The sequence below is a fragment of the Sturnira hondurensis genome, unplaced genomic scaffold, assembly GCF_014824575.4.
Source record: "Sturnira hondurensis isolate 20B ecotype Veracruz unplaced genomic scaffold, ASM1482457v3 Scaffold0008480, whole genome shotgun sequence".
NCBI classification, from domain to species: domain Eukaryota; kingdom Metazoa; phylum Chordata; class Mammalia; order Chiroptera; family Phyllostomidae; genus Sturnira; species Sturnira hondurensis.
The window spans coordinates 1,534,099-1,678,277 of record NW_028081111.1 but is presented as its reverse complement, the minus strand read 5'-3'; the positions used below and the strand labels follow the sequence as shown (position 1 = coordinate 1,678,277).

Sequence of the window (144,179 nt, the reverse complement as noted above, 5' to 3'; positions counted from 1 at the left end):
GAGACTTCGGTGTGATACCTTCACACAAAGCCAAGAACCACATTTTTTTGTCTCTCTGTCAAGTCCTCATTTGTCTTTGGCAGATATCCGGGGTGTGGCCAGCCCTCACTTGATTCTGGGTGTCTACAGGGAAGATCAGGATACCAGGCACCAAACATGCAAGCCAAAGGGACCAGTCTCATGAGGCCCCCGACATGATTCTGTGGACTGTTCCATGTGATTCAAAACCCATTTTTTTATTAGACTTCCATGCCTCTGACCTTTCTCTTTCCCCTACTATTCTGACACTGTTGTATAAATTCCCCTGGTTGTGTTTTTTTCTTTTTAAGAAAAAATAAAAAAGCAAAGACAAAACAAATGAACAGAAACCACAAATAAGAATATAAATGCAATGACTCCCTGTCATTTTTGCGTGACGGTTTCCCTGAGTTGGTTTGTTCCCTTCCTCTTAGAGAAGCAGGAGAAACTCATGAAGTGTGTAACTAGAAAAGTCAGAGGGAGTGCAGGTTCCTGCGCCGTGGAAGGCACTGCCACCCAGATGTGCCTCTAAGCTGACACCACGCACAGCGAGGCCCCCGTGAGGAGCCCAGGTGGCTGCAGACCCTCCTGTCGGAGTCCCTGGTGACCCGCAGAAGAGAACTCTTGTTTTGTGTGGAGAGAAATAGACCCCGAGCTAGGGCTTGCCAAAGAAACTGTACTTTTAAAATCATAGGTAGTGGTTACATCCCAGTAGGGACCGGGAGAGGCAGGTGAGTGGCAGTGATCCGGGATGTAACTTGTAGGAGAGCCTTCCCTGTCAGTGCCTTGCATAGCTACCCACGTTTCATTCATTCGTTCATCCATTTCTACGTTCCGCAGACATGCCGGGCCCCAAAATGTGCAACACAGTGAAAGATCTTAAGACACCCTTTGCGGAACAGCCTAGGGGTTTTTTTTCCCTTTTCTTTTAAATTCCTGGAACAGTACATGTCTTGGGAGCTAGGAATGTGTTTTCTCTCTCTTTATATTGATAGGCTTAATTCACTTATTTTCCTTTTATAAAGTTATGTAGTGGTCACATCTGGAGCCTGGGTCCTTGGCACAGACACTCTGCGGTGGGTCTTTACAAGATGGTCAGGAACTCCTGATAGGGATGCTTGGTGAACGGTCTTTTTTCTGAGGTTGGGGGTGAGCTAGCTGAGGGTCTTAGAGATGGCATCAAAGGTGGCCTTGGCCAAGTTGTCCAGGGTGGCAGTGCAGGCCCAGGCTGGGGTGTAGCAGGTCAATACCAGCCATCAGCAGCAGCTTGGGCACAGGGATTGAGACGGTACCAGTGCCTCTGGGTGCAGGGATGAGGTGCACCAGCATGGAGCCACAGCACCCAGTCACCTTACAAGGGACAGTGTGGGGCTTGCTGACTGTGTTCCTCCAGGAGCCTCACTGCCCAGGGATAATAGCTTGGCCAGGATGATGGCCTCACGGATGGCAGTGGCTACTTCCTTTGAGCGCTTAACACCCAGACCAGTGTGTCCTTTGTAAGTCCCCAATAGCGACAAATGCCTTGAACCAGGTCCATTGTCTGGCATGTGTCTGCTTTTGCATGGGTAAAATCTTCAGAACCTCATCCTTGAGGGATGCTCCCAAGAAACAGTCAATGATCTCAGATTCCTTGATGAACACAGGAGATGAATCTCCAGGGAGTTGATTTTCATGTCCTTGATCAGGTGGACCAATTTGGTGGCAGGGATCCACGCCTTGTCCTCAGCCTTGCCTCCAGGAGCTCCATGAGCTCCATGGCCCTGACCCTGATACTGGCCACAATGGTCACCCCCGGATGCCGCTGCCAAGTCCTCTGTAGAAGCCGCAGCAGCCTCCCATCCCAGGGCCCCCGGGGCCTCTGGGCCCTCCCGCAGCACTGGCATCGTCCGCCATTTGGTGTTCCCTGGGAAAACGAATTTCTTTCCAGATGTTTATAAAAGGTGCCTTGTGTTTTGTACAAAGCCTGTGAGGCACTGTGAGGGAAACGCCAACACTGAGGGTCCCGTTTCCGAGGGCTGCCTATTCTCACTTCTGGAGATGGACTTGCCCACAGACAGGCAGGATGAAGGGAGTGGTCTAGTGGTCCGCTGGAAAGGGACTCTGCCCTGAGCAAGTACCAAAGGTTTCCTGGTGGCAGCTGGAGCCAGGCTCAAAGTGAGAGTTTGGAGGCGGGTGGGGGTAATTCTTGCCAAAGGGTTAGTAGGATCAAAGCACAACTGGTGGCCAGGATGTGGCCAGAGGTCAGCAAGGGGTGGGGCCTCTTGAAGGGGAGCCTTAGAAGTTTTCTGAGAAGGAAAAGGAAGGACTAAGTTTTTCTAATGACTGGTGAAGTGTGAGGAGGGTCAGCCTGGTGTTGGTGAAAGAGTCTGAGGGCCTGGGGAGTGGGAATGGGTGGGAGAGGGTGTGGAGTCCTGGAACCCGGTACAAGGGGAAGAAGAGAGCAGTCACAGTTGGCCCCACAGCCTGGTGTTTCCGCAGGTGTTGCAGGGAGGAACCCAGCAGCCTCAGTCCCTGCTGACCTGTCAGGAGATGGAAAGTGGAGCCAGTGCCTCAGCCTGAGAAGGGTGTGGCATGAGAAGTGGCAGGATGCGAAGGGCAGTAGGAGGCACAGAGGCCCCCAAGTCCAACCATGTTCTCAAGAGTTTGCTAATGCTAATGAAAGAACTTTCAAAGAGATATGTGGTTCCACCTTGTTCAAGCCTGTAGGGCTCTATGAGAATGCGGCCCAAAGGGGCAGGGCGGCAGGCAGGCAACCCCCTTTGGAAGCTTTCTCCCTTTTTGTCTCTGTAGCAAAGTCGCAGCTAGCTCTGTGAAGGACCGCTTTATGGCAGTGTCTGGCTACACCCTGTGACCCAGTTCCCCCCTTGGTTTGACCTTACTCTTGGAGTTCTCTCACTTAGCTTTCTGGTGCAACTGCTGTTGGTGGAGAATTTCCTTCTGGAATAAACTTGGGGTGGAGGGTGGATTTTGTTTTGACAAGGCATAGGATGTTCTATATTTATCTTTCCCCTGTTTGCCTCTCTGTGCTTTAATGAGAGTGGTGAGGGAAATTTGCATGTATGTGTCTTTGCACTCACACACAATTTTTAGTCTGTCGACAGGCTTTATATCTTTCTTATTTTTTACTTTATAAGTTCATTACGGCCAGGGGATCATGCTTTCTTATGCAACGTTTGTTCATCAAACATACTGAACATGTGATTTGTAGAGGAGGTGGACATTAAGGTACATAGTTCTTGCCCCCCAAGGCCTTCCAATCCCACTGTCAGGAGAAGGGAAACCTGACACACGGCACTTGATGCCCCTTGAAACTAATGGTCCGGGAAAGCTTCCTGGAGGAAGAGAGACATAGTTTTGGCATTGAGGAATGGGTAGGCTTTCATGAGAGAATAATCAGTGGTGTGAAAGCAGAAAAGAAAGGGACAGTCTTTGGGGAACACTGAGTTGGTGTTTTGAGCAGAGGTGATGTGCCCTGGAGGGGATTGGATGGATCCTGCCTGGAAGGGCCTGGAATCCCACAGTACTTTCAGAGTGCTCACAGCTGCAAGGTACAGAACTCTTAATGGAAATATCTTAATTCAGCAGCATGTGTTGGTTCCCAGAGCTGACAAGGTATCTTGGCCAGATCCAGGGACTCAAACAATGATGCGAAGCCGTGATTTCTCTCTATGTCACCAGCAGCTCCAGGCTCACACTAAGCTCTTGTTTACAGACTGGATGAGTCTCTTTTGCCCAACTTAGATCAGGCTCTTCTCCCTGCACTGTGGCCAAGGACTTGGAGCTTCACCCTATGGCCCAGGATGAGGAAGGTTACGTGTGCCATCTTGGATTCAGAGATGGAGCCACTAATGGCAGCTGGCATATGTGAGCCCAAGGGGGAAAACTACACCAATAACAGATCCTTGCTGGCACGAAACTATGAAGCAGAAATGAGCAGCCCATAGTCTCTCCCTCAGCCTGCCTTACTGGGATACCAAGGCTTGTGGGCACAGGACAGCTCTGCCTTCCTGAGAAGTTCTGTCTTATCTTTGACCAGGGCTGGGCCCTGGATTCGGGCCCACTGTTAAGCAGGCAACCTGCCTGATTATACCTGCCCTGGCCTCCAGAATTGTCTTTTCTTTCTTTCCTTTGCTTGCTCCATTCTTCCTGCCCCATTCCAGTCAGAGAGAAAGGAGAATTTATTTCTCATGCCGTAGAATGGAGTGTCACCATTTTGGTGCCAGTTCTCTGAGCCCCGATTCTCACAGGGTGATGTGAAGAAGGCCAGATGCCATCTGCATACATGCCGGGTGGCATCACAGCAAAGGAGCAGGCAGCTTAGGAAACTCACCTCTTTAGTAACGCGCAGTAAGAATGTCTGCTCTTTGCTGAAATGGAGAAACCATCCCTATCTTTTGAGGCCACAAGCCAGCCTGCCCTTTGCTGCAGAGGCAGACACTGTCGTTCAAGGATGCTGCCTACGCACAAAGGAACAGGGGCAGGCAGTGCCCCACTTTAAGGCAGCAGAACCGTGAGGGGCCCCTGGAGAACCGTCTCCCATCATGGAAATGCATACCCTTTCATTTTCAGATAATTGTATTACAATCGAGCATTCCTCTCCGATACTAAGTTTCCTCTGTAAAAGTCAACTAAAGACTCAGAAGCTGGTTTCATGAAGGATGTGTGTTGGTCGTTTCTCACTGTGGAGCACTACTATCACTAACCTGGTGACCATACACATTCGTGACTATTGGACAGCATCTACAGGCCAGGACAAGCCGTGGCATAAGCAGTTCCTCTGAGTCAGGTCTCACAAGGGTTTGGCTGAGGTTGTGGCCTCTGAGGGTCTGTGAGGGAAGGAGATATGACCCTCTGGTTATGGGCAGAATTCAGTTCCCTGCAGCTGTAGGACTGACCAGCTGGATATCTTGCTGGCTGTGGGCTGCAGGCCACCCTCAGCTCCAAAAGGCCACAGGTATCTCCTTGCCCTGTGGGCTCCCCAGCATCACCACTTACTTGCTACTGTACAGCCCACAAAAGAGAGGGCCAGCGACTCCAGCCAAGTGGGCACTGCAGTCTGTGTGAGGAATCCCGTCATCACATCTGTCCCATCACAGTAGACACGTGCTGTCCTGCTGTCTTCAGATGTGTTCATGGTGCTAGGTTATCTTAGAAGCAGCCACCATCTGGGGTTCAGTGACAGTGTGTGTGAGGGGTGTGTGGGCCCAAGGTGCCTGTGTGCTTTGAAGCTTGGGAGGAGGGGCCACCTGATAAGCATTGGGATGTTCTGACCAGGTTTGTCTCTGTTCTGCAGCCTAAGTGTCCTCTGATCCACTGCCCTGAAAGTTAGCAAGTGGGGCAGGATCCCAGAAGAGGTGAGTCACTTACTGGGCTTTTTTCCCCAAAGACCTCAGCGTGGATCCCTCAGCTGGGTCACACTCCATCAGACCACCAAGAAAAGGTGCACTCTCCTGAGATCTGGGGCTGCATCTTTGATTCTTGGGGGCAGAGGTCCTATAGCTGGTTGATGCCAGGTCTGGGCTTTCTCCAGATCACACTTCTAACACGGAAAATAACCGTGCCTACCAGGGCCGTCATGGACTTCCACCCTTTCCCCTGTCCTCAGGTGCAGACCCAGCCACAGCGTAGTCCACCCCAGGCTCCTGGAGCAGATAGGCAAGTTCCCGTGGCCTGGAGGGCAACAGGTGAGATCTGGCTGCCTGAGTTCCAGCCCCCAAGGTATGTCCAGGACATGTCCTTCCAGATGGGTGTCAGGGTGACTACAACATTTGGGCAGCTCCAGGAAATTGGTTGTAATTAAAAATCTGTGGGAAGCAGAAATACATCATCCATAACATGGTTCCTGGCAGGGTCGAGATATAGACTCTTCGCATATTTGTTGGAATAGAAGAGAAAAACCTTTACGTTCCTTTGCATTTTGCTAGTTTAGACTGTTTAACATGCCCCAGGTGTGCTGTGGACCCGCCAGATCCACGTCCTTGCAGACTTTCTCCAAGGCTTACGCATCTTCATACTTGATAGGGTGGTTTGTACAAAAAAAGGGGTGGGATTAAGTTGTTGGATATATTTCTCTGCAACTTGCCATCTAACAGAGCACAGCAAACCGTTGTAGGCCGGCCAGGCAAGGAGCGGTGGCCTTACTCATCTCCATAATATCCCATGAAGGAGCTCATTTTCCTCAGTGATTCAGCCTTTCACTGAATCGGACCTCGACAGGATTCAGTTCGGCTGCCATTTTGGCGGTGCTGCAGGGGATGCCCTGCCTTGTTCTCGACGGACTGTGCACTAGTTTGTTTGGTCTGCCGTAACAAGGGGCCACAGACTGTGTGGAAGGTCCCCAGTGCCTCCTGGACCAGTGTTGGACTCTGCCTTTTAGAGCTCCCCCAGGACGTCACCCAGGAGCTGGTCCTCAGGTTCAACTGCCCCACCTCCCTGGGCAAGGGGAAGGTGCTCCAGGCCACCAGCATCATCTGGTGCTGCACTGAGGTGAGAGCTGGCCCAAAGGGTCCTCCACACCCATGACCTTGAAATGACTGGGGTGGCCGAAAGCCCAGACTCAAATCTGGGAACCCCCCTGTGGCCCTGCAGAGCTTCCCCACTGGACTGTCCCATGGTCCCATGCACATGCAACCTGGACCTCCACTGCTCCCACCAGCTCCACGGGTGGCAGAGACACTCTTCACGTATGCGTAGGAATATTAGAGAAAAAAGTGTGTTGTTTCACTTCACAGCAGTGCACAAGTGCATCTGCATTTTGCTGGGGGGTTTTTCTTACCTGCCCGGCCCAGGGATCCAGGGGAGCAGTCAGCTCCACGGTCCTTGCAGACTGTCTCCGAGTCTACACACCCTCACACGTATCATCACGGTTTGTTCACGCACAAGGGGAGGGTGGCATGAAGCTCTTCTGTATGTTTCTCTGCTACTCGTCATCCACACAACATACCACAAGGCCTTACCAGGCCTGGAGCTGTGGCCTCACCTGTGTTCATAATATTTCCATGAAGGAGGACATTATATTCTGTGAGATTGGCCACAGCGATGCAGCCTTTCAGTGCTGTGGGACCTCAATGTAATTCAACTTGGGTGCCATTTCAGTGTGCTGCAGGAAACACTGAAGTGTGTCCCAGGGGACTGTCTGTTTGTTCAGGCTGCCGTGACACAGGGCCACGTCAGGTGGCACCTTCCCCTTGCCCGGGGAGGTGGGGCAGTTGAACCCGATGACGGCTCCCGGATGATGTCCTGGGGGAGCTCTGATGGCGGAGCTGGCTGGCCGCTCCCCAGGATCGCCGGGCCGGGTAGCTAATGCAACAGAACAGCAAAACGCAGATGTGCTTGTGCTCTGCCGTGAAGCACACACTCATCTTCACACAGTTCTGGAAGCTAAACATTGGAGATGAGTGGGTCGGCTGTGCTGCTTTCTCCAGAGGGGTCTCTACTTGGTTGTAGGTGGCTGTTTTTCATCTCTGTGCCACACATGTCTCCCCTCCTCTTCAAAGGACACCAGTCATATTGGATTAGGACCCACCCCAGTGAACTTAACTGTATTACTTCCTTAAAGACTGTAAGTCCAAAACAGTAATGGTCTGAAGTTCTAGGGGTTACAAAGTCATCAAATTTGAGTGACACAATTCAGGCCATAGTATACACTGTCCCCAGGTGGAGATATGTGGTCAGGGATGATGGGACTGCTGGTGGAAGGACCTGCACATGTAAAATTTAACAGTCACAGACAGATTCCAAATGAAAGAGGCTGTAGCAGGGACATTGCCAACAGCAGTTTCTGACGATAGCTGCTTGCTTGCGCCCCGCCTGGTCCAGGGATTTCTCACTCATTTTGATTTTTATTAATCTGATGTCAGGGTGTTTAAGGCAATCCCAGCATTCCTTGATTTGCAGTTGCCTCCCAGGCACTTTGATTCATCTCTCAGCTTTTCACCTGCCACGTGGATTTGTTCCTTCCTAAGTTATCTGCTCAGATGCCTGCCTGTGATGGGCTTTCTCCAGTCTGGAGTCCCCAGGCATTTGCCCCTTTGTGGAATTTGGGATCTTCAGAGTGAGGGTCTCAAACACCCTTTCAAGTCAATGGAGGAGAAATAAGGGTCTGTTTTGAAGTCCTTCCATCTTATGGACCGTGTCCATCCTGTGCTCTATGTCTAAACTGGGGAGGGAAGGTTCCCCAGACACTCTCCTTCCACATCAGAAGGGAAGGATGGTCCCTCTCCATCCACATCAGAAGTCTGAGGGAGCTGGAGGGATTGTGACCCAGGACCATTTTCAGTTCTGACCTGTATGACACTGAGAAGCCATTTGACATCCCAAAGCCTCTGTTCTTGTCCCTATAATGGAGATGTCTGTCAAGGACTTGCAGGGACATTGTTTTTGACACAGAGTATTAATACAGGGAGGTCTGACGCTCCTCAGCTAAAAACATGCCTAGAAGGTAACAATTGTATAAATATGTACACCCCATGAAACATAAATGTTACTTTTAAAATCTAGAACCTGTACCCTTGCTAGTGAGGCTGAGTGGGCTGAGTGTGGGCCTGAGAACCAAAGGCCCTGGTTTGACCCCCAGGGCATGTGCCTGGTTGCAAGTCAGGCCCCAAGCTGGGGGTGTGAAAGAGGTAGCTGACGGACGGACATGTCTCTCATACACTGGTGTTTCTCTCCCTTTCTTTCTCCTTCCCTTCCCCCATCTCTCTCAAAGCTAAAAAAAATTAAAAAGTAAATAAATTAAAACCTCGAACTGTTTGGTGAGGGCACTCCTGTCCCTCCTCTTTTCACATCCCTGAGGGCCTGGGAGTTCCTGGGTGAGCTTGAGACAGACTTCAATCCTCCTGGTGATTCACAGTGAGGCTGCTGACTGCCTGTCCCTCCTTTGTCCCCTTCAACATTCACCAGAGTTAACACCTAACCTGCAGGCAGCCTGCAGGATGCGGGCCCTCCGGGGACGCACACTGGAGAAGGTGACGGCGTCCCTGGTACCAGCTTTCCTGGGTGGATACACCCACCACATCTCCACCTTCGTGTCCATCCACCCGGCCTTCTCCAGAGCCCACCGCTTCCTGGACCAGCTGCTTACTGGGTGAACCCACGCCCCCTCTTTGGCACAGTGCTGACTCTGCCCACCACCAGCTGTGTGTCTGGAAGAGGTTACCGCATCTGTCTGAGCCTCAGTGTGCTCCTCTGACAGTTGACATGGTAGAGAATAAACCTTACAGGTGTTTGTAGTGACTACTTTGGACACCAGCCTTGGCAGATCCCAGCAGCTGACATGCTGTGGTTGTTCACGGCACTTATTTCTCTCACCTCCATCAAGAGTCAACAGCCTCACCCATCAGTGGCCTGTGGCATTTCTGAGCTTGGGAAGGCACATGGAAAACAACCTGTCAAGGAGTTTCGAATCCACTCAGCTGATCTTTGTCCTTGTCCTTGGTGTAGCCACATTAGGGTTCTCTGGGGGGCAGGGGGCCCCAGGCCCACTCAGATCTCTGGGATGGTTCTGCCCCAAGTTCATTTGCTTGGCCATGTGTATTAAGTGCTTACACCCAACAAGCGCATTTGAAGACACTTAGCATAACTGAATGAATGGAGCAGACACAATCCCTAGGCCTCAGTTCTAGGGAGGGAATGAGAGAGTCACACTAGACATCGTTTACAGGTCCTTTCCAACCTCCAGACCTGGGTGCATACGTGTCTTCTAGACATCTAGAGGCCAACCTCCCCATAATGACCGGGGAGACACACCACCCGAGCAGATGAAACAGTGAGTGGCTTTGGGGTTCAGAGGGTGGGCCTTCTGGTTCTGCAAAGTGGGGATTGTAGTTGGACAGGGACTGGCAGAACTGTGATCTTACACGTCTGCTGATTCCCAAGGGTGGGCTGAGTTCTGGTGGCTTCCACTCCCAGAGGTCAGGGGTCAAGGAGAATTGTGGATGGGGTCCCAGTCCTCTTAGAACCAAAGGGGAGGCTGGGATGAGTTGTGCCCTAGAGCCCCATCCGCATTACAGACCCATCCCACTCTGCCTGCTTTATTCCACATCCATCTCACCTGACCCCATCGCCAGTGGCAGTGGGCACTCGCAGGACCCGCTGCACAGAGTGTAGCATCACACAGAAAGCCGGGTGGATCCTGGCCCATNAGTGTGCACCTCTGACAGCTGGCGTGGTAGAGAATAAACCTTACAGGTGTTTGTAGTGACTACTTTGGACACCAGCCTTGGCAGATCCCAGCAGCTGACACGCTGTGGTTGTTCACGGCACTTATTTCTCTCACCTCCATCAAGAGTCAACAGCCTCACCCATCAGTGGCCTGTGGCATTTCTGAGTTTGGGAAGGCACATGGAAAACAACCTGTCAAGGAGTTTGGAATCCACTCAGCTGATCTTTGTCCTTGTCCCTGGTGTAGCCACATTAGGGTTCTCTGGGGGGCAGGGGGCCTCAGGCCCACTCAGATCTCTGGGATGGTTCTGGTCCAAGTCATTTGCTTGGTCTTGTGTATTAAGTGCTTACACCCAACAAGCGTATTTGAAGACACTTAGCATAACTGAATGAATGGAGCAGATACGATCCCTAGGCCTCAGTTCTAGGGAGGGAATGAGAGAGTCACACTAGACATCGTTCACAGGTCCTTTGCACCCTCCAGACCTGGGTGCATACGGGTCTTCTCGACATCTGGAGGCCAACCTTTTCATAATGACCAGGGAGACACACCACCCGACCAGATGAAACAGTGAGTGGCCTTGGGGTCCAGAAGGAGGGCCTCCTGGCCTTGCAAAGTGGGGATTGTAGTTGGACAGGGACTGGCAGAACTGTGATCTTACACGTCTGCTGATTCCCAAGGGTGGGCTGAGTTCTGGTGGCTTCTACTCCCAGAGGTCAGGGGTCAAGGAGAATTGTGGATGGGGTCCCAGTCCTCTTAGAACCAAAGGGGAGGCTGGGATGAGTTGTGCCCTAGAGCCCCATCCGCATTACAGACCCATCCCACTCTGCCTGCTTTATTCCACATCCATCTCACCTGACCCCATCGCCAGTGGCAGTGGGCACTCGCAGGACCCGCTGCACAGAGTGTAGCATCACACAGAAAGCCGGGTGGATCCTGGCCCATTAGGTGCAGAGGGGAGCTCCCTGTGGGTAGCCAGGTATGTGGGTCGCCCCTCCATCAGCACTTACTAGGCACCTGATGTGTGCTTAATTACAAGGAAGACAAACAAACCAAGCCTGTGGTTGTAGGTGGTACAGGGGAATGTGCACTGAGTGGGGATTCAGAAGAGACAGATGATCAGGATCCTGGAAGATGCCCCCTTGGGATGAGCAGACTTGAGCTGTATCCTGGAGCTTAGGTTACTGAGGACGGGCTGGGAAAGATGCTCCTGTCCCTTTCCCACCAGCCTTTGGTCCTGGGTCATCAACCGATGGGTGCCCTCGATGGACAGAGAATAAATTGCAAAGGCTCCTACAAGGCTCAGGCCGCACCCTCAGCTTCCATAGCTCTAGGTCTGACCAGTGATACCTGCCTGGTACTGCAGGGGATTGGGGACACTGAGTGAGCATGGGGCAGGGCTGGATGACACTCCCGTTTCTCCCCAGGAGCTGTTCAAGCGGGTTCTGCCCCACCAGTGCCTGGGCTCTGTCTGGCCCCTGAAGGACAAGCCTGAAAGACAGCACTGGGCACGCACTCTCAGTGCCACCATCACCCAGTACAGCTCTCTGGTGACCTGTGTGATCACCACCTGCCTTGGGGACCCAAGCATGAAGGCCAGAGACAGGGCCAAAGTGGTGGAGCACTGGATTAAGGTGGCCCAGGTATGTGATGGGAAGCCCAGGAGAGTGCCTGTCCTCCTTAATCAGCTCTCAGGATTGAGGGCTGAGGTTGAGGCCCAGCACAGTTACTGGGCCCTTTGTGCCAGGGGCACGCTGACCTTGAGTCTCAGGTCCCAGTGCTGGGAGGCTCACCTCCTAGCTGGCTCCTTCCTTGGGCTGAGCTAAGACCCTCCTCTCAGTGAGTGTTGGCCTTTGGGTCCTAAATGTGCCCCCCTGAGCACCTGGCCCACCCAGCAGGGCTGTCCCTGGAGGGCATTGAAGGGAGAAATCCAGCTCTCCACCTCACAGCTCATCTCCTTCCTTCCCAGGAGTGCAAGACCCTGAAAAATATGGCTTCCTTGCATGGAATAATATCGGCCTTCAGGAGCGTGCCACTCCATAGGTTAAAAAACACCTGGGAGAAAGTTTCCCAGTAAGTAGGCCTCTCCCCATTAGAGGGTGGACCCTGAGGTGTCTCCCAGGTGTCTCCCAGTGTCCCCTCAGCAGCTGGCACCTCTTGGGAGGCAGTCCAGCCTGCTGACATGGACTGTGTGAGTGGGTGAGGTCTCTAAGCTGCTCTGGCACCTCAGGCCAGCACTCTGTTTCAGGAATGTGTTTCCTTAAATGCCAGAAACAGCATGAACCAACTGGAGATTTTCAAGGGCTTCTAGCAACATGATCCTGTGCCCAGTTGAACCCAAACCTTGTCAAAGCTGAGCTGCTCAATAGAAATGGGAAGGGAGGCCCAGATGGCCAATGTGAGGCCCGCCCCAGTCCCACAAAGACCTCCCTGCTCACAGGACCCTCACCAGAGCAGTTCGAAACCTCCATTGTCCAAAGGAGTTTGCCTGTAACTCCCCTCCTCAGTCTTCCTAATCGTGCCTTTCCCTCTCCCACACCCTCAGGAGGAGCTCAGTTGTGTTGAGAAATCGTTTTCAAGACGTGGATGGAATGACCACCAAGCAGCTCAGGGACATAGAGCCCAGGCTGGAGGTGTGGGAAGAGAGCAGGGTGTGAGGGGGGTGGGCTGTGTGGGGTGAGGCTTTGCTACTTTCTCACTTCAAGATTCTCTGAAAATGGTCACCCTATGTGTCTGATTAGCAAGAAGAGGGAGCTGTTTGGTCCGTGGGCAGGTGGGGGCAGTTCAGAGACAGGAGACCCTGTCACAGCATAAATGAGTCGTCGCTGGGCAGCTCCAGCACAGGGGGGTGACTCGGCAGATTGAGCAGGTCTCTGGCTTCCATGCTGGCCCATCTGCTGCCACTTAGGTTTTTCCAGGCTGTTGGGTGAATGGGTGGATGGGGTAGCTGCTTCCCTAAAGCAGCCCAGCACGTCCTCAGGAAGCCAAACCCCTGGTGCTCCTCCAGTCCTCACAACATCTCCAAGAGGAGGGCTCCTGCCTGCCCCTGGGGACGGGTACTGTGGGGGATTCCAACCCGCCAAGTGAACCAAAGGGCTGCTCAGCCTTGGTCCCGTCTGCAGGACCAGAGATGGAGAGGAGTGTCCTCGGTGACTCCCTGTTCTGCCCCTAGAGCTCTCACTGCTAGTCAGTCAGTCAGGGTTCGGCGGCAACATGGGCCAGATGGTGTCTGACTGGTGTCTGGGGCACTGATGGCTTCTCAGTGGCTCCTTCCTCAACAGACCTCAGAAGCTTCCTGTCAAGGACTAGTCAAGGTGTCCCATAACCCCCTACCCTGCCAAACACGTGGGAAACCTTCAGGGTGCCATTCCTGAGTGGATGCAGAAAGACATCTGTGCAGGGGAAAGTCCTGGGCTCTCTGGGGAGGTGGAGGCCAGTGTGACCTTGGTTGCAGCCTGGTGGGCATAGAACCCATGGCTCGGGGCAGGCAGGATGTGCTCACCCAGGCTCCTGAGAGCCCTGTGCATCCCAGGGTTGGTCCAGATGAGGTGGGCACAACCTGAGAGCCCTGAGGACAGGGCTGTGGTTGGTGGGGAGGCTGGGGGTGAGGTGGGGCAGGTGGGACAGGAGGCCGCTCCTCTGTGGACTTCTGAGGCAGTCAACGCCCCCTGTTGGTCCCTGTGTCCTAGGCAGTGAAATGGGGGTGACCGTCCTGTGCTGCAGGCCCCACAGGACGGTCATTAGGGTCAGGGCAGAAAAGGACTGTGCAGAGCTCTCTGCCCCATTCCGCCCAGAGGGCAGAGGGCAAGAATAACACCGACAGGAGCATGACCCTGAGTCCTCAAGAGAGCCCCTGAGCTAGGTGGAGCTTCCACACTTTGCAGAGGTTGGAATGGGCTCAGGGAGGCCAGGCCCCAGGTTCCACAAGGAGTGAGTGTTGTGGCTGGGATTGTTCTGGAATCAGAGCGTGCTGGAGTAAGAGTAGCATCAGTACCAGTCAACTCGAGTCAGTTGTTCAGGGTCTGAGGTCAAGAGTTTTGAGGTGCCATCGGGTGGGGGCAATATGGCCCCAGTGATGCTGTCCTGAACCTTGGCAGAAGCGGCCCTCCAGGTTTGCCACTCTGCTGATGAACCTCCGGGGAGCTCTGAAGAGGCCGCAGAAGAAAGTGAGTGAGCCCATCTGGGGGACACCAAGGGGTCAGAGGAGAGGGGCTCTGCCTTCCCAGCTGGAGACCCCCAGGTCAAAGAAGGAGGCCTTCCTCCTGCAGCCCCGCCTCCTGCTCCCACAGACGCTGAAACCTTCCATTGGCAGTGACCAGAAGGAGGGTCTGGAAGAGATGGGTGCAGGGTGGCCCTGGGGGTGGGCCTGGGCCCTCAGACCCTGTGATTTGCCCAAAGTGGGTCCTGAGATTGGATTAAGAGCAGTCTGCTGTTTTTGGAGAGTGAGGGAAGGGGGATTGAGGGGAGGCTGGAAGGGTCCTGGGCTGTTGCCTGTGGGAACCTGGGGGTGGGCCAGGAGGCTAATGTGGGGAACCTGTCAGGGAAGGTCTGTGGGGGCACCTGACAGCAGGAGCTCATGCCCCCTCACCCCCATTGCCCAGTGTGTTCCCTTCCTCGGAATATATGTCAGTGACCTTGGGATGCTGCACTCTGCCATACAAGACTACCCTGAGGTTTGTGCCCCGGGGCCCGGTCTGGGGTGACCAGGAGAGATATTTGGGGAGGAGAGTGCCCTGCCTCAGTCCTGAGCCCTGAGTGCACAGCACAGCCACCCCTGGGTGTGGGTTGGAAAGCCCATCATAGGGATCCATGTCCCCCCTCTGGAGTCCAGAGCCTGTCCTGAGTCTTAGTCCTGTGTTTGTGTGTATCCCTGGCCCTCCTGGAACCTGACCTGAGGTCTCAGTTTCACCTGGGAAAGTGTGGGCATGGGGGCGGTCATGGCTTGGGGACTCTTTCTGATGGACTTTGGCTGTCTGCCTTCCCGGGACATGTGAAAAACCTAGCAAAGAAGAGGAAGGTGAGTAGCTATGACACTCCCTGGGGGGCAGGGGAGGGAAGAGGCAGTCAGAGCCACTCTGGTCGGCACACTGCTAAGCTCCATCCCCCACATCTGACATTTCCTGGGAGAATTGAATAATGGAAGTGGGAGACCCCTCCAGTTGGTGGCTGTGGGTAGGAGGAGGGCATGAAGGATAACTTCCAGCAGGAGGGACTGGCAATGCCCATCTGTGAGCACAGGTGGGGCCTGGGTGCAATTAGGGGGAGAATTGCGCTGTGTGTGCAAAGGCCCAGGACCAGTCCCCTGCCCCACCCTCACCCCCTGCTCTGACGGTGTCTGCATCCTCCCCTCCCCTGGGCCCCAGGAACTCAGAGTATTGGAGGAGATAGTGCTCCTGCAGCAGGCTGCTCAACTGTACAGCATAGAGCCCGAAGAGCAATTCCGGACCTGGTTCTGGGCCCTGGAGCAGCTCAGCAAAACTAAACTGAAGAAAGTTTTCTGACTTCCGCCAAGATGGAGGCATAGGTGGAAACACTGTGCCTTCTCCCACAACCAGGTTTGAATACAACAAAGGTTTGGAGAACAAGGACACACCCAAAGACCAGAAAACGGAATTATACGGAAGTCCGACAACTACGAACCGTTCAACTGGGACGGTAAGAGAGGTGGAGCCAGCAGCGGAGCTGGGTCAGGCAGGACAGATCCTCTGACCTAGGCGCGCAGGCAGCCCGGAACCAGTCAGGGTGCGGGGCAGACTGACTGCGGTCGCACATTCGCGCACAGTGAGACGACCACGCAGGCCCCAGGGGGCGAACCCAGTGGTGGAGGGCTGATGGCGGTGGCACACTCGCGTGCAGTGGAACGAAACGCGTGGACCTGGTGACGGTGGTGGCTGCAGTGCCAGTGGGGGCCACGGCGGCAGGCAGCAGAGGGAAGCCATTGTCCCTCTTTGACCCCACCCCCACATACAACGTCACAACCCAGCGACTTAGTTGCCCTGATCTGGTGAACACTTCAGGGCTCCGATTCTGCTACGGAACAGGCACGAACAGCCCAAAAGATGGCGCAAGAAGAACTCAAAGTCCCAGAGCCAATAACTCTAAGTGACCAAGAGATTGCCAGTCTCTCAGATGCACAGTTCAAAACACTGGTGATCAGGATGCTCACAGAACTGGTAGATTATAGTCATAAATTAGAGGAACATATGAAGGCTAAACTAATTGAAATGAAGGGAGATGTCCAGGAAACCAATAGTGATGGAAAGGAAACTGGGACTCAAATCAATGGAATGGACCAGAAGGAAGAACAAAACATCTGACCAGAAAGGAATGAAGAAATGAGAATTCAAAAAAATGAGGAGAGGCTTAGGAACCTCCAGGACATCTTTAAACGTTCCAACATCCGGATTATAGGGGTACCAGAAGGGGGAAAGAAACAGCCACGAGTGGAACACTTATTTGAACAAATAATAAAGGAGAACTTCCCCAGTCTGGCAAAGGAAATAGACTTCCAGGAAATCCAGGAAGCTCAGAGAGTGCCAAAGAAGTTGGACCCAAGAAGGAACACACCAAGGCACATCATAATTACATTAGCCAAGACTAAAATGAAGGAGAGAATCCTAGAAGCAGCAAGGGATAAGGGGACAGTCACCTACAAAGGAGTACCCATCAGACTGTCAGCGGATTTCTCAAAAGAGACCTTACAGGCAAGAAGGGGCTGGAAAGAAGTATTCCAAGTCATGAAATCCAAAGACCTACAGCCAAGATTGCTTTATCCAGCAAAACTTTCATTTAGAATGGAAGGACAGATAAAGTGCTTCTCAGATAAGGTCAAGTTCAAGGAGTTCATCATCACCAAGCCCTTATTATATGAAATGCTAAAGGGACTTATATAAGAAAAAGAAGATGAAAAATATGAACAGTGAAAGGACAGCAAACACACAGTTATTAACAACCACACCTAAAACAAAAGCAAACCAAGAGGACAGCTAGATCAGGAGTGGAACCATAGAAATGAAGAACACATGGAGGGTTAGCAACAGGGGAGTGGGAGGAGGAGAAGGGGGGAGAAGGCACAGAAAATAGCATAGATGGTAGGCAGAAAATAGGTAGGGGGGAGGGCGAGAATAGTGGGGGAAATATAGAATCTAAAGAAGTTGAGACATATGGTTATAAACTAAGGGGGGGGGAATGGTGGGGGAGGGAGTGTGCAGGTGGAGGGGAATGAAGGCGGGGAATAGAACAACTGTAATGGTATAATCAATAAAATATATTAAAAATAAAAAACAAGAAAAAAAGAAAAGAAAGTTTTCTTCACTGCACCCAACTGGGCATTCCTGTCAGTGTTGAGTTGGTGCCAGTGAACATCAGCTGACAGTCCAGGACACCCAGAGTGGGGCTCTCAAGTGATCACTCGATTTCCTGCCACTGTCCTAAAACCAACGTACCTGGCACTTGCACACGTCCCTTGTGCTCCGGTTGTCTTCCCAGCTGTACCTGAGTGTCTTGGGTAAGTCCCTGGGATCTATGGCTTCTCTTACTTGTGGTTGAGGTCCAAGACTTTATTCAGTTAAGGTAAGGGACCCTCATTTGGTGAGCTTGGTTCATGAGTTTAAACTGAGAGGGCCCCTCCATATGATTTGGCTTTGGTGCTGAGGAGAGGTATCCCTCAGTCGTGCTTGGCACTGAGAGAGCATCCCCCAGGGAAGGCTTTTCTCAGTAGCACTTGGTACCTAGGAAGGTTATTGCCTGGTTGCTTTTGGTACCAGCAAAGCTATCCTCCAGGTCTAGGCCGGGGACTACGCCTCGCCCATAAGATTTGTGAGGACAAACCATGCTAACAGGCACTCAAAAGGATGCTTTCATAAAGAGGAGTACAAAATGGGTAAGCCATGCTCTAAATTTTCACGTGCTAATCAGCGAGTGTCTGGGACTTTGGTTGATTATATGAACCATAATTGTGGTCCAGAGAATTTAATTAACTAGGCCTGTGGACAATAATCACACAAGATGATCTCAAGGGTGTTTTTTCTTTTCGGCCCCGAATAGGGTTTCTTTGAAACTCCAAAGCTTGTTCACTTGCATGCTCAATTAAAACAAAGGAAACACCATACCTCCTAGAAACAGTGGGAGCTTTTCATTTTAAACTAGTGATTTGAGCGCTATAAATAAAATCAAGAGACTACTATTGCCTCCCCTAGAAAAAAATAATTCTAAAATTGGGTAAATGCCTTGATAAATTAAAAACAACCCTGGTGCCAAGGAAACTGGAACAAAAGGGGGTCACAGGAAAACTTGCTCTCTGACTGGTGGATTTGCAACTCTGAAGCCGGGTTTGCTAATGAAGACCTCAGAAGGTCCCTTACCAGGGCCCCCTGGCTCACCACAACTGCCTGTCCTCTGCACACTTCCTTTCCCGCCCCATTTTTGTCTCTAGGCGGGCAGTCACCATCTGAGTCTCAGGTTTCACTTTGGGAGCCATCTTTCAATCTTCCTCTCCAGGAAAATCTCCTTTCAAAACTCAGGCCTTTACTTTTTGATCTTTCCAACTTTATAGAACATGCTTGCCTTCTATTTCATGTTTGTGTTTGTTGGTAAGTCCCCCTTGGGGAGCAACTTTTAAAAAAAGATACTGAAACCTCTCAGAGACAACAGAATGCGTTCTTTGATTTTAAAAACATCTGTAAAGGGGACTTCCAGCCAAGATGGAGGCGTCGGTAGACACACTGTGCCTCCTCCCACAACCAAAATAAGGACAACAAAAATTTAAAACAAAATACCAACCAGTACTGACAGAAAATTGAACTGTATGAATGTCCCACAACCAAGGAGTGAAAGTAGGCACATTCATCCAGACTGGTAAGAGGGGCGGAGTTGGGTGGAGAAGGGTTGGGGGGAAAAATAGCTGGAAGACCACAGCATGCAAGAGGTGGCAGGTGGACCCAGGAGGTGGCAGATTGAGGAGGGGCTTGGCTTGAAAGACCACTGGCAAACCCGGTGGTCCCACATTAGCGCGCAGATAAACCAGGCAAAACTGGGGAGCAAGACAGACGGAGCAACCCAGGGCTTCAGTGTGGGAAAATAAAGCCTCAAAACACTAATTGAAAACACCTGTGTGGGTTGAGGTGCCAGGAGAGACTCCCAGCCTCACAGGAGAGTTTTCTGGAGAGACCCACAAGGTCCTAAAATGTGCACAAACCCATCCACACAGGAATCATCACCAGAAGGGCCCAGTTTGCTTGGGGGAAGTGGGGGAAGTGACTGAAATCTGGCAGAGATGGAGCAAACGCCATTGTTCCCTTTCAGACCCCTGCCCTACTCACAGCGTCACAACACAGCAATGTGGGTTACCCTATCCTGGTGAACACCTAAGACTCCACCCATCACTATGTAACTTGTGCATCAAGATTAAAAATAAATGGCCCAAATGGAAGAGCAGATCAAAGCTCCAGAAAAAATATAACTAAGTGAAGAAGAAATAGATGACCTATCAGATGGACAGATCAAAGCACTGGTGATCAGGATGCTCACAGAATTGGTTAAATTTGATCGCAAATTAGATGAAAAAATGAAGGTTACTCTAAGTGAAATAAAGGAGAATGTACAGAAAACCTATAGTGATGGGAAGGAAGCTGGAATTCAGATCAATGGTGTGAACAAGAAGGAAGAAAGAAACAACCAAACAGAAAAGAATGAAGAAATAAGAATTCAAAAAAATGAGGAGAGGCTTAGGACATCTTTATAAATCAGATGTTTCCAACATCTGAATTATAGGGGTACCAGAAGGAGAAGAGGAAGAGCAACAAGTAGAAAAGGTATTTGATCAAATAATGAAGGAGAACTTCCCCAGTCTGGCAAAGAAATGGACTTCCAGGAAATCCAGGAAGCTCAGAGAGTCCCGAAGAAGTTGGACCCAAGAAGGAACACACCAAGGCACATCATAATTACATTAGCCAAGACCAAAATGAAGGAGAGAATTCTAGAAGCAACAAGAGATAAAGGGACGGTCACCTACAAAGGAGTTCCCATCAGACTGTCAGCTGATTTCTCAAAGGAGACCTCACAGGCAAGAAGGGGCTGGAAAGAAGTATTCCAAGTCATGAAAAGACTGGATTCATAGAGAAATCCAAGATCACTCTAACCAGCAAAGCCATCATTTAGAATGGAAGGGCAGAGAAAGTGCTTCCCAGATAAGGTCAAGTTAAAGGAGTTCATCATCACCAAGCCCTTATTATAGGAAATGTTAAAGGGACTTATCTACAAAAAAGAAGATTATCAAAAATATGAACAGTAAAATGACAACAAACTCAAAACTATCAATAACTGAACCTAAAAAAAAACAGAAACAAAAACAAAACAAACTAAGCAAACAACCAGAACAGAAACAGAATCACAGAAATGGAGATCACATGGTGGGGGGGGGGGGTTATCAGAAGGGAGGGGGAGAGGGGAGAATGGGGAAAAAGATTCAGGGAATAAGAAGCATAAATGCTAAGTATAAAATAGACAGGGGGAGATTAAGAATACTATAGGAAATGGAGAAGCCCAAGAACTTGTATGTATGACCCATGGACATGAACTCAGTGGGGTGGGAAGGGGGGATGGGGGGAATGAGGGTGGTAGCAGGTTGCAGGGCAGAGGGGAATAAAGGAGGGGGGAATGGGACAACTGTAACAGCATAATTAATAAAATATATTTAAAAACAAAATATATTCAAAAATGTATTTCCATGTCTCATATATTTTACCAAACACACATCTTATTCTCTATATGCAATCATTTTCACACTTTATCACAAGTGTTTGGACCTTAAACTGAGGCATCTTGCACCCTTCTAGTCTTGTGAAATGATATGTTAAGTCTCCAAACTTATTAGCTGGTTTCCCATCTGGTCTGCAAGCTCCAAAGCTAGAGAGCAGTGGACAACTCCATGTCTTTATTAAACCAACAGCCTTTAGCTAATTTTTATTTACTAAAGATTAATCCCAAATCACACGCACTTGAAATACATTTGTATTAGTTTCTGCTTTTTCTCCAATTTGTATGAGCATTGATTTATTTTAAGCCAGTTGAATAGGGCCACTTTACAACCTAAATTTGAATTTACAAATCAATTTTGGCAATACTATCTAGCAGTAGAAATAAAACATATGTATAACAGACATACATTGCCACATATAAACACACAGACAGGATGATTATATGAAACTCAAAAAAATTATGAATCCAAATATTTTCTGGCAGATGGACCAGGTTAAGGTTTCACTCAGATAGCCCAAGTTCTGCATGTTGTCCAAATTCCTTTACCAATATTTTTATCTTTTAAAAATTATTTTATTGATTATGCTATTACACTTGTCCCATTTTCCCCCTTCACTCTCGTCTACCCCACACATCCTCTCCCAACAACATTCCCCCCCTTTAGTTCATGTCCATGTGTCATACTTATAAGTTCTTTAGCTTCTACATTTCCCTATTCTTACCCTCCCCCCATCTATTTTCTACTTACCATCTATGCTATTTATTCTCTGTACCTTTCCCCCCTTCTCCTCCTCCCACTCCCCTGTTGCTAACCCACCATGTGATCTCCATTTCTGTTGTTTTGTTCCTGATCTAGTTGTCCACTTAATTTGCTTTTGTTTTAGGTGTGGTTGTTAATAACCGTGAGTTTGCTGTCCTTTCACTGTTCATATTTTTAACTTCTTTTTCTTAGGTAAGTCCCTTTAACATTTCATATAATAAGGGCTTGGTGATGATGAACTCCTTGAACTTGACCTTATCTGAGAAGCACTTTATCTGCCCTTCCATTCTTAATGAAAGCTTTGCTGAATAGAGCAATCTTGGATGTAGGTCCTTGCCTTTCATGACTTGGAATACTTCTTTCCAGCCCCTTCTTGTTGGAAGGTCTCTTTTGAGAAATCAGCTGACAGTCTGATGGGCACTCCTTTGTAGGTGACTGTCCCCTTATCTTTTGCTGCTTCTAGGATTCTCTCCTTCATTTTGGTCTTGGCTAATGTAATTATGATGTGCCTTGGTGTGTTCCTCCTTGGGTCCAACAACTTCTTTGGGACTCTCTCAGCTTCCTGGATTTCCTGGAAGTCTATTTCCTTTGCCAGAATGGGGAAGTTTTCTCTTATTATTTTTTCAAATAACGTTTCCACTTGTTGCTCTTCCTCTTCTGATACCCCTATAATTTGGATGTTGGAACGTTTAAACATATCCTGAAGGTTTCTAAGCTTCTCCTCATTTTTTTTGAATTCTTATTTCTTCATTCTTTTCTGTTTGGTTGTTTCTTTCTTCCTTCTGGTCCACTCCATTGATCTGAGTCCCAGTTTTCTGTCCATTACCATTGTTTCCCTGTACGTTTTCTTTGATTTCACTTAGTGTAGCCTTCATTTTTTCATCTAATTGGTGACTAAAATCAACCAGTTCTGTGAGCATCCTGATCACCAGTATTTTGAACTGTGCATCTGATAGGTTGGCTATCTCTTTGTCGCTTAGAAGTATTGGCTCTGGGGCTTTGAGCTGTCCTTCTGCTTGAGCCATAATGTTTTGGTCTGTTCGCGCCTGTTATGTATGAGGGGCGGAGCTCTAGGTGTTCGCCAGGGTGGGGCTACCCAGTCACTGGGTTGTGACGCTATATGTGGGGGCAGGGTCAGAGAGGGAGCAATGGCATTTGTTCCACTTTCTTTCAGATTTTGGTTCTCTCTGCCACTTCCCACAAGGAAATTGGGCCCTTCTGGTGCTGGTTCCTGGGTGTGTGGGCTTGTGTACCTTCTAGGACCCTGTGGGTCTCTCCAACAAATTCTCCTGTGAGTCTGGGAGCCTCTCCCAGCACCTCAACCCCCAAAAGGTTTTCCAATAAGTGCTTTTAGACTTTAATTCCAGTCGCTGGGACCCTGCATTGTGTGGTCTGTCTCATTGTTTTATTTTTTCACCTGGTTTATCTGAGCATGAATGTGTGACTGTGGTCAGCCAGCCGCCTTGTGCCCTCACTGGGTCTGCCCATTGCCACCCCACACCTGGGATCTGCCAACCACCGCCTACGTACCTGGGTCAGCTGGCAGCCACTGCTTTTCGCTGCCACAACCCCTCTCCGCCGGCCACTGACTCTGCCCCTCTTACCAGTCAGGATGAATGGTTCGTTGTTGTCGAACTTCGGTACAGTTCAATTTTCTGTCTGTTTTATTTGTGTTTTTGTTTCTAAATCTTTGTTGTCCTTAAATTTGGTTGTGTGAGGAGGGAGGTACAGTGTTTCCACGTATGCCTCCATCTTGCCTGGAAGTCCTCACCTCATTTTAAAAAAATTCTTGTTTCTTCATTCTGTTCTGGTTGAATGTTTACTTCTTCCTTTTGTTCCAAATCAATGATTTGAGTCCATTTCCTTCCTTTCACTGTTTGTTCCCTGTATATATTTTTTTATTTTGCTTTGTATAGCCTTCACTTCTTCCATTATTTTGTGGCCATATTCAACTATTTCTGGGAGCATCCTGATTACAAGTGTTTTGAACTGTGCATCTGATATCTTGGCTATCCCTTCATCACTTAGTTCTATTTTTGCAGCTTTGTTGTGTTCTTTCATTAGGGATATATATATATATTTGTCTTGGTGCAGCTGTTATGTTGTAAGGGCAGAGCCTGAGGTATTCACCAGGGCGGGGCAACCCACCCTGGAGCTATATGTGGGGGAGGGGTCTGAGAGGGAACAATGACACTTCCTTGGCTCTCTGTGGGTTTTCAGTCACTTCCCTGATACCCACAAACAATTTGGGCTCCTCTTGTGCTGATTCCCAAGAGGGTGGGTTTGTGAATGTTTTAGGACCCTGTGAGTCTTTCCAATGAACTCTCCTGTGAGGCTGGTTTCTCTTGTTACCACAATCCCCACAGATTTTTACAGGCAGAGATTTTGAGACTTTATTTCCTTGTACCAGAACCTTGGCTTGGGTGATCTGTCTCGCTCCCCAGTTGTTCTTCTTGGTTATCTATGTGCAAATGTGGGACCACCTGGTCCTCCAGTTGCTGCTTTGCCAATTCCAGTCTGTCCACCAGCTGCCACCTTGCCACATGTCCTCTCCTCCTTGGCTTCCTGTCTCTGCCCCTCCTACTGGTTTGGATGAATGTTTCTTCTTTAACTCCTTGGCTGTCGGATTTCCATACTGTTCAATTTTATGGAAGTTCTGGTTAAGTTTTTAAATTTATTGTGGTCCTTCTTTTGGTTATACAAGGAGGCAAAGTGTATCTACTTATGCCTCCATCTTGCCTGGAAACTCAGAAATACATTTTTATTGAAGGAAAAGAAAGTAATTTTGTTGTAAAGTAAATAATTGTTCTAGAATAAGAAAGGAAAAAAATAGGAGAAAAGCTGAAAGGTTTTAAAAGTTGCAGAAAGTTTGTGTATGTTGCAGAAGGCTTATGGGAAAGGAATATTTTTAAAAATCTGGTGTACACTCAAACTAAAATTGGAATGAATTTATTTACTTTCTAAAGGAACTGACACAGAATTGGATTTTTGATTTATCTTTCTGTTAAAAGGAAAAATATATATATTATTGGTTGTGCTCTTAATAGGAAATTACAAAGGGAAAGTAAAGATTTTATGTGCTCCATCTGCATCATGAGGCCTTTAATTGCTTAGGTGAACAAAAAATTAATATTTAAAAAGTTATTTTTTGCTTCTAACCATTTAACTTTCTATATTTGCTTGTGAAGTTTTTATTTTTATTTTTATTTTGTTAAAATATTTTATTTATTTATTTTTAGAGAAAGGAAGGGAGGGAGAAAGAGAGGGAGAGAAACATCCTCGTGGGCTTGCTTCTCTACTGGGGACCTAGCCCCAAACCCAGGCATGTGCCCTGACTGGGAATCAAACCAGTGACAAGTACATTTCTTTGTTCTCTTGGTACTATATTAGTTTTGTGTGTGGGACAGACCAGGTGCTTTTCCAAAATGACCAATCAGCTTTCCAAGCTTTCACCTCTTTTGTCCAACCCCTTCCCTCCTGCCATTTTGACTTCTATGGCACATGCCTGCCTTCCCCTGGTCCTACCTCCAATCTGGTACTGAAAGGGTAGGGGTAAGGGGTTGGACAAAACCCCTTATTCAGTTACCTTGCTAGCCTTTTGCATGTTCAGAGTAAAACCTTCCCCCTGCTGCCATCATGGCCTGGAGGGAGACTCTATGGTGCTCTATCAACTTTGTGCCTCCCATGCCCTAGTTCCCACATGCAGCGAGTTACCTGCACTTGGGCCCACTGGCAGAGGAAGGAATCCTGGGATCCTGCACAGCCTCTCAGGCAGTACCAAGGGTGACCTCAGCAGGAAGGGCAAGGCATCTGCAGCCAGGGGCGGGGCAGGCCATCTGCAGGCATGTATTCAGTTTTTCAGACAACTCCGCCTCACAGTCCTGTGGAAGTTCATCTGGTGCTGGCTGCCAACTTAATGTGCTTGCCATGGCCCTGGATGGTTCGCAAAAGCGTTGACCAGCTCATGCCCTCAGTATTTGAACATTTCACCTCTTTCCTCTGAGGAGCTTGGCTCAGTGCACAAATGGCTCCCAGGTCCCATTCCCATCACCTAGCTCTACCTCTCCCAGCGGCCCCTCCTGTTCTCTGACCTCAGCCTGCTCCCTGTGGTCTGGACAGGTTGTCTATCCATATCATTCTCATTGAGTGGAAACATTCCCATGTCAAAGGGCAACAGCTGCAATAGTTACTAAAATACTTCTAGAAAGGTTTTTTTTTTCTGCTTGGAAAATCCCCGAGTCCCATAGGGATCAGAGAAATTTTACTAGACAAATCCTATACCAGGTGTGCAAAACTTGGCTGATATACCATTTCCATTGCATTTATCCTCTTCTTATAGAACATACTGACAAGATGATTAAAATTCAGTTGGTGAAACTTGTTGAATATTTTCATTTGCCTTGCCCTAAAGACCTTTTCTTGTTATTGCTTAACTTAACATCATTCGGTAAATGTCAGTTGCCCCTCCTAAAATTGTTACTGGAAGCCTATGAGACTAGATCAAAGAATGTATGAAACTGCCTTATTAAGGAGACATTCTAACTAATTGCAAAGGACTTACAAAGGCTCTCAAAATTAATGCAATCTCGTGGAGACATACCTCCAGGAGACAAATGCATTGAACACCATTTATAATCTGAAGATATTGTTTGTTCACAAAGGATATCTCCACAAGAACTTTCTCTGGCCTGAGTTGCAAGGTTAATAGGAATTGATACATGAACCTATGTTTTTTATTTAAAAAGGCTCCTGCACTTGCACCTCATTCACCTGATTGAATGCCCCAGCCTATGGAAGACCTCAGGCGAAAGTTATCCAGAGCAGAGAAACACTCAAACAAAAAGCAGATGGTAATTGAAGCTAATGACTTTGCCCAGAATCTGGGACCGAGCCAATGAAGTCAATTCCTGCTGTAAATAATGCTCATATTTATTTCATATTTGTCATTTTTTCTGGATAAATTAGTGATCTTAAGTGTCTTGTAACAAGCCAGTCACCTTCGCTATGTTTTAGGTTGCATATTTCGTTATTCCATATCACTAACCCTCAACTATACAGTCCTTTCTGATTTTTGTTGTTGTAATCCTAGTAAATGGGAAACCTTCGCATAACAGTATTATGACATGATGCTTTCAAACCTTACCTTCCCCATGGGACCTTAGCTTCCTCATGGGACCTTAGCTTCCTCATGGGACCGTCGAATCCTGGATTGCCATTCGACGCTTGCCTCTACCTCTGGTAAAACTGAATTTTTTTTTTGTTAGCTGATTTTTCAACTGTCCCTAATTTTACTGATTGTACCAAACATCCCCATGCTGTAACTAACTGAGTTAAATTGCAAAAATGAGTTTTAGCTTTCCCCTGTGAATGCCCAAAAGCACCCTATGTATCAGTCATACCCAGCCCAGGTAAGACCCAACTATCTTTCACAGCTGAAGTTGTAAATGTCTTCAATCTGGTTACACCTGTATCAGTCCTGATGGCTATGGAAACTGCCCTTTGTAATACCATTGTAAGTGGAAACAGCCACACTGTCTAGAACCTAAATATTCAACCCACGATGTTCAGACATACTGGGAAGGACTTTTAGAGGCATGTTCAAAACAGACAGAGCCCTGGTTGGAAAATATTCTTACCTCCCTTCCTGGTAATGAATTCATAAATGAATAAATCCTTGCAGGCACTGTTTGTGCCCCCACAGGTGATATTTTTGTCTGTGGTACAAAATCAGCCTTGGGCATTTGATTGTGTAGCTAGCTGGACAATGCCTTTCGGGTCACTTGACATCCTTTTTTATAATCCTCAACATGGTAACAGCCACCCCTCCCAGTTCTCATCACCCGGAAAAGAAGGCCTGGTCAATAGTAGATTACTGCTTTGGTGAGAAGCCCTCCGTTTATGAACCTAACTCAGGTGGCCTTTCTGTAGGATATGATTCCCAGCAGGTTTTTCTGGAGATAAGGGGTAATCACTGTTCCAGAATTATATTTTCACGGGGTCCTTGGTATAGCTCAACTAGACATAATAATGTAAAACTTAACTAGAACTGTCCACCAAGTTGCTTGCTCAACTGCCAGAGCCATCCGAGTCCAGTAAACAACTTCAGACTCCTTAGCATGAGCAGCCCTGACAGCGCTCACCCTGACTGTGCCCACAGTCCAAGGAGGGGTTTGTGCCACAGCCAATACCTCCTGCCATGCCTGGATGAATACTTCTTCCCAGGTGAAATTAAAAACAACCGAACTCTTTAACCTCGCCAAATCCTTCAAGAGGCATCCCAGTTTTGCTCCTAAGTGTCAATGGTGAGTTAAATTTTTTTACATTTTCAGTTGGCTCCTCGGGGTTATTTTAAAGTCTGAGTTGCAAATTATTTTGCTTATTGTTATTCTAATTTGTCCAATATATTTCATTGTCAAGCTATTGATGTTCTGTGTAATTGAATGCTTACGACTTTCTATGAAAACTTGAGTAGTGGTTGTATGGACAACATAAGTGGTTCATTAAGCCACGGTATCTCTTCCATTTGTAATGCGTGATGGTTAAAACCTTTACTATTGATGCCAAATACCTTCTGTCAGCTACCCCTAATGTCTCTTATGAACTAAATGCCTTTGTTCTTTAACTTTTCCCAGGTTGTTCTGGCTGCTTTTATGAGACTGTAATTTTTTTTCAAGTTTGGCAGCTGCCTGAGAGATCTCTTGGAAGCCATGGCTCTGATTGCTTTGGTGGCTACTGTCCTGCCACAGGAGTCCCACCCAAGGACTAGATGGGAGCAGAGAAGGGAGCCAAGCCACTCTGGCACCGACACAGGACAAAATGACCTATGTGAGTGCTGATGAGTGCTGACTGTTGACAGGGTCTGATCAAATGAGGAAAATGTAGATCCTGAGAAAGAAGACATACCTTCACAAAAGGACTCCTGGTGGCTAACCGGGCTCAAGTTTAAGAGTAGAGCCTAACAGTCATTCTGACACGAAGTCTCTCTTGCAAACCACACCTCAGGGAGAAGCCTGCATTGAGCTGCCTGTCTCCTACACTGAACTTCCTGCTTGCACTGTGTTCCTGCCATCTGAGCCAGCTTCTATGAATGAGTTCCTGGAATAGTGTTTCAATCAATAAAATTGAGGGTTTCCCTGCTCGGTTGGAGCTGTGCTGCTATAGCCCATCAGCATCTTCACCAACCAATCAGAGGCTCCATTCTGACCAATCAGGACAGTGCTTTTTGGACCAGACTGCAAGAATTGGGAGTCTTCATTTGCATGAGGACAATCAGGGACCACAGATGGGGACTTCTGTCTAGATAAGTCAGCCTCGCACTGCTAGGAGAACACACTTCCCCTTTCCACCAGGGACTGAAGTCTGAATTTCCCCAGCTGGAGCTGAAACACTGAAGATGTCTCGCTGGAGCAGAGTGGAAGAGACAGGACTGGACCAGAACAGGTGGGACAGACCAGAGCACAGCACGGCTGTCTAGCCAGAGAGGGTCGTGGCCCAAAGGCCGCCTCACAGGCTTGCTGTGCGGCTTCATAACTGAGCTGAAACGCTTTCAAGCTGTTTCACAGCTGTACTGTATCACAACTGAGCTATTTGCACCAAATAAAGTTTTATTCTTCACTGCATCCCAAAATGGGGATTCTTGATGGTGTTGAATTAGTGCCAATGACCTTGTGTTGATAATAGTAAAGGCCAGATTTAATACTATTATAAAGTCCCGGTTCCATTACAACCCAGGCATTGAGGTTTGGTTCATTCACTTCCCATGCTTCTTTCAATAAGGTACAGTCTCTCACATCGCTCCTTGGACTATGAAGTCTTGCAGTACCATCAGCTTATTTGGTATGTGAGAAGGCAGAAGGGCTGGTCCTGCCTCTGTGGCTACTGAAGGGCATGTCAAAGTTCCTCTTCCTCAAAGGACAGGTTCATTTCAGTCATCAACCTGGGTCAGGAACAGACTCTGACCCTTGGAACACCTGGCTCTTAGAGGTTGAAGGTACTTGCACAGCATAGCAACTGCCACTGAAATGGGGAGTCTCAGAATGGCACCCACCAGGGCCCCTTCCTGCCCCAGGGCAGCAGCTGCCTGCTATGATTTAGGGAAAGGGGAACCGTCTTCTGCCTCTCTTGCCAAGGTTTCTTTTCCCAAATATTAGGGACTTGTAGTTTTCTAGTTCAACTGCAGGAATTGCATCAGCACTATATGGGGAAAAACAAGTAAAGGATCAACCCATGGATATGGAAAGACAAGGAAGATCATGTGCAAGTGGACTGAGAGCAGGCAGGACTTTCCCTCCTCAGGCCCCTGAGAGGCTCTGTGTTTGCCCTTTAGTGAGATTTGAATCCTAGTGGTGCCCTGGCCCATGACCTCCAAATTCCTTTCCCTGTGGGTTTCTTCTGCAGGGAACAGGTTTGTAATGCAGCTTTTAAGACTATAGCTGGGCCTCTTCTGTGAACATTTATGCTGCATGCGAACTAGGATGTCCAGCAGCCCTGCCCTTCCTTATATGATTCTGTTTAAGGCAAACACTCTCTAGAGGCCATCAGCCTCTCTGTCAGCTACATCATGGTCACTCCTCCCTGGCTGGGACCTGATGGATCAGGGACAGGTTCTCCTTTGCCAGGACAGGGCTCTGTGTATTTGGCCAAGAAAACCCCCCATACTCTTCCTTGCTGGCCAAGGTGACTTCTGGGCCAAGTGGTTCTGAAGTCCATGGTCTTGGACAATCACCAGGTGACACACTCGCTGTGTTGTTACTGACTTTCTGAAAGGGGCAGCTGGGCCTGAGCTATAAAGGTTGTGGTCCCCCAGGGTTCCCCCTGGGACCACTGAGTTCTTTTCCACAGTCTTGTGCTGGGGGTTGAGCCTTTGCTTTGGTGAGCTTTCGAAGATGAGACACAGGGCAGTGGGAGATCCCACTAAACTGATGACCTATGTGCATGCATGCACATGGCCATACCTACTACAATAACATACCAAAATGCTCCCATCTTGGTGGGTAACAGACACTGCTCTGAGCTCACCCAGAGGACCCAGTCCATGGTTGGGAGCCAGGGGTCACCACCCGGTGTTTTGAACATGACAGCTCCCCAGCTCCGTGGTCTCCCCCTCCATCGGAATTGTGCAAGTGGCACTCAGAGGCAGCAGGCTGGCTCTGCCAGGGAGGCCTTTGCCGTACAGTTGGGGAGTGACCATCGGTGCTGATTCCCAGCAGCCCGGGCCCTTCCTGACACGACACAGCCCTCCAGGAACATGACCTGCTGAAGGGAAGACAGGTGGGACTACACCCCCAAAGGGAGAGAGGTGTGCCAGGTTCAGGGCTAATAGAGGCCAGGGGGAAGGCAAGGGTGCCCCATTGGGTTCCGCTGCAGGGCTGGGAAGCTCCTGAGAGCCGATCCCGCAGGTCAAAATATTTAATAGCTCTTGTGCCTTGTGGTATATAGCAGAGGAGGGACAATTTATCACATCCTTGGGCATCCAGTGTCCAAATACCCTGCCTGTCACCCTGAAGAGACCCATGTTTGCCAGGAGGGTCACATATCACTCAATCTATATTTTTTACATTTATGTAAATTTAACTAACATATACAATATATACAAGCATTCCAACTTATTCACAACTGAATATGAAACAAACGTGGCAATCAAATCCATGCTTTTGCAGTTGGCCACTCTTCAGAGCTGAGATTTAAATTTACCTTCTTCCATTGCCCATTTCATATTCCCTTCATTCTCAGTGAGCACCTCAGCCATTCGAGGCTCTTGCCTGGTGGATGACCCTAAGCTTCATTCTTGAAGGGTCAGGGCCATCACTAGTCATGCCTGGATTGGTTTCTTATCATTTTCAATTGACTTTGACCCCAGGGCCTGGTAACACCAAGAAAGCCCTCAGGAACCTCCTGTACTTTTACCCTCACTATAGAGCAGCCCTCCAGTTTGCCCTGGTCGTGAGGATCGCTCACCCAGCCCACAGCCTCTCCCTTCTTTGCTAGTTGGTGCAGAAATATGAGGAGCCTTCGGCAGCTAGGCAACTGTCTTGGTTTTCAGCCCAGTGAAATCAGTGTGTTTCCTGGAATGAAGTTCTCCCCTTGGAATGAAGACCCCCTGCCCATGAGGTCACATGGACACAAAGTATAAATTATGCTAGTAAATCCCTAGGAGTAACACTGATGGTAGTGGGTGGGGCCACAACCATGTCCAATCTTGACTCGTGGACTTGTGAATCCAGGCCATGGGGAGATCAGTGTGATGTAATGGACCCTGCCTGACTGAGAGTCTCAGCAGCCTCCTGGGAACAGGGCCCCGACGCTGCACTATCGCCACCAAGTGGTGCTTTATCTCAGAGTCGAAGCCCAGTCTTCCATTCTATCAAGTCAGCTGCTTCAGGATGATGGGGAACTGGGAAAGACCTGAAAATCTGTGAGCCTGGGCTGATTGTCACCCTGGGTTCCTCAGCAGGGAGTCCCTTGATTAGAAGCCACTCGGAGTGGAATACCACGCTGGCGGGTAAGGGATTGTGGAGTCTGCAGACGGTAGTTGGCAGAAACACTGTGTGAGGGGAAGGCGACTCTGTTTCCAGAGTAGGGGTCTCACCAAATGAGAACGAAACTAGTTCCTGTAAGGTAACAAGGCATACAGGAAGGCAAAAATTGATGAAAGACCTACGTCAGTACCTGTCTTCACTAACTGAAAGAAATCTGAGGAGGATTTTCACTTTTACCAAAAAGGGGAAGAGCAAAAACAGCATTGAGCATGTCTGGGTAGGGGCAGCGGCCTCCAAGCAGCAAAAGTGGCCCCACTGAGCTCCTTCCCCAGAACCACCCTCAGCACCTCAGCATCCAGCTCTGAGCCCTGTCTGGGAGCGTCTGGGCTTTATGTGCACTGATTCTGTGCGTCCCTTAGCAAGCTGTGTCCTTAGGGTATTGGAAGAGCCTCAGAGATCTCATAACAGTGTTACACTTCAATGCAAAACTGGACAAAAGCAAGCATTTTGATCATAATGAACAAAGCAAAGCCACTGTGCCTGCTTTGAATTTCGGGTCTGGGACCGCTCAAAGGTTTTTCCGTAGAAATGAATAGTAATCACTTCTTCACTTAACACCATGCTGGCTTACAAAAGATTTCATAGGAACCTCTACTTTTGGATAGAGGGGAAACCTGTACTTATTGAAATCATGAATGAATTATAGATGGCCACGTACTTCAGAATTAGGAGGAGGCTGGCTGGTGTCTTACCTGAAGGATTTTCCTGTTTCTCCTGAGAAGTTTACAGGGGGCCATTCTACCGCGCACGTCCCCGAATGATAGATTGGAGAGGCCGAGGGAGAAGTGTTTTTTGGATCCTGCCAAAGGGAAGGATCCAGGCTCAGCTCTCCCCACAGCGTCCCCTGCATTCTTGCCCACACCCTGGGAGGAAACAATTCACATGTGGATCACATAACCAGACACATTTGCTTCTCACTGCTTGCCCACCTCCCCTAGTCCCAGCCTCTCACAGTGTGCCCTGAGCAGCAGGCGAGCGAGCTCAGCCCAGCACTCGATCCCATGGGGCTTCTCACCTCCCACAGTTCAGGGGAAGAGGCTGCAAAGCAAGGGCTGTGGCGATTAGACTCCCAGACATGGGGTGGGCACAGGCCCCGCGAGAGTTCTTCCCAGCCAAAATTCAAGGCCCGCTGTGTTGAGTGCTCCCTTTTAATCATGGCGAAGCTATACCTGTTGAATGTAAAACGGCTGCTCTGTTGCTTCAGGTCCTGAAGTTGCAGAGGAAACCAATTCCATTACACGCCTTAATTAAACTTACAACCAATAAAAATCTAGAACTGTGCATGGTAACATCTTTTCCCTCGGCAAGCACTTCAAACAGCAAACTCAACAGTGGCAGTTAATGAGTCATTCAAAAGACTCTGTTGTATCCATTCAATTATTATACTTGACTATTCAACTTGTTAATCCCAATTTAAACATCATCTCAAAGCTGGCTGACCATTATCAATTCTATTGAAATGTTCCATTGAAACAATACAAAGTCTAGGGAAAAAATCCAAAGTGTCAAGCCAGGGACACATTGGCTCTCTAAGAGGGATTTGAAATCTTACACACCTGCCTCCTCCCCAGCAGCTCTATTCTCCCTTCTGGCCAGAGTTTCCTCCAGCTAAAATAAGGTCTCTGCCAGCTGAATGGGTCCTTGGTGTTCCCATGTCCAAGGCTCCAGTGTATATGATCTGTTTTATTTTTAGCCCAAAGGCCACTTAGGGATAAGACAAGAATTTCAAGCAAAGTTCAGATTTGCAGTGATACCTGTGGCCCAAGTACAGCAGGTCCTCAAATAGCATCGTTTCATTCAGTCATTTTGTTATAACATTGAGGAGATGCCATAGAAACTTAACTCTTGTTTACATCAGTTAACATGAGATAAAACTGGTTTCATTGCATGTTGTTTTGCTTAAAGTCACAGAACCTATTGACCATACTGAGGCTGTCAACACTGGCTTTTAAACATGTCTTAGAAAAAAATATGTCTTAGAGCTATAGGATCATACCAAACTCACAAATGAGAAAACTGAAATCAAGGGATATTTAGTGTCTTCTTCTGATTATCCTAGTTATCTTCCAAGAGTCCATTCGGCCACCCACCCAGAAGCCATCGCTGCCTGTGCTGCGCTGTCACCAGCACCGAAGAGTTGCCGAGCGTCTGTTGAGTGCCAGCCTCTGCTGCAGGCACTTGGGACACACCAGTATTCAACTGAGACAAAAAATTCCTGCCTCCAGGAGCTTATGTGACAGTGGAGGGCGGGCAGCACACAGTAAATGTGATGAGTAAGAAAATTTCACAGCACGTGGGAGGCAGTAAGTGCTATGGAAAAGGTTAATAGAGCAGGAAAACAGAGCTAAAGAGCGCCAGAGAGCAGGGTTGGCTGGCTTTGTGATGTTGAAATAGTCAGGTAGGCCTCCTGGAGAAGGTGACAACTGATAAAAACTAAGGGAGGTGAGGAAGTTAGTCATGCAGGTACATGAGAGAGCAGTATGCCAGGCAGTAGGACTACACATGCAAATGTTCTCAGTCAAGTTCTTAGCCATGCCTGGTGAGCTCAACAAACAGTGAAGAGAAAAGCAAATGATGAGCAGAACAGCCAGCAGTAAGGTGAGCAGCAGTGAGGCCCCAGCCTCAGAGTTCAGACTCTACATGTGGTCTCCCTTTCATGGATGAATTCGTTTTCTTTCTTTTGTTTATTTAAATTTATTGTGGTAACATTGCTTAATACTGTTGACATAATAAACATCAAAAAAGAAAGAAAGAAAGAAAGAAATTTCGTAATCTGTAGAGAATTTTCACAAGTTTATTTGAGCCAAACTAATGACAATTACCAGGGAGCAAAATCTCAAAAGATTGCGAAAATGCTCTGGAGAAGCTTATTTTATACATTAGACTCAAAGAAGCAGATGTGAGTGTGTGTGGTGTTGGGGTATTACATGAAATTCACTGGTGGTAGATTAGGGAAGCCAGAGAAAGCAAAGTGGGGGGAAGTCTCTGAGACTGGATAGAGAGTAAAATGGAAAGCCCTGGCTGGGTGGCTCAGTTGGTGGAGCACTGTCCTGTACACCAAAAGGTTGTGGGTTTGATCCCAGTAGGGTGTGTATGACAGGCGACTGATGGACTCTTCTCCTTCACATCAATGTTCCTCTCTCTTCCTCCTTCTGCTTCTAAAATCAATGAAGATATCCTCTGGTGAGGATTAAAATAAAAGAGTAAAATGGAGAAATATATACATCTTTTATATTGGTGGGTACAGTATAGTTAACCTTTGCAGCAGGTAGAGGTGGTATGTGAGAACGAGATAACAACTAAGGATTCTGTGGTCTTGTGTTCTGGTGAGAGGCTGTGCCCTGAAGGTTCTGGAAAAGGAGGATTACTCTGACATTCCAAAGGTAATGTGAAAGAAAATAGTCTCACAGAGTGTAAAGCTGGACTTTTGTTAAGGAAGCTACAGGCCTAGGACATGTGTACCCACCATGACTTGCTTTAGTTAGGGATTTTTATGTTCAGACCACCCTATATGGTTACTTCGGTGGCTGAATCTGTGAGACCAACCATGCAGCACCCCCCACCCCCCACCCCTGGGCTTGTCAGGTTTAGTGTGTGGCCCTTTTTCCACAAAGGAAATTTGTAATTCCACACTAACATTACACAAACTTCAAGTATACAATTCTATAATACAGCATCTATTTATTGCATGATATGCTGATCTCCCTTAGTCTAGTCTGTCCCTGTCACCATATATTTGACTCCCTTTACCGTCTTCATCCTCTCCCCTCCCCCACGGTGGATTAATTTTCTCTTGCTGTGTAATAGATTGCTACAACTCCCATGGGTCAGGAGTCCAGGCACCCTGGTCCTCTACTAGGGTCTCATAAGGCCAGTAGATCTAGCCAGGCTAGATCTTCAGTTTGAGAATGGGCTGGGAAGAATCTGCTTCCCATCTTACTTAATCGCAGGCAGCTAATTTCTTGTCATCGCTGGGCGAAGGGCTACAACTTCAGTTGGCTGTTGGCTGAGGGTACCGCTATTCCTAGATGTCACATCAGTGCTTTGCTATTGAGCTTCCCCAACATGGGAAGTGCTTGCTCACGTCATCAAACCCACAGGAGAGTCTGCAGTCTGTTAGAAGTTTTGTGTAATATAAAGTGATCGCAGGAGTGACACCCCAGCAAACCACAGACCCGGCCGCTCGCGGAGGGCCTTCCCCGCCTCCCTCTCCCCCTCCCCTCCCTCCCCTCTCCCTCCTCCCCCGCCCCCCCGCGGAAGGCGGTGCCGGGCGCTGGACACGCCTCCTCTCCGCCCCCGGAGCGCGCGGCTGCACGGGACTTGTAGGCCCTGCGGGCGGAGAGCAGTGATGGCAGACGTGTCCGAGAGGAAGGTGCAACTGTTCGTGCTGTTGGCCTTCGCCTCCGGAGTGCTTGTGGGCTGGCAGGCGAACCGGCTGCGGAGGCGCTACCTGGACTGGAGGAAGCGGAGACTGCAGGACAAGCTGGCGGTGACGCAGAAGAAGCTGGATCTGGCCTGACCCGGACGTCTGCTCCGCCGGCGCACGCGGTCTCTCCCGGCGGGGTCCGGCCGCCGAAGGCAGGCGGCCGCGCACGCGCTCCTCGCCTGCGGAGCCAGGCTCCTGCCAGAGTGTCGGTGAGCAGCACGTAGAGCTGCCGTCCGGGGAGGCTCTGGCGTGGGGCGGGTTTCAGGCGACAGCTCACAGCAGCCGGCTGCTTCCCACAGACGCCAGGAAAACGAGGAATTTCTGTGTCTCCGGTAGCTTGCGGTGGTGTCCTAGTTCAGTTAAATCCGTATATTTACTGGGAATTACCACGTGCAATGTCACCGCATTCATCTTAAAATACCATTACTGGAAAGAAGGAAAGGAGAAGGGAGGTCTGACCTAGGTGTCCCTGCCACCTTTTATCCCCTTCTCATTCTTGCCAATAATTTCCTTGGTAGCACCGTAGTCTTTGCATTGGTGTTTTGTAAACTCCAGTCTGAACCCCTGGGTTATTGGCAGCCTGGCAAAGTGGAAAGGGCGGTGGCCTGGAAGTCCAGTCTTGCATCTAGTTCTGGCTTTTTTCATGGGAGCTGTACAGATGTTCAGGGTCTCAGTAACTCTACAAGATGATAATTTCAAGTTAATGATTATGTATTTTTCATTTTTTCTCTTTTCTGTTTTCAATAGCTTGTGGAAGATGGATATTGAGCACTGGACAGACATTACTTCTTGCATTTATGAATCAATTTTATTTAAAAAAATAAAAATTTAAACATCTTTGAACTTTTTATTAAAAGGAAAAGGAATATGCTGGCCATGCAGTTCCCTGCATCAGGAGAGCTGGATTTTCAAAAATCTGTTAGTGTCGAGCAGATACCTTGTTTCTTAAGGAATCTATGCGAATTCCTTGGTACAACTGTGAAACAGAGTTGTCTAGGGCACTATTAGGAATCCTTTTGGTCAGTTGTTTTACTGGACCTGATGAGGAATGTAATAGGCTGTGTAAAAATAACTGTGTAATGGCGATGTATTTAAGGCATTTGCGCTTCCAGGAGTGACAACTTAATCTAAATACAAAGTATACGTTTTTATCAGCAAAAAGTTTCATTTGTGTCATTATGGAATAGGCATGTGAAGGAGAAACCCTCCCGGATAGAGCTTGGTGATAAGTCCCAACTGTATCTAAAAATCAAGAGCAAGTGACCAAGTCCTTGGTTATTTTTGGATCTGCAAGACATGTTTTCTAGAACACCACCCTTGTTCTTTCCTGTAAAGATTAATTTTGTCTTAGCCAGTGTAATGGCAGCTCCATGGTAACAAGAAAATTTAGAGAAGTGGTTTCCACAGAAAGCTTTATTTTTTTCCATTTTACTGGGGCCACTATGCTTTGTTACTTCCAACCTTAAGTTCATTCTATGAACGCAGTACTGAAGGACTGAAATGCTGGTTCTGCAGCTCTGTTCCATCTGGGCTACAGTTTGCTGAAGTATCCCAGTCACCACTGCTCACTGGGGCTCCAGGAGTTGAGGCTCTTTGAGATGAGGTAGGTTTCTTGAGGCACATGGCACTCCCAGACTGTTGGTTTATGCCCAGTTAAGCATCTAGTTCATGGCCAGTTGAGCCTGTTTGGGCCTCTTCGTGTGCCATGTTCCTGGTGGATCTGATTGTTCCAGTGTTGCTCCCTTTCCTGTTAGTTATGTGTAGCCTGCTGACACACTCATCTCCCTCTCCTGTCTCACCTCAATGTTCTGTCATCCCTGCCCCTCTGGGCATGTGCCACTCTTCCCTCCCTACCCCCCAAGTCCTGTCTAGCTGCTTATGTGGTTTTCAGCCACCCCATGCCACTCTTAATCATCCCCTTGTTTTCTGCTTGCTCCCTCTTTACACCGTGGCTCTGTGTCCCCAGCTCTGTGGTGGGCAGTTCTCCTTAATATCGTCTCTGTCACCATTTCTCCTCTAGCACTCTACCTCATACCCTTCTTAAATGTGATTGTTTTTTCCTCCTAAAAATGCTGTCTCACTTGGAGATGTTACTTTCCCCATGGTAGCTAAAATTGGCAATGAAGAGGTTGGGAGGTGGGTTCGGATGCCAGTCATGTACCCTAGAAATAACAGACTTCACTCATCAAAATACACGACCCCTCCCACCCCTGCCCCCAACCCCACCATTTTGATGTTGATGATGTTCTAGGACTCACAGGGAATAAATTCTTGTAACTCTGAGTGTGGTACAAGAACATATGAAATCAAGGCAGTCTTTTACATCCTTCTCATTATTTTTCCCAACATAGAGTTAAATTATATTCATGATCCTGTAACTTTTCCACTTCCATTATATGGAAATCTCTATAAATTTTTTCCTCAATTTATTTATAGACATTTAAAATAAATAAGGCTTTAGCCCTGGCTGCTATGGCTCAGTGGGTTGAGGCTGGCCTGTGAAACAAAGGGTTGATGGATCAATTCCCAGTCAGAGCACATGCCCAGCAGGAGGTGCACGAGAGGCATATACACATTGATGTTTCTCCCTCTCTTTCTCCCTCCCTTCCCCTCTGTCTAAAAATAAATACAATCTTTAAAATAAACAAGGGTTTCATAAATGATGGATTGTCTTTAGTGCACTTTTTTCTTTTTTCTTACCTCATACAGGGTCATTTAGGAGTACTAATTTATCAGTAAAACTTTGGGAAAATAGGCAGTATTTATTCAACTTGAACATAAAACATGCCCTGAGGCCCAATACTGTACACATATGTTCTCACTATGTACATATGTAAATAGCAGCACTAGTTATAATAGCCATAAACTGAAACTACCCACATGCTCAGCAACAGCAGAAGGAAGGAGTCTGAGTACACTACACAGTGAAATACCAGGATGAACAAACTACAACAACACAGTGTTACAAGTGTATCTCATAAGCATGTTGAGTGAAAAGCCTGACAAGCCATGGGGAAACACTACAATTCCATTGCACAGTTCAAAAAGGCAAACGAGTTTTTGCTTTGGGCACTTAGGGTAATGTTTTGATGTGTGTGTGTGTGTGTGTGTGGTGGGGGTGGAGGTGGATAGGACCTAGGAGGAAAGGACTGCCAGGGTGCTAGTAATGTTTCGTATCCTAATCTGGGTGATGTTATGTGGGGGTGTGTTCAGTGTGAAAATTCAGTGAGGTGGACATTTGTCACTTTATAGTATACTTGAAGATAAACACCCATAAATAACATGGCAGTTGGGCCTGTGGAATCAAGTTGTGTGTGGTACTGGAGAACGTTTATTTATATTGGGGTGGTTCATCCTTTGAAAAGTGAGCTCAGATTAATATTCTTATTCAGTGTAGTGGAAAGAGTTTGGGAATTGGATTTATAGGATCCAGTTCCACTTGGGAAAAATGTGATTACAATCTGAGAGATGTGAAATGCGGATCATAATTATTTGCTCACAGCTTTGCTGTAGGACAGAATCACCATCCTCACAGAAATGCAAATAGAATGAAATGAAACTTCAGCACTACCCCCAATTGCAGAGAATTAATAACTGCCTTTTGACAACAGACTATGTAGCAGAACTGTGTGTCCCATGAGGGCCATAGAGGAAAGCTGTCCTTGCAGTTAATTTAAGTTTAAGATGGTTACGCGGTATCTTAAGCAAAACTGGCATCAGAAAATTCGTGGCGTATCACAGAGGGATCCAGCAGGCATGTGACAGTAGTGTGGTATTATGGGTCGTGCAGTTTTGGAGACCGTGGGAATCCCCTCACCTCCACCCCAGGCCTTTGGGTTGGCCAGGAAAAAAAGACCATCTGCGCTGGGCTCTTGAGAGCTCCCGGCCTGCAATGGCAAGGATACCAGACAGAGCACTACGGCCGGCAATTTTTACGCCAGCTCGTGAGTGTGAGGCTCTGAGAAGGACGCACGCTGATGGCGTCACCCACCAACGTCACTGTGGGGTCACGGAGGCGGTTTCCTTGACGACCAGTGCGCGCCTCCAGCAGAGGGGAGGAGATGCTGGCTTGGCGGCCTCGCAATTCCCTGCAGTCCTTGCAGCGCCAGGATCGGGAGCTGAAGCAGCAGGTACGTCTCGCTGTACCTCGAGGCCTGAGCCGTGGGGCGGCCCGGGCTCTGGCAGGACGAAAGCTCGGTGTCCGAATCCTGGGAGCTGCCCAGATCCACGGGCGACACTCATCTCAGCATCTCTCACCGAACCCGGGTTCTGACTCCTCTTCCTCCCAACCCGACCCCAGGGACCGAGCCTCCCGAAGCGGTGAGCCTCCCGAAGCTCAGGCATTCGACTGAGCACCCCCACCCTAACATTTCCCTTTCCGAACATGACACCTACCTTACCCACTTCAACTCGGAATCTAACCTTTTAACAGTAACTGTTTCCAGTCTCCTCTGCGCCCACCACCACTCTGCGGTCTCTAGACTACTTTCCCTCCAGTCTTTCTAGACTACTTTCCCTTCAGCCTTTCACACTAAAAGTGTGTCGCTGAACTCAAGCGAACTGGGAATGGTCAAAGAGTAACCAGTAAGAACAAAGGACTTGAACGAAAGGAGAAAGGCAAGTAATTAAGATACATGAGAAAGGTTAACTTCAAAGGTAAGCAATTGCAAAGGAAAGATACCACGATCCTTTTAAAAATCGCAGTCCTCAGTACTGGGGAGGCTGATGGAACAGGCACCTGCATGCAGTGCTCTGGTCTGTAAGGTACAGCAACTCTGCAAAGCAGTGGATGAGGTGAAGCAAATTTTCATGCTCCTAGGCTGAGTGATTACATTTCCAGGAATTTACCGTACATAGTTTTTAAAAATTGGGAGATATTAATACATAAAAGTGTTCATCACAGTATTACTCATCACAGAAAAGACTAGATACAACGTAAATGATCAGTAACGGAGAATGGATACATAACTTGGGAGGCGCTATAGTACTGTGATTAAAATTTTGTTAGAGACTTTTAAAAATATATTTATTTTATTGATTATGCTATTACAGTTGTCCCATTCCCCCCCTTCACTCCCCTCCACCCTGCACACCCCCTCCCATGCACATTCCCCCCCTTTAGTTCATGTCCATGTGTCATACTTAAAAGTTCTTTGGCTTCTGCATTTTCCATACTATTCTTACCCTTCCCCTATTTTCAACCTACCATCTATGCTACTTATTCTCTGTACCTTTTCCCTCTCTCTCCTCCTCCCACTCCCCTGTTGCTAACCCTCCATGTGATCTCCATTTCTGTGGTTCTGTTTCTGTTCTTTTGTTTGCTTAGTTTGTTTTTGTTTTTGTTTTAGGTGTGGTTGTTAATAATTGTAAGTTTGCTGTCATTTTACTGTGCATGTTTTTCATCTTCTTTTTCTTAGATCAGTCCCTTTAATGTTTCATACCACAAGGGCTTGGTAATGATGAATTCCTTTAATTTGACCTTCTCTGGGAAGCACTTTATCTGCCCTTTTATTCTAAATGATGGCTTTGCTGGTTAGAGTAATCTTGGATTTCTCTATGAATCCAGTCCTTTCATGACTTGGGGTACTTCTTTCCAGCCCTTCTTGCCTGTAAGGTCTCTTTTGAGAAATCAACTGACAGTCTGATGGGAACTCCTTTGTAGGTGACAGTCCCCTTATCTCTTGCTGCTTTTAGGATTCTCTCCTTCATTTTAATCTTGGGTAATGTAATTATGATGTTCCTTGATGTGTTCCTCCTTGGGTCCAACTTCTTTGGGACTCTCAGGTTCCTGGACTTCCTGGAAGTCTATTTCCTTTGCCAGAATGGGGAAGTTCTCCTTAATTATTTGTTCAAATAAGTTTTCCGCTCATGGCTGTTTCTTTTCCCCTTCTGGTACCCCTATAATTTGGATGTTGGAACGTTTAAAGATGTCCTGGAGGTTCCTAAGCCTCTCCTCAGTTTTTTGAATTCTTGTTTCTTCATTCTTTTCCCGATGAATGTTTCTGGTCCATTCCATTGATTTGAGTCCCAGTTTCCTTCCTATCACTATTGATTCCCTGTGCATTTTCCTTTATTTCACTTAGTGTAGCCTTCATTTTTTTCATCTAATTTGTGTCCAAATTCAACCAATTCTTTGAGCATCCTGATCACCAGTATTTTGAACTGTGCATCTGATACGTCATCTGTCTCTTGTCACTTAGTTGTATTTTTTCTGGAGCTTTCATCTATTCTTTTATTTGGGCTATATATATATATTTGTGGCCCAAATAAAAGAATATATAAAAGTATATATATACATATGTATATATATATATATTTTTTTTTTGTCTTGATGCTCCTGTTACATGGTAGTGAGAGGTGGAGCCTTAGGTGTTCACTAGGGTGGGGCTACCCAGTAGCTGGGATGTGACACTGTATGTGGGGCAGGGGCCCTAGAGGGAACAATGGCACTTGCTCCAGTCTCCCGGATTTCAGTCACTTTCCCCACTTCCCCAACGCAAACTGGGCCCTTCTGATACTGATTCCCAGGTAGGTGGGCTTGTGTAAGTTCTAGGACCCTGTGGGTCTCTCCAACAAATTCTCCTGTGAGGCTGGGAGTCTCTCCCTGCACCTCAACCCCCACAGGTGTTGTCAATTAGTGTTTTGAGGCTTTATTTCCCTGTGCTGGGACCCTGGGTTGCTCCATCTGTCTTGCTCCCCAGTTTCACCTGGTTTATCTGTGCGCTAATGTGGGACCCTTGGTCTGCCAGCATCTTGCATGCCGCGCCCCTCCACAATCCACCACCTTGCTGGGTCTGCTGCCGCCTTGCACGCCTGGCTCTGCCAGCCACTACTTTGTCCGGACCCCTCTCCCTCTGGCCTCTGGACTCCACCCCTCCTACCTGTCTGGACGAATGTGTCTACTTCAACTCCTTGGTTGTCGGACTTCCATACAGTTTAATTTTCTGTCAGTATTGGTTGTTTTTTGTTTTTAAATTGTTTTTCTTATTTTGGTTTTGCTAGGAGGCACAGTGTGTCTCCCTACGCTTCCATCTTGGCTGGAAGTCCCAAATTTTGTTAGAGATTTTAATGTACAGTATTAGGGAAACTATTTGTGATAAAATGTCAGTTTAGAAAAAGGTAAATTTGAGTAGACAGTATTTCAATAAGGTGTAGATATATATACACATATGGAGGAAACATACTAGAATGGTAACTGGTAGTATGCTTATGATTATTATGTTTCTCTCCAAACATTTTGATATTGTCATGATTTTGAATACTAAATGTATATTACTTAAAAAATAAAAAAGTGAGTTATTTTCTGAAATTCCTATTTTACTTTGTTAATTTAACCTTTTCCATTTCATCTGTTACCAAGTGTTTTTTCCACTAAATAAGATGATTTTATAATCTTTGGCAGACGAGATTTATTGAATGCTCATATTTGAGCTGGTTTGGGACTCTCATTTAAAGAGTACCAAAGATTTGGTGAATAAATATTTCTTAAGTCACTTTACTGGGGTTATAGTGGTGCAAGAAAAACATGATACTCTTGTGGTAAATCTAAAACTTGGTGAGGTGTTGACTTAAGCTGAGCTTTGGTTAGATGTTTAATATAGTTCTATATCTAATTATAATTTAGGGGAACATTGAGAGAACTGGAAAAGTTTGAGGTATAAACTACCAAAATTGTTATTAAAACAAAGATGAAATAAAACAAACTATTGACAAGGATCGTTCCACCTGGAGAATTAGCCCAGGAGCCTTGGATACCCTTGTTGTCTAGGAAGGGCTCTTCAATACTGTGAGCTCATTCTTCTCTGTCCCACAGAGAACACCTAAAGTGAAACACAGAACAGATTTCAACTTGATGAAATCTTGTCTCTCCAGGAGACAAGAGCACAACTGGTTCATGCCTGAGATGATGACGGTCACCAGGTGTATGGGTGTTGTAAATAACACTCAGACAGATGAAAAATAGCAAGAGTAGAGAAGCTAGTAGACTTCTATTTCTCTTCATCTACTGTGTCTTCACATCATTTAAAGAAAAGAACCCAACAGAAGTATATAGCTCTGTTTTGGATACATTGACAAAGTTACAGGTAGTGTTTGGAAAACACGAAGTCAAGGTATAAGACCTAAGAGTGAGGATAAACAAACTAATATTCATACAGTGAATACTAAGCAATAAGAAGGAACAAACTAGTGACACACAACAAACAATACAGAATTATCTCAAAAATATGTTGTGTGAAAGGATTACACAAAAAGACACAGCCCTGACCTGTGTGGCTCAGTTGTTTGGGCTTTGTTTTGCAAAGTGAAAGATTGCTTGTTTGATTCCTGGTCAGGGCACATGCCTGGGTTGTGGGTTCATACCCAGTGTGGGCTCATACAAGAGGAAACTGATAGATGTTTCTCTCTCGTATGGATGTTTCCCTCTTTTTTCTCTTCCCTCCTCTCTCTCTGAAAAATAAGTATGTAGATAACTAATAAATAATAAGTAAATATATATATATATATATGTATTTTAAAAGAGTACATACTTTCTGGGAACATTCTGGGGTAATGATACTTTTCTGTACATTGATGGGATTGGGTTACATGGATGTATACAGATGCTTATTTAAGATTTGTACATTTCATTGTATGTAAGTTTTACATCAAAAATCAAACTCTAGTTAGTGATACCCATGGTATATTATTTAGGGGGAAATGTACTGATGATTGCAGTTTACTTTGAAATGCATAAAAAATAAGACAGACTGATGAATAGATGGATCACATAAAAGGGTGTAAGTATAGTAAAATGTTAGTGGTAGAATCTACTGGTGGGTATATGGATGTTCACTGTGAAATTCTTTCCATTTTATTGTATGTGTTCATCATAAAGAAGTGGGAAAAGATTACAATTTTATTTCCAAGGTAGTATTGTATTTGAGAATATGTATTCGAGAAATTAAACAATTTCTGTTTATTGTAGGTTGATAGTTTGCTTTCTGAGAGTCGATCGAAAGGAGCCCTAGAAGCCATTAAAAGACGAGATATTTACCAAAGGTAAAGCATACTGAATTTCCTAAGTTTTCCAGGAACTGTTTTGTACTTCAGATGAGCTGTGTTTATAGCGTAGAAACTGTTTGAGGCCATTTCTCTTGTCATCTGTATTAGTACAATTTCTAAAAGGATAAATAATAATGAGAAAGAATACTGAGGTAACAATGAAATTTTTCAAAATGTACCGTAAAATATTACTTGCAACTATATCTGTCAAGTCTAAATATTGGAATGATAAGGTTAAATAGAGAATTACAAATGTTAAAAAGAGACCATTTATTTTGTACTCACTCATAAACCAAGCAGTGTGGTCCTCACTCTAAAAACTTTTTCTTAATTTTCACCGTAACACCATGAGAAAATTAAAGTTCACAGTGGTTAGTTACTTTGTCTAGCATGACTTGCTATATGACATATTTGTCTGACTTTACTTTTGTATAAGACATTAAAGTAGGAAGGCAATAAAGATGTCTTAAGTTTGCTAAGGAATGCAGGGTTCAGTCCAGCGAGAGAAGGAACGTGACTGAGGTAGCAGTGGAGATGCAGGCCTTGATCCATGTGAATCCAATGGGAGAATTGCGTCACGGTATAACTTGGGTCTGGGAGAAACCACTCTAAACTTGAAGGTTGTAGACTTGCTGTTGTGGTAGCATCTACACAGAACTGCTCAGAGTGAACATTGGTGGCTTAGCCAGGATTATGGTAGCTCCGTGGCCTGTGTAGCCCCAGATCCTGTGACCTGGTCAGAAACCTGTCTATTAACAATTTCTGAGGTGGGAAGACTCTCTTGGTGGATAAGTTTGTGTCTATGTATTTTTTTTTGAGAATTTTTGTGTGTTTATTTGAACCAAACTGAAGACAATGCTGAGAACCAAGATTTCAAATGCTCCTGGTGGATAACATTGAATTAGATTATTAATACTTTTGTATTAAATTTAGGACATCATTAAGATAATCTGTGTGTTTGGGGTATTTAAAGAGCTTATAACATTCAAAAAACGTGAGAGTCATTCTACTAGTTTATTTTTTAAAAAATTTTTTTAAACATTTTATTTATTTGTCTTTAGAGGGGAAGGGAAGGAGAGAGGAAGGAAACATCAATGTATGGTTGCTTCTCATGCATCCCCTGCAGGGAACTGGCCCCTGCTGGAAACTGGCCTGCAACCCAAGCATGTGCCCTGATTGGGAATCAAACCGCGATCGTCTGGTTCGCAGGCCCGCGCTCAATCCACTGAGCTACACCAGCCAGGGCTTTCATTCTACTAGTTTAAATGATTCATTGGAATTATTTGAAAAGCATTTACTTAAGTCAGGCATTCAAAGTGCTTAAAAGCAAAGTTAAGTTTATATGAATTTTAAAATGTCTAAAGGAATTTAATTAACTATATTTGTTAGCAGGATTGATTTTTTTAAAGTAATTTATGTGAAGTTGGATTAATTAAACAATAATGAAAAAATGTGGGTGATTTTACTAGATTTTACTTTTTAAAGTATATTTATTGATTAAGCTATTACAGTTTTCCCAATTTTTTCTCCATTTATCCTCCCTCTGCCCTGCACCCCCCAACCCTCCAGCTTCCCCCTGCCCCCCTCTTAGTTCTGTCCATGGGTTGCACATATAAGCTCTTTGATTTCTTTGTTTTCTGTACCATTCTTACCTTCTCCCCCTTGTATTTTATACCTACCAATTATGCTTCTTCTTCCCTGTACCTTCTCCCCCTCCCCTTCCCCCCTCCCCACTGATAACCCTCCATGTGATGTCCATTTCTCATGATTCTTTTCCTGTTCTAGATGTTTGTTTGTTTTTTGTTTTCATTTTTTTTAGGTTCAGTTGTTGATAGTTATGAGTTTGTTGTCATCTTACTGTTCAGAGTTTTTGATCTTCTTCTGTTTCTTAGATAAGTCCCTTGAACAATTCATATAATTAGGAGTTGGTAATGATGAACTCCTTTAACTTGACCTCATCTGGGAAGCACTTTATCTATCCTTCCATTCTAAATGATAGCTTTGCTGGTTAGAGTAATCTTGGATTTAGGTCCTTGCCTTTCATGACTTGGAATACTGTTTTCCAGCCCTCCTTGCCCATAATGTTTCTTTTGAGAAATCAGCTGATAGTGTTATGGGAACTCCTTTGTAGGTAACTGTCTCCTTTCCTCTTGATGCTTTTAAGATTCTCTCTTTATCTTTAATCTTAGGTAACTTAATGATGGTGTGCCTTGGTGTATTCCTCCTTGGGTCCAATTTCTTTGGGACTTTCTGAGCTTCCTGGATTTCCAGGAAGTCTCTTTCCTTCACCAAATTGAGGACATTTTCTTTCATTATTTTTCCAAATAATTTTTCAATTTCTTGCTCTTCCTCTTCTCCTTCTGGCACCCCTGTGATTCAAATGTTAGAGCATTTAAAGTTGTCCCAGAGGTTCCTAAGCCTCTTCATTTTTTGAATTCTTGTTTCTTCATCTGTTGAATGTTTATTTCTTCTTTTGTTTCAAATCATTGATTTGAGTCCCAATTTCCTTCCCTTCACTGTTGGTTCCCTGTATATTTTTCTTTATTTCACTTTGTATAGCCTTTACTTCTTCCTTTATTTTGTGGCCATATTCAATAATTTCTGCGAGTATCCTGCTTACTAGTATTTTGAACTCTTCATCAGATAGGTTGGCTATCTCCTTGTCGCCGAGGTCTTTTTCTGGAATTTTGATCTGTTCTTTCATTTGTGCTGTATCTTTTTTTGTCTTGGTGCACTTGTTACATGGTAAGGGGCAGGGCCTTAAGTATTCATCAGGGTAGGGCAACCCTCTTTGCAGCTTTGTGGTCCTGTATGTGGGGGAGGGGTCAAAGAGGGAACAGTGTTGCTTTGTCAGCTTTCTCTCTGCTTCAGTCACTTCCCCTGTTACCCACAAGTGAATTGCAGCTTTCTGGTGCTGATTCCCTAATGGGTAGGTTTGTGTACATTCTAATACCCTGTGGGTCTCTCCAACAAACTCTCCTGTGAGGCTGAGAAGTTATTCCCACTGTTGGAACCTCCACAGATTTTTACAGCCAGAGGTCTTGAGACTTTATTTCCCTGAGCTGGAACTCTGGGTTGTGAAGCAACTCTCTTGCTTCCCAGTTCTTCCCCCTGGTTTATCTGCATGCAAATGTGGGACTGCCTGGTCCTCCAGCAGCCGCCTCACCACACGCCCTTTCTGTCCTGGCTGCCTGTCTCTTCCCCTCCTACCAGTCTGGATGAATGTTTCTTCTTTAACTCCTTGATTGTTGGACTTCCATACAGTTCAATTTTCTGGCAGTTTTGGTTGTTTTTTGTTTTTAAATTGGTGGTTGTCTTTTTGGTTGTGTGAGGAAGCAAAGTATATCTACCTACACCTCCATCTTGGCCAGGAATGTGTTCACCTTTTAGAACCACCTCCTTTTCTCCATTTGGAGGGAGTGTGGTCCTGAGGCTCTAATGAGGCTATGCCTGTAAACTACTTAGAATTCTGCTTGGGGCTCAATATCTTTGAGCTGTTATTATCATTCTCCGAGTGTCCTCTTGGCTAGGTCTTAGTTTTGTGGATTTTAGAGTGGGAGAAGCATTTCAAGTCAAGCGATTTCTTTATTTTAGAGTCAGGACACTGAAGCCCAGAGTCACTGAAGCTTTCTGAGCTTTGGTTATTACATCTGTGTACCTTAGAGCTGGGCTGTGAGGATGCTGAACTAATAGCGTTTACATGTGGATTTTTAAACAGAAGCCACACAGTCGCTAACTGGCCTACTTAAAGACTTATATATGATTTTACAAAATAACTTTCTGGTTTTGACAATAGGAAAATCAGTTTTTTTCTCTCTTTTTAAAAATTTAGATGCATCCAATTAAAACAGGCAATCGATGAAAATAAAAATGCTCTTCAAAAATTAAACAAAGTAAGTATTATGGTTAATCATATTAGAGAACATTTGTTTGCAAAAATATTTTCAGGGAGTGGGAATTCATTAGAGTGGGGAATTCTGGGTCTGCGTCAGTGATGACGTCTGACTGCGCTCAGTGCTGACTCCCTGACAGATTTACTGAATGGGAGCTTGGGAGCAGGACGCCCGGCTCCAAATGCTGATAGAAGTGCAGCTGCAGTGAAGGCAGTCGGCACTGAGGACCCAGAAAGTCCAGAAAGAAGCTATTTGTATTTTCACATTGTGTAAGTTTGATAGTTCAGGACTGTTTTAATTTGCATCACACTGGGGGAGAGAGGAATGGGGGGGAGGGAGGGAGGGAGGGAGGGAGACACACACACACACACACACACACACACACACACACACGCGGTATAACTTGCCCGAGGGAAAGTGGTAAAGAAGCTGCTTGTCAAGGGCAGCTCTGATGTTAGTGACTCTACTCTGCAGAAACAGGGGGAACTCGAACTTACTCTTGGCAGTCAGTCTTTTCAGGATTTCTTTGAACATGGGCCTGAGCTTCAGGTAGGTGCCAGGGCCAGATACTCACAAGTGTTTCAAGCAGAAGGCTGAAAGTCATGTCCAAGGTATGACTGCAGCTGAGACAAGTGTCCCTGANCTATTTGTATTTTCACATTGTGTAAGTTTGATAGTTCAGGACTGTTTTAATTTGCATCACACTGGGGGAGAGAGGAATGGGGGGGAGGGAGGGAGGGAGGGAGACACACACACACACACACACACACACACACACACACACTAGGTATAACTTACCCAAGGGAAAGTGGTAAAGAAGCTGCTTGCCAAGGGCAGCTCTGATGTTAGTGACTCTACTCTGCAGAAACAGGGGGAACTCGAACTTACTCTTGGCAGTCAGTCTTTTCAGGATTTCTTTGAACGTGGGCCTGAGCTTCAGGTAGGTGCCAGGGCCAGATACTCACAAGTGTTTCAAGCAGAAGGCTGAAAGTCACGTCCAAGGTATGACTGCAGCTGAGACAAGTGTCCCTGAGTGTCACTTCTGAATTTCTTCAGTGACACAGAATTCTTTAATTTAGGAGGCAGGGTACATTTTGAAACCACCCCTGTTTCACCAGTGAGCAAACAGGCTCCCAGAGGTGGCACAGTTTTCCCAAGCAGTGGCAGCAGCACTGGGGTGGAGCCTGTCTTTACGACCAAAGCCACTCTCTGCCTGGAATGTAGCCCTTACCAAGTACACCTAAAATTAGATGGTCTGTGACGCCCAGCAAGGGAACACAACAAAAAACAAGTCATGATTCCATTTTTCGTTTGGTTTGCTTTCCAACCTAATCATCTGCATTTCTTTTCATCTTATTTCTCTAAGGAAGACCTAGACTCATACTGAGATTTACTTTGTCTCCCACCACTTATTGGAGTTTTTTCCCTTTTAGAAAATATAAAGGAAACAGGTTTTTCAGTAAAATGGACTTATATTCTCTCCTAGGCTGATGAACCTGCACCTGTCGGAAACTATCATCAGAAAAAGGAGGAGGAGCTCCGTCTCTTGGATAAGCTGACTCACCAACTGCAGGGACTTGCCATGTCCATAAGTAGAAAAAATAGAACTGAGTATGCTTCTTCCCTGCTTTCTTTCAGATATTATGTCACCCTCAGTTTTAATGTTTCACTCAGGATACGGACACATGGCCCTAACAGCATAGTCAATCAGCATTGGTTTACTGAGTATGGTAGAGTGTGAGCGCCCAGGAGAGATGTAAAGGACCTCAGTCCTGGTTGGTTGATGTTCAGTGACTTCAGGCAACTGTTTTGATTATTAGTCCAGATTTTATAGCTGTTTCTGGTTAGAAGGTTAAGTCTGATACCAGCTACTCAGCAGTGAAAATTCTTGAGTCCTTGCACCTAGATTCTTAAAATTGTCCCAGGATATAGTATAAAAATAAGGAAACAGCATTGAAGAGTCTGAATAGTTGATATTTTCCTTTCTGCTTTTCATAATTGGGTTTCTGTGTAACATCAGTATTTTTTTCTATTTTGCAAAGGCAAAGTAGAAAGCATCCGTTCTAGCAGAAAGACAGGCATGTTTCTGCCTCCAGTTTTTAAAGCATGCTTGTGAAAGGAGGAAATATGTAAGTAGATGATCCAAATAATTTTCTTCTTACATATGAACTCTGATATTAAATAACATCTGTATTTTCACACATTTTTGCACATTTGTTTATTTACCTCCTCAGATCTCTGCTTGTTTCCCTAACTAGAAATTTATCAAGAAATTTATCAATTTATCAATTTCTTGATAAATTACCTGAGAAAAAATTATGACAGTTATGACTTTCCTTCTTTACATAGCTCTTTGGATGTTACACTTTCTGCTTTACCTCTTTGTAGGGACACTACACTGCATTTCAGTAGTGTGTTTGTGGGCCATTTTAAATAGCCAATTTACCAACAAAAAGCACAAAAGTGCAAAATCCACGGCACTAAATAGACTACAAAAAGGATGCTTGTTTATCGTGTGAGAGCTGGGGAAAAAAGGCAGAATGTCGCCTTGTTCGACCTCAGCTGTGAGCATGTGCATTAGGCAACTCAAATTTTTTTCTGCTTTGCACACATTCATGAATGACCACAAAAGAACTGTAAGTGTTGATTTGGGGGTTACCGATAAATTTTAGCGAGTAGATGAATTTACAAATATGAAATCTGCAAATCATGAGGATTGATTCTAAGAAGAAGTAGGTATGTGAGGCACAGGAATAGCCAAAATGGCCGGCAGGGTCCATGGAATGGTCCCATCTTAAAGGTCTTTCATTTTTGATGTAATGTAATATTAATGCAGATTAGACTATGATAAGGGATGCATATTGTAATACCTACAGCAATTACTACCAAATAAGATAAAGAAGTAGCTTTAGAAAGCCTACGTAAATCATAAAAAGAAATGGTAAAAATGACTCCATTTTAATTAAAAAATTTTTTTCAATTATAGTTGACATACATTGTTATATGAGTTTCAGGTGTACACCCCAGTGATTAGACATTACGTATCTTACTAAGTGATCATCCTGATGAATCTCATACCCTTTGACACCATACCTACTTATTAGAATATTATTGACTTTATTCCCTAAGCTGTATTTTACATCCCCATGACTATTCTGTAACAACCAATTTGTACTTCCTACTCCCTTCACCTTTTTCACCCATCTCCCCATTACCCCTCCCATCTGGCAACTGTCAGAATGTTCTCTGTATGAGCCTATTTTTGCTCTGCTTGTTCATTTTATTTTTAGATTCAGTTGTTAATAGGTGATTCCCTGTAATGCATTCTTCATTTCAGTTACTGTATTCTTCATTTCTGACTGGTTCATTTTTATTTTTTCTAGTTCCACTTTTATGTTTCCTGTCTCTTTGTTGAAGTTCTCAATAAGTTCATTAATTCTTTCCCTAAGTTCATTGAGCATCCTTATGACTAGTATTTTGAACTCTGCATCTAGTAGATTGCTTATCTCCATTTTGTTTAATTTTTTGTTTATTTATATTGGTTTAATCCATGTCAAATATAGTTTACAAAGGGAAAGAACCAGTATCTTCGTATAGAATATATAGACATAGCATCACACCATGGGGCCAGGGGAGGGGCAGGGAGACAACACTTCTCCCTGGGAATAGCAGCTCTAATCCCAGGAATGGTTCTTAGCAGAAGGCTAGGCAGAGGAGCACTCTCATCCAACCCCAACCTCAGCCTCTGCTGTAGCTCAGTTCCCATTTCTGTGTCTCCTTCCTCCCTAATTCCTTATAAAGAACCCCAGGAGCTAAGACTAAGGAGAGGATCTTGTCCCTTGAGCCAAGATGGCTGTATGTTTATACACCACTGAACACTGAGCACATGTTAGAGGGAAGGGACCCCAAGAGGTTGATGGGCTGAGCTCCCAGCCAGCCCTAAAGGAGGCACTGCTTCCAGGTATTCTTAAAAGGAGAAGAAAAATCATATAACCAAGGGGGAGAGGGAGCGTGAGGGTGAGACGTTATCCCATTTATACACAACATTGTAAACATACACAGTCTGTATTACATGTGCTTCAGTCTGGTGTTTGCATGTCTGTCTGTCTGTCAGTCTGGGGTCAGGATCTCAGGAGTCTTGCCCTCCTGCTACCCTCCTCACCTGCACCTACCTGCCTGCCCCACCTGGGGAACAGAATCTGGGTTAATTGTGGTCCCCAGTTTTGATGGGAGCCAGCAGGCAGGGCCTGGACCTCAGCCTCCACTCTGGCTCCAGAGGACTGTATGTGTGTGTATGTGTGCACACACGTATATATGTACAAGGGACAGGGTCACATCACAGAGGCAGGCAGATGAGGCTGCTTGAGACAAAGTCTGCCTGAGGTGGCTAGCTGATAAGTAGATTCTCAGCAGCTCTCAGGGCGCGTGATAGTGTTTCATTGAGGGCAGAGCTTCCTGGCACCCAGGGTTCCCCAGCCAGCATTCCTCACAGTGCACATGCCAACACTGGATAGACATTAGGGGCATTGAGAATTAGTCCATGTAGATGAAGCATTTGTAATGGTCCCCATGGGTTAGCTGCCATTTAGGTTCCTTGACCTGAGCCTTCAGGGCCTCAAATGTGGTCATAACTAAATCTTCAGTTATTTTATCAATATTGCTGTTCTTGTAGGTCTTCTGCAGGGCCTTCTGCTTGTTGCTCTCACTGTTGCTGGTAGATGGCATCTCATCACTGGCCCATTTAGAGAACTCAGGTGTGATGCGTGTGCTAGAAGGGCCACCATTTAGGGCTGTGCCCCAGAGCGCCTCTCTGTCACTAGCTTCACCAGGCTCGTTGCCTGTGCAGGGGATGATGTCAGCCTCTGTGTACTGTGGTTTCCCATACTCCAGAATGTCATCCCCATTCCCATCCAAGTCAGTGTCTGGATTTTCTTTGCTGCTACACATTCTGAGCCAGAGCCTCGGAAACCATCTTTCAGGAGAGTGGTGGCCCATATCTGCCTCTGCCGGCACCACTCATACTCCTCATGTGGTTGTTGCTGTCATGCTTGATGTCCACGGCATCATCCTCAGCCATGCAGGAGCCTTCTCTCTTAGAAAGGCAGTGCTCCACGTGCCTACTCATGTCCTGCTCTGCTCCAACCAGGGGGTGGTTGCACGGGGGACATACCTGCCCTTTACCTTGCTGCCTCCCTATCATTTTCCCAATGTGAACATTCAGTTGGGTCTGCTGGTTGGCTAACACTTGCAGGAAGGTTTCCTCTCTCCCTCTGGACCCCCTGCTCCACCGACCACTCCCGGCCCTCAGCATAGCCACAGGGCACTGCTGTAATGGGACGATGCACCCTGTCATCCCAGCCCAGGCTTCTGACACTCTGGGCCCCTTGAATGGCCAGCCAGCGAGGGCAGCATGGGGGCAGATTCCCCACTGCTTAGTTGTTTTTCTGGGATTTTGTTCTGTTCTTTTATTTGGGACATGTTTCTTTGTCTCCTCATTTTGGCAGTCTTCCTGTGTTTGTTTGTTTGTATAGTCATACCTTGGTACTCATCAGCTTCAGAACCTATCATATCCTGTTCTCATCTCATTTTGAGGAGGGAAAAATGTTTTAGCACTTGGCCCTTGCTTGGGACTCTTTGCACTTGCTAGAACTTGTATGAGTCATGACGCTGCCCCACAAAAGAAAATGCTTCATCGTTTGGTGCTCATTGATTTTGGCACTTGTCATGAGTTCCAGAGTGAACTAATGACGGGTGCCGAGGTACCACTGTATTAGAGCTGCTGTGCCTTCTGGGCTCGGTAGAATGGTCTTATGTAGAAGGTATTCAGTTGGGTAATCAGGAACACACTAGGTTCCTGATTACCCAAGTTGGGCCTTGAAGTGGACCCACACCGCATGTTGGCTGTATACACCCCCCTGTTGTAGTTGAGCCTTGATTACTATTGTCATGTCAGTTAGGCTGACCAGCTGCAAGGCTGGCTCTGACCACTGACCACCAACCTCTGACCACTGTGGAGGATCAGCTGTGCAGGGGCACACGCCACAGAACAAGACATGCTTCATTGAGGCTCTGGTGCCCTCTGAGTACACGTACCCTTGAGTGTGTTGCTTACAGAGGTGCTTGGGCGGTGCTTCACTGTGGTCTGAAACTGTTGATGGGTGTTCTGGCTCTGGGACCTCTTGGGAGGTGCAGGCCAAGGTCAGCCATCACTTGTGTTCTGCGTGGGACTACCCAGCATGAACTACAAAGTGATCTGCAGAGCGTGCTACTTGTGCTGGGCTTGGAGGTGCTCAGGCAGGGCCAAGATGTTAACCAAGGCCATGCTGCTAGTGCCAAGCATGGGGCCATTTAGCGAGAGGTATGGGGCACACTGAGGCTAGGTGCTGCTTGTTTGAGAGATTTTAAGAAAATCTAAAGCATGAGCCAAAGACACGTCATTCATATGGAAATGCAACTGGAAACAGCTTGGGTGGGCCTGAAAGTTGGGTAGGGAAGGGCCTTGGGGAATCGCCAGGGCGGGGCAAACAGTGTGAGCCAGGTTTATGGAGATTCAGATATGACGCCAGCCTGCTGCTCCTGTGGGGAGGGCTCATCAAAGGAACAATGGCTTCTGCCAGCAGTTCTGTCTGGGAAAAAGCTGCCCCCTCAGCTCTTGCCATGATTCCAGATAATTCAGCTCTTCCCCATTTGCCCCTGGTGGGTGTCTTTCAAGCTGCTGGACCTCAGAGGGAGTGAATCTGAGTACATCCACGCATGGACCCTTCAAACCCTGCAGAGATCATGCTCAAAAAAATTACAGTGTAGGTCGCATGTATCTGAAAGATACATTCATTGCTAGTATGTGCTGAAATGTGAAAAATATAAAAACAGCAAATTTGTGTTTATTTATATAATAAATTACATGATTTTTATTTGCAGTTATAATCTAGAAATTATCAAAGAAATATAAAGATATAGAATAAAAAATTTTCTTCTCAAATAACAGAAACATGGATATTGCTAAAAATTACAACCAAAAATGCCTTTAACATTAATTAATCAGAAGCTTCAATAGTTGGCTGTACAAAATGTTTGTAACAGTCGTCGCAAACAATACTGCTGTGCTCAAATATTTAAGGAAGAAGTACTTTCCACAACACTTGCAGGAATATTTTGATAAGCAACTCATTTTGGATGCATGGCACCTAACACATCTTTGTCTGTTGAGGGAGTCTTGTCTCTGTTGTCATTAGAATTTCCATGTGTGTTTGAAATTGGTAAAGTTTCAGGTGTAAAGGCTTATGCACACCTGGAGAGATTTCTGAATGCCTATTGATTTGGTCTGACACTGCATTATGAGATTTCTGATAAATATTCTGTGCCTAATTTTTACATTACTGTTCAGCACATGAATAGTCTGAGCCTTTATTTCTGCAGTATTCAAAATTGTGTGGAATATAACCATAGGCATCTTCTGGTGTTCCTGGCTAGTTATATGTACCTATCATTGGGTCCACAGTGTCAACTCCTGATTTCATTTGGTTGTAATAGTCTACTATATCAGGCTTTTGTGAATCTAAATTTATGGTGTGAATCTAAATTTACAAAATTTAGATTTTGTAAATCTAAATTTATGCATTCATCAAAATGCATACTTGAAACAAAAATTACACTTTTTTCCCTTTTTGGGTATGAGGTACAAGTGTGCAATCTACACTGAAAGGAAATAAATTGGATTTTTTCAGCCTGTTATTAGAAGACACAAATTCAGGGGGTAGTTGGAATTCATGCTTACAAACAGCACCTATAGTGAAAGTCACTTCTCTTTCAAGTCAGAGATAAGATTTATATCTGAATCAGTTATCTGCTGTACTTTTGTGACCTGATCAGTACATGGGTTCTGCAATTGTCTTGATTACGTCTGCAGGTTTATTGCTAATCAAGTAAGGACCTCCAGGTTGCTTACCAGCATTTATTTCAAGATTTCCTGTGTAATATACTTTTGAATCAACCACAGCAAAAATTTTTATGCTGTATATACTGGGCTTGGATAGAATATATTGTCTAAACCCACATTTGCCTTTAAATCGAGGTAACACATCTGTTGTTCATTCTGTCCCATAGAGTAATATAATTTACAATTTTCTACAAATGCTGAGAAAATGTCTTTTACAGTCACTAATTTGTCCACTTTCAGGTGTTCTAAGAGGGTCAGTTTGTCATCAAACCTGATACAATTTGATTAAACCTAAATGTTGGTACAGATATCATAAGTCTAACAAGTTCAATCCCGCTATCATCTGTAGCCCATAAATCCTGCAAATTTAACCAATTGCTGCAGTGTAAACTAGCTAGATATAAGAGGCCTAGAAATGTTTTCAATCTGGTTTTGTCTGTTTAGCATTTTTTTCTCATGAAAACCGGCTTCATATACAATCAATGTATTTATTTGTATATGATAAGATTAGATCTTATTATATTTTGTGATAAAGAAGTTCAAGTTTCAAGTTCTATCTTGGCATTTTTTGCATTTGGCTGAACTAATGGAAGTTGACACAAAATATTCTGTGGCTGTTTTCTAATTTGTCTTCTTAACTGGATTTTTCCTCCATCCTTTACTCTTTCCAAAAAATACTCTTCATTCATGTCTAATTTATCTTCACTTTCTTCACTAGAAATGTCTTGCTCGGTATCTGAATCTCCTGAGTGAACTTCCACATAATCATCTTCTAAATCACTCTCATTTTCACATTTGACTCTATCATTCTTATCATCGGACTCAAGTAGCATTTGTTGCAGTTCTTCAACATCTCTTGGATTATTGAATCGATATATTTTTCCAGCCATTTTCAGTAGTAGATGAAAAAACAAATACCACAACACTGACTTCAAAGTTCATGGGGAAAAAACCCGACTACATCAACACTGACTTGGAGTTTGCAGTATCTCAAGTACAATTCACTGTAGAATATCACACATCCTTATGAAACATGTGTTATAACCAAACTGACAGCTTAAACATTAGTCAAGTACAAATGCATAGCTAGTCATGACCTTGAACCTGTGCACCTGGTATATGTGGTAATATTTAAGAAAAGAGTTTGTATCTCTCAGATCAGCTGTGACCTTTCCAGGGTTAGGAGGAACTGCCTGGGACTCCAGAAACCCTCTGTCTCCCTCAGCCTTAATCCCCACTGGTTTCCACAGCTAAAAGTTATGGGGACTTCTCTTCCTGCCACTGAAACCTTGGGCTGGAGTGCGTGGTGTGGGGCTTGGACCCCTCATTCTTTAGGGGGACCTCCATGGCCAAGATGTCCCTTCCAGTTTTTATCTGCCACACTCAGGTGTGGGTCCCGCCTGTTCCGCACCTCTGCCCCTCCTACCAGTCTTGATGTGGCTTTTTTTTTTTTAATTCCCTAGTCGTAGGACTTCCATTTAACCAGATTTCAGGTGGTTCTGAGTGGTGGTTCTGCAGTTTAGTAGTAATTTTGATGTGATTATGGGAGGAGACAAGTACTGTATTTACCTATGGTGCCATCTGACCAGAAGCCAAAATGACTCCATTTTAAAGATAAGCTTCAGCCCTGGCTGGTGTAGCTCAGTGGATTGAGCGAGGGCCTGCAAACCATACAATCGCAGTTCGATTCCCAGTCAGGGCACGTGCTTGGGTTGCAGGCCAGTTTCCGGCAGGGGCCAGTTCCCTGCAGGGGATGCACGAGAAGCAACCATACAATGATGTTTCCTTCCTCTCTCCTTCCCTTCCCCTCTAAAGATAAATAAATAAAATGTTAAAAAAAAGAGAAAAGAATTAAAAAAAAAGATAAGCTTCAGTAACATAAGCTGTAGGAGAGCAAAGACCTCTTTTTTGTTTTTGTATCCTAAGTGCATCTGTCTGTCACACAGTAGGTGCCCTGTAAGTGATTGATGACTTTGCTGAGTATTGAATAATAAAGCTGAGAGAGATTTAGTGAGTTATCCCAGCCAGTATTATTTGAACTCGTCTCTCTTCCCTCACCTTCCATTTTACGTCCTTCATATCTTTCCAAAATGTCATGTGTCACTCTTCACAGCCATCTTCCCTTTAGCACTTCCTCAAGTCTGTTCCCCATATTGTAGTCATCTTTCTAAGTACAGAGCAGATCCTTCCCTTCCCTTACTTCCTTCTTAGTGAGTACCTTAGAGATGATGCTCAATGGGCTCCAGAATATGAAGAGCTCACCTCTTCACATCCTCACCTTTTTCTTTTTCTTTTTCTTTTATTTATTTTTAGAGAGAGAGGAAGGGAAGGAGAAAGAGAGGGAGAGAAACATTAATGTGTGGTTGCCCCTCACACGCCCCCTACTGGGGGCACAATTTGGCTTGCAACCCAAGCATGTGCCCTGACTGGGAATCAAACTGGTGACCCTTTGGTTTGCAGGCCCACACTCAATCCACTGAGCTACACCAGCCAGGGCACCTTTTTCTTTGTCTTTAAGGCTTGTCCTACCATTCATGACCTCCTTCCTGATCTTGAGCCTCCTTTCTCTGCTCCCTTCCCCTCTTTGCTACTTCCTTTTGCCTGATTAACTTCCAGTCATCTATCAAGACCTAATTCCAAGTCTTTCCTGATCCCCACCTATGCAGTCTAGGTTAGGTCTCTTGTGTTAGGTTCCTTAGTATTCTGTGTATACCTCCATTCTAATACCTGTTAAACTATAGCATAATTATCCATTTTCTAGATTCTCATTGTAAACTCTGTGAGGACAGAGAATTGTGTCTGGTTTACCTTTGTAGCCATGGTGTCTGACATGGACCATTGTCATCAGAGCTGACTTTTTTTAAAAGCTTGCAATGGGCAGACACTGTTCCAAAAATACTGGGAGTCAGTAACTCATCTAGTCCTCTTGAGGCAGTGCTATTATTTATATCCATTTTACCAATGAGAAATGGAGAGCTTAAAAGAAGCCTGTAACTCATAAGTATTACTCAATGCGGCGGGGTAGAGCCAGAATTTAAACTCAGAGCCTGCACACTAAGCACTGTGTAGGAATGCTCAAGTAGCATGTGCTGAGTGTATGAATCCAAGGCTAGTGCACAAGTCTCTTGGCCTCTAGTCCAGCATATGCCCTACCCTGTCATCTTCCTCAGATATGATCCCTTCACTACTCAGTCCCTCAAGTCCCATACTCTTAGCTAGACAGTGGGAACCATTAGCTGTGCTTTCCCCTTATTTCCTTTATTTGCCAGTCCCAAAGACAGGCTACTTCTTCTATATGTGTGTATGTATGTGTGTGTGTGTGTGTGTGTATATATATATATATATATATATATGTTACACTCATACTTGTTGTGTTATTTCACATGACCCTTGTCATAGGATTATTTGTTTTTGTAGAACTGAGGCACTAACTGAAAGAGAGGAAGATGATGATTTTGCTGAAGAAGATGAAGAAGATGAAGAAGAAGATGATGATGATGAAGAAAGTGAAGAAAGTGATGGGGAGGAAGAAGAAACAGGAGAGGAAGAGAAACAAGAAAATGAATACATTGCTGTTGGAGATTTTACTGCTCAGCAGACTGGGGATCTTACATTTAAGGCAGGTGGAAACAAGACCAGAACTTAACCTCAGAATCAGTTTGCATATCTAACAGAATAAGGAAACTCTGTCTTTAAACCTATGTTACATATTCCTAATAATAAATTTTTGAACACTTAGCATATTTAAATAGAATAAATAGTAATAATTTAATAAGAAGAGTCATATGAAATTTTTACCAAATTTACATGGTAGTAAAATGGTAAAAGAGCAATACCCTTCTATTTATTTATTTATTTCCTTTTGAGACTTTATTTTTTAAATATTATTTTTCAATTACAGTTTATATTCAGTATTTTTTGTATTTTTAAAATTAATTAATTAATTAATGTTTCGAGAGGGGAAGGGAGAGAGAAAGAGAGGGAAAGAAACATCAGTGTGTGGTTGCCTCTCTCATGCCCCCTCCAGGGGACTGGCCTGCAACCCAGGCATGTGCCCTGACTGGGAATTGAACGGGTGACACTTTGGTTTGCAGGCTGGCACTCAACCTACTGAGCCACAGCAGCCAGGGCTATTTTGTATTATTATTTGAGATCTATAGCATAGTGATTAGACAATCATATACTTTACAAAGTGGCCAGGGCCCCATGGCTGTTTTGTAACTGTCACTTTGTACTTCTTTATCCCTTTGACTTTTTCACCTAGTCCCCCAAACCCCTTCCCTCTGGAAATCATTAGTCTGTTCCCTGTGTGTATGAATCTGTTTCAATTTTGTTTTATTTATTTCGTTCTTTAGATTCCACCTATAAGTGAAATCATATGGTATTTGTCTTTCTCTTACTGGCTTAGTTCGCTTAGTGTAATACCTTCTAGGTCTATCCATGCTATTGCAAATAGTAAGATTTTGTTCTTTTTTATGCCTGAGGATTATTCCATTGAATATATGTATAACAGCTTTTTTATCCATTCACCTTTTGATGGGCACTTGGATTGCTTTCATATCTCAGCTATTGTAAATAATGGTGCAATGAACATAAAAGTGCATATATTCTTTCGAATTAGTGTTATGGATTTTTTAATACATATTCCCAGAAGTGGAATCACTGGATCATAAGGCAGTTAAATTTTTAATTTTTTGAGGACCCTCCATCCTGTTTTCCATAATGACTGTACCAATCTGCATTCCCACCAACAGTGTATAAGGGCTCCCATTTCTCCACATTCTCACCAACACTTGTTATTTGTTGATTTATTGATGACAGTCATTCTGACAGGTGTGAGGTGATATCTCATTGTAATGTTAATTTGCTTTTCTCTTATGATTAGGGATATTGAGTATCTTTTCATATGTCCCTTGGCCATCTGTATGGTCTCTTTGGAGAATTGTCTATTCAGGTCCTCTGCCCATTTTTAATATGATTGTTTTATTAGTGTTGAGTTGTAGGAGTTCTTTATAAATTTTGAATGTTAACCCCTTATCAGATGTACCATTCGCAGTTATCTTCTCCTATTCAGACGGTTGTTTTTTCCTTTCATTGATGGTTTCCTTTGCTGTGAAAAAACTTTTAGTTTTATGTAGGCCCATATGTTTATCTTTTCTTTTGTTTTCCTTGCTTGAGGAGATATAGCAGAAAAAATATTGCTACGAGCAATGTCAGAGATTTTACTGCCTATGTTTTTTTCTAGGAGGTTCTGGTTTCAAGTCTTACATTTAAGTCTTTAATCTGTTTTGAGTTTATCCTTGTGTTTGGTGTAAGAAGGTGGACTATTTTTTTTATGTATCTCTAGTTTTCCCAACACCACTTACTGTATGTTCTTGCCTCCGTTGACGTATATCAATTGACCACATAGTCATGGGTTTATTTCTGAGCTCTCTACTCTGCCCCTTTGATCTATGTGTTTGTTTTTATACCAGTACCATGCTGTTTTTGATTGCTATGGCTTTATAGTACAACTTATATCAGATGTCTCTGCTTTTCTTCCTTAAGATTGCTGTGGGTATTGGGGGTCTTTTGTGCTTCCATATTAATATTGGGATTATCTTTTCCAGTTCTGTGAAAAACTCCATTGGCATTTTGATTGGGATTGCAGTGAATCTATAGATTGCTTTGGGTAGTATGGATATTTTAATGATGTTAATTCTGCCTATTCTTGAGCACAGTATATGCTTTTATTTATTTGTATCTTCTTTAATTTCTTAAAAAATATATATATATATTGATGTTAGAGAGAGAGAGGAAGGGGGAGGGAGGAAGGGGGATAATTCAGAGAGAGAGAGACTCTAATTTGCTGTTTCACTTATTTATGCATTCATTGGTTGATTCTTGTATTTGCCCTGATCTGGGATTAAACCCTCAGCCTTGGCATACTGGGACAATGCTCTAACCAGCTGAGCTACCTGGCCAGGGCTATTCTTCATTTTCTTTCTTCAGTGTTTTATACTTTTCTGAGTACAGGCCTTTTACCTCCTTGGTTAAATTTTTTCCTAGGTCCTTTTTGATTCAATTATGAATGGGATTGTTTTCTTAGTTTCACTTTCTGATAGTTCATTATTGATTTATAAAAATGCAACTGATTTTTGAATATTTATTTTGAACTGTGGTACTTTACTGAATTCATTTATCAGTTCTAGCAGTTTTTTGGTGGAGTCTTTTGGGTTTTCTGTGTAAAGTATCATGTCATCTGCAAATAATGACAGTTTTCCTTCTTCCTTTCCAATTTGGATGCCTTTTATTTCTTCTTCTTATGTGATTTCTGTGGCTAGGATTTCCAGTGCTATGTTGAATGAGAGTGGTGAAAGTGGAATCCTTGTCTCTTTTCCGATCTTAATGGAGATGCTTTTAGCTTTTCCCCACTGAGTGATGTTAACTGTGGGTTTGTCATGAACGGCCTTTATTGTGTTGAGGTGCTTTCCCTTTATTCCCATTTTTCTGAGAGTTTTTGTCATAAATATGTGTTAGATTTTGTCAATGCTTTTTTTAAAAAAGATTTTATTTATTTATCTTTAGAGAGGAAGGGAAGGAGAGAAGGAGAGAAATATCAATGTAAGGTTGCCTCTTGTGAGTTCCCTGCTGGGAACTGGCCTGAAACCTAGGCATGTGCCCTGACTGGGAATCAAACCACGATTGAGCGCAGGCCCGTGCTCAATCCACTGAGCTACACCAGCCAGGTGTCAATGCTTTTTTTTGCATTTATTGATGTCATATGATTTTTATCCTTCGTTATATTTTTAAAAATAGTTTTAATATTGATAATTCTTATTTTAGGGGTAAAACTGAATTTTAAAATTTGTTTACTTTGTTTTGCTTTAAGAAAGGGGAAATTCTCCATATAATTGAAAGAAACCCTGATGGCTGGTGGATGGGTAAGAATGCCAAAGGAGACAAAGGTCTCGTTCCCAGAACCTACCTGGAGGTTAGTGTTTGTTGTTTATTCTTTCCTTTTCCTTCTTCACTATCTGTTCATTTTTTTAAAACATTAACCTGTATTCTTGGATTAACTGACTAGTAAATGACTTGAAGTATAGAATTTGCTTTAATTTCTGAGGGGTAGGGCTTGGGGAAAATACTGTGTGTTGATAGTCCTGGGACCTGTGATTACTGTCATCCAGGTAAGCCCTCGAATGTTATTTCACAATGAATATGCTTGGTGGATGGGTACTGATCATAAAAATTAATCAATGTTTATTATTTGTTGTAAAACAAAACTACAGTTAATTTTGTCTTAATTTCTATAAATATGTGATCCTGTAATAGGATATGAACATACTATACATTCATGTTTGTAATCTATTGGTTTTTGTATTTTATGATATAACATGGTCATTTTCTGTACCAACATATATAATCAATCTGTTTGGGTCAGTGCTGGCCAATAGATCTCTAATACAAACAACAAATTGTAATTTAAAATTTTCTAGTAACCACACTGAGATGTCTTTTTTTCTGACACCACTTCTCACACCTGTGTGGGGTTTTTTCCTGATAACAAAAATGTGTTGTTTTCCATACCAGATGTCTAAAACCAACCAGGTTTCCAACAGTTCAATTTAATTGTGACACTCACTCTTAGAGTTAGTGCAGGCCCTTAAGTTACAAGCGCAATCCTATGAATTGCCCTACTTTAGATGCCAGTCACGAGTCCCAGAGACCTCTCGTATTTGTAAGTGACCAGCCATAGCAAGATACAGGAGTTCCCACACCCTTCCTCAGGTTCACTGATTTGCTAGAGGAACTCACAGAGTCTAGTAAAACACCTTACTTGTATTTATCATGTTATTATGAAGGACCCGACTCAGGGAGAGCCACATGGAATAGGTGCAGGTGGGGAGAGGAATTGAGAGATGGAGGGAGTAGGACTTGGGTCTTGCACTCATGCTCTGGGGCCATCCTACCAGCACTTCAGAGTGGTCACCGGACTGGAAGCTCCTTAAACCCTGTTGTTTTTGAAGTTTTTATGGAGATTTTATTACATAGGCATGAGATTAAATTCTTGACCATTGGTGATTGAGTTTAATTCCAGCTTTTTTTCCCCTCTCCGAAGGTGGGGGGAGGATGTGATAAAAGTTCCAGTGCTTTACCCAATTAAAAAATGGACAAAGGACCTGACTAAACACTTTCCAAAGAGGACATACAGCTGACCAACAGACATATGAAAAGGTGCTCAACATCACTAATCATCAGAAAAATGCAAATTAAAACCACAGTGAGATATTATCTCACACCTGTCAGAATGGCCATCATCAATAAATCAACAAACAACAAGTGCTGGCAGGGATCTGGAGAAAGGGGAACCCCTTTGCGCTGTTGGTGGGAATGCAGATTGATGTAGCAAATGTGGAAAGCAGTGTGGGGAGACTTCAAAAAATTAAAAATGGACCCACCTTTTAATCCAATGATTCTACTTCTGGGAATATATCCAAAGGAACCCAAGACACTAATTTGAAAGAATATAAGCACCCCCATATTCACTGCAGTGTTACTTACAATTGCCAAGGTATGAAAGCAGCCCAAGTATTTAACAGTAGATGAGCAGATAAACAACTATGGGATATTTACACAATGGAATACTACTTGGCTATAAAAAAGAAGAAAATGTTACTTTTGCAACAGTGTAGGTGGACCTGGAGAACATGCTAAGTGAAATAAGCCAGTCAGAGAAAGACAAATACCATGATTTCATTCATATATAGAATCTAATGAACAAACCGAACTAACAAGCAAAACAGAGACGGACTCATAGATAGAGAGCAGGCTGACAGCTGTGGGAGTGGAGGGTTGAGGGGTGGAGGGATTGAGCCAAAAGGAAAAGGGACTCATGGACACGGACAACAGAGTGGTAATTGAGGGAGGTGAGGGGTATAAGGGGACTAAATGGTAACAAACAAACAAACAAATATTAAAGCAGCCTTACAAGGAATTTGAGGCTCCCCCATCTCACCCCCAAGCAGAAAGAAAAATTTTCAAACCTTTAATCCCAGGTCTGGTTTTTAAGGCAACCAGCATCTCACCACCTGATTAGCAAGCATAACCTTGAATGTGGTTGAAAGGGCTTGTTGTGAAGAACAAAAGACACTCCTGTCGCTCAGGAAGTTCCAAGAGGTTTAAGACTGTTGCCAAGAACTGGCAATAAAGACCAACTGTATATTTTGCATTATATCACATATTTTTAAAAAGTAAAAAGAAATGGGTGAGATTTTAATAATATATTTTATATTATTCAATATATCAAAAATATTGTCATTTCAACATATAATTAATGCTAAAAATACTTCTCTTTTTATGCTATATCTTTAAATTCCAGTGTATATTTTACATTTACATGGCACATCTCAATTTGAAGGAATCACATTTCAAGTGTCAGCAGCCACAGGTGGCAAGTAGCTGCTGTATTGCCTAGTCCAGGTCTAGATCAGCTGTGTCGATGGTAGAACAGTATTCCAGCTTCATAGAGATGGACTTTAAGTTATTTCCAACTTATAATGGCTGCCAATTATGTGGCAAAGAAGCTGTGATTAGCTTCTACTCTGAGTTACAAGAGATCCCCAGATAGTGGCTTAAATAAGGTAGAAGCACATTTCTGTCGCACAAGGCGGAAGTGTGGAGGTCGCAGTCACAGGGCGCTGAGGCCCTGTGTGACGTTTCACTCTGAGGTTAGGTGGGGGACAGCTCTTCCAGGGGCATCTCTGTAGTTTAAGTTGGCTGCTAGATCTCTAAATGGCTCCAGGCACCAAAAGAGAAGGAAAGGGAAACACGAAGTCAAAAGGCCTGAGCTGCCATGTTTTTTGAAGCCATTTCTTGGAAGTTACACAAAAAACTTCCAATTATATCTTGGTCAGAATTTAGTTCTTTTTGGTCTGGGGTGCCTGGAGCGGAGGCAAGGGCAGAGGCAGAGGTGGAGGTGCTTTGAAAGATGCTACTGTCAGAGTGTGAAATTTCTCAAAATTGAAATTAATAAAGGATATAAGATCTAGATCTCCAAGATGGCCACCTAGGTAAACATGGCTGGTCTCATCACACAAACACATCAAAATTACAGCTAAACTACAGAACAACCATCACACAGAACTTGCAGAAATCAAGTTGAACAGAGATCCCACAACCATGGAATTAAAGAAGGAACCACATCCATCCACACTGGCAGGAGGGGCAGACACGCAGAGATGTGGATTGGGCTGGTCCCACACCTATGTGTGGCAGATAAAAATCATGTGGTGGATAAAAATTGTGAGGGATATCTCAGGAGTGAGGGGTCCCAGCCCCACATGAGGCACCATAGCCCAGGTTCCAGTGCCTGTAAGAAAAGTTCCTGTGGCTTCTGGCTGTGAAAACCAGTGGAGATTGTGTCAGTAGAAGTAACTGCTGGATTCCCAGGCAGTTCCTCTTAACGGGCCTGTGTGCAAAGTTACTCAGACTCACTCCTACTGCGCTCCAGCACCTGGGCAGCAGATGGAAAGGTACCAGTGGTATACAGGGAGGAACTGAAGTATCTGGCATCAGGGTGAGAGCTGGGGGCCAGTTTTCTCCAAGACAGAACTGCTGGCAGAGGCTATTGCTCCTGTCTGAACCCTCCCCCTAAAGAGGCACAGAGTATGGTGGGCACCATATCAGAGACTCCATCAACCTGGTTCGCACTGTTTGTGTTGCCCTGGCGATTTCCTAAGTCTCCACCCCACCCAACTTACCTGCCCACCTAAGTGGTTAACAGTGCCCTTTTCATACAAGTGACTTGTCTTGGCACATGATTCCGATCTTCCTAAATCCTCTCAAACAAGCAGCAGCTGGCCTCAGCGAGCCCCCCCTACTTTGCTAAGTGGCCCCACGCCCTGCACTAGCGGCAGCTGGCATTGGTTCACAGCCTGTCCTTGCTAGGGCACCTCCAAGCTCAGCACAAGAAGCAGCCAGCTGCTGCTTGCATTATAGCTTATGCCAAGTGGCCCAAGACAGAACACAAGGGGCACCAGAGTCCAGCTGAAGTGAGTCCTGCTGAATTAAGCCCTGCTCTGTGGAGGGAGCCCATGCACAACTGATTCTCCACAGAGGGTGGAGGTTGGTGGTCAGTGGTCACAGCCAGTTCTTGCATGCAGCTCATTGGCCTGGGTAAATCACTCCCATTGGCCTGCCAACAGAAATCAAGGCTCAACTATAAGAGGAGTATGTACTCAACCCACACAGAAGGCGCACCTCAACTACCCAGCTTGGGTGATAGGGGAGGCTGTGTCACTGGACTCTATAGGACACTTTCTACATTAGTCCACACTACCAAGACAGGGAGTCATAGCAGCTCTATCTAATCCATAGAAACAAATACAGAGAGGCTGCCAAAACGAGGAGACAAAGAAGGATGGCCCAAATGAAAGAGCAGAACAAAACTCCAGAAAAAGAACTGAAAATGGAGATAAGCAATCTCCATCAGATGCAGAGTTCAAAACACTGGTTATAAGGATGCTCAAGGAACTTAGTGAGAACCTTAGCAGCATAAAAAATGTCTAGTCACAAATGAAGGAAATACTAATTGAAATAAAGAACAATTTACAGGGAATCAGCAGTAGAGTGGATGAAGCTGAGAATGAAATCAGTGACTTGGAACATAAGGAACCAAAAAATAACTAATCAGAAAAAAGAAGAAAAACAAATCCAAAACAATGAGGATAGTGTAAGGAGCCTCTGGGGCAACTTCATGTGTACCAACATTTGCATGAGGGCAGTGCTGGAAGGAGAAGAGAGAGCAAGAAATTGGAAATCTATTTGAAAAAATAATGACAGAAAACTTCTCTAACTTGGTGAAGGCAACAGATATACAAGTCCAGGAAGTGCAGAGAATGCCTAACAAGATGAACCAAAGGGGCCCACACCAAGTCACATCAACATTAAAATGCCAAAGGTTAAAGATAAAGAGAGCATCTTAAAAGCAGCAAGAGAGCCCTGGCTGGTATGGCTTAGTGGATTAAGTGCCAGCCTGCTTACTGAGGGGTTGCTGGTTTGACTCCCAGTCAGGGCACTTGTCTGGGTTGTGGGCCAGGCTCCCAGTTGGGGCATTTGGGGATGTGCGAGAGGCAGCTGATCAATGTACCTCTTGCACATCGATGTTTCTCTTCCTCAAAAAGAAATAAAAGAGAATTTTTTTTAAAGCAGCAAGAGAAAAGCTGGTAGTTTCCCACAAGGGAGTTCCCATAAGACTGTCAGCTGATTTCTCAAAAGAAACTTTGCAGTCTAGAAAGGGACTGGCAAGGAATATTTGAAATGATGAAAAGCAAAGGCCTACAACCCAGGTTACTCTATCCAGCAAAGCTTTCATGTAGAATCAAAGGGCAGATAAAGACCTTCCCAGAGAAGAAAAAGCTAAAAGAGTTCATCATCACCAAACCATTATTATATGAAATGTTAAGGGAACTTATTTAAGAAAATGAAGACCAAAACGATGAACAGTAAAATGGTAATAATTACATATCCATCAATAATTGAATCTAAAAAACAAACTAAGCAAACAAGCAGAACAGAAACAGAATCATAGATATGGAGAATGATGATGACAGCCAGATGGGAGGAGGATTGGGAGAATAGGTGAAAAGGTGAAGGGTTTGAGAAGCACAAATTGGTAGTTACAGAATAGTCATGGGGATGTAAAGTACAGTATAAAAAATGGAGAAGCCAGAGAACTTATATACATGACCCATGGACATGAATAGAAGTATGGGGATGTTGTGAGTGACTGGGGGATAGTTGGTGGAGGGGGGCACAGGGGGAAAAATTGGGACAACTATAATAGCATAATCAATAAAATATAATTTACAAAAAGAAATTAGTTCTTTTCAACAACTAGCTGCAAGGAGGGATTGGAAAGTAATCTTTTCACCAGCTCCGTGCTAACATGAAGGATTCTGTTAGAAAAGAAGAGGTGGAGATTCAGCAGTAGACAACATATACAGACCTTTACAGACCTCTATAAAAATCTGTAATTGGAAAGGACTTCCCCATCTCAGGATTATTTTCTTCTAATGCTTTTAGAGTTCTTTTATTTCTGCCTGTACTTCTTTGTTTTTATGTGAGTATGTTCCACCTGGAATTAATTTTGATTAAACTTACTCTCAATTTCTATCCCTGTATTTTATTCAAACAGTGAGGTGATCAACCATGTGTTGAAATCTTTTTTCCTACTGACTTTTTAAAAAAGTTTTTACTTATTTTTACTTAATTTTAGAGAGTGGAGAAGGGAGAGAGGAGAGAGAGAGACATCAATGTAAGAGAGAAACATCAGTTGGTTGCCTCTTGTACGTGCCCCAACTGGGGACTAAATCCGAAACCCAGGCATGTGCCCTGACCAGGAATCAACCAAAGACCTTTTGGTTGGTGGGCTGACCCTCTAACCAACCGTGCCATGTCGGTCTGGGTTCCCACTGAGTTTTGATATGCCCATCATGTAAATTTCCATCTACACTTGAGTCTCTCTGAAAGTTTTTTTATTGGTTTATTTTTACAATATGTGAAAAAGTACCTCATCTTTCAATCACTTTTCAGCCCTGTCATAAAGAAGGCCCAGAATCAAGTGAAGAAGGCAGTGACGGGGATGTGGCTTTGAGGGATGAGACAGCAGAAGGAACACAAGTTAAACAAAGGTACAAAGGCCCGAGGGAATATCAAAGTCAAATAAATAAAAGGTTTAGGGAACTTTATTTTTACCATTGTAAATAATTCAAGAATTTTTTGCAGTGGAGACAACTTGCAGTTTGTGGACAGTGCTTTTCATATAACTATTTGCTTAAAGATCATCACTGCTTTAATTTTGTGATGGTTCTGTCTTGGTTTCATCTGGATACTGTTAAGTTTTTGAAACTTACTGATGTTTATGTACTTTGTTCTTTGATTAATGAAGTTCTGTAAGTAGGTGAATAAGCGTAACCTGTCTGTGCACTCACCTTGCCGTTTTGTCTCCCAGAACTGATTCTCAGTGGAGTACTGTTCGAAAAGCTCTCTCGGAGGTTGGTATCTCCTCTCTTGTCCATGATGTCTTACTTTGTTACCTAAGAGTTCTGCTAGAGTTCAGATTCAAAACCAGATAGGGACTTTGGGAGATAGCATTGAATCTTAAACAGGGTACAGTGCACAGAATGTCCAGGGCACAAAACATGCATTTCTGGCTTAGTAAGCCTGTGCTCCAAGTAGCATTTCCCATCAAGGGCTTTTCTCTAAGAAGAGTAGATTTGAGGGCTTGGTAATATCTCTCACTGATTCTACCTGAATTTTCTGTCTTTTGTGTAAACACTGCTGTTAAATTTTAGTTAATATGAAAAATTCCAGAAATCTCAAAAAAGTAAGAAATTATTCATAATCCTAACATTTAAAAAATTATGTAACAACATGAAATTTACTCCCTGCATAAGTAACCACCATTAACAGTTTGGTAACTGTTTTCCTGACTTTTTATCCTGGGGCTTATGTGTGTGTGTGTGTGTGTGTATGTGTGTGTGGTATGTGTGTATGTATATATACCAGAATGTATATATGAAACATTATACACAGGACAGTGATGCCCAAGTCCCCTTCAAAGTAGGTACCTTGGGACCTCACACAGTTCTTCCAATTGCCATCAGATGCCCCATCATATTTTCCTGAATCTCAGCAATGTCTGAAGTCTCTTCCCTTTCAGAGGTGATTTTAATTTTGGAAAAAGGCAATAGTTGGCAAGGTGCCAGATCTGGGCTGTAAAGGGTCTTGGTGATTTGGTGTTTCGCCAAAAAAACCCCACACAAGACATGATGTGTGAGCTGGCGCATTGTCATGATAAAGCTGTTAATCACCAGTTGCACATAGCTGCAGCCTTCTGAATCACCTGAATAGTTTCCACAGAGGAATCTTCAAGCTTAACACAAAATTTCTTGCTCTAATCGCTCAGTCATTTTGAATATGAGGGCCACACAGTACACATGCTCAGTGGCATCTACCATCCCCACTGACTAGCACAGTGAAGTTGTCATTATTCATGTGTGTTTACACATGTGCATTCCAGTCCACTGTCCTTACCTGCCAGGTTACATTGACATCATGCAAACCTTTCTTGTTATATTAACAATGTCTGGACTTTTTCTGGACAGACCTGTATGTGTGTGTGTATGTATACACACACATACACACACATAACATGTATACAAAAATCCATTAAATCGTCAGTGCATATCAATTCATGATATAAACTCATCTGTTACATGACAGTACACTGTGGCTTAGGACAGGAGGAGGGACATTTGATGAGGGATGTGCAGGAGCACAGAGCTCTGCCCACTGGGCATGGCTTGGGTCTTAGGTCCTTGGGAGATGCCAGGATTCAGTGATGGCCTCCACTTAGGAATTTGGGGTTAACTTGCTGTGTTAGTCCACTAACATCTGTACATTTGTGTTTTACTTTTTGGGTTGCAGTTGCTATAGTGGTAAAGACAATAGGTGAGGGAAACATGAATGAAAACAGCAAATCAATTTGTTTTTAGCATGTTCAGCAGATCAACACTGTTGATGTGTTGACAACGATGGGAGCCATTCCTGCCGGGTTCAGGCCTTCCACGCTCTTCCAGCTTCTGGAGGAAGGTAACAGGTGTTTGCAGTCACCACAGACCTTTAGTTAAACAGTCAATCTTTACATCTGGTTTCTTTGTTTTAGACACAATAAGTTGTTCAAAAAGATGTTGAACCTTACATCTCATTGCTGCTCATCTTTTCCTCATCTTTCCTATGAGAGTGGAGGAAGGATCCCTGATCCTGTCAGAGGCCGGCCTGTCTTCCTGTGCTTTTGGCTCCAGCCCCTTTTCTTTATTTCAAAGACTTGGCTCTTACTTGCCATCTTTTTCTTGTATCTTCAGCTTGTCCCTGCACCCACTGTTTCTTCCCTCATTAGTGGTACTGACATGCCTAATTCCTCCTACCTCGGAAGAACCAGCCTCTCCAGCCCCGTCCATTTCTAGGTGAAGGTTCCCTTTCCCTTTTCCAAAGACTTACCTCCATTCGTTTTTTTTCTGTTTTCTTACTTGTTCTTGGACTTTCCAGTACTTGGCAACATTTGTCCATAAACCTGTTTTAAAGAAGAGTGATGATGTGGGAAGCTGCTCTGATGCCCTGAGTTGTGACGTTATCTGTGGAAAGGCTGCTTTGAGGTGCCTCTGCTGGGAAGCTCTTCTCAGCTCCCTTGAAAGCCTGCTCCTCCTCTTCCTTTGGGTCTCGGTTAATTCCACCTACCTATAGACATTTTCCTTGAGTAATGTAGGTTCCCTCTATTCCTGTCCACCTGAGCACCCTTTGTGGGTCTAAGTCAGCTTATGATTATCTTACTTATCCTCCTGTCTACTTATTTTTTAAATGATATCCCCCACTCAATCATAAATGAAGGAGGTCAGGGCTTTATTTTTCAGATCATGTTTGTACTGTGGAGTCCTGGGGTAGTACCTGGCACAGAGTTGGAACTCAGAGATGATTTTGCAAATGAATATATGATTTATTAATAAGTATTCTTCATGACTAAAGTATGGGAGAACAATATAAAAATGGTTTCTGTTAAGTGAAATTAGTAATTATATAATTTTCTTAGTTTCTAAAATGTGTTTACGGATTTTCTGCATTTTACAAAAATATTTGAATGGATCATCTTTATCACAGGCCATGTTATTGACCTAAGAGCCTTTTGGGTCTTTCTTTTTTTAAAAAAAATTTAAAGGTTTTATTTATTTATTTTTTAGGGAGGGGGAAAGGAGGGAAAAAGAGAGGGAGAGAAACATCAATGTGTGGTTGACTTTAATGTGGCCCCCACAGGGGACCAGGCCCACAACAGAGGTATGTGCCCCTACTGGGAATTGAACTGGCAACCCTTTGGTTCACAGCTCAGGCTCAATCCACTGAGCACACCAGCCTGGGCGCTTTTGGATCTTTCTTAAAGCTGCTTGGAGATCAGCTCTTATGTGCTTCTATCTTTGTGTTTCCTGTCTTGTTTTTGTGTGTAAATCTCTGTTGGTGCCTCTGTCTTAGGAAGTCTATTCCCAGGAAGCATCCAGCTTTTTAGATTTCGATTTCCTAAGTTTATAGCATAACATCATGGATTTTTGGTTTTCAGTTTTATTACCCCCCCTTTTTTGTAAGAAAGTAAAGGAAAATTATTTTTACAGGGAATCAATTTCAAGCACGTTACTTCTTACAGCCAGAGCTCACTCCTTCACAGCTGGCCTTCAAGGATCTCATGTGGGATGCTAAGACAGGCACAGTAAGTACCAGAACTAAGTTACAACTTTTTAAAAAATATATATTTTATTGATTATGCTATTACAGTTGTCCCATTTTATTTCTCCCCTTTATTTCCCTCTGCCATGCAACCCCTTCTCACCAGCATTCCCCCACCTTAGTTCATCTCTATGGGTTATATATATAAGTTCTTTGGCTTCTCCATTTCCCACACTATTCTTAATCTCCCCCTATTTTCTACCTACCATTTATGCTTCTTATTCCCTGTACCTTTTCCCCCATTCATTCCCCTCCTCCTTCCCCTCCCCATTGATAACCCTCCATGTGATCTCTATTTTTGTGATTCTGTTCCTGTTCTAGTTGTTTGCTTAGTTTGTTTTTGTTTTTGTTTTTGTTTTTTTGTTTTTTTAGGTTCAGTTGTTGATAGTTGCGTACTTGTTGTCATTTTACTGTTTGTAGTTTTGATCATCTTCTTTTTCTTTGATAAATCCCGTTAACATTTCATATAATAGGGCAGGGGTGTCAAACTCATTTTCACTGGGGGCCACATCAGCCTCACTGTTGCCTTCAAAGGGCCGAAATAATTTTAGGACTGTATAAATGTAACTACTCCTTAACTGTTAAGGAGTTAAAATTACATTCTTTTTATCTTTAATCTTGGATAACTTAATGATGATGTGCCTTGGTGTGTTCCTTCTTGGGTCCAATTTCTTTGGGACTCTTTGAGCTTCCTGGGTTTCCTAGAAATCTCTTTCTTTTCCCAGATTGGGGAGGTTCTTCTTCATTATTTTTTCAAATAATTTTTCAATTTGTTACTTTTGTTCTTCTTCTGGTACCCCTATGATTCAGATGTTAGAGTGCTTAAAGTTGTCCTGGAGGTTCCTAATCCTCTCCTCATTTTTTTGAATTCTTGTTTCTTCATTCTGTTCTGGTCGAATGTTTATTTCTTCCTTCTGGTCCAAATCATTGATTTGAGTCCCAGTTTCCTTCCTGTTATTGCTGATTCTCTGTAGAGTTTCCTTTATTTTACTTTTCATAGCCTTCACTTTTTCCTCTATTTTGCAACCATACTCAACCATTTCTGTGAGCATCCTGATTACTAGTGTTTTGAACTCTGCATCTGATGATAGGATGGCTATCTTCATTGCTTAGGTCTGTTTTTGGAGCTTTGATCTTCTCTTTCATTTGGGCCATATAGAAAAATATGGCCCAAATCTTGGTGCCTTTCATGTAGTAAGTGGCGGAGCCTTACGTATTCACCAGGGCAGGGCAATTCACTTTGCTGTGTTGTGGTCCTGTATGTGGGGGTTGGGTCAAAGAGGGAACAATGTTACTTGCTCAGCAATCACTGGCTTTCAATCACTTCTCCCACAACCCACAAGCAAATTGGGCCTTTCTGGTGCTGATTCCTTTTGGGTGGGCTTGTGTACGTTCTAGGTCCCTGTGGGTCTCTCCAATGAACTCTCCTGCGAGGCTGGGATTTTCTCCCACTGCTGCAACCTGCACAGGTTTTTAGAGTCAGAGGTTTTGAGGCTTTATTTTTCTGGAACTGTGGGTTGTGCAGTCTGTCTCACTCCCCAGTTGTTCCTTCCAGTTTATACGCACACAAATGTGGCACTGCCCAGTCTGCCAGCTGCCGCTTTGCCCACTGCAAGTCCTCTCCACCCCTCCTACCTGTCTGGATGAATGTTTCTTCTTTGACTCCTTGGTTGTTGGACTTTCATACAGTTTGGTTTTCTGGCAGTTCTCATTATTTTTTGTTTTTAAGTTTGTTGTTGTCTTTCTTTTTTTTTTTTTTTAAGATTTTATTTATTTATTTGTTTATTTATAGAGGGGAAGGAGAGAGGGAAAGAAACATCAATGTATGGTTGCCTTTTGTGCGTCCCCTGCTGGTAGTTAGCCTGCAAGGAACGGGCCTGCAACCCAGGCATGTGCCCTGACTGGGAATCGAACCGCGATCGTCTGGTTCGCAGGCCCGCGCTCAATCCACAGAGCTACGCCAGCCAGGGCTTGTTGTTGTCTTTCTTTTGGCTGTGCAAGGAGGCAAAGTGTGTCTCCCTATTCCTCCATCTTGGTCGGAAGTGCCCTCTAGTTATAACTTTTCCAGATTGTGTCATGATTGCAAGTATACCTAATTGGTATAAGGACCTATAATGCATATAAATTGATTAATGCATTATGGAAAACAAAGAAATAATGGTTTCTGTTTGTGATTTTGAAATACTCAGTGATAGTTTCATCAATAAGACAAAACTTGGGTTTGTGACTTTGTTCCTCTTCTCCACTGCTCTCTTCTCCCATTGTTACAAAGGAAACTGTACTTATCAGAATCTGTATTTGTCTCAATTTCTTCATCTGTGAAAAGCGAATTATATTACTACTTCCCACATCGTGTTATTGTGAGAATTATATGTGTGAAGAGCAGATAACAGTGCTTGGCTCACGATAATAACTCAGAAAATATTAGCCAGTATCATCATCATTAGTAGTAGTAGTAGAAATAATATTATTTTAATTATGTAGGAATGAATACTTTCTGAATATACTTTTTGGGGACAGCTTGGAGTAAAGGATTGCTGTATTCCCACTATTTGAAGTAGGAAATACTCTTGATATTTAAGTCTACATTCAGACTTTTTAGCAGATCTGCACTGCATTGGTACACATCATGCCCTTTCCTGTTTACCTTCCACTTTTTCTTCCCTTCTCCCCCAGAACTTCAGGGGAAGAATAAAAGGACCCAGTGTGGTCAGGTTTTGTATTGAAGGTATGTACAGAATTAGAATTGCTGTGCCCTTTTTCCTCTCAAGCTAAACATTGCCTAGAACCTTTTTGTATTAAATGTCTTTTGTTGCAAGTCAACAAAGATGGTGTATTTGATCTGTTTAGTGTGCTAGTACTAGAATAAATGGCATTTAATTTTATGAACTTGTACCCAGAGAGCTGATTATTCATCTCTCATATCTTAAGCTGAAAAGGTAACAGGCTTTTAATTTTTGTCTTATTTTTAATCTTATAAGCCATTTAAAAGGAAGTACCCATGACCATAAAGCAGAATGTCAAGAGTTGAAGATGTTTGCTGTGACTGGTGTGGGTCAATGGGTTGGGCATTGCCAGAGACCAAAAGGTCTCTTGTTCGATTCCCAGTTGGGACACATACCTGGGTTGCAGGCTAGGTGCTTGGTTGGGGATATGTGAGAGGCAACCAGTTGATGTTTCTCTTGCACATCCATGTTTTTTCCCCTTTCTTGCTCCCTTCTTTCCTCTTTCTCTAAAAATAAATGTAACCCTGGCTGGTGTGGCTCAGTGGATTGAGCACTGGCCTACAAATCAAAAGGAAGTGGGTTCAATTCCCAGTCAGGGCACATGTCTGGGTTGTGGGCCGTTTCTCTCTCTCTCTTTCTCCCTCCCTTCCCCCTTCTCTAAAAGTAAATAAATAAAATATTTTAAAAAATAAAATAAATAAAATCTTTTTAAAAATTGAAGGTGTTATGATATTAGAAACAGAAATGCCAATTTATTTATTGACATTCTGAACTAGACTTGTGAGGTAGAACTGAACAGTCACATCCAGTGGTTGGTGCGTTCTTACATTCGCTCTGTCAAAACATTTGTATGAGAAGCCAAGGGACAATGTAGATAAGTGCTTGAAGTCAAAGGAAGGAGGAGCTGGATACTGTGAATGTTGCTGTGACCATCTACTCTAACGCACACTGTGGAGGAGGGACTGTGTGACGGAACCTGGAGTACGTGATTCCCCGGTCAGGTCACACTTTTTATCTGACTGTATGGACTGTTTTTTTTTAAAAATCATAATTCTTATGCATTTACCCCCAAATGCAAATATTTTAAATATAAATATTTATTTAAAATGTACCTGAAAAATTTACCTAAAAGTGTACCTGAAAAATTAAATTTAAATTAATTTAATTTGACTTAAATTAATTATACTGTTGACACTTATGGGTGTATATTTATGTTTAGTTTTTTCTTTTATTCTTTTTCTTTTATGTACATTTTCTTAAGTATTTATAAAAGATACTTTGAAAATAAATTTGTTTTATAAGTCACAAAGGTAAACCTATTTTACAGCTAATTTTTCTCTCAGATTAGGTCAAGACCAAGCCGTGTTTCATTGATTCTGACCCTCTGGAGCTGCAAAATGATTCCTGTTCCTGGAGGGAGCATCCAGGTTCTCAGCAGACACGTGCGCCTCTGTCTGTTTGATGGTAGTAAGGTGAGCTTGCTGAGGAACACGTTGGTTCATGTCAGGATGGAAAACAGTTTGTTAATGCTGTGTATGAAACATACTGCATAGGGTCTGTCTGCCTCTGTGTCTTTTTCTCTGTATGTATATGTGTATATATGAACGTGTGTGTATGTGTATGTACATATAAAATAATACATGGTAAAGCACAAACCACATGAGTTCTGATGACATAGGCTTAACTTCTGGCTCTATCCATTGCTAGGAATGTGATGTTCACTTGTATATCATAGTTAACTACTCTGAGCCTTAGATTTTTACCCACAAAAGGTACTGATGCCTGTCTTCTACTATTACAGAGCTCAGGTCTTCAGTGCACAGAGTGGCATTTCTGACAAATTTATATTCCTGTATAGCCAACACCCCAGTCAGGATGTGGAACATTATCCTCACAAAGTTTCCTTGTTTCCTTCTCCACTTGACTCCTCCCTGATTCCTAAGAGAGTATTTTATACCCAGTACCAAAGAATTTGAATGACTTCTAAAAAATGAATTGATTTCTTGTGAAATAATAGCTTAAATAGTGCTTAGATGGAAATTTATAGCTTTAATTGCATATAGTACTAGATAAAAAGAAAGATTTAAAACTAGTGATATAAGCTACCAAATGAAGAGGCTAGAAAAGGAAGAGTGAGTTAAATCAGAAGAAAGTAGAATGGAGAAAATAATAAAGGTAAGAGTAGAAATTAATGAAATACCATATTTTTTGGACTATAAGATGCACTTCCCCCCCCCCAAATTTGGGAGGAATAATGGTTGTTAATGCTGCTCTTGAGTTCTGTTTATATTTACATTGGTGAAATGTTATGTTATTTATGTTACTAAATATTCTACCACATTTTTTACTTCAAAATTTTTTCCCTATTTTCCTCCTCTGAAACCTAGGTGTGTCTTATGGTCCGAAAAATAAGGTAGAAAATGAACAAAAGAGAAAATTAGGGAAGCAAAAGTTCATTCTTTGAAGAGGTTGGTACAATTGAGAGATGTCTACCTAGTAAAACTGATGAAGGCGTTTTCAAAAGGGAGAGAGAAAGAAAACAAATGATTAATATCATTTGTTGGATATGGAACCTCACCAGATCCAGCAGACATTAAAAGGACAGTGAGGGGATATTGTAAACCTCTTTACGCCAATAAATTTGACACCATGAAAATCCCTTGAAAACCACAATTTACTGAAGCTGACATAAAAAATAAAATTTAAATAACCTTTGTTAAAAATATTGAAACTTTAATTACAAACCTTCCAATGAAGAAAACTCTAGGCCCAGATGGCTTCACTGGTGTGTTCCTCCAAACATTTAATGAGAATTAATATGAACAGTAGACAAATTCTTCCAAACATGAGGAAGAAATGCTTCCCACCCACTTTATAAGGTCAGGAAAAACATGATGCCAAAATATGACAAGATATTACAAGACAAAAAATTATAAGACTGGTATCCCTCGTGAATATTGAAACTAAAATCCTTAATAAAATATTAGCAGATTGAATATCATGATTAATTGGGGAATATTGGATTTGAATTCCAGGAATTCTAATGCACACACTTGTGTAACCAACATTTAACTTTTGAAAATAGATCATTGTAATTTGCCATATTAACAGAGCTAAAGAAGAAGAAGAAAAACTGTGTGGTTATCTCAATAAATGTAGAAAAAGTATTTGACCATTCATGAATAAAAAAAAGTCTCAACACACTAAGAACAAAAGAGAATGTCCTTAAATTGGTAAAGGTCAACAAGAGAAAACTAAAACTAGCATAATCATACTTAATGGTGAAATATTGAGCACTTGTCCCCTAAAATCAGGAAGAAGTCAATGATGTCCAAGAAATAAAAATTATAACTCAGTTTTGTAAAAGGGCAAAAGCAGACTTCCTGTCAAGATGGCGGCACAGGCAGACATGGCTCACTTCTCTGCACAACCACAACAAAATTACAACAAAGATATTAAATAACCATCACTCAGAACCAACAGAAATCAAGTTGAATGGAAGTCTGTCTGACAACTATGGAATTAAAGAAACCACATCCATCCACTCTGGTAAGAGGGGTGCAAATGTGGAACTGGCTGGTACAACACCCATTTGTGGTGGATAAAAATTTGAGAGGGATATATTGGGAGTGAGGAGACACAGCTCCACACCAGGCCCCCCAGCCCAGGGTTTCAGTGCCAGGAAAATAAGTCCCCACAACTTCAGGCTGCAAAAAGCAGTAAGGATTGAGTTGGTGGAAGAAACTTCTGGAGCCCCAAGCAGTTACTCTTAAAAGAACCCACACATGGACTCACCTATTCATGCTCACTCTTTCTGGGCTCTGGCAACAGGGTGGTGACTTGAGGGGCTCCAATGGCATACTGGGAGGCGCTGAGGTGCCTGGTATCAAGGTGAACAGAGGCCATTGTCCCTTTTCTGGGCCCTCCTCCCACAGAGCCTGCACACTGGTACCAAGGCTCAGATTCTATCAACCTGGCTAACACTTTTTGATTGGTCTTGGAGATCCCTAGAGACTTTGTCCCACCCAACGTATGGGTCCCACCCAAGCTGCTCTTCCATATGAATGGTCTTGGCTCATGCTTTACAATGTCCTAAATCCTCTCAAATAAGGAGCAGCTGGCTTGTGAGCCCCAGGCCTGGAACTAGCAATCTAGATTCACAGCTTGGCTTTGCCTGGAAATCTCTAAGCCCAGCACCAGTAGCAGCCATCTCAGATTGCCTTATAACTCAGGGTAGCCCTGGGGAAAACACAGGTGGGAGTTGATTTTAGCCCGCACCATCTGATAAACTCTAGGGGCCAGCACACCCAGTGGACAGCTACAGACCATGTTGGAGCACCACTACACTGCCCCTGCAGAGCTGATCCTCTGTGCAGGAGGGAGGTTGGTGGTAAGTGGTCACAGCCAATCCTTGCAGCTGACTGGCCTAGATGAATTCTTCCCATTGATCTGCCAACAGCAATCAAGGCTCAACTACAAGAAAAGAGTATACTCAGCCCACATGAAGGGCACACCTTGAGTACCCAGCTTGGGTGATAGGGGAGGCTGTGCCACTGGACCCGATAGGACACCTACAACATTAGGCCATGCTACCAACACAGGGAGTCATAGCAGCTCTACCTAATACGTAGAAACAATCACAGGGAGGCTGCCAAAACAAGAATACAAAGAAACATGACCCAAATGAAGAACAGATCAAAACTCCAGAAAAAGAGCTAACCAAAATGGAGACAAGCAAGCTATCAGATGTAGAGTTCAAAACACTGGTTATAAGGATGCTCAAGGAACTTAGTGAAGACTTCAATAGCATAAAAAAGACCCAGTCAGAAACAAAGGATATACTAACTGAACTAAAGAACAATTTACAGGGAAACAACACTAGAACAGATGAAGCCGAGAATCAAATCAATGATTTGGAACATAAGGAAGCAAAAAACAACCAATCAGAATGACAAGAAGAAAACAGAGTCCCCCACAAAATGAGGCTGGTGTAAGCAGCATGTGGGATGATTTTAAGCAATCTATCATCCGCTTCATAGGGGTGCCAAAGGAGAAGAGAAAGAACAAGAAATTGGCAGTCTATTTGAAAAATAATGGGAAAAATGTCCTTAATTTGACTCAGGAAATAGACATGCAAGTCCAGGAAGCACAGAGAGTACCAAACAAGATGGATGCAAAGAGTCCCATCCCAAGACTCATAATTAAAATGCCAGAGTTTAAAGATAAAGAGATGGGAGGGTGGATGTGAGAGAATGGGTGAGAGGTAAGGGAATTAAGAAGTACAAATAGGTAATTACAGGATATCGATGGGAATGTTAAGTACAATATAGGAAAGGAAGTAGCCAAAGAACTTATACTCATGCCCTGTACATGAACAAGGGTTACCTGAGGGAGTGGGGGGTGCAGGTGAGGGGGCAGAAGGGGAAAATTCAGGACAACTGTAAAAGCATAATCAATAAAGTATAATTAAAAATGAAAGGGCAAAATCACTTAAAAAAAGAAAATATGTGATAAACCAAGAGGCATTTAAGAGATATTCAACATATAATATTCATCAGGGAAACAAGTGAAACCACAGTGAGAGAGATCCAACATCGGCTATGTGCAAGAAACCTACCTTAAATATGATAATATAGGCAGGCTAAAAGTAGAAGGTTGGTAAAAGATGTACCACTCAAAATATATTAATATCAGACAAAGTAGACTTTAGAACAAGGACAATTACAAGGAATAAAGATTTACAGTGCATGATAAAGGACAATTCAAGAAGATGCTATGGCCTTAAATGTATGTTCACCTAATATCAAGAGCTTCAAAATATGTGAAGTAAAATTGATCGAATTGAAAGGAGAAGTGGGCAGAGCCACAGTTATAGTTGGAAACTTGAACACTTCTCTCTCAGTAATCTATGCAACAATCAGACAGAAATTTAGTAAGCACTTGAAAGTACTAAATAACACCATCAATGAACTGACTCTGGCACTTGTACAACACTGCACCCTAAAACAGTGAAATACACATCTCTTAAGTGCATATGGAACATTCAGCAAGAGAGATGACTCTGAACAATTAAAAGGATTCAAGTCGTGCAGTGTGTGGTCTTTGATCCTATAAAATTAAATTAGAAATCAGGAACAGAAAGATAACTGGAAAAATTCTTAAATATTTGGAAATGAAACAACAAAATGATTCTAAATAATCAAAGGTTTAAAAGGAAGTTTTAAGGGAAATTAGAAGAGATTTTGAACTGAGCAAAACATGAAAATGAAGCATATAATCTGTGGGATGTTGGCTGAAGCTGTGCTGATCGCACTGAGACAATTCCCAAATGAATGGCCGGGCTCCCCTGAGGAGATGGTGCTTGAGTTGAGATCTGAGGGGTGAACGGGCCTTAACAAGGCACAATGAAAGGGAAGCGTGCACCTGGCGGAAGGAGCAGCGCAGGTGAAGGTCGCAGTGGGAAAGGACTTGGGAAGTGGGTGTCCCGCTGTGCCTGAGTGGAGAGTGAGGGGAAGTACAGACTGGGGTGAAATGGGAGAGGGCAGGAAGGAGTATCATGTAAAACATTGTAGGCCGTGGGGCAGGAGTTTTGTCTTTATGCTAAAACAGGAGAATTACTAGGAGAAGTGATAGTATTTGTATTTATATTTTGGTAAGATGTCTGGCTCCTCTCCAGCTGGATTTGAAGGGCAGAAGGGACATGAGTAGACCATTTGGGGGCTATGGCACGGTGTGGTGGTGAATGGGCAGCAAGTGTCACCTTCAGGAAAACAAAACCAGAGCCAGCCTGCCTGGGATTAACCTTGTCTCCACTGGCTGCGAAGTGTGGAATGCTGACCAAAGTTCTTGACCTTGCTCTCATTTTCTTCATCTGGCACACACCCAGGGTCAGCGTGAGTGTGATTTACTGAGTGAGCATGGTAGGTGTGTGAGAGATGATGATGATGACTCTAGGGAAGTGGAGGTAGAGATGAGAGAGGCAAAACCAACACTATTTGGTGAGGATGGATCGGATATGGCAGGGGAGGGAGAGTGGGGTCTCTGTGGTGGTGACATTCAGTCAGGTCGGGAACACTGAAAGCACATCGGGTCTGGAGGAGTTTGTGGGTTTCGTTTGCTTACCCTGAGTATACTTCTAACTGGTGGCATGAGAAAAGTGCCGTCCTTTCTTTCACCTGAACCTGGAGTAAATAAGTGAACTTGTGTTACAGGGACCCGCCTCACTTCCAGACTCTGCACAGTTCTTACCGCTGCCATTAAATGAGCCAGTAGGTGTCATCAGTGACCAAGAAAAGATGTAACTGCCTTCTTGTCCTTGGGTGTGGTTCCATACTTTTCACTATACCTTTCTCTGTTCTCCTCTATGAAACCTAAAATGAAGATTGGAATTTTATTCAGAATAACAGAAGTTATTTTACCCCCAAATAATAGAATTTATGAAATTAATTTATGTCAACTTTCCAAATTGAGAAGTTAGAACAAATACTGATGCTATTGACTTAAAAGAGTACTTCTTTAGTAAAACCTAAGCCTAGTTACAAACAAAAAGCATTTTTGTAAAACTAATTAACAAGACACTGCTTGCTTATAACAATGGCTGAGTAATCTCCTCTCAAAACAACTTGCTCAGTGGTGACAAGGGTAAATTCTGGGCAATATACAGAAAGCAACTATGTGAAGTCACCAAAAAGCATCTAAAAGAAGGCAGATGCTATAGAGGAGTCTGCGGTTGTTAGTCTGCTGGGATTTTCTCTCTTTAACTCCTCTCTTTTTCATTCATCTGTGTCTTTTTCCTGCCTTGATGCGTGTTTCTTGGACATACTTTCTCAGTCTCTTCTGAATTATCTGTAGTGCTGTGGAGCGGATCCCTCTATGCAGCGTTTTAGGGGTTGCTCCGGGTGTTAGCTGTACACAAGTGACTCATCACAGTCTCCTGGTGTCTCCGTTCCAGTGTGAGTCATGAATAGAACCCTCACCTCCCTTTAATCGTCGTTGCTGTCTCCTTTCCCTTCCATACCTTGAGAATCACATCACACAAATAAGTTTTGCTTCAACGATCAAGCATAACTTAGAAACCTCAAGAGAAAATCTGCTGTACTCTTATTTTTACTCTTTCTGTTGCTCTTCCTTCCTAATAAACGAAGATTCCTTCTATTAACGAGTCTTTCCTGCTTAGAGAACTTCCTTTAACTATCTTTTTTGGGCAGGCCTTCTGGCCGCTTACTATCCCGGTTTTCCTTTATCTGAGAATGTTTCTGTTTACCCCTCATCTCTGAAGGATTTTGTCACTGGAGATGGAATTCTGGGTTGGCGATTCTTTTCTTTGGCACTTGACAAATATTGTACCATTTTCTTCTGGTTTCTGTGATTTCTGACAAGAATCCACTGTCATTAGAATTGTTCCCTCATTGGTTAATTAAGCTGGTGTTTCTCTCTTGCTGCTTTTGAGATATTTGTGGTTAGTTTTCAAAAGTTTGTGATGAATAAACCATGGCACAAATTTCTTGGGTTTACCTTCTTTGGGCTTTATTCCTCTTCTTAAATCTGTAGTTTATATGTTTTGACAGATTTGGGGATTTTTCAGTCATTATTTTCTCTGATACCTTTCAGCTTCACACTCTCCCTCCTTCTGGGACATTATAGCAAATAAAATGCAGTCTCATGTTGAAAACTAGGTAATAATCTAGAGTTTGTATTCTAGGAGTCCAGTTTGAAAAGAATGTTATTTTGAGGATAGTTTAAATAAATTCATATATATATTAGGTGTTGAGAGAAATGGGGACTTTCTAATGTGGAAAAACCACTCGGCTGACCGTAAGATACTGCTAACTGCCTACAGCTAGGGACTTAAGGGCAGTGAATTAAATTTGACCTAAGATAATATGTTTGGGATGATTTCTAATTAGTTTTAATGCTTAGTTTTAGAAGTGCTGTACTAAATTATTTTTATTGAAAATAATAATTATCACCTGTCCCTTTGAAGATGTTGATTTTGGCCATACCTTTACAGATTTAAACTCTTCTTTATAGTTTTGGCTCTTTCGTGTTTCATTGTTTTATGTATATTGTGGGATTAACTTCTGCAGTAGCATTTTGTGAGATAAATTGCAGGAAGATTATAATTTATGGGCCTAGAGATCTTGAAGAAGACAGAAATGTGTGTGAGAGTTATTCACCCTGTCTGTGTTAGGGGCAAGGGGGTAGACTACACATGAAATGTTACAGTCATGTTTCTTAAAAGGTCATTGGTACCTGAAATTTCATACTTTTCTGGTGAAAGCTACTTTTCTAGCTCATATATCAGTTATTTCATGTAATACAATTTGTTGTAAGTACAAAGATCAGAGTCTGAATTTATTTTATTAGTTCCTACTTTGTTTTATAAACAAGTGCTTTAAGACTTTTTGTTAATCATTGAAAAAGTTATGGATGTACTTGATGTTAAAAAAAATGGCAGAATTCCACAAAGTAAGAGGTGAAAGATCCCCTCCACCCCTGCTCCACACAGCACAGCCACAGGTAAGTGTTCAGGGTGTGGAAGAGGTGATGTTTCAGAGAGCTTTCTTCGTGCTTTCAAATGGCAAACTCTCATTTCAGGTTCTAAGCAACATTCATACAGTCAGAGCCACATGGCAACCTAAAAAGCCCAAAACATGGACCTTTTCTCCCCAGGTGAGTCATCTGCTGAGTGAATGGAATGAAACATGAATTTTCCTGTTAAATGTTATATAATTAATTTCTAAGGTGAGGTTGTCAAAGAGTATTTGTGAAATGACATAGTTATGTTTAGCACAGAATATACTATGTTTTTCAGACCATATGATGCACATAGGTTTTAGAGAAGCAAAATAGGAAAAAATTTTGAAGCAACAAATGTGTTTAGTAACATTTAATATTTAATATTTAATAACAAAAATAACATAATATTTCACCAATGTAAATGTAAACAGAACTCAACAGCAGCATTAACAACCATTATTCCTCCCAGATTTTGGAGAGGAAAAGTGTATCTTGTAGTCCAAAAAATGTGGTATGTTATCACTTTGAATTATTAAGTTATTTAATGTTCTTTGAAATTTGAAGAAAAGTTACTTAAATTCCTGGCTCAGCAAAGTTATAATTCCTATGAATCATCTCATTCAGTGGATTTCAGGGTTCCTTTCTAAAAAATGTCCTCTGATGAAGAATAAAAATAGGATAACATTTAGGAAACGTTTTTTAAAAAATGAAGTCTCCCACTGTGTTAATGAGAGCTGTGCTTTTTGGAGATAAAGTCAAGGGCAACACCTAGGGATTGTCGTACCCAGAGACGGTCCAGACTAGGACGGACAGGCCCAGGGCGAGGCTGGGTGGCTTCAGACCACTGAGTCAACGCACAGGGGCCAGTGAAGACAAAGATGTCTTATGTTCTTTTTTTTTTTCTTGTAGTTCAAGTTGTGTTTATTGCTGCTTCTTACAGCAAGAGAGACTATTCGACGTGGGGAATCAGGAAAGAGGTGTTAGGAATGGCTCGTTATGGGATTAGACCTTGTGTTAGGGTTTTTTAAAAAAGGTTTTATTTAGTTATTTTTATTTTTTAAAGATTTTACTTGTTTTTAGAGAGAGGAAGGGAGAGAGAAAGAGAGGAAGAAAACATCAATGTGCAATCGCCTCCCATGCGTCCCCCCACCACCGGGGATCTGGCCCAAAACCCAGGCATGTGCCCCAGACTGAGGATGGAACAGTGACTCCCTGATTTGCAGGTTGGCACTCAGTTCACTGAGCCACATGAGCCAGGGCTATTTACTTATTTTTAGAGAGAGGGGAAGGGAGGGTGAAAGAAAGGGAGAGAAATAGGAGTGTGGGGTTGCTTCTTGCACCCCCCCTACTGGGGACCTGGCCTGCAGCCCAGGCATGTGCCCTGACTGGGAATTGAACCTGTGACCCTTTGGTTAGCAGGCTGGTGCTCAATCCACTGAGCTACACCAGCTAGGGCTGTGTTAGAATTTTGAGTGTCTAGGGAAGCTTTGAATTGCGTGCTCTCAGAAAGTGGAGCAATTCTGTAATTTGATATCTTAATAAGTTTATCTGGGATGCAGAAGGAACAAGTGAGCTTAAAACTCTGGTAAAGGAACAGAGTCGTGATGTTAGCTGGGAGAGTGCCATATTTGATCATTTTTGTGGTTTGTTTTCTGTGTGTGTCTGTTTTATCTGTGCTCAGACACGGTTATAAAGTGATCCTGTCTCTGTCTTGCTCCATCCTAGTTGTAGAGAAGTCTTTTCTGATGCTGGTGTTCTGTGAAATGGTTTCTATTCAGTAGGAGAAGCCATGGCCTAGCTCTGGGGTCAACCCAGCTCCCAGCAGACAGCTGTCAGGCCTCCTTTTCCCCTTTTTTCATGTATCTGTAACCATATTTAGGATCATCTGTTGCATTACTGTCATGTTGAATCTCTATAATGTCTGTGTTCTTTTGATTAGTTATCCGTAGTTTATTTTACTTCATTTTTTTCTCCAAGTTATCATTGCTTTAGTGTTTACTCCCTTGCCACACTAGTTCCTGTGTGTCACTGCACCTAAGAATGGTTATTAACTACTTGTGGTATCAAAAGATTGTAAACCAAGCCTTGTCTGGGTGGCTCAGTTGGTTGGGGCATTGTCCCACTCACCAAAAACTGTGGGTTTGATCCATTGTCAGGACACATACCTTGGCTGCGGGTTTGATCTCCAGCTGGGATGTGTACAGGAGACAGCTGATCAATGTTTCTCTCTCTCTCTGCACCCCCTCTCTAAAATCAATAAACATATCCTAGGGTGAAGACTAAAAATAAAAAAATATCAAAAGATCATAAAACAAGACAGAGGTTCAGTGAGAGGGCACTGGGCGTAGAGGAGGCGTGGCCACCGTGCTTAGGGGCCGTGTGTCCACATACACCTAGCACACAGCTCCTGAAACCCCATTTTCCTCTGAGCACCCTACTGCTTATATTTTGGCACAACACTTCACCATTCTGGTATGACATCTCTGTGTGAAGTGTTAGGGTAGAATTTTCTAATGTTTTTTTGGCCTTAAAGTTGAACTTTTTGGAAGGATAAATAGTAAGTACATATTACTTTGTTGAGTGAAATTAAGCATCTGTTATTAGGTGAGAGGCACTCTTTCTAGGTATTGTGGGAACTTAAATGGTACTAGAGAAGAAACCTATACATACACATATAGTCACAGTGCCTTTATTTATGGAGCTCTAACCGTGTGCATTATCTCATGTAATCCTTGGGGTACCCCATGGGGTAGGTGCTGTTGATAACCGTCTCAATGACAGCATGTAACAGTTATGGGATTCCAGGTGCTGTGGAAGCACAGAAGAGGGTGAACTTAATTTATAGGCGCAGGAAGGTTTTGTAGACGAGAAACGAGACCTTGAAGGATGGGTGGGCTATTATAGGCAGGAAAGAGGGATGTGGTTGTTCTGGGAGAGGGAATAGAATGAGCATAAGGTGAGGGAAAGGGGAATTTACAGGGCACGCTTCAGGAAAGGTGACCAAGGTGTGTGTGAAGTCGTCAATGTTAGTTCTGTTTACAAAGAACTATGGTTAGTTAGTATAAAGGTCTTACATATGCAGATGATTTTTGTCATACCTCCAAGGACCTAGGCATAGTACTTGTTTTTCTTAACCTCTCTAGGGAGAGGGTAAGTGAAGTTAAAAATATTTCCCTTTAAAACAAAGTTAAAGTTTTAAGTTTCAAATCATTGGTGTGGATAAGTCTAGTCCATCTGCTTTTTGTTTCCTTCAAAAGACTTTTATGGTGGTGCGAAAGCATAAGCCACGTACAGGTGAATGGGGCCAAGACCTCCCTCCCAGTTTTAATTTTTGTTGGTAACATTGGTTTTCTTATTGTTTCAGGTTACTGGCACCTTGCCATGCTTGCTTGATGGTGATTGTTTTATCAGGTCCAATTCTTCATCTCCAGATCTTGGAATATTATTTGAACTTGGAATTTCTTATATTCGCAATGTATGTCAGTTGAAAGAAAAAGCTTTCTAATGTATTACATCAGTTAAAAAGGGTTTTTTAAAGCCTGTATTTACAAGTAAACTGATTGATATTTTTGTGTGTGATAGAATTTTAGTCCTTGAGGAATGGGAATGGTAGTGATTTAAATTTTATAAATGTGCTGCTTGTGTGGTAGCATTTAATATTAAAATATAGAAGATGCTAATCATCACTAATCACTGGGGAAATGCAAATCAGAACCACAAACTATCACCTCACGCTGTCAGAGTGGCTGTTATAAAAAAGACAAGAAGTAAGAAGTGTTGGCGAGGGTGTGGAGAAAAGGGAACCCTCATGTAGTTGTCGTTGGTGGGATTGTAAATTGGTGCAGCCTCTGTGGAAAACAATGTGGAAGGTCCTCAGAAAATTAAAAATCGAATTACCATGGAACCCAGCAGTTTAACTTCTGGGCATTTAATCTGAAGAAATCCAAAACACTAATTTGAAAAGATGAATGCATCCCTAGGTCTATTGCAGCATTATTTACAATAGTTAAGATATGGAAACAACTTGGGTGTTCATCAATAGACAAGCAGATAAAGAAGATATGGTACATACAGGGTCTGGCAGAAGTAGCGCCTGCCTGAGTGTGGTTGGTAGGGTAGTAATATGGGTGTAATAATTTATCACTTTAACTTGAACATTGCACCTAAAATGTCACATGGTGTGTTTGAGGAGGATATTGTTATATTACAGAATTTCATGCTTATGATTTTGTAATAAAAGATTTTGAAACAAAAAAGAGGTGTTATTTGTGTTAGACCCTGTATATACAATAGAATGTTATTTAGCCATAAAGAAGAATTAAATCTTCATATTTGCAAAAACATAGATTGTCCTCAGGGGCATTATGCTAAGTGAAATAGCACAGAGAAAGGCAAATGCCATATGATTTCACTTATATGTGGAATCTAAAAATAACAAAAACCAATGTCATAGATACAGATAACAAACAGATCGGTGGTTGCCAGGTGTGGTGTGTGAGAACGTAAAAGGGAAAAAAAGTAATGTCATTACTGAGCAACACCAGAAAGGCTTACTGTCCAATGATTTGTGGCCAAAAGAAAGAACCCTTTCAAAGAAGCCAAATACCCTCAATATTTACTGAAAGAAACAGTAGCAACAAAGCCATAGCTCAAGTTTTAGAGGTCATCTGTCAAATAATAGATAATTTATACCTAGATGAAGTATGCCACAATTCAGCAGCTGTACCTATAATCCTAAACATGACTAAGAGCTTAGAAGGTGAAAAAGGTAAAACAAACCAATGTATTCCCATTAAAAAGATTTTCCTGAGGCCCCACTCAGAAATTTTCATCAGTATCTGAATAGCTGGGTGGGACGTATGGCCATCTCTAGCTGAAAAATATGTGGAAAGGAAGTATTTTTTAACTGGGCATATTGCCCTTTCATCCTTGGAAAAAAATTACTGTTCTCATAGTAGTGGAAAAAGGGGGGGGGAATATTGAGCAGGGGAAAATAAAAATAAATAAGAGTATATTTGTTTATATTTATAGCTTGAGTGAACTCCAGTGCTTTAAAAAGAATGAAAATATAGAAAGGATGGGACTTTGCAGGAAGTGGTAGAAAATTTTGGGTGGCGTTCCACCACAGCGGTTTCTGTCTTAATGGACCATTTATCCTTGTGCATGTGGGTTCAAACTAAGGGGTCTGGGAGAGTGGTGGTTTTTAAAGGGAACTCCAGAAACTTGAATAAACTTATCATATAAACCATTGAACCAGTGAGTGTGGGTCTGTAATATTAATTATTTGCCCCTGTAGTCTAATAGCTTGACAGGTGTTCCATGTACACTGGTCCTTGGGGTAACCCGGAGAGCCCACTCTTCTCACACTGATGGTGCTGCACCATCCTTGCATTTCTCTAAGGCAGATTCCTCTGTATCTGTTGTGTGGGTAGACTGGTGAGAGTGTGTCCCCTGTGTGACCTCAGTGGCCTCTGACAGTTGGCAGCTGGGCAAAGTTCTGAGCAGAAAGACAGTTGAATGATTTGACTTTATCTGTCAGGGAAACAAGGCTTCGTGGTCTCATATGGTGTCGATGTGATCTGAGCACCTTCTGTCACACACATCACCCAAGAGACTTGAGGAGCAACTGCCACATCGCCCGTCAGGTCTAGGGGTTTTCACGAGTAATTTAACTTGACGGGCCGTGCGCATCACCAGGTGGGCTGCAGGTACAGGGGCTCTGCTGTGCTTCACTTCATTTTCTTGTGGAGAACTTTTAGTCTAAAGCGAATACTATGTTTTTCCTTTAAAAGGACCTGGTATGTGCTTATAAATTTGACTGCTTCTGACATTGTTTCATCTGCCTTTTTTATTTCCTAGTCAACTGGTGAAAGAGGAGAATTAAGTTGTGGCTGGGTGTTTCTTAAACTTTTTGATGCCAGTGGAATTCCTATTCCAGCAAAGTAAGTTGGCTATATGTTCCTTCCAAATGGGTAATTTTGTAGAAATTCATTTTTTAGAATCTAGATACATCAGGCTTGTGGAATGTATCTATTAGCATTTCATGAACTTGTGGGGAGAGGGATTTAATGTTGATTTTAATGTTCCTTTAGGCAGCATGTGAAAACAGTACATGCAGTCTCATGCTACGGAAGAGAAGTGACATGTAGCAAAGGGATGTTAAAGTGTGTTGTACCTGCTGTCTGATGAGAATGATCTTCAGTAGTTTCCTCTGAAATTAGCAGTTTTCACAGAGGTGACACAGAGCCCAGTTCCCTCCATGGAGAGACAGCAGAGTCCTGGTCCCCGGCCCTGTGTGGTTCCGCCTCCCTCCACAGGAGGCGCAGTGGGACTGGCAGGGCAGCCATGGCAGGCAGGCTTCAAACTCAGGACCAAAGGCAAACCGGAGGGTGGGCAAATTAGTTTACAGTGTGAGTGTGTGAAACAGAACTTATTCTCGTATTATTTATTACTGTATTATTTTATGTATGAACAACTGTAAACCTACTTTTGCCATACTTGGTGTATATGTAACAGGGGATTACTATCCCTAATATAAAGAGAACTCTAAACTGAGAAGACAGTTAAAATTTTAAAGTGGGCATACACACAGAAATCCAAGCCTAGGATATGAGCAGGAAATTCACACAGAGATACAGCTGGGCACTCAGGAGGAGGAGGATGAAGGCCCAGATTTGCACAAATTTCGGGGCTCTAGTTCCCCTGTGTTTTTGTAATTAAGACTCCAAGCCGGGGTTTCCTCCAGTATTAGGATGGGGGGTTGTCATAGTTTCTAACCCAAAAGGTTTAATTCAGGTAATGCTTCCTCCTCCACCTCTACTGAAGCCACAGCGTGGACAGGACACCTTTACTACAGGGCAGAGGTGGAATTCCTGACTCCACTAGTCCTCCAATGTCACCCAGCAGAAGGGGGTGGGGCATTTATCAGCCCTATTCCGTAGCCCCCCAGAAGATGTAGAAGCCCAACCTAATTTTGATTTTGGGTTTGGGGTTTGAATAATGTTCAGAGTTTTAGTTGTACTTAGTTGGAGGGAAAGGTATGTCTACTCAACATTTTCTAAAGTGAAGTCACAGCTATTTTCTTAAATGAGGTAGAGGCCTGTGTGTTGATACAGAAATATTTCCAGTGTATATTATATGAAAAAAGTGAGTAGCAGAATAGTATGTACGCTGTGACTCCACTTCAGTTCATGAAAAACTGTGCATATGTGGTGGGTTTGTGTGAATAGGTCCCAGAGGCTGCCCCTGAGCAGCAAGGAGTGGGGTTAAACAGGCCTTTTGCCTTCTGTTTTCTACACTTCAGCAGTTTGCAACTTGAAAAGAGAGGGTGTTCAGTTTGAGATTAACTGCTGTATGTATTTGTTTGCATTTGCATAAGAAAAAGATAGGGCCAGGGGCTACCAAGCTAGAGAGGATGGGAGGGAGGTAGCTTTCATTTTTTACTTACTATTTCTATGTCATTCAAACTTTTTACAACAATCTACATGTAACTTGTTTTAAAAGATTTTATTTATTCAACCTTGGCTGGTGTGGCTCAGTGGATTGAGTGCTGACCTGTGAACCAAAGGGTCACTGATTTGATTCCCAGTCAGGGCACATGCCTGGGTTGTGGGCCAGGTCCCCAGTAGAGGGCGCAGGAGAGGCAACCATACATTGATGTTTCTCTCCCTCTCTCCCTCTTCCCCACTCTCTAAAAATAAACAAACAAATAAAATATTTTATGTATTCACTTTTAGAGAGAGGGGAAGGGAGACAGGAGAGAGAGAGAAACATCAATATGCAAAAGGTACATCGATTGGTTGCCTCTTGTAGGCACCCAACTGGGGACATGGCCTGAAACCCAGGCATATGCCCTGCCTGGGAATCAAACTGGCAACCTTTTGGCTTGCAGGCTGGCACTCAGTCCACTGAACCACACTGGCCAGGGCTACATGTAACTTTTATATTTTAAAAATAGTATAAAATCATAATGGCTTATTCAAATGATGATTTAAAATATTTTAAAGCCATTTAAAATAAGTCATTGGAGGCAAAGTACTTTAATGACATAAATAATCTTTCTCATGTTAATGTGGAAAGATGTATTTCTACTGTTAATAGTTAAGAAAGAAAGAGACTTTATTTACTGAGATGATGCCCCACAGAAGGATTAACTTTAATTCTCGATGATCAATGAAAGAAATGAAATATCTATGAGTGTGTCTGTGCTAAAAAATAATTGACTCGTGACTTCAGTGTTTCAAAGTGTCCGTCACAGCCTACCACTCTTTTTAGGACTTACGAGCTCTTCCTGAATGGTGGTACCCCTGCTGAAAAAGGTGTAGAAGTGGACCCGTCAGTATCCAGAAGAGGTACAGCTCTTCTTGGTCACTTTCCTTCCTTTCCTTTGAGATCAAGAAACACAAGAGGCATCCGAGAAGATAGCGGTATTCTAATAATGTAAATAGTAAATCTGCATTAAAAATGTCATTCAACAGTAAAATCTTGGTTATTTTATCCATGTGCCTATATTCTTGGTAGCACACAGGAGACTGCTGTAGGTAATGAGGAAGTATGAGGACCCTCATTTGCTCCTTTTCATTGAACACTCAGCTACGTTAATAAGCAGGCTAACTCAGAGATTGCCTATTGCTAGTCAAATTGTGTAGACATTGGAAGTTGGGTTGTATATGCCAAGCTGCCCTCCAGAAATATTGAGCACCTTCATTTAATGTGTTCACTGACCAGGCAACAGTCCCAGACCGTGGGAGTGGAGAGTCCGACCCATGTGGTCCTTGCCTTGTGCGGCTCAGAGCCCAGCAGTGCTGAAACTCCCTGTTCCGTGCTTAGACCTGCTCACCTTGTTTCATGACTCAGGACACTGCTGCTGTCCTGGCCGTGCCAGTCTCCCCTTCTTGGGACAGGAAGGAGTTGGGGGCCTGGGATGCAGGCGGTTTGACCTAAAGTCAGACATGCTTTTTAAACTACCCCTTTTTCTCTGTAATCCAGCAACAACAATGTAACTTTCAGGGGCAGGTACTGGTGCCGAAATACTTTATTGTATTATAATACTTTGGGTATTTTTTAATTAAAATGAAAATACTTTGTTTTGTTATGCACACTGTCCCAAGCACTGAAAACTTTTTACACTTATTACCTTTTTTAAGCACATGGGAGTGTTTTCTATCAGATGATGACAATGAGGAGGCAGCCGCAGCTTCTAGTAAAACTGAGGTCTTTGAACAGAAGATCAAGAGACCTACTGAGGTTGGTACAGCTCCTACCTGTCTGGGGGATGCAGTGTGTGAGACCATCTCTGCTTTCAGCTTTTCCTCCCACGTGGCGATCTGTTGTTGGTTATATTTCCTCATTAACTCGTCTGCCAAAGACCAGTAGGGAAAGGAAAATGGAATACAGTGATCCCTTAAGTATTGTGGGAGTTATGTTCCAGAGACCCCCACGATAGATGAAAATCTGTGAAGTAGTGGCGTTGTATTTATTTTATTATTTATATATATTTTAAGGCTTTATAAACCCTTCCCACACTCCTATAAACCTTTCCCACTCTCTTACTAACCTTTCCCACACTCTCATAAACACTTCATATGCTCTTAAACACTTTCTACACTCTTAAACCTATGTAATTTTAACAACACATAAAATTCTATATGGGTACTCACCAGTGTACGTAGTATTAAAGTTCAGATTACCTTACTCTTTTTTTTTAAAGATTCTATTCATTTATTTTTAGAGAGAGGGGAAGGAAGGGCAAATGAGAGGGAGGGAAACATTGATCAGTTGCCTCTCACACCCCCCCAACTGGGGACCTGGGCCACAACCCAGGCAAGTTCCCTGACCAGGAATCGAACATGTGACCTTTTGGTTTGAGGTACAACATCCAACCTACTGAGCCACACTAGTCAGGGCAGATTAGCTTACTCTTCTACTTACTAGTTAGCACAAAGGATGGATTTGGTTGGAAACAGTGTAGAAAACTTCTGGCTAAGTGGCTTTACCAATCCGTGAGCTTATCTTCAGAGAACATTTTTTAAAAAAGATTTTATTTATTTAGACCAGGGAAGGGATGGAGAAAGATCAGGAGAGAAATATGGATGTGAGAGGAAAAAATCGATAGGTTGCCTCTCGCACGTGCCCTGCTCAGGGACCAAACATGCAACCCAGGCATGTCCCCTAATCAGGAATTGAACCGGCAACCTTTTGCTTTGTGGAACAATGTCCGTCTGAGTCACACTGGTCAGGGTGAGAAGTTTTTAATGCTCTAGCGCTGAGGTATAATTTAGTTTATTCCTTTTAGTTTACAATTCCCCTTTGAGTTTTAACAAATGTATACAGTCATGTAACTACCACCACAGGCAACATAGAGAATGTGTCCATTACTCTAAGCAGTTGTCTCTGCCTCCTTGTCTTTGTCGTCAGCTCCCCAGCCCATCATTCCTTTGTTTTCTTTCCCAACAGTTTTGCCTTTTCTGCAGTACCTTATAAATCAGATCATACAGTATGTAGCTTTGTGAGCCTGGCCTTCACTCAGTGTCATGCTTTTCAGATTCATCCATGCCAATGCATATGTTAGTAATTTGTTCTTTTTTGTTTAAACAGTACAGGCTAGGATCCAGATCATCTCAATAAAGCATGTATTGCAATAAAACAAGTCACATGATTTTTTTTGGTTTCCCAGTGTATAGAAAAGTTATGTTCACACAATACTGTAGTCTATTAAGTGTTCAATAACATGTGTCTAAAGAACAATGTACATACCTTAATTTCAAAATGCTAACCATTATATGAGTCTGTTGGGCAAATGGTCAGTAGATTCGCTCAATGCAGGGTTGTCACAAACCTTCAATTTATACAATTTATACAAAATGCAGTGAAATTAAGGCATGCCTGTCTTCATTGGCTGGATGTCCTATAGTGTGTTTATCCATTCACTAGTTGATGGACATCTGTGTTGTTTCTAATTTTGGGAAGTTACGGATAAAACTACTCTAAATATTTGCATATGAGTTTTTTGTATGTGGGTGTCTGTTTTCATTTCTCATGAGTACAGACACCTGGGAGTGGGGTTGCTGGGGCATCTAGTGTTTGTTCATTTTATGAGTAGCTGCCAAACTGTTTTCCAAAATAACACCATTTTATACTCTCACCAGCAAAAAGTCCTGGAATTTATGTATAAAAATTGTGTGTTTATTCTTACATGTTTCAACTTCAGTCACCTTCAAGGTACTATGCATTTGATGCAATACACCTACTGAGACTTTTATTCTTTTCTTTTTTAATCTAAATTATATTTTATCGATTATGCTTTTACAGTTGTCCTGATTTTCCCCCCTTTGCCCCATCCTCCACTCCCAAGCCCCACTCCCTGAGGCAATCCCCACACTATTGTTCATGTCTGAGAGTCATGTGTGTAAGCTCCTTGCCTGCTCCATTTCCTATACTGTACTTCCCATCCCCATGGCTATTCTGTAACTGGCAATTTGTACTTAATCCTCTCACCTCTTCACCCATTCTCCTCTTTCCCTCCATCTGGAAACCATCAAAATGCTTTCTATATCCATGATTCTATCTCTGTTCTTGTTTGCTTTGTTTGTTAGATTCAATTGTTGATAGGTATGTATTTATTACTATTTCATTGTTCATAATTTTGATCTTCTTATTTTTCTTAAATAAATCTCTTTAACATTTCTTGTAATGATGGTCTGGTGGTGATGAACTCCTCTAAGTTATTTCTTCTCTGGGAACCTCTTTGTCTGCCTTTCAGTGCTAAATGATGGCTTTGCTGGGTAGAGCAATCTTGGCTGTAGGTCCTCGCTTTTTGTGACTTTGATACTTCCTTCCAGCCCCTTCTCGCCTGCAAAGTTTCTTTTGAGAATTCAGCTGACAGTCTTATGGGAACTCCCCTGTAGGTAACTAACTTCTTTCCCCTTGCTTAAGATTCTCTCTTTATCTTCGAGCTTGGGCATTTTAATTATGATGTGTCTTGGGATGGGCCTCTTTGCATCCATCTTGTTTGGTACTCTCTGTGCTTCCTGGATTTTCATGTCTATTTCCTGAGTCAAATTAAGGATGTTTTCTTTCATTATTTTTTCAAATAGATTGCCAATTTCTTGTTCTTTCTCTTCTCCTTTGGCACCCCTATAAAAACACATGGTGGATTGCTTAAAGTCATTCCACACACTGCTTACACCAGCCTCATTTTTGGGGACTCTGTTTTCTTCTTGTCATTCTGATTGGTTGTTTTTTGCTTCCTTATGTTCCAAATCATTGATTTGATTCTCGGCTTCATCTGTTCTAGTGTTGTTTCCCTGTAAATTGTTCCTTAGTTCAGTTAGTATATCCTTTGTTTCTGACTGGGTCTTTTTTATGCTATTGAAGTCCTCACTAAGTTCCTTGAGCATCCTTATAACCAGTGTTTTGAACTCTACATCTGATAGCTTGCTTATCTCCATTTTGTTTAGCTCTTTTTCTGGAGTTTTGATTTGTTCTTCATTTGGGTTATGTTTCTTTGTCTTCTTGTTTTGGCAGCCTCCCTGTGTTTGTTACTAAGTATTAGGGAAAGCTGCTCTGATTATGTGTCTTGGTAACATGGCCTAATGTAGGGTCCAGTGGCACAGCCTCCTCTATTACCCAGGCTGGGTACTCAAAGTGCACCTTTCGTGTGGGTTGAGCATACCCTCCTTGCATAGTTGAGCCTTAGTTGCTGTTAGCAGATCAATGGGAGGGATTTACCCAGACCAGTCAGCTGTAAGGATTGGCTATGACCGCATACCACCAACCTCCCTCCTCCACAGAGGATCAGCTCTGCAGGGGCAGGGTAGTGGTGCTCCAACATGGTCTGTAGCTGCCCACTGGTTGTGCTGGCCCTTGGAGTTTACCAGGTGGAATAGGCCAAGATCAGTCTCCATCTCCGTTTTGCCTGGGGCACCCTGCCTGAGAAGTAAAGCAATCTGAGAAGGCTGCTACTTGGGCTGGGCTTGGAGATTTGCAGGCAAAGCCAAGCTGTGAATCTAGGCTGGCTGTTGCTAGTGCCCAGGCTAGGGCTCACTGAGGCCAGTTGCCCCTTGTTTGAGAGGATTTCGGGAGATGTGAAGCTAGAACTAAGACCAGCCATTCATATAGAAAAGCAGCTTGGGTTGGCTGTTAAGTTGGATGGGACAGAGTCTCTGGGTATCTCTAAAGTGGGTCAAATAGTGTTAGCAAGGTTGATTGAGTCTCAGATACAGCACCAGTCTGCTGGCTCAGTTTAGATGGATGTGGTTTCTTTAATTCCGTAGTTGTCAGACTTCCACTGAACTTGATTTCTGATGGTTCTGAGTGATTAGTATTGTATATTTTAGTTGTAATATTTATTTATTATTTAAAAATATATTTTATTGATTAACTATATTGTTAAGCTTGTCCTATTTTTCCTCCCCTTTATCCCCCCTCCATCCACCCTGTCCTCCAGTTTCCCTTCCCCTTTATTTCCTGTCCATGGGTCATACATATAAGTTCTTTGGCTTCTCTGTTTCCTTCACTATTCTTAACCTCCCCCTGTCTATTTTATGCCTACCAATTATGCTTTGTATTCCCTGTACCTTCCCCTCCACCCTGTTATTTCCCTCCCCTCACACCACTGAAAACCCTCCATGTGAACTCCATTTCTCTGGTTCTGTTCCTGTTCTAGTTGTTTGCTTAGTTTGTATTTGTTTCTGTTTTTTTTTTTTTTTTAGATTCAGTTGTTGGTAGTTATGACTTTGTTGTCATTTTACTATTCAGAGTTTTTGATCTTCTTCTATTTCTTAGATAAATCCCTTTAATATTTCATGTAATAAGGGCTTGGTGATGATGAACTGCTTTAACTTGACCCTATCTGGGAAGCCCTTCCTTTCTAAATGATAGCTTTGCTGGATAGAATAATCTTGGATGTAGGTCTTTGCCTTTCATGACTTCAAATACTTCTTTCCAGTCCTTCCTGCCTATAAGGTTTCTTGTGAGAAATCAGCTGATAGCCTTATGAGAACTCCTTAGTAGGTAACTGTCTCTTTTTCCCTTGCTGCTTTCAAGATTCTCTCCTTATCTTTAGTCTTGGCTAATTATGATGTGCCTTGGTGTGTTCCTTCTTGGGTCCACCTTCTTTGGGACTCTCTGAGCTTCCTGGACTTCCTGGAAGTTTATTTCTTTTGCCAGATTGGGGACGTTTTTCTTCATTATTTTTTCAAATCATCAATTTCTTGCTCCTTCTGGCACCCCTCTGATTCTGATGTTAGAGCACTTAAAGTTGTCCCATAGGTTCCTAAGCCTCTCCTCATTTTTTTTTTTGAATTCTTGTTTCTTTATTCTGTTCTGGTTGAATGTTTATTTCTTCTTACTGCTCCAGACCATTGATTTCAGTCCCAGTTTCCTTCTCTTCATTGTTGGTTCCCTGTATATTTTTCTTTATTTCATTATGTATAGTCTTCATTTTCTTTTTTTTAATTATCATTTTTTTATTTAACTTTTGTTCAAGTACAGTTTTCTTTCTTGTATTCCCAGCCCTGCACCCCCCCCAGTGCTCCCCACACCCCTCCCATCCCCGCCCCCCGTCTTAGTTATTGTCCATGTGTCCTTCATACTTATTCATGTGAGTCCATCCCCTTTTACTCTGTGCTTCTCTCCCCTCTACCCTCTGGACCCTGTCAGCACGTTCTGTATTTCAGTGTCTTTGGTTACATTTTGCTTGCTTGTTTGTTTTGTTGTTTACATTCCTGTTAAAGGTGATATCATATGGTATTTGTCTTTCACTGCCTGGCTTATTTCGCTCAACATAATGCTTTCCAGCTCCATCCATGATGTTGCAAAGGGTAGGAGTTCCTTCTTCCTTTCTGCAGCATAGAATTCCATTGTGTAAATGTACCATAGTTTTTTGATCCAGTCATCGACCGGTGGGCATTTAGGTTGCTTCCAACTCTTGGCTATTGTAAATTGTGCTGCTATGAACATCGGGGTGCATAGGTTCTTTTGGATTGGTGTTTCAGGGTTCTTAGGATATACTCCCAAGAGTGGAATTGCTGGGTCAAAAGGTACGTTCATTTTTAGTTTTCTTAGAAAATTCCATACTGTTTTCCATAGTGGTTGTACCAGTCTGCAATCCCACCAACAGTGAACTAGAGTCCCCTTTTCCCCACAACCTCTCCAGCACTTGTTGTTTGTTTCTTTGTTTATGATAGCCAATCTGACTGGTGTTAAGTGGTATCTCATTGCGGTTTTAATTTGCATCTCTCTGATAGCTAGTGATATCGAGCATCTTTTCATGTGTCTCTGGATTCTCTGTATGTCCTCCTTGGAGAAATGTCTGTTCAAGTCCTCTGCCCATTTTTTGATTGGGTTGCTTGTCTTCTTTGAGTGGAGCCGAATGAGTTCTTTGTATATTTTGGAGATTAAACCCTTATCTGAGGTATCATTGGCAAATATGTTTTCCCAAGCTGTTGCTTCTCTTTGTATCTTGATACTGTTTTCCTTAGCCATGCAGAAGCTTTTAATTTTGATGAGATCCCATTTGTTTATTCTTTCCTTTATGTTCCTTGCTCTAGGGGACGTATCAGTAAAAATATTGCTGCGTGGAATATCTGAGATTTTCTTGCCAAGGCTCTCCTCTAGGGTTTTAATGGTTTCACGGCTTATATTTAAGTCTTTTATCCACCTTGAATTTATTTTGGTGTATGGTGTAAGTTGGTGCTCAAGTTTCATTTTTTTGCATGTAGCTGTCCAGTTCTCCCAACACCATTTGTTGAAAAGGCTGTCTTTACTCCATTTTATGTTATTGCCCCCTTTGTCGAATATTAATTGACTGTAGAGAGTTGGGTTTATTTCTGGGCTCTCTGTTCTATTCCATTGGTCTATGTGCCTGTTTTTGTGCCAGTACCAGGCTGTTTTGATTACAGTGGCCTTGTAATACAGTTTGATATCAGGTATTGTGATCCCTCCTACTTTGTTCTTCTTTCTCAAAATTGCAGCAGCTATTCGGGGTCTTTTCTGGTTCCATATAAATTTTTGAAGTGTTTGTTCTATGTCTGTGAAATACGCCATTGGTACTTTAATAGGTATTGCATTGAATCTGTAAATTGCTTTGGGTAGTATGGACATTTTGATGATGTTAATTCTTCCAATCCATGAACACGGTATATGTTTCCATTTATTTGTGTCTTCCTTGATTTCTTTCTTCAGTGTTGTGTAGTTTTCTGCATACAGGTCTTTTACCTCCTTGGTTAGGTTTATTCCCAGATATTTTATTTTTCTTTTTGCTATATCGAATGGGATTTTTTTCCTGATTTCTGCTTCTGCTGCTTCATTGTTGGTATACAAAAATGCCTTTGATTTCTGGATATTAACTTTGTATCCCGCTGTTATGCCAAATTCATTTATTAGTTCCAGCAGTTTTTTGGTAGAGGCTATAGGGTTTTCCATGTACACTATCATGTCATCTGCAAACAATGCCAGTTTTGTTTCCTCCTTTCCGATTTGGATGCCTTTTATTTCCTTTTCTTGTCTGATCGCTGCAGCTAGAACTTCTAATACTATATTGAATAGAAGTGGTGAAAGTGGGCAACCTTGTCTTGTACCTGATCTTAGTGGAAAAGCTTTTAGTTTTTGCCCATTGAGTATGATGTTGGCTGTAGGTCTTTCATATATGGCCTTTATTATATTGAGGAATGTTCCCTCTATTCCCACCTTGCTGAGTACCTTTATCATAAATGGGTGTTGTACCTTATCAAAAGCTTTTTCCGCATCTATTGATATGACCATGTGGTTTTTGTCTTTGCTTTTGTTTATTTCGTGTATTACATTTATTGATTTGCGTATATTGAACCATCCTTGCATCCCTGGGATGAATCCCACTTGGTCGTGGTGTATGATCTTTTTGATGTATTGTTGGATGCGATTTGCCAATATTTTGTTGAGGATTTTAGCATCTATGTTCATCAGTGATATTGGCCTGTAATTTTCTTTCTTTGTTGTGTCTCTATCTGGCTTTGGAATTAGGATGATGCTGGCTTCATAAAAAGAGTTGGGGAGTTTTCCCTCCTTTTGGATTTTTTGGAATAGTCTGTGAAGAATAGGGGTTAGCTCTTCCTTAAAAGCTTTGTAGAATTCTCCTGTGAAACCATCTGGTCCAGGGCTTTTGTGTGATGGGAGTTTTTTGATTACTTCTTCAATTTCATCTGCTGTTATTGGCCTGTTCAGGTTTTCTGCTTCTTTTTCATTGAGTTTTGGAAGATTATATTTTTCTAGAAATTTGTCCATTTCACCTAGGTTTTCAAATTTCTTGGCATACAGTTCTGCATAGTAATTCCTTACAATCCCTTCTATTTCTGTGGTATCAGTTGTAATCTCTCCTCTTTCATTTCTGATTGTGTTTATTTGGGTCCTCTCTCTTTTTTTCTTGATGAGCCTACTTAAAGGTTTATCTATTTTGTTTATCTTTTCAAAAAACCAACTCCTGGATTCATTGATCCTTAGAATTGTGCTTTTAGTCTCTATGTCATTTAATTCTGCTCTGATCTTGGTTATTTCCTTCCTTCTACTTGCTCTGGGCTGTCTCTGTTGTTGTTCCTCAAGTTCTTGGAGGCGTCGGGTTAGGTTGTTTGTTTGAAATGTTTCTATTTTCTTTAGGTAAGCCTGTATTGCTATGAACTTCCCTCTCAGGACTGCCTTGGCCGTGTCCCATAAGTTTTGGGTTGTGGTGAGTTCATTTTCATTTGTTTCCAGAAACTTTTTTATTTCTTCCCTGATTTCTATCTTGACCCATTCGTTGTTTAATAGCATACCATTCAGTCTCCATGATTTTGGGTGTTTTGGGTTTTTTCCTGTGGGGTTAGTTTCCAATTTCAGTCCCTTGTGATCAGAGAAAATGCTTGGTATGATTTCTATTTTCCTAAATTTGTTGAGTCTCGTTTTGTGTCCTATCATGTGATCTATCTTGGAAAATGTTCCGTGTGCATTTGAAAAGAAAGTGTATTTAGCTTCTTTAGGGTGAAGGGCTCTATATATATCAATTAGGTCCATTTCATCTAGAGTGTCATTTAATGCTGCAGTATCTTTGTTGATATTTTGTTTGGAAGATCTGTCCATTTTTGACAGTGGGGTGTTAAAATCCCCTACTATAATTGTGTTGCTGTCAATATCATTTTTGAGGTCCTCTAGGAGTTTCTTTATATATTTGGGTGCTCCTATGTTGGGTGCATATATATTTACGATGTTAATGTCTTCTTGCTGGATTCTTCCCTTGAGCAATATGAAGTGACCTTCTGGGTCTCTCTTTATGGCCCTGTTTTTGAAGTCTATTTTGTCTGATATGAGAATTGCTACCCTGGTTTTTTTTCTTGTCCATTTGCTTGGAAAATTTGTTTCCATCCTTTCACTTTTAGTCTGTGATGGTCTAAAAATATGGAATGCTTCACGAATTTGCATGTCATCCTTGCGCAGGGGCCATGCTAATCTTCTGTATCGTTCCAATTTTAGTATATGTGCTGCCAAAGCGAGCACTCTTCCTTCATTTTCTGACTGAGCTCAATCAGTTCTGTGAGCATCCTGATTACCAGTGTTTTGAATTCTGCATTAGATAGGTAGTCTGTCTCCTCGTTGCTTAGCTCTTTTTCTGGATTTTTGATCTGTTCTTTCATTTGGGCCATATTTCTCTGTCTCGATGCACCTGCTATTTTGTAAGGGGCGGAGCCTTAGTTATTTGCCAGGAATCCTCTTTGCTGCATTGTGGTGCTGTGAGGCGGGGAAGGGTCAGAGAGGGAACAATGCCACTTGCTTGCTCCACTCTAGTCCCACTATCCAATGAACTCTCTTGTGAGACTGGGAGTTTCACCTGCTGTGGCAACCCCCACAGTAGTTTACAGGTAGCTTTGAGTCTTTAGTTTCCTGTTCAGTCAGCCCCGCCTTGCTGCACATCCTCTCTGTTCGGCTGCCCCTCTCCCATCTCTGCCTCTCTGACTGGTCTGGGTGAGTGTTTCTTTAACTCTTTGGTTGTTGGAGTTCCATGCAGTTTGATTTTCTGGCACTTCTGTTTGTTTATTGTTTTTAAGTTGGTTGTTATCCTTCTTTTGGTTGTGCAGGGAAGGAAGGGTTTCTACCTACATGTCCATCTTGGCCAGAACTCAACTTTTATATCATTAAGACAAAAAAAAAACATAAAAGAATTTCAAGGTAGAGGTCTTCCTGCTAGTGTACAAATGTCTGTCTCAGGAGCTATGCTTTGCCTCCTGCTGTCCCTGCCAGTCCCAGCCCTGCCTTGTCTCAGTGTGTGCTCTTCTCTCCTCCTAGATCACATGGAGACTTGAGCTCTGTCTTAAAATTGCCACTCTGCATGGTCCAGAGACACACCCTCCTGACAGTGCCAAGTGTGGGTTGGGGCGCCTGTTGGTGTGGCCCAGGCTCAGGCTGGCTCTCCCAGAAACCAAATCCTGGGCACAATGAAGCCAGAGGCCCTGGGGTGGCTGCAGGGCCATGGGCTGTGCGTGGGTTCCAGATGAAAGGCTGGGCACCAGCGTGGGTGCTCTCGTACATCAGTGCCCTGAGTCTGTAAGCCCTGGAGGTGGAGACAAGGCAGGAGTGATCATCTCTTTCAGTCTCCTCTCCCCTGACCTTCAGTGAATGGAGAAAGAAGGCAAATACAGGAAATGTAATATCAGCCTTTCTCCTCTCCTGCAAAGGTGCCTCCCACTCTGTCCCCACCTCCCTTGCTTATGAACCTGGGTTTAGCCAAACTTCTGTGCTTAAAGGAGAAAGGACAGGGGAGCTCTGTCCATTATGCCAGGGGACATACAACAGTGGTGTTAGGGCCACAGGTGGGCAGCCCAGTTCAAGTCTGCATTAGTGCCCATTTTCACCCAGCATCCTTGCTGGCTGGCCTCCTACTGCCCTCTCTCCAGCCAGCAGGTGTGAGGACCCCTGGACGTCAGGAGACCTGTGAAAATACAGTGGATCTGTGTAGGTTCACCTACTTTACCAAACAGCAGCAGCAGAATCCTGCCCACAGGTCTCGTTTTGTGGAGACAGCGTGTTGATGGTGACCTGTCAGCACGAGATGGAGGGAGCAAGCAGAGCCTCCAGTTTCACCAAGACTCGCCTCTCTAATTCTGGAGCTGTTTTCCAGAGGGAGTTAAGGGGCAGGATTTGTCCAGAGGCTCCTGATGAGGGAAAGCCCTGAACTGAGACCCAGACTCCCCGTGCCTGAGTTCCGAACCAGGAAACTGGCCTGCACAAGCAGCCATGTGCTTGTGGGTAGGTTAGCTGTCAATCTCTTCATTTTCCTTTGCCTTTTTAATGCATTCCACCTCTTTTCTTTCTCACTTCCATTATGTTGTTGTTAAAAGTAAATGAAACAAAAGCGTTGCTTCCCTGCAGCCCAGCATTATGTTTGTTGCACTTCCGCCACCAGCTGTTTGTGGGTCCATTTTTACTTCTTCGACTCAGCCAACCTTTCAGGGCTCAGAGATTCCTAGTCATGTGGGTTTGGGAAAATCAGATGGTTTCCTTAAAGAAAACAGAATGAGCAGCATTGCTTCATGCTGTGGGGAGGTGCCCCTACCCTGTGGGAGGAGTGAAGGCCTCTATTGCAGGGAGTGAGGGTGTAGGGTAGGTCAGTGAGAGGAGAAGAGGGTGCAGTGGGAGGAAGGTTCCACCCCTTCCCCTAGCCATGTCAATGGCTGTTCTTCTGTCGGAGACAGAGTTTGGGCTTGCAGCTAAAACACCACCCATGTGGTCCCTGGACCAGAGGGCAGGATGTAGAACAGCCCCTGGGATCACAGCATGAACCTGGGAAGGCTCGAGGAGCCCTCAGGGCTGCCTAAATGGCCCCTGCAGCCAGCATTTGAAATTTGGGTCCAATGTCCCCAAGACCAGAATTTAGCAGGGTTGGAAAGAGATGATTTCCAACTTTGTACACCAAAAGTTATATGTGAAAGTAGTAAGTGTGGCAAGAGAACCTGTCCTGCATTTTTGGATGTTTCTAGAAATGCAGGGGTTAGGAAGTGGTCAAGGACAATTATTTAAACTCTATAAAACTGATCACCAACAGGATCCATTGCTCCTGCACCATCATGGGGTCGGTTACATTCATTCTGTTTTCTATCAACAGGCTGGGGGACTGTTACCTCTGTGATTCTTTTTTTTCCTTCAAAATTTTTTATTTTAGAAATTAAAGAAAACAATTTATAAGAGTTAATGTATCTTTTAAAACCTTTAGTGGTTTTCTTAGCCCAAAGACCTATTTCTTTTTGATAGAGGACATTGTTTGCTGGGGTTCTGAGATTTATCTCTATGGTCTTTCTTTATGCTTCTTGACAGAGTCCATTTCTTTCTAAAAATAGCATTTAGAAAATGTATGTTTAGAATGATTCCAGACATTTTCTTAAGTATCTTCTTAAGAAAGAAGGCTGACCCTGGTGCTCATTCCACCCCAAGTGTTCAGTCTGTGTGTCAGGGTTTTAAAGTGCTCATTTGTCATGTTCCCACATTATTGTTTTGAAATCTCAGTACTGAAATTTTGTTTCTATTTTTTAATTCTTAAGTATTTTCCTCTTTGATGCTATTGTAAATGGAATTGCTTAAATTTATTTTTCAGATTACTTTCTGTATTACAAACATGACTAATTTTTAATGTTAATTTTATATTCTTTAACTCTGCTGAATTTGTTCATCTAACAGGTTTTTGTGGCATCTTTAGGGTTTTCTACATATGAGATCATGTCTATGAACAGATGTGACTTTACTTCTTCCTTCCAGTTTGGATGCTCTTTATTCCTTTTTCTTCCTTGATTGCTCTAGTTAGGACTTCCAGTGATTTGTTGAATACAAGTGGTGAAAGCAGGAATCCTTTTCTTGTTCCTGATCTTAGACAAAAAACTTTCTGTATTTCACCATTAAACATGATGTTAGCTGTGGGATTTTCATATATGACCTTTAGTATGCGAAGGTGATTTCCTTGTATTCCTAGTTTGTTGAGTGTTTTCATTATGAGTTGAATTTTCTCAAATGTCTTTTTGGCATCAATGATCTTATCAGATCATCTGGATTTTCCCCTTCATTCTGTTAATATAGTGTATTACATTGATTGCTTTTGTTACATCGAGCATCCTTGTATTCCAGGAATAAATCTTATTTGGTCATGGCGTATAATCCTTCTATTATGCTGCTGGACTCTGTTTGCTAGTGTTTTGTTAAAGACTTTTGCATCAATGTTCATAAGGGATATTGGTCTGTAATTTTCTTTTCTTGTGGGGTCTTTGTCTGGTTTTGGTATCAGGGTAATGGCCTCATAGAATGATTTAGGAGCTATTCCCTCCTCTTCCACTTTTTGAAAAAGTTTGAGAAGGATTGGCTCTTCTTTAAATATTTAGCAGAATTCACCAGAGAAGCCATTAGGTGCAAAACTTTTCATTGTTGATAGATTTTTGATTGCTGATTCAATTTCCTTACCAGTAATAGGTCTACTCAGATTTTATCTTACTTTGTGATTTACCATATTTTGCCATGTATAATGTGCACCCACATTTTTGGCACACACTTTCAGGAAAACAATTTTTTTGTTTTAATTTTTAAATTAAATTATTTATTTATTTATAATTAGATACTTGGTTTTTATATCATAAAGGGATTTTAGTATTTATTTTTGAACATATTATGGTACAAGAAATTTTATGTTACAAATAATTACAAAACACAAGAAGAGATACAAGGTATAAGAAATTTTATGTACCAATAACAAACTTATGATATTTACCCATCATAGGGTAAGATATTTACCCTATGGGTAAGATATTTACCCATCAAGGAGCTAAGAGCTCCTTGTCACTGTCAATATCAGAAGTATCGTCGTCTTCAATTTCTACATTACTGTGTCTTTTGAAAAGTCACTTTCCTCATCCTGGTAAATTTCACCATCCTCAGTTCCATCCATAGCATTGCTGATGTTGCACTTTTTAAATGACTTCACAACTACTTTCTTATCATTGTCCTACGATCTTAGGATCCAATCACAAACCTGGGCAATAGATGCTTCCTTGACCCTGCCTGTAGGCGTTATATCTTTACCTGCTGACTGCATCCACGACATCTACTCTTTCTTCATTATGGCTTTAATGGGCTTGTTTACTGACACATCAAGAGGTTGCAATTGGCTGATTAGCCCACCAGGTATCACAGCAGGTTGGGTTTTCAAGCCTGCTGCGATTGCTTTCACACTTTGTGTGACATGAGCTTTGAAGTGAGCAAAAATAAACAAAGCTGTTTTTTTAAGTAATCACCCAAGCCTTTGTGACTAGACTTGGTTAAACCAGATTTTTATGTATTCTTCATTCCTCCATCCTTTTTCATGCATGTGGACAATAACTCCACTTAGAATCTTTTCTTTCAGAAAAGTTTTTTATTGAAAGATGTTCATAGGTGGAAGCTTCGTCCCATCTGCACAGCAGGCTAGACCAACAATGAAATGTTTTCTCATGACCGTTAGTTTTGACAGCATGGTCTTTGCTCCTTTGACATCCACAGTTCTGTTGGATGGCACATCACATGTGAGTGGGACCTCATCCATGTTGGAGATTTGGGACAGCTCAAAGCTGTAAGTCTTTCAAAGAATAATAACATAAGAATGAACTTCCAAAAATTGATTATCATTGGCTACTAAAGTTTTGGGGCAAGATTCATTCATGTCCTCATGCTCAAACCTTCTCTCTATATAAAGTTAAAGCACCATGTAGGTGTCCCTGAGAGATCATCAATGTTTTTTTCTTGGGCAATCCTTTTACCTTCTTTTTCTTTTTAAAAAAAAATACATTTTATTGGTTATGCCATTACAGTTGTCCCATTCCCTCCCTTCACTCCCCTCCACCCTGCACAGCTCTCCCCCACCATTCTCCCCCTTACGTTCATGTCCATGTGTCACAAGTTCTTTAGATTCTGTATTTCCCATAGTATTCCTGCCCTCTCCCCTGTCTATTTTCTACCTACTGTCTATGCTACTTATTCTCTGTACCTTCTCCCCCCTTCTCATCCTCCCACTCCCCTGTTGCTAACCCTCCATGTGATCTCCATTTCTATGGTTCTGCTCCCGATCTAGGTGTCCTCTTAGTTTGCTTTTGTTTTAGGTGTGGTTGTTAATAACTGTGAGTTTGCTGTCCTTTCACTGTTCCTATTTTTTAATCTTCTTTTTCTTATATAAGTCCCTTTAACATTTCATATAATAAGGGCTTGGTGATGATGAACTCCTTGAATTTGACCTTACCTGAGAAGTGCTTTATCTGCCCTTCCATTCTCTTTGCTGGACAGAGCAATCTTGGCTGTAGGTCTTTGGATTTCATGACTTGGAATACTTCTTTCCAGCCCCTTCTTGCCTGTAAGGTCTCTTTTGAGAAGAGACAGTGTGATGGGAACTCCTTTGTAGGTGACTGTTCCCTTATCTGTTGCTGCTTCTAGAATTCTCTCCTTCATTTTAATCTTGGCTAATGTAATTATGATGTGCCTTGTGTGTTCCTTCTTGGGTCCAACTTCTTTGGGACTCTCTGAGGTTTCTGGGCTTCCTGGAAGTCTATTTGCTTTGCCAGACTGGGGAATTTCTCCTTTATTATTTGTTCAAATAAGTTTTTCCCTTGTTGGTCTTCTTCTTCCCCTTCTGGTACCCCTATAATTCGGATGTTGGAATGTTTAAAGGTTCCTAAGGTTCTTGAAGGTTCCTAAGCCTCCCCTCATTTTTTAAAATTCTTGTTTCTTCCTTCTTTTCTGTTTGGTCATTTTTTTCTTCCTTCTGGTCCACTCCCTTGATTTGAGTCCCAGTTTCCTTTCCATCGCTATTGGTTTCCTGTGCATTTCCCTTCATTTCAATCAGTTTAGCCTTCATATGTTCCTCTAATTTGTGGCTAAAATCAACCAATTCTGTGAGCATCCTGATCACAAGTGTTTTGAACTGTGCATCTAAAAGGTTGGCTATTTCTTGGTCACTTAAGAATTATGGGCTCTGGGGCTTTGAGGTGTTCTTGAGTCATAATGTTTAGTCTCTTTGCACCTGTTGTGTATGAGGGGCAGAGCCTTAGGTGTTCACCAGGGCCAGACCACCCAGGTGCTGGGTTGTGACGCTGTATGTGGGGGCGGGGTCAGAGAGGGGAAAAAATGGTGCTTTGCTCCGATCCACTCTTTCTCAGATTTCTGTCCCCTCTGTGGCCTCCCACAAGCAAATTGGGCCCCTCTGGTGCCGGTTACCTGGGTGTGTGGGCCCATGTACTCTCCAGGACCCTGTGGGTCTCTCCAAAGAACTCTCTGTGAGCCTGGAAGCCTCTCCCGGCCCCTCGACCCTGAGAAAGTCTTTCCAGTTGGTGCTTTCAGGCTCTAATTCCCGTTGCTGGGGCCCTAGCCTGAGCGGTCTGTCTCACTGTTCGCTCCTTTGCTTGGTTTACCTGCGCACGAATGTGTGACCACAGGCAGCCAGCCATCCTGCGCCCTCACTGGGTTCACCCATTGCCATCCTACACCTGGGATCCACCAACCGCCTCTGCCTCTGCTCCTTCGTCATTCGGACCGAACGATCTTTCCAGCCCAACCCCTCTCCTCTGCTGACTCTGCTCCTCTTACCGGTCTTGCTGAGTGGTACGTTGTTCTCGGACTTCCGTACAGTTCACTTTTCACTGTTTTGGCTGAGTGTTTGTTTCTAAAACTTCACTGTCTTTAAATTTAGTTGTGGGAGGGGGCACAGTGTTTCCACCTATGCCTCCATCTTGGCCAGAAGTTCCTTTTACCTTCTTTTTCTGGTAAAAGATAAATTCCTTTTACCTTCTTTTTCTTGGTCGAAAGAGAGATCCCAATTTGATGCTGCTCCTGAATCCTGGTCTTCGCCTCCTGCCCCACCTCTGGCCACTTTGGAGGTTTCCCTCGTGTTTCCTTCATCTGTCCTGGCATCTGAAGAAGCTTTTCTTCCTGTTGCCTCCACAATCTGATGACACTCCCTGTGGGAGGAGGTCCAAAGTGTCTCTCGGCAGCCCTGCTGCCATGCTTTTTAGCATATTTAATAACTTTTAGCTTAAAGCTTGCAGTGTAGGAAGACCATTTTAACATTTTCCAAGGGGTTTTCCAATAATTTCACCTGCCTAAAGTGTATGAAGAGAAATGCCATGCTGTTCACCTTATGATAATACAGTCAGTGTCACTTACCAGGTAGATAACAATCACCATCATCTATATTACTCTGTGGATAACATACGTCGCTCTTTTGCTCTTCATTTCATTTCACTAAATCGGCTGAAATGGCTTTTATTGCAAGTTTGTCATAGTTTTGTTGACAAACTAATTATTTTATTCCAGAGAATTATTTTGCATACAGATATCATTTCTATAGTTACACTTTAACACATAAGCATAAATCAAATAATTAAAACCATTTATATAGATATGGAATAAGAATCACCCATATGTAATGTGCATCCTTATTTTTCCCTCAAAAATTTGGGCAGAAAGTCATGTTACACATGGCAAAATACAGTAGTATTAATAGGTTTTGTGTTCCTAGGAATTAGTCCATTTCATCTAGATTATCCCTTTTTTTTACTTACAATTTTTATAGTACTCTTATACTCCTTTTTATTTTCATGGAATCAGAAGTAATATCCTCACTTTCAGTTCTGATTTTAATAATTTGATTTCTCTCTTTTTTAAATCCATCTAACTAAAGGTTTGGGAATTTGTCCTGACCAGTGTGGCTCAGTTGGTTGGGTGTTGCACCACAAAGTGAAAGGTCGCCAGTTCGATTCCCAATTAGGGCATATGCCTGGGGGGCCTGGTTTCCAGTTGGGTTGCATGCAAGAGGCAACCAATCAATGCTTCTCTCCCTCTCTTTCTCCCTCCCTTTCTCTCTCTCTAAAATTTTAAAAGAAATTTTAAAAGAAAAAAGTTTGTAAATTTGGTGATCTTTTCAAAGAACCAACTTTGGGCTTCATTGATTTTCTCTATTGTTTCTCTAGCCTCTATTTCATTTATCTGTTCTCTAATCTTTATTATTTTCTTCCTTCTACTTGATGGGGCTTTAGTTTGTTCTTTTTACTATTTCCTTAAATTGTAAAGTTAGGTTGTTGATTTGAGATCTTATTTTTTAATGTAGCTATACATGTCACCCTTAATTTCACTTTGTCCCATAAATTTTGGTATGTTATATTTTCTTTTTAATTGATCTGTAGGTATTTTCTAATTTTCCTTGTGATTTCTTTTTTGATCCATGATTATTGAGTGTGTTGTTTAATTTCCACATGTGTGAATTTTCCAGTTTTCCTTCTGCTCTTGATTTTTAGTTCCATTCCATTGTGATCAGAAAAGATACTTTGTATGATTTCAGTTTTAATTTTTTTAATACTCATCCGAGGGCATGTTTATTGATTTTAGAGAGAGGGAAAGGGAGAGAAACATGGGTGTGAGAGAGAAACATTGATTGGTGGGGTGCATACCACAAACCTAGGACCAAACTCACAACCTAGGCATGGGCCCTGGCCAGGAATCAAATCTATGACCTTTCAGTTTACATGATGACATTCCAACTGAGCCACACTGGCCAGACCTCTGATTTTTTAAATCATTAAGACTTACATGTGGTCTATCCCATAGAATGTTCCATGTACATTTGAGAAAAATGTGTATTCTGCTGTTGTTGGGCAGAGTGTTCTGTGTGTGTCTGTTAGCTACAATTGGTCTACAGTGCTGTTCAAGTCCTCTATATTCTTATTAATCTTCTGCCTGGTTCTTCTGTCCTTTATTGAAAGTAGGTTATTGAAGTCTTTTACTATTATTATAGATCTATTTCTCTCTTTTACTTGCTTTGTATATTTAGGAGTTCTAATATTTTATATATACATATATGCCTTACATACTTCTTCTTGGTGAATTGACCCTTTTTTCATTACATAATATTCTTCTTTGTCTCTTGTAACAGTTTTTTGACTTAAGGATTATTTTGTCTGATACGTTATTTTTAGCCATCCCTACTCACTTTTGTTTACTCTTTGCACAGAATGTCTTTGTCCATCCTTTCATTTTCAACCTATAAGTGTCCTTAGATCCAGAGTCTCTTGTAGGCAGTACACAGTTGGATCTCATAACCCATTCTTCCAGTCCCTGACTTCCATTTACACTGAAAGCTATTACTGATAAGGAAGGACTTAGTATTGCCACTTTTTTAGTGATTGTATGACCCATAGATATTTTTTGTTCCTCATTTCTTCCTGACTGCCTTCCTTTGTGTTCAATTGATTTTTTGTAGTGACTCATTAATTCCCTTTTTATTTCCTTTTGTGTACATTCTATATTTTTTGTGGTTACTATGGGGATTGTATTTAACATCATAGAGAAAATAATCTATTTTAAGCTGATAATAACTTCAGTATTTAAATTTATTTTCTGTTTTTGAGTCCTTAATGTGTACCAGGCATTTCATTAAAAATGCCACACTCACCTCATTTTAATCCTTTTATTAACCTTCTAAAATGCAGGTATTACTATCTGCGTTTCACAGGTAAGGAAAGCAAAACACAAGGAGAATAATTAACTGACCCAAAGTTCCATAACTGGGAAGCAGGAAAGTCGGAGTTCAGTCCAGTCTGCCACACCCTCCCACGTTCCATCCAGCACTGTGAACAGTCTGAACTCAGTCTCCTCTGCGTTCATCGCATCAGCTGGGGTGGCCCCATGGCTTTGTTAAAACTTGTAGCAGACTGGTCTCTTTGTTTCCAAAACATGTAATTCATGACTTTTAAAAATTTGACATTTAACATGGGTGATAGATAAATGGAAGCATAGGAATGACAAAACAGAGTGGAGACTTGAAAGTACACACATAAAAAAGTAGATTAAAGTTTAATGTGGCCAGCTTAGAGTAGGAATTTTCCTCATAATTGTCGCACTCTTTCCAATAATGAAACAAAAAGTAATAAATAAATAAATAAATAAATAAACAAACAAACAAATAAATAAATATTGTAGGTTGGAATGTAGGAGATTGTTTAGTTAAAACATTTTTTTTCTTCTTTAATAGTCTACTGCCAGAAACATTAATTGGAAGTATGTGCTACATTCATTTGTTGATATTTTATCGCCAAATTCTTGGAGATGTACTCCTGAAAGACAGGATGAGCATGCAAAGTGCTGGTAAGGGGTCTTTGCAATTTCCTTTTGTACAATAATGCATCATGCTTTGAGTAAACATAACCTATATCTTCTTCCAAAAGTGACATTTGAAATAAAAATTTTAAAATAGCATCAGAGTCAATAAATTACTACAGATGCAAAGCATTGTACTTAGTGTATATCCTGTGTGAGCTCAGTACATACTTAGTTCTTTACCATATACATATTTTCTTATTTCCAGTTCTGGAGATTTGAGTTCCTAAAACTCAGATATAATCATATTTTTCCTCACTGTCTCTGAATAATCTGTTTCTACCATGTTTGGTATTCACATCATCTTTCTGGAAAGAGACTGAAATCACCCAAAATAACTGGTTCTTGATGTATAAACTTTAAATATCAACAGATTAGTTAAAATTGGCAAATTCATATGAGAGGTATTCAGGAGTTCTGTGTACTATTTTTATTTTTGCAATTTTATTTAAACTTGAAATTTTTCCCAGTAAAATGTTTAAAAATAGGTTTAAACATGAGTTGCCACACATGATTGAACTTGCAACAAGGAATGTACGTATTACAAGGATTGCCTCAAAAAAAATTAACTTCACTGGGCAGTCTTTGAATTCGGTAGATCCGAAAGCAGGTGTGTTTGGAGTGCCTCCTGCATGCCAGGCCTTGTGAGACAGGCACAGCCATTCCTACTCTAGTGGAGCGATGTACCTTAAACATAAAATCACACGAATAATCCTTTCCACATTTTGGAATAAGTGTTCTGAAGAAAAATGCACAAGAAAGTACACAGTAGGAAGGCCTGAATTAATGTGTAGGGTGAGGGAAGCCTTCTCTGGGCAAGTGATGTGAAGATAAGCCCGGGGAGAGGAGTTCGAGTTATGAAGAAGGAGGTGGGGGATACTGCTTCCTGGACAGAGAGACCATAGTTTGTGTGAAGACTCAAGGCAGGAAAACATGGGTGCGCTGGAGGGACTGGAATTGAAAGCACGCCAGTGGGGCCGGAGAGAGGGAGTGAGAGGGAGAGCCCTGTGGTGCCTTAGCATCTGGACGAGTAGAGTTCATGGTGAGACGGGTCCTCTGCCAGGGACCTGACACCTAGATGGGTAATGGAAACGGAACTCTAAGTCGGAGAGGCACAGACATTTCTCAAGGAGCAATTATCACTCTAAGAGAGGACAGTTAAGGCAAGCCTTTTAATCATCACTGGCCTTTAAATTTAATTCAGTGACTCTAGAAGCAATTCATGGATGACACGACTTCTTAAAAAAGATAAAGCTTATTTGTTGTCCTAGAGAAGGTTACTCAGATTATTGGCTTCATTGGAACCTGGCCATCAGAATAAACCTAGAAAAATCTGGAGAATGGATTTATTTTTCCCCCTACTAAAGATACAGGATCATCTCCAAAGTGTTCTTCCTCGTGGACTTCCTCAAACAGGTCTTTCAGATGCCATTACTTATTGTAGAATACCACTACTCTCCTGCACAGTATTTAGGCACGTGGCCAAATCCCCAAGCCCCGATGCCTTCCAGTCTCATTCACCACCATCCGGTGACCCCCAGACACCAGGGTTCTCCCCCAAGTGCAGGGGACTGGACTCAGGCACCAGCAGCCTCCTTTCTGCTGGTGCCTCCTGACTCCTCCTACCACACCACCGTCATGGGAGGGAAGTGAGCCTGGAAAAAACACTGAAGAGCACAGTTTTCTAGTGTTATTCTGTTCAGAGCCACTTTACTTCTACCCTAAAAGCTCTGTCCCCTTGGTACAGGCTCGTTCCAGAACCCTCTGGGGTATGGGTGTAGGGGAGGACGGAGGTTGACTTCTAGAGGATTAAATGTTAGAATGCGTTGTCAACAAGTATTGTGATCCCAATTCTAATCAGAATGAATGATTTTCTATTGCAGTAAAACATTGGATAAATTTGTATAGAATCCTTTTTGGTCTTTGTATTTCAGATTTAATCAGTAATCCCGTACTGGCTACCTTCCCCGAGCTCCTGCAGCAGCCGGACGTGATGGATGCTCTCCGGGTGGGTGGCCTGGTGTGCTCGGGAAGCAGCTGGACACACTGCACCGGCATGTTCTGACACCTGCTCTAGGGTTTTCCCCCTATTTGGATGACACCTCCTGATCTGTGTCCATTTTCTAGCTCACTTGGTCCCATCCTCCCTTTCTTAGTGTGAGTGTAACTTTCCCAGGCTGCCCAGGACCGGTTAACCAGGTGGAGTGCACGCCGCATACACCGTGGCAATCTCTTGTCTCTCGTCTGTTCCTTGACTTACGATGGCCACCAGCTATGGCCCAAGAGCAACAATCCAAAATGGTGTGTTAGATAAGTGAACTGAGCTCTCAAGGGAGAGTCAGGGCATGCCTATCATTTTTGTTTAATTTGATATATACTATCTCCTGCATAAATGGCCGCTAGTTGAACCAGATGAAATCTCCCATTTTCAGCCATTTTTCATCTTCAGAATGTCAGTTTTATAAAAAGCTCAACTTGCTTTATCAAGGTCAATGACTATTAGAAAACCTCTATGCCTACCAGGATGATGCTCAGATACCAAGGTAGGGGGCTCAGGGGAAGTATGACCCAGGTCCTTGGAGACTTGAAGAAGGCAGCAAATGAGGACCAGGAATTGTTCCATTAAAGAGGTCCTGGCTGATACCCGGCTGGGGCCACGTCAGATTTTGACAGGCAGAGATGGGAGTGGGAGACACTACAGGTGGAAGGCTCAGCACGGAAAAAAACTTTGCAGCCGGAAGGACTACAGAGTGTTCTTGAGCAGAGCAGCTACCCATGGGGCAGGTTGAGTGTTGCCAGATTGAATGTTGCCATCTGGGCACGGCCTGTGTGAGTCTCATGTCCAGGTGGGGAGGGTGACCCGTGAAGGTTTTGTCAGGAAAACTCCCGACAGCACAGAGAGGTTGGGGAGCACGCTTGCAGGAGGAAGGTGAGCTGTGTTGGGAGGCGACTTCTATTGGTAAAGAAGGAGGTCATATGAGCCTGACAGAGAAATGGAGATTTTTATGAGACTTTGAAACTGATTTCATGTGCTGCTGTGGCTGGTGTGGGGCTGTCAACAGTAACAATAAAGTTTCCAACAAAATCACTTCAAATGTTCAAGGCATATGATTACCCATAGTTGCAGACAAATTCATTTGGCACTGTAGTTAGATGATGCAGAATTTCTCCTTCTTCCCTTATAAAGTCATTAGTATCATAATGTGTATTCGTTATGCAGGACATACGTACATTGACTCATTTGATAAAGATTTCATGAGAGCCCACTGTGGCTGAGGCACTGTGCTGGGCACTGGGAGGTTTCTCTGGGTGTGTAACAGTCCCCGAATCTGGGCGTTGGTGTTAGCAGGAACCCCAGGGCTGGTCCAGTCCAACCTCTGCACTTCCTGGTGAGCAGACAGCAGAAAGGGCTGTGACCTGGCTGGCCACGCAGCACAGCTCTGGGTGCATCCAGATACACCACGGGCTTTTCCAGTAGCGTGAAGTTGTTCACAGATACTATTATGTGGAAAGCAATAAGGTCCATTTGTTGTATAAGTCTGTTTAAGTATATACATTTATATTTATATAGCTGCCTATGAACAGGTCAGGAGAATAGACTCTAGAAAGGCAACAGTGACTACCTCTGTATGTTCTTAATTTTCCAAAGCAAATTATTTAAATAATAAATGATAAAACGAAAGAGTAGTTTGTTCCTACAGCCAGTCTTGTGCCTTCTCTTGGTGGTGCCCTGTATGACGGGGGAGAAGCTAGGCTGTGCGAGGTCGCTAGCTCAGGTTCTGCTCCCACTCACGGTGCCTTGCAGCATGGATCTGTGGGAGGCCCCGCTACACAGTCACCCAAGGGTGCAGGCTGATTGCATCACCTGCACGAGTGGCTTCCTGTGTTCCCAGCTGCCCCTCAGGAAGAGAATGGGGGCCTGTCCACGGGCCTCCCTCTGCCTGTGCCCCCTGATGGCATGGGCAGCTCTGCTGGCACTTTATTGACCAGAATCAGTCACACAGCCCCCCTGAACTGGAAGGGAGCTGAGAGGTGGTCTCCTGTTTGGTCCAGAGGAGGGAGTTGTGATCTTGGTGCATAGTAATGGCCTCCCCTCCCCCATGCTTTTTCTGTTCCTGCCAAGTTACAGTAGGTGAAACATGCCACTGCTTCCTGGTAACTCAGGGAAAAGTGAGCTGGGACCTTGACACTTAAGAACAATGGGCAAATGTCACCAGCCGGCAATAGGTCTAAAGTTGCTGAGTGCTATTCGTGTTAAGCCAGATTCCTAACAAAGTTCATGCTGTGCCGTGTGTGAGCTTCCTACTGTTAGCTCAGCAAAGTCCAGTTTGCTGTTGGTGCTTGGATTGCCAATGATGGCACCTGGCTTGTCGAGTGAAGCACTCTGGGCTCTAAGGGTCCTCTTCATACTCTCTAGGACCCTGGGTGCAGCCTCAGCAGGTTTAGGAGAATACCCCCGAAGGCGGCTCTTCCAGGGAGTCACAGGACTTTCTAGTGAAGGCCTCCCTACCGAGGAGGGGCTGATGCGTCCGTGGAACCCATGCAATCAGGCGCCTGCAGGAGGACACGTTTGTGAGCCCAGGACCCAGCAGCTCAGAGCCAGGTGCTGCCTTGCTTACTGTGTGTGGAGCTGGCGCCAGGAAGCTCCATCCAGACTTCTGTGTGGCTAAAGGAACTCCGGGATTTTATTTCTTAAAAAAGCATTGATCTGTCCTCGTGGACAGATTGAAAATATTCGCTTGTGGAGCTGTGCTGCATTTACGTCACCTGACCATTGTCATCCTCCCAGCAGACAGAATTGTAGACAAATGAATTTCCTACCATCTTTACTGTCTCACCTTGAAAACTTGCTAGTGTTTGGTTGTTCAGCTACTGTGTTTGTGCAGTTTGAATGTATGTGTTACTTTTTCATTGACTCTGCTCTTAGATTAGTTTTAACTTGTAAGAAGCATGGGTTTCTGAGGCATCTCTCCCTGCCTGGCCAGTCTGGCCTCTGGTCATTAGCATTAGATGCCCACAGATTCAGTTCTGATGTGTGTCAGTTCTCTTTTAAGCCCCATCCGTAGGTTCACTTACAGTAAAGTTGCAGGCATGTGGCAAAGACTTGTGAATCCTCAGATTAATTTAACATTTCTATTTCTTTTTTAGTGTTCGTGGGCTGAGAAAGAAAGTACATTAAAAAGATCAGAGAAGGTAATGTGTTTTTCCACCCAAACATCCTATTTGCAGTGTTGGTGTGTGCTTGCCCGTTCCAATAATGGCTTTTTCTTATTTTAGTGAAAGTAGCTGTAGTCATAATCCTGAGTCCATTAAACTGGGTCATTATGCTTGCAAAGACACATTCCAAGAATGGTCTGGGTGACCTTTCAGATCACTGAATTTCATTTAGCTGAGGGGAAGTTTCTAAACCAAAGTCTCCTGGTTGACTATCAAATTTCTCTTATTAAAATTTCTTTTTCTTGTAGCTCTCAAAGTCTTTATCAGGCAAGGAGAGGGAAAAATAAAGTTGGCCTCTGAGGAGAGGAGGGTATAAAGGGACAAAATGATAATTAGAAAAAAATACAATAAAGATTAAATTAAAAAATTGGACTCATCTGGGTCATACATTGGAAAAAAGCATGGCTCGTGCTCGAATTCCACAGAAGCATGGTCACTGTAAACCAACAGTACCTGCACTGTCAGTGAGCAGCGCCTTGTCTGCTCCAATCTAGGATTCAGCAAATGTTTTCTGTGAAGGGCCACCTAGTAAATATTTTTGGCTTTGCAGGCCCTGTGGTGTCTGTCACTGTGACTCAGCATTGCCATGGTAACCCAGAAGCAACTATAGACAGTATGTAAATGTCTGAGCATGACTGTGTCAATAAAACTTTACTCATAAAAAGGAGGTGTGGGCCACATTGGACCCACGGCCCATGGTTTTTGGACTTCTAAAGTGTTACTTGTCTGTAAACTAAAAATCCTGAAAGGCAGGGGGAGTATGCATATTGTATTTTTATTTGAGCCTCCCTCTGACCAGCACTTCTACATTGACCTTTGCTAGAACAGGCAGAGGTAAGGCTCTCCTGGAACAGCTGTGAATAAGTTGTGGGACCTGAGCCTGTGGAAATCGCCCTCTACACACAGGTGGCCGGGAGGGGCGGCATCTGTGTGCAGACTCCGCTGTGTTTGGATGCCTCCACCTTCGGGCTGTGTGCTCTGTGATTCCCTCTCAGCCTTTCGGTGTCAGGGGCCGAGTGACAGTGTCTACGCTGCAGACTCTTGTCACTTGGGAAGAGTCTGACAGCAAATCTTACTCCTGGGGTCTGCTTGCTCTGAATTGCATGCAGAACACTTGCTGCCTTTCCCTTACAAAAACGTTACAATTCTCTGATGTGCTATAATAGAATTACATGGTTACAGCTGACTTCACATTGCTGCATTTACTTGGACGCACACCCCTGTCATGAGGATTAGACTTCAGCACCCCAATCTCCTTGATGGAAGTGGTGAGACACCCTCAGTGGGGCTCAGGAGAGCCCGGGCCTCAGAGTCCCCTGTGGACCGAGGGAGAACTGATCCTCTCTGCTCCACGGTGACTTGGGGTCTATTTTCCACTGAGAGGGGCTGCTCTCTGACTGAGTCCCTGGTGCAGAGCCCGTGACCTGCCAGGCACTGTGTCACCTCCACCCCACCCCTAATGGCTTTTAGTTAACAGAGTTCATTGATTTAACACAGCAAATAATGACACAGATCCATTCACAGCAACTTGTTCTGTTTTCCCAGAGAGACAGAGAGTTCCTGAAGGCTGTATTTCTCCAGGTCTACCACGACTGTGCAGTCCCCCTTCTCCACTCTACACTCCTGCCCTCATTCAGGTGGGCAGAAGAGGAGACTGAGGCTGCGCGGTGGAAAGTCATCACTGATTTCCTGAAGCAAAACCAAGAAAACCAGGGTGCCCTCCAAGCTCTGCTGTCATCAGAGGGAGTCCATGAACCTTTTGACATTTCAGAGCAGACCTATGACTTCCTGGATGAAGTGAGAAGAAAGCAGCTTGACAATGGTGGCCATGACCCTCAGCTGCCCTGAATGCAGGTACAGAACCAGAAGTGCCTGCCACATTGAACTCGGGCTTCCTTTTCTTTGCGCAGGCCACATTCTTTAAGAATGTCTGTACAATAAAATAAATTTTTATGGGAAACACTGCTGTATCTAAATTTAAAGAGAAGTTTTTAAAAACCAAGTAAATTTAAGTTGACTGTACCTATAAATTTGTATAAAAGCAATATTTTATTAAAAACAAAATTTACAATTATCAAAAAATGAAAATACAATCCACAGAATGGGAGATGATATTTATAAATCATATCTTATAAGAGTCTAGTATCCAGAATATGTAAATGTATGATTATTGCTAATAGAACTAATGTGAAATGAAGGGGAAATTGGCATAACCTATTTGAGGAAGCTGTGTTGTTAATCACTTAATTAAATCTAATATTTGAATGTGATTTATCCTAATTAGATATAAAGGAAGAATATCTGATTTTGCCTTTTTGTATCCATATAGTAGGAGCTCTTAAAAAAAAGTTCAGGTATTGGGAAATGAATTAACGCACCTTTATGTCAAAAGAATATAGGTTTTACCTCCACCTAATTTACAACCAAATTCTAATTTGCTACCAAATTCAACCAATTCTGTGAGCATTCTGACTGCTGCCCTGATTGCTGTGGCTCAGTTGGTTGGGTGTTGCTCTGCAAAGCAAAAGGTTGCTGATTCAATTCCCTGTCAGGACACTTGCCTGGGTTGTAGGTTCGGTCCCCAGTCAGGGCATATGTGAGTGGCAACCAATTGATATTTCTCTCTTCTGTCAACGCTTCTCTCCCTCTGTTTCTCTTTCCCCCTCTCTAAAAATAAATAAATAAAAATTAAAAAAAGAATATAGCTTTTGCTGCCTTTCAGATAGACCTGTAAATCCTCAACCAAGGGTATGTTTTTTAATTTTTATTTACTTTTTAAAATATATGTTATTGATTATGTTATTACAGTTGTCCCATATTTCCTCTTCACTCCCCTCCATCCTGCATACCCCCTCCCACTCACATTCCCCCCCTTTAGTTCATGTCCATGTGTCATGATTATAAGTTCTTTAGCTTCTACATTTCCTATACTGCTCTTACTCTTGCCCTGTCTATTTTCCACCTACCATCTATGCTACTTATTCTCTGCACCTTCTCCCCCATTCTCCTCCTGTGATTGCCCTGTTGCTAACCCTCCATGTGATCTCCATTTCTGTGGTTCTGTTCCTGTTCTATTGTTTGCTTAGTTTGTTTTTGTTTTAGTTTTAGGTGTGGTTATTAATAATTGTGAATTTGCTGTCATTTTACTGTACATTTTTTCTATCTTTTTCTTAGATACGTCCCTTTAACATTTCATATCACAAGGGCCTGGTGATGATGAACTCCTTGAACCTGACCTTATCTGAGAAGCACTTTATCTGCCCTTCCATTCTAAATGAAAGCTTTGGTGGATAGAGCAATCTTGGATGTAGTTCCTTGCCTTTCATGACTTGGAATACTTCTTTCCAGCCCCTTCTTGCCTGTTAGGTCTCTTTTGAGAAATCCACTGACAGTCTGATGGGTACTCCTTTGTAGGTGACTGTCCCCTTATCCCTTGATGCTTCTAGGATTCTCTCCTTCATTTTGGTCTTGGCTAATGTAATTATGATGTGCCTTGGTGTGTTCCTCCTTGGGTCCAAGTTCTTTGGAACTCTCTGAGGTTCCTGGATTTCCTGGAAGTCTATTTCCCTTGCCAGAATGGGGAATTTCTCTCTTATTATTTTTTTCATTAACTTCTTCACTTGTTGCTCTTCCTCTTCTGGTACCCCTATAATTGGGATGTTGGAATGTTTAAAGATGTCCTGGAGGTTTCTAAGCTTCTCCTCATTTTTTTGAATTCTTATTTCTTCATTCTTTTCTATTTGATTGTTTCTTTCTTTCTTCTGGTCCACTCCATTGATCTGAGTCCCAGTTTTCTGTCCATCACCATTGTTTCCCTGTACATTTTCTTTTATTTCACTTAGTGTAGCCTTCATTTTTTCATCTAATATGTGACTAAAATCAACCAGTTTTGTGAGCATCCTGATCACCAGTGTTTTGAACTGTGCATCTGATAGGTTGGCTATCTCTTTGTCACTTAGAAGTATTGGCTCTGGGGCTTTGAGCTGTCCTTCTGCTTGAGCCATAATGTTTTGGTCTGTTCGAGCTTGTTATGGTATGAGGGGTGGAACCTTAGGTGTTCGCCAGGGCGGGGCTACCCAGTCAGTGGGTTGTGACACTGTATGTGGGGCAGGGGCCTGAGAGGAAACAATAGCACTTGCTTCTCTCTCTGCTGGATTTCAGTCACTTTCCCCACTTCCCCCAAGCAAACTGGGCCCTTCTGGTACTGATTCCCTGTGGGTGTGTTTGTGTATGTTCTAGGAACGTATGGGTCTCTCCAACAAACTCTCCTGTGAGGCTGGGAATCTCTCCCAGCACCTCAACCCCCACAGGTGTTTTCAATTAGTGTTTTGAGGCTTTATTTCCCTGTGCTGGAACCCTGGGTTGCTCGGTCTGTTGTCTCACTCCCCAGTTTTGCATGGTTTATCTGTGCAAGAATGTGGGATCACCCGGTTTACCAGCTGCCTTTTGCATTATGCCCCTCCACAATCCGCTGCCTTGTTGGGTCCGCCAGCCACCGCTCTTTTTGCTGAGACCCCTCTCTACACCCAGCTGCCCAACTCCACCCCTCCTACCGGTCTGGATGAACGTGTCTACTTTAATTTCTTGGTTGTCAGACTTCCATACAGTTCAATTTTCTGTCAGTACAGGTTGTTTTTTGTTTCTAAATTTTTGTTTTCCTTATTTTGGTTGTGCGAAGAGGCACAGTGTGTCTACCTATGGCACATCTTGGCCAGAAGTCAAGGGTATGTTTTTTATTTCAGAGAGGGAGGAAGAGGGAGGGGAGGGAGAAAGTGAGAACAAGGTGGAGAGAGAAACATCGATGTGAGAAAGAAACATTGATCAGTTGCCTTTTGTGTGTGCCCTGATCGGGGATCAAACCTGCAACCTTTTTGTGCACTGAACAACATACCAACCAACTGAGCCACTCAGCCAGGGCCAGATTTTATTTATTTTAAAAAATAATTTTAAAAAAGATTTTATTTATTTATAGAGAGAGGGGAAGGTAGGGAGAAATAGAGAAAGGGATACATCAATCAGTTACCCATCACATGTCCCCCATGGGGACCTGGTCCACAACCCAGGTATGTGCCCTGACTGGGAATTGAACTGGTGACCTTTCTGTTCACAGGCTAGCACTCAATCAACTAAGCCACATCAGCCAGGGCCCAGATTTTATTTTTTAAAAGTTTAAACCTTTTTTCTTTTGTAGAATGTCCAACTTGAAGTTGTCACTAAGAACAGACATAGTTCATAATATACATACCCTATGATAATAATAGGTAGTATTTAGCCAATATAATCTCCCATTTTGAGTGGCATGTTAGAAAATCAGTATTTATTGTTCTCTGCCTTCCATGTTCTATTTATCAGACCAGTAAATTCAAATTATGAGAAAGTTAAAAGAATAGGTATTTCAGGTTGTCCAGTCCTGTTGGTGTTAAGTAAAAACAGGAAAAGCAGATGGGAATTACTAAAAGGAAGAGGAGTGAATGGGTCTGTAGTAAAAAGATAACATTCATTTTTACTTGTTTTTTTCTTCCATTAACAACCTCTTTTCCCCTAAAGTGGTAGCAGGTCCTTAGGGAACACAATGGCCCTGGGGTGAAAAAATAGAAAAAAATCAACCAAAACTATCAAACTGATCATATGGATTAAAATTAATCATTGTTTTAAGTATCTATATTTCTCCTAGTGAAATTGGAAGAGACCAGTGTTCATACTGCCTGTCACAAACTGAACCTGATAAGCAGAGACAGGGATTGAATCTTTATGGGTGCTTTATTCAGATGCCTGATGATCTGAGAAGACGGTGGGTTTGTACCATAACAGACTGTCTTAAATTCCATTTAAAAAAATATATTTTATTGATTATGCTATTACAGTTGTCTCATTTCCTCCCTTCATTCCCCTCCACCCTGCACACCCTCTCCCACCCACATTCCCCCCCTTTAGTTCATGTTCATATGTCTTGAGTTCTTTAGTTTTTACATTTCCCACACTATTCCTGCCCTCCCCCTGTCAATTTTCTACCTACCATCTATTAAATTCCATTTTAAAATGGCCTCCTTATGAGGAAAACAAAGTGTAGGTAAGAGATTTGGAATTCAGGGGAAAGTTAATTGGATTAAGAAAACTGCAGTATTCTTGCCCTGGCTGGTGGTCTTTAGCTGAGTCCTAGGTGGTGGTCATCTCACCCTGGAGGACAATGGCTCAGATACCACCTTGATTGCTTGCAGTCCTGAGACACAAAGGAGGAACTGCTTGTGGTCTCATACCTTCAGTTCCTGAAACAATAGCTTTAACATACACATTACCTACTAGGCTTATAACTATTTACCTTAAATTAAAATTCTCCAATTCTTGAGTCCCCTATCACTAGTGCAATAAAAAACAAACCTACTATTAATGATCATATTGTAAAAAACTGTGCTATTTGAAAAGTTAGATCTTCAGTAGCATTAACTCAATGAGACAAATAGAAAAACCCAAACCAGCAACAGATAAGTGTTATGATTCAGGACTGAATCATCATGTCACATGTGTTGCGGTTGGTCAAGGCCTGGCAGGTCCACTCTAGATTCAGGGGGACGGAAGAAAATGTTTGGAGCCATGGGGATGCTTGACATGCCTTTATTCACAGGTGGGCAAGCCATGCACGATTCAAGGTGCCTTCTTAAGTACTAGAGATAGACAAAGCCAGCAGAAAGCCAAAACATATAATGTAACATGATTCTGCACATGCGAGCCTACTTCATATTATGGGAACAGTTTATCAGACCCAGGCTGATAAACTCAAGGCTGAGGGAACCCTACTTATCAGGCCTGTTCAAGGTTATGGGAAACTGCTTCCCTTAGTTACCCAGACACCTGGGTGGGGAAGCCAGACTGCCTCTGTTTACTCGACACTGTATTTCTGGATTATGATTTTAAAAGTTCACCCTTAAATCACTTTTTAAAAAAATTACTGATTGGCCACTCATGAGTAGTCGGCATAAGAAACATTCAAACCTGTAGAGAATTTTTATGAGTTTATTTGAGCCAAACTGACAATTGCTGGGAAGTAATACCTCAGAGTTGAGAAAATGCTCCAGAGAATGGCAGTTTTGCACATTATTTTATGTATTAGAATTAAAAGAAGATGTAAACAGGTTACAGGAAATCCTTCAGTGACATATTAGGGAGACAGGAGAAAGCAAAGTGGGGGAACTTCTGGGATTGCGTAAAAAGTGAAATGATAGACACGTACTTCTTTTACATGAATAGATGCAGGGTAGTTCACAGTCAACAATTAACCTGGTAACAATAACAATGAGGGGATTTGTGGTCTCTACTCTGGTGTGGTTTTTGTGCTTGGAAGTTACCTTGAAATTCTAAAGATATGTTATCATAGATGTAAAAAAGTAAATAAATAAAAAATAAGTTAAAAACAATAGACCGGCTCAATTAAGGTAGAGACTGACTTTTGTCAGGGAATATTCCAGCTTAGGACATGCCTGCCGTGACCTGCTTTTAATTAGAAAGTTTTAATATCAGACCATCCTGCGTGGTTACTTTTGGTCTTCTAGTTTGTATGGCCACCATGCAGGCCTCCCCTGAGTCAGTCAGCTTTTGTATGTGGCTGCTTTTTGTCCATACAATCAAGGTCAAGTTGTTATTATTATTATTCAAAAGAAAAAGACTTGTGAAGGAGAGGCAGTCAGACCCTATATGTCCTTGTTAAAAATATTTTGGATTATTTCTTTTAAAAAAATTTTAATTGTTGTTCAAGTACAGTTTTTTGTCTTTTGCTCCCATCCCAGCCCATCCACCCAGCCCTTCCCACCTCCCTCCCATTTCTACCCCCCACCCAGTTTTAGTCCATGTGTCTTTTATACTTGTTCCTGTAAACCCTTCCCCTTTTCCCCTGAAATTCCCTTCCCTCTCCCCTCTGGACACTGTCCAGCCTGTTCTCTATTTCAGTGTCTGGTTATATTTTGCTTGTTTGTTTGTTTTGTTGTTTAGGTTCCTGTTAAAGGTGAGAGCACATGGTATTTGTCTTTCACCACCTGGCTTATTTTACTCAGCATAATGCTTTCCATTTATATCCATGCTGTCACAAAGGGTAGAAGCTCCTTCTTTCTTTCTGCTGCATAGTATTCCATTGTGTACCATACTTTTTGGATCCATTCATTTACTGATGGGCACCTAGGTTGCTTCTAGCACTTGGCTGTTGTGAATTGTGCTGCTATGAACATTGGGGTGCATAGGTTCTTTTGGATTGGTGATTCAGGGTTCTTAGGGTATAATCCTAGCAGTGGAATTGCTGGGTCAAAAGGCAGATCCATTTTTAGTTGTCTGAGAAAATTCCATACTGTTTTCCATAGTGGTTGTACCACTCTGCAATCCCACCAACAATGAAGTAGGGTCCCCTTTTCCCCACAACCTCTCCAATACTTGTTGTTTGTTGCTTTGTTTATGATGGCCATTCCGAGCAGTGTGAAGTGGTATCTCATTGTGGTTTTACTTTGTATCTCTCTGGATTATTTCTAATCTTTGGGCTACTATTGTTCAGGTTTTGTTGCCTTTCTCACTTTTCTACATCTTGCATCCAATGTAATATTTATCTGTAGTTTGAGGGCGCACCATACAACTCTTCAGTTTTCATAATCTGACCACGAGACGGGCACCTATTCACTATGGCCCATCTACTTCCCATTGGAAGCACTCAGGTGCTGTTGTTATTCTGGTTCCTGCTGGCTGTACAATTGGAAGCTGTAACTTGAAGTTTTAATTGGGGCCAAGACTGGAAGAACATAATGCTATTTCAATGGTAATTTTACAATTACCATTGAAAATTCCAGAGGCCAGGAGGACAGTATGAGTTTCATAAGTAAATTTCTGGTGCCTCAGCAGCAGTTATAGAGGGTCATGTTTTTATAGCCATTTCAGCTTCTATATGAATTAATATAGTTAGTAGTATTTATTGGGTTAGGGTATAAGCACATTCCCATAATTAGGTTCTGGCATTTGTATATATATATATAATTTCTTTCTTAATATTTTTTCAATTAACTTTCTGCAACTGCCTTTGTTTTTCTTAATTTGTCTCTTTGTACTTATTCAGAAATAACAAACATATTAGGACAAACTACTACTTTTTAACTTCTCTTAAAAATACGCATATTCCTTCCTTTTTGTAGTAGCATTTCTTCTAAATTTCAAAAGAGAAACCATAAAGAAGTATTATTTGTTAGGGTTGTCAGTGACATAGGCTGTGAAAGAATTCGAAAGAGAAGAAAGTATAGAAAATGAAGTTTTTATTCACTCTGCAAGAAGGGAGAAGGGAATGGTGTGGAGGGGTGGGGCTTTTATTGGATTTATTGGATTCCAATCCAATAAAAAAGGGGTTGCTGCTGTGTGGCCCCTGGGGTGCCGGGGTGTTGCAACTGAGGCTGCAGTTTGTTCCTGTGTTACCTTCCGCCTGTGGCTGTAGGGAGCGGTAAGTTCTGTTCTTTCTTTCCAGTAATTTCCAGTCCTGGGGACACAAGCTCAGAAGAGAAAAATGTCAGTCATATTTATTTAACAAGGTCACAGGCCTTCTCAGCAAATGGTGCCATGTTGGCAAATGGCTCTGACTTTACCCTTTCATTATTGATAATACAAATGTATATACCTTCGGCAATTATTAACAGTTGGGCTATATACACAAGGTTCGAGAAAAGAGTAAGGAACAAGTGTAATAATTATTATTAATATTAGTAGACAGGTAAAGACAATCAAATAAGTAAAGTTCAACATCAGTTTGTTGGTACACAGGCCTTGTTGGTATCTTGGGATAGCCGTCTGCCTATGATGTCTGCCGCTTCTCACCCCCAAGGATCTTTGATCTCTGCTGTAGGTGGAGGCAATTGTCAGAGACAGGAGCAGATGTCTATTCATGGTTAGGCTCCTGATAAGTTCCCTTCTAACAATGTTGGAGAGTTTTTAATGAATATCTTTTCCAAGGAACAACAGTCTCCTGGTTGTAAGTCAAAGGTTTTGAAGACTTCGTGTTCTGGGAGAACACTGTGAAATGAATGCTACTAATTTATCAGTCCCTATAATCTGGTTAATGAACTCTTGATAATAATGCAGAATGTCTCCTTTTAGTTTTTCTTACATTTAGAAAACAAAAAAAATTAAAAATTAGCAATATTTTCAATAAAATCATAAGAATAATAATTATCTTTAGTTTATTCCACCCCATAACCATTTCGTTTATACTGATATTTTGCCAGTATTTTTTATGAATTTAGTTATTTCTTAAAGTTCTCTAAATCTTTATCTAGTTCAAAGATTTGACCTGCTTAGAAAACTGTAATTTAGAGTAAGTCAGGATTCTTTTCACCAATCTTTGTGAAGATGTAACATTTGCAAGTGCATTAGAGTAAAACAATGTGTATAAGTGATAAAACTTAAAATAACATGGTTATAGATTTCATTATAATGCAATTGATAAAACTCTTCTGTAAGATATAACATTCTAAGATAACAATTCCTTGGAAAATAATAGTTATTGTAAAATTATAAGAGGATGCAGCTAGGGGGCCCCCAAAAGAAGGATTTGTAATGGGGTCCAGAACTCAGGGTGTCCAGGAAATATTAAAAATATGGGATGTCCCCACACCCACAAGTCTGAACTTGGGGATGGGACACATGGAGCAGTGCCATTGAGAGCTGTTTGCACAGCAACAGTTTTGCAGCTAACCTCCAGAACAGTCATTTAACATATCTATAACCTTTAACTGGTTTCATAGATATGTTAAATAGCTGTGGCCATGCTTTGAGCCAGGGAGAAGGGAGTGACTTCTACCCAGGATGTCACTGGGAGGCAACTCCCCTGTTTACAGAGCCTGTATAAGAGATTGGAGATGATTGGCTCCACACCACAGGGCCACACCTGGCCGGATTTACTATAGCAGCCCAGAAAAGCTGGAAAAATATGGGAATGCTGGCAGATGTAGCCAGTTGTGGGAGAAGTTGGAAATGGGGCTGCAGAGGAAGATTGGTGCTGGGATTTAAAGCCAGGAGTGGCAGCCATGACAAGAATCACCACTCAGCTTTGGCAGAGAAGAACCACCAGAGAAGACCCATTGGCTTTGGGTCTCCCTTTGCCACACAGTTTAGAAAGCTGGAAAGCAAGATGTAGCAGTGATGCAGAGTTCTCTCTTAGCAGTTTGGAAGAATGCAAGGGAGATGCTGCAGGAAGGAAAGGGGTGAAAGGACTCTTGCTGGTGGGCCATGAGAAGGTGCATTGTGGTTTGGTTTAAGAACTGGAGATCCCGGTGACACAGCTGATGGTGCTGGGAACCAAGGGAGGCCTACCAGCTGAGCACGGATTACTGGGAAGAACTGGGGTTTACCTGAGCCATGGACTTCTGTTTCTTTCCCTGAGATACAGTACCCCAGGCTGGGCAAAGGGGGGAAGGAAGGACTGTGTGTATTTGTGGGTGTTTTAAGGGGCTTTGGGATTTTAATGAAGACATTAAGTCATTACTCTTAAGTCTGTATAACTTTTGAATAAATAATCCCTTTCCACTAATCTCTGACATAGAGAGCTATAATTCCTAGGCGGTGGGCAAGGCAAATATAGTACAGGGGGACCCCTGGAAAAGGAGGGATCCATTCGGTAACATTGTGCGACCCCTTCTCTGGTGGCCAATCAGGGAAAATCATGGGAGACCATCTGGGCAGTAGCTTTAAAGTAATATAACTACTTGCACATGTGCAGTAAAAGCCTGCCAAAACTAGCTGGGAAGGATCCTCCCTATAAGAATAGAGACCCTCCAGCCCATGAGGTCAATCTCTGCTTGGAGTTGTCCTACTCCCATGTTCTCTGCTATAAACTCTGGGTGTTCGGTTCAATTCTTTGTCCCGATTACCAAGAACCTGGTTACCTGTGCCCACCTGTGACAAAATAACATGAAAAACAATATAAAGCCCATACTTTTAGATTTAAAACACAATTTCAATATATAAAGAAAAAATAATACACAAGATTTTAAAATGCTGCACACGGCTTATCAGAACTTGCCTTGGCCCTTGCCAGCAGAGTCAAACTGGCTGTTTGACTCTGTTCAACCTTTCAGTTCGCAGGCCAGAGCTCAATCCACTGAGCCACACCAGCCAGGTTAAAAAAGTCCTTTAGAATTAAAGCTTTGGAAAGGTGATAGGACAAAGCTGGCACTATTTGCTATGGTGGCACCATTGGCCCAGTAGACCTGTGACCTTGTTAACATGACTGCCATTTACCCTTCTGAGCTTGTGTCCTCAGGACTGGAAATTGCTGGAGAGCAAAAACAGAACGTGACTAAGAGCATCCTGCAGCCACAGGCAAAAAATGACATTGTAGCAAACTTCAGCTTTTGCAAAACCACCAGAAATCTCCTGTGTTGCAAAACCCCCAACAGCCCAGGGGCCATACAACAGCACCCACCACCCTTTTATAATCCATTAAAAGCTCATGGCCTTACCCCACAGTACTGGTGTGTGTCTCTGCACCTAGCCCTTTCCCTCTCTTGGAAAACTAAAGTAAAAACTTTGCTCTCTGATCTTTCTTCTCTTTGTGAATTCTTTCACAGCAATGTCACCAACCATCCTAACAAGAGGCACATGTAATCAGGGATTGCTGTTAGAAATTAGAATGTGAAAATAACTCTTTCTTTCAAGTGGCAGAAAGAACTTCAATTGAGAAAATACAGAAAGTGCTAGTACTAAAAGGAATATAACCAGCAATAAAAACAAAAATCTCTATATATAAAAATTATTTTTTCATTTGGTTCCTCTCTTCTATATAACTACCTCCTCCCACCCTCATACCATCCACACATACACCATTCAGGGTATATTCAACTTTATGTTAACATAAAAATTTTGAAACATGCAACAATATAAAATATAACAATTACTTTAATGGAAATAAAAACAATAAACTCCCATGTATCACCCAATTTAAACATTTTGCCAATTGTTTCAACTATTTCCACCCACCCACTACATATACTTGTTTACTGGAATATTTTATATTAAAGTAAATCTCAGACATCATGTTATTTCACCTAAATACTTCACTGCCAAGAAATAACTATCATGGCAGTATTACATGTAACAGAGTTCAGACTAATGTTTTAAAATCATCCAATATTCAGATTTTTCTGATTGCCTCCAAGATATACTATACCACTGGTGTGCTCCAACAAAAACTTCAAATTCTACATAAATTTTGATTATTCTTCTTTTCCCTTAGGAGCCCCTTTCACTCCCCTTTTCATGCACTAATTTACTTAAGAAACTAGATTTAGTCATCCTACACAGTGTCCTACAGTCTGGACTTTGCATACCATTAACTTATTTTTTTATCCCCTATATTTCCTGAAAACTGTAATTAGCAATCTACTACAGTTCACAGACCATAACCAATCAACTGTGTGTTTTGGTAAGTATAATTTCACTGGAACACAGTCATACTATGTAATTTATATGTTGTCTACACCTGCTTTCCCACTACACACACAGAGACTGTGTTGCCCCAAAAGCCCGTGATAGTTACTACCCAAATCTTTAGAGAAGAGTTTGACAGCCCCTGTATTATATGTCGTATGTGTTACTAGTAGTCAGCTCGGTCACTGTTTTAAAATGTCCCATCAACTTTTCACAATTTTAGTGTCAATTGATGGTTAGTAGTTCAATAAAGGAATAAAATACTGATTTCTGATTCTATCATTCCTTCTCCATTTATTAACTGGAATTTTTCTATAAAGAACTTTCCTTCATTCAACTTTGGAAGCTGGATTTGCATTTTCTCAGATAATCACTCAGACATTAGACACTTCCAAATCCAAAGTGTTCACTAACCAAGAAAGAGGAAGAGGAACACACTGGCTTTGGTAGTGATAAAAGCCAAGTCCTCAGTATAAAAGTAAGAAGCAATAAGACTTAAAAGGTTTTGCACACTGAGACTTCCAGCCAAGATGGAGGTGTGGGTATATTGTGCCTCCTCACACAACCAAAAGAAGGCCAACAACAAATTTAAAAACAAAAAACAACCAGAACTGACAGAAAATAAAACTGTATGGAAGTCTGACGATCAAGGAGTTTAAGAAACATTCATCCAGACCAGTGGGAGGGGTGGAGACAGGCAGCCAGGGTGGAGAGGATGCATGGCAAGGTAATGGCTGGTGGAGAGGCTGGTCCCACATTTATGTGTGGATAAGCTGGGAGGAATGACATGGGAGTGAGATAGACTGCACAACCCAGAGTTCCAGTGTGGGAAAATAAAACCTCAAAACCTCTGACTGAGAAAACCTGGGGGCAGGGGCGGGGGTGTCTGGCAGTGAGAGAAAGTCCCACACTCACAGGAGAGTTTGCTGGAGAGACCCACAGGGTCCTAGAACATACACAAACCCACCTAACAGGGAATCAGCACTGGAAGGGCCCAATTTCTTGTGGGTAGCAGAGGAAGTGACTAAAAGCCCGCCAAAAGCTGAGCAAACTGCCTTGTTCCCTCTCAGACCCCTTTCCCATATACAGCACCGAAAGGCAGTGATGTAGGTTGCCTGCCCTGGTGAATACCTAAGGCTCTGTCCCTTACTACATAACAGGTGAGCCAAGATAAAAGAAATGACCCAAATGAAGAACAGATCAAAGCTCCAGAAAAAAATACAACTAAATGATGAAGAGATAGCTAACCTATCAGATGCACAGTTCAAAACTCTGGGAATCAGGATGCTCACAGAATTGGTTGAGTATGGTCACAAAATAGAGGAAAAAGTGAAGGCTCTGAAAAGTGAAGTAAAGGAAAATGTACAGAGAACCAACAGTGATGAAAAGGAAACTAGGACTCAAATCAATGGTTTAGACCAGAAGGAAGAAATAAACATTCAACCAGAACAGAATGAAGAAACAAGAATTTTAAAAAATGAGAGGCTTAGGAACCTCCAGGACAACTTTAAATGTTTCAACATCCAAATCATAGGGGCGCTGAAAGAAGAGGAAGAGCAAGAAATTGAAAATTTATTTGAACAAATAATGAAGGAGAACTTCCCGAATCTGGCAAAGCAAATAAACTTCCAGGAAGTCCAGGAAGCTCAGAGTCCCAAAGAATTTGGACCCAAAGAGGAACACACCAAGGCACATTATAATTACATTAGCCAAGACTAAAGATAAGGAGAGAATCTTAAAAGCAGCAAGAGAAAAGGAGACAGTTATCTACAAAGGAGTACCCATCAGACTATCAGCTGATTTCTCAAAAGAAACATTACAGGCAAGAAGGAGCTGGCAAGAAGTATTCCAAGTCATGAACTACAAGGACCTACATCCAAGATGACTCTATCCAGCAAAGCTTTCATTTAGAATGGAAGGGCAGATAAAGTGCTTCCCAGATAAGGTCAGGTTAAAGGAGTTCATCATCACCAAGCCCTTATTATAGGAAATGTTAACGGGACTTACTGAGAAAAAGATTTAAAAAATATGAACAGTAAAATGCCAACAAACTTACAACTATCAACAAACAAAACCAAAATGAACCTACTTTAAAACAAAATTAAGCAAACAACTACAACAGGAACAGAATCATAGAAATGGATATCACATGGAGGGTTATCAGTGCGAATGGGGAAAAAGGTACAGGTAATAAGAAGGATAATTGGTAGGTACAAAATAGACAGTGGGAGGTTAAGAATAGTACGGGAAATGTAGGAGCCAAAGAGCTTATATGTACGACCCATGGACATGAACTAAGGTGGGAGAATGTGAGAGGGGTGGGGGGCTGGCAGAGGGGGATAGAGAGGGGGAAAATGGAACAACTGTAATAGCATAATCAATAATATATATTTTAAAAAGGTTTTACAATACGAGGGGTTGAGGCAACAGCAGGTATTCAAAATATGAAATAAAGATGTGTCCACAGCAAGATGACTGTACCCCATTCAGTTCCATTCCTGTGTCCCTGCATTCACCAGCCATTCACTATGTAACCTTGGACAAAATCCAACACTGTACTGTTTTACAAAATACCTCACATTAACTTGTTGTGCTTGATCCTCCAAATCACTCTCCACAACTTTTTTAAAAGGTATGTTTTTTGGTCCCTCAACTACTGATTAATGTTCCTATCATATTGGAGATAACATTGGCCTGCTGCTTTTCCCTTCCTTTCCCTGCTTCCCCTATTCCTTTATAGTCAAAGCAGGCAAGGCATTTTTTATTGTTGTTCAAGTATAGTTGGCTCCATTTTAACCCCACCACACCCCCATTTACCTTTGACATTATATTTTTCCGTGAGACTTTCAACAAGACTGTGGAATGAATCAAGAGGTCATCTTAGTGAGGCATTTGTATCATAAGCCAGTTATATCTAATTGTGGAAGTATTTATATTTACACAGATTATAAAGTATTCACATTAACATGCTATCTCTATCATTCTTTTGAGTAATTATTCTTGATGAATCACATTAGAAATTATTATTAGTATAGGAAACAAAAATACATTGGTAAGTATAAAGGTATTTTTAAAAAAAACATTAGAAAGAAAGCAATGAATAAGTCCAAAGGTCTAGGATGGCGTCCCATATTCACTACATCAGATAAATCTCTGAACTATTTTGAATTCAGATTTTCTCATCCGAGAAATAGGGCTTAATAAAAATATTTATTTTATAAGGCTATAATAAGGATTAAATACAAATGGCTTTGCTATAATCTTGGCAGACTATAGCTGTTATGTTGATGTATTAATCCAGGGCTGCTATTCTGAACCTCTTATGTAATTCACATGTGTGTGTGTGTGTGTGTGTGTGTATGAATATATGTATATTATATGCTTATTAAGAGAACTATTGAAAAAATATATAAATTTATATACATTTATCAGGAGTCTTCTTTTATTCTCTATAAGAAAACTTTAGAAGATAATGATGAGTCATTGACACCAAGTTTCAAAAATTTTGAAAGAAAACTTTAGCATTAAAAAAGCTGCTCCAAAAGTAAATTCAAGAAGAGAGTACAAAGCTAAACTATGCATGTCAATTACTTTTTCCCAATCCTGGATCCACAATACGCATTTACAAATAAAGCCTCAAAACAAAGCAAAGATGAATTCAGTGTAAGAAATAAATATACCAAACCATCACCAGCCTTTGATTTACCACAAATCTCTATGAACCCTAACATTTTCCTTTTGTTGGTGGTGGCAATTAGGCTTTTCAATGGGGTCACAAGGAAAGCATTCCAAGGACCCACACGTGGGAGACTGTGGTGTGGCAAAATGACTTATTTGTGTGGAAATCTGCCCCTAGGTTTCCAAAGTCCTATCTTCCTCTGTCCCTCCATGGAAATAGCCCAGCTATATCCTCAGCAAGGTGAAAACAAGAGCCAGTGTCCAGAATTTTTGCTTCAGATTAAACCTTAATCCTACCCTGGCTCGATGGCTCAGTTGGTTGGAACATTGTCCCATACACCAAAAAAGGTTTGAGGTTTGATACATAGTTGGAGTGCATATGGGAGGCAATTGGCTGATGTTTTTCTCTCACATTGATGTTTTTCTTCTTCCTTCCTTTCTCTAAAATTGATAAACAAAAGGCTTAGTCCTTTGGAGCCCACATAGTCTGTTGCGGGTCCTGAGAGCTGCTACACCCACATGGTCACATGCTTGTGAGAAAGAGAGCACATGAACGAATGAGGTGAGAGCCTCCGGATGGGTGAGAGAGAGAGAGAGGGAGAGAGTTGCTTCTTTGTTTCTCTAGGACAATAGTAGCTTGAGTTTGATACAGATCAGGTGCTTTGTCAAAAAAACTAATCAACTTCCCAAGCTTTCAAGGGCTTTCTGATGGGTCCACATCCTAGTTAGAATGACAGGCCTTCACGGTCAAGCACCTCTCCCTGTACCATCCAACAGTTTGGTACCTGAAAGGGAAAGGGAGGGGTGTTAATCCTCTTGGTGAAGCACCGTTATAATCCCCTGGAGTGTGAAGCTATAGTTCTTCGGCAAGCAAGCAGGATTATGCTCCCCAGTTTATCTAATTCACTTTGCTGCCTTTTAAAATTAATAACTAGTTAATTACTGATGGTAATATTCTGCCCTAAAGACCTTCAACTTTGTAATCTTACAAGGGTAAAATGAAGATCTCATCTTCTATAGCAGCTTCTTGTTGTCAAAATGATGTAGTCCTGCTTATCCCCAGGCTCAGAGGGTCTTCCTATCTGCTAAAGGAAGAAAGGAGCAAAGAGGAAGAGGAATATTTACATGAGAAAGAGGGATTTTGCAAAGTCCAGATCAGCCTGCTGTTCCTGGGAGGTGGCATATGTAATGTTCAGAGGACAGTACTGTTAAAGGATGGCACTGCTGGACAAGTAGGCATCCTTCTTGCACTCCAGAGGTGACAAACTTGACAAGGAGGTTAAAAGACATAGTCCAAAAATGAGGAAAATCACAGCAACTAAAGGTCTGGTGAGAAGTAAGAACTGTGTGACAGGAGGAAGCTAACTCCACAGTGTCTCAGATTAAGTCCAAGAAGTTGCTTCCCTGTGTGAAGGTGGGTCACACCTTCCCAAAGTCCTCCATTTACCATACTTTATTCAAATCATGCTGAAAGAAATTTTCTAAGATCTTCCCCTGAAGAACTGTGGGTCTTTTCTGTCTGAACCATTTGGGCAGAAAAAGGGAAGCAATTTCAAGGGAAGCTAACAGACTTCACCAAGTCAACCATACAGTCCTGACAACAAGTCAGTCCAGCCAAACCGTTGAGTCTTATTTCAGGAAATGAGCTTCTAAGCGAGGCCTATACTGCATAAACAAGCAACCATGTAAATAATGTCATAGGCATATACCCTATGAAAACAAGAAAGAACACAAAGGTTAAGGAACACATCAAACCATAAACCGGCTTCTGAGATGCAAGACTGTCAGTTGAGAAGACATCCAAATGCAAGGCCTTTGCTGAAATGAAAGCAAGTAGTGACAATTTGACAGGTCCTTTTTGTCTTCAGTGTGAACACCTTTGGTGATATCATTAGTTGCTGAGGTAAATTCTATATCGCATACACAACCTTAGGAAAAAAGTTGCATTTCTAATAATTTTTATCAAAAGATGGGAGGAAGAAATGAAACATTAGTTGGAGGATTAAATAAAGCTGTAAGAATTTGAGAACCAGTTTAGCTTACAGGTGAAAACCAAACTTCAGAGACAGTTAACTGCACTAGAGTCCAATATCCCCGACCGGGCATTTTGATTCCCTTTAAAACACAATTTCTCCCCCTAAAATCACCCTTATTTTCATCCAAGAGACTGCATTAAGTCCAGTTTTAATTTGACCTGATTATTTTCATAAACACAAGAAGAATATCAATAGATCATATAGACTCTTGCAAATCTTCTTTGCTGAAATTTCATAAGAAATCTTCAAACTGAACTTTAGTTAGCCCCTAAGGGAATAGAAGCCAAGTTACAATTGTCATCAGGCTTTGCCAGCAACGCCCATATCTTTGGGTAAATTCCTCAAATTCTTGAGGTTCCCCAAAATGTCTTGAGGTTCTTCCCTTGCCATCTTTCACAAAAGCAACCTTTGTTCTTTACCTGGAAAGACTGCTATGAATCATGTGACCAAGAAAGGTAACATGCTATTTCTGCAGTGGGCTTTTATTAGCTTTGAAAGTCAATCTTTTTTTAAAAAAACCTATTTTATTGATTATACCATTACAGTTGTTCTATTCCTCCCTTCATTTCCCTCCACCCTACACACCCCTCCCCCACCCTTCCCCCCTTTAGTTTATGCCCACGTGTCTCAAGTTCTTTAGATTCTATATTTCCCCTACTATTCTTGCCCTCCCCCATCTATTTTTTTACCTACCATCTATGCTACTTATTTTCTGTATCTTCTCCCCCCTTCTCCTCCTCCCACTCCCCTGTTGCTAACCCTCCATGTGTTCTTCATTTCTATGGTTCCACTCCTGATCTAGCTGTCCTCTTGGTTTGCTTTTGTTTTAGGTGTGGTTGTTAGTAACTGTGAGTTTGCTGTCCTTTCACTGTTGATATTTTTTATCTTCTTTTTCTTAGATAAGTCCTTTTAACATTTCATATGAAATTAATAAGGGCTTGGTGACGATGAACTCCTTGAATTTGATCTTATCTGAGAAGCACTTCATCTCCCCTTCCATTCTAAATGAAAGCTTTGCTGGGTAGAGCAGTCTTGGATGTAGGTCTTTGGATTTCATGACTTGGAATACTTCCTTCCAGCTCCTTCTTGCCTGTAAGGTCTCTTTTGAGAAATCCGCTGACAGTCTGATGGGAACTCCTTTGTAGGTGACTGTCCCCTTATCTCTTGCTGCTTCTAGGATTCTCTCCTTCATTTTAATCTTGGCTAATGTAATTATGATGTGCCTTGGTGTGTTCCTTCTTGGGTCCAACTTCTTTGGGACTCTCTGAGCTTCCTGGATTTCCTGGAAGTCTATTTCCTTTGCCAGACTGGGGAAGTTCTCCTTTATTATTTGTTCAAATAACTGTTCCACTCATGGCTGTTTCTTTTCCCCTTCTGGTACCCCTATAATTCAGATGTTGGAACATTTAAAGATGTCCTGGAGGTTCCTAAGCCTCTCCTCATTTTTTTGAATTCTTGTAACTTTACTTTTTCCTATTTGGTCATTTCTTTCTTCCTTCTGTTCCACCCCCTTGATTTGAGTCCCAGTTTCCTTTCCATCACTATTGGTTTCCTGTGCATTTTCCTTCATTTCAATTAGTTTAGCCTTCATATGTTCCTCTAATTTGTGACTATAATCAACCAGTTCTGTGAGCATCCTGATCACTAGTGTCTTGAATTGTGCATCTGAGAGTTTCGCTCTTTCTCGGTCACTTAGAGTTATGGGCTCTGGGGCTTTGAGTTCTTCTTGAGCCATAGTTTGGATTGTTTGTGCCTGTTATGTATGAGGAGCAGAGCCCTAGGTGTTCATCAGTGCAGGGTGACCCAGTCACTGGGTTGTGATGCTGTATGTGGGGGCAGGGCCAAAGAAAGGCAATGGCAAGCACCCTTTGCTTCCTCCCGCTGCCACTGCGGGCCACACAATTCATCCCACTGCTCGCGAATGTGGGACTGTGGTCAGCCACTGCTGGGTTCGTTGCTGGGGGCTGCGCAGTCCCAAGCCCTCACTGGGTTCACCGGTGCTACCCTGGATGCCTGGGCGCTTGGGGTTGGGGGATCCTTCCTGCCCCACCCTGCTCTGCTGCTGGCTCCGCCCCTCTTACCCATCTGGTAGAACGGTTCTGTTGTTGTTGGACTTCCGTATAGTTCAATTTTCTGTTCTTTGGCTGCATCTTTGTTCTTCAAACCTTTGTTGTATTCAAACTTGGTTGTGGGAGAAGGCACAGTGTTTCCACCTACGCCTCCATCTTGGCAGAAGTCCTGAAAGTCAATCTTAATTCCTCAAGGCTTTCTGATGACATTCAGAGTCCAACCATGCCTCCCTTAGATATGACATTCCAGCCAAAGTCTTGGTTAATGAAACCACAATTGGAAACTGGTTTTATTGAATTTATGCAAAGAAACATACTGCCATGACTCAATCATTAAGAACTGACAATTTCTGGAGAGTTCATAGAATTTCCAGTTTCTGGAGGAATGAGGTAGGGAGAAAAATGTAAAGCAAAAGAAAAATCCTTGTCCTTTTTAACAGAGTGAAAAGGATCAAACTCCAACTCTGTATTATATAGCTAAAAGTGGGTAATTAGCATCCCTTAGAGCAGTAAACATGTTTCATAACTTTTAGAAACATAGGACTCTTGATTGGCAAACATACTTTAAGAGAGATATTTCCATGAGATGGATATTAAACAGCAAAACTGATTTAGAAAGTTTGAACATCTGAAATAACTTGATTTACTCAGATGGCCAAGGCCTTTCTTTTTTGATAAGATCTATTTTCCAGAAATTTTTCATTCCAAACATGGTCTCGATAAAAGAACTTGGAGACCAGGTATTTGTGTTTCAATGGCAAACTTTGCTTTCATAAAGGCAATTATCTATAAACACTCTTTGAAAAACCTGGAGTTCATTTGTTTGCAAGTTGATAAGTGTGTACCCTAAAAGTGGGTTCTCTTAGGGTACTGTGGGTAGAAATTGAACTGCCTATTGTCTTCAGGAAGAGAAAATTTTATCCTCATAAAAGAGGGATAAAAACCTCAATCTAAAAGTGGAAGATGTTGGGCACCTGATGGAAGCATTAGCATCCTCCATGCTCCCTAGTCCTGGTCACAAAACAAAACCCGAGATGGCCTGTGACCCCTTTGCTGGCCTTGGAATCCCACAGCCCGCTACTGCCTTGTGCTGGCTGTGGGGTCTCTCTTGGACCCATGACTCTCCCTTCCTACACTGGGGGCAGGTTTCTTACTGATGTGGCAACACAATTGTCCAGGTGTAGAGCCTTACCAACAGTCAGTGGTGATCTAGCACTGTAGTTGGGTTTATTTAACTCCACAGGAGCACTTCTGATGGCCTCTGAACTTCAGTAGTTGGGCAAGCAACCTATTGCCCTGACTTTCACATTTCCAACAGTTATGGTCCTTCAGGAGGACTAGCAAAGTGAGGCAGCCTACTCTAGGAAGGCAGGAAGCATTCCCTGTTTAGCTGATAAAGCAGATTTAAGACCCTGGGCCCTGGGGGTAAATCCTATTGGCCTTAGGTAGTGAGGGATTAAGAAACAGTTAGTCTTCAAGGTTAATTAATAAACC

At 42.8% G+C, this 144,179-nt stretch overlaps 3 protein-coding genes, 1 non-coding gene and 2 pseudogenes across 10 annotated transcripts in view; 3 read left to right on the top strand and 3 right to left on the bottom strand.

The window, feature by feature from the left end:
• TMEM127 (transmembrane protein 127) overlaps positions 1–335 on the top strand; it is a 14,640-nt gene extending 14,305 nt beyond the window's left edge. For all 3 annotated transcript variants that reach the window (XM_037055000.1, XM_037054999.1, XM_037055001.1), the window contains exon 4: positions 1–335. This exon is cut by the window's left edge and continues 1,972 nt beyond it. The gene's annotated coding sequence lies outside the window, so the exon portion shown is untranslated.
• An 862-nt stretch (positions 336–1,197) lies between these two features.
• On the bottom strand, positions 1,198–1,924 carry LOC118992928 (40S ribosomal protein S2-like; annotated as a pseudogene).
• Positions 1,925–36,563: 34,639 nt separating this feature from the next.
• Positions 36,564–37,499, top strand: MTLN (mitoregulin). Its single transcript, XM_037055003.1, has 2 exons — positions 36,564–36,871; positions 37,410–37,499. Exon 1 carries the CDS (start codon positions 36,585–36,587, stop codon positions 36,753–36,755), a length of 171 nt encoding a protein of 56 aa, XP_036910898.1. The 5' UTR covers positions 36,564–36,584; the 3' UTR covers positions 36,756–36,871; positions 37,410–37,499.
• A 3,137-nt stretch (positions 37,500–40,636) lies between these two features.
• On the top strand, positions 40,637–123,422 carry NPHP1 (nephrocystin 1). Of its 5 annotated transcripts, none has more exons than XM_037054993.1 (20): positions 40,637–40,792; positions 45,628–45,701; positions 49,537–49,597; positions 51,084–51,208; positions 60,951–61,152; positions 64,405–64,506; positions 71,109–71,206; positions 71,527–71,569; positions 73,073–73,169; positions 74,735–74,829; positions 78,916–79,044; positions 87,170–87,244; positions 90,456–90,566; positions 92,951–93,033; positions 95,366–95,442; positions 96,238–96,337; positions 116,121–116,233; positions 118,180–118,253; positions 121,394–121,438; positions 123,008–123,422. In XM_037054993.1, the coding sequence occupies exons 1-20, from the start codon at positions 40,724–40,726 to the stop codon at positions 123,308–123,310; spliced, it is 2,076 nt and encodes a 691-aa protein (XP_036910888.1). In that variant the 5' UTR covers positions 40,637–40,723; the 3' UTR covers positions 123,311–123,422. The 5 variants fall into 5 exon arrangements, with proteins under 5 accessions (XP_036910888.1, XP_036910889.1, XP_036910891.1 ...); XM_037054997.1 differs by having other exon boundaries at positions 40,692–40,792; positions 60,951–61,156; XM_037054994.1 differs by lacking the exons at positions 45,628–45,701; positions 49,537–49,597.
• Positions 53,852–54,908, bottom strand: LOC118992921 (E3 ubiquitin-protein ligase RNF220-like; annotated as a pseudogene).
• On the bottom strand, positions 105,491–105,595 carry LOC118992970 (U6 spliceosomal RNA). The gene has a single exon (XR_005067750.1). It is a non-coding gene; the product is annotated as a U6 spliceosomal RNA (small nuclear RNA).
• Positions 123,423–144,179: the final 20,757 nt, after the last annotated feature.

Bases quoted from the DNA above. Each gene is read 5' to 3' on its own strand.
- MTLN (XM_037055003.1), top strand. From the start codon at position 36,585: ATGGCAGACGTGTCCGAGAGGAAGGTGCAACTGTTCGTGCTGTTGGCC.
- NPHP1 (XM_037054993.1), top strand. From the start codon at position 40,724: ATGCTGGCTTGGCGGCCTCGCAATTCCCTGCAGTCCTTGCAGCGCCAG. The intron at 79,045-87,169 runs GTGAGCTTGCTG...CTCTCATTTCAG, and splicing joins GTCTGTTTGATGGTAGTAAG to GTTCTAAGCAACATTCATAC. The intron at 118,254-121,393 runs GTGGGTGGCCTG...TTTCTTTTTTAG, and splicing joins ACGTGATGGATGCTCTCCGG to TGTTCGTGGGCTGAGAAAGA.